Below are 144,179 nucleotides of genomic sequence, written 5' to 3'. Positions count from 1 at the left end.
TGTTAAAGTTAAAGAATTTTACTTGTCTATCGATACACGCAGAAGAAAAAATCATGAAAAATTTCGGAAAAATTTATCTTTTATGCTAGGTGGGGTGAATTAGTGACCTGGTACGATAGCTCTTTACCTAATTACCTACTTCTGATTTCTTTCACCTGAGTATTTATTCCTGACACAATTTCTACACAAACCACACACACATACATACATATTAAGATATACTGCCTGTTGGAGTTATGAAAATATATCGTCGTGTTCAGTTGCTAACTGGCGGTGTCCGAGGGTACAGATGAGACCCCAGATACCGCTATTCTCTAAAGGCAGTCTTCTCGAGCATGACCACGACAGGAATCCCTTGTACCAACACCATTGCCTGCTACTGCCACTTCTAACAGAATGCCATACACGTTGTTCTTGTCCAACCACCGGCGGAAGGGGTCTTCGGCGCCTTGTCTCGACCCCCGGTGTCAACAGCCGGCACACGCTCGTGGGCTCAGAAGCGGCCGCAGGGGCCGAGGATCTTTCTAATTCGATGGAAGGACAGGGAGCTTCCAGCGGCACATTCACAACATACAACGGGTGGACCCTAATTTTCTTGGAACAACACGCAAATCTCCCCCTTTGCGACATTAGGGGCCTGATACGGCGGTAAGCGTATTTGCACGGCGCTCCTGTTTGCGGCACCTCCATGGTCGTGTTTGACCAGCTCGTCATCCGTCCGGTATTAGAAACAACTGGAGGCGCGGAGGCTGGGGCTGGGGGTAGTGTGGGAGGACAGCGACAGTGTCCCTCGGTCCTTTTACTTTAAGTGAGCGAAACCACAAACTGTACACATCTGAACCAATAAACAATGAAAGCGCAAACCTCCCAACCTTACACCTGAAGCAAATTCAACGACTGAAGTGATTAAATAAAAAAAAAAAAAAAAAAAAATCAGCTCAAAGTTTCTCTCGTGGAGAATGTCAAGTATTCTCGAGAAATGAATGTTCCTATTGGTTGAAAAACAAAGAATCATCCTGGCAATCTGTTAGACACATTTACTGTTACACTGTAAGAGTGTGGGCGTGTGAACAAGGAGTATTCGTGTGAACAACTGTTCGCATAAGTGTGAACGCAACACTTTTTTTCCTTACCCCCGAGGGGGATAAGATGGAGAGTATTTAAACTCAAGGATAGACCTATTGGTACCAGGTTTCTTCCAGATCGAGGCTCGCTTTCGCAGTCGGGAAGAGGGATGGAGGCGAGAGAAGATACTGTTGAGGGATTATGTGGCTTTTTTATTCAGGCTTTAAACGATGACCAAGTGGCGCCGCCAACTTCGCAACGGGAGACAGCTCTGAATGAGAACTGTTAGCTCAGGCGACGGTTTTTGTAAACAATACACCTGGGAACAGCTCTGCCTCGTCGCTCGCTCCCGCTGAACTTGCAAATACATCACGTCCCGGAAAAGGGGGACGAACCGTGGAATCTCCGTTTTCTACTAAATTACTTCAGTGGATCAGCTGTGTGTGCTGGCTCTACTCACCACCACATGAGTGAAACTCTACGACTCACTTTTACCACACGCACGAATTGAGTCCAGGTCCAGACAGGTAGAGTATTCAGATGTTGACATGGAGTATTTCACTCTGAATTCCATCCTCTCCTCCTGTTACACAGTTCTTTACTTTAGTGTGGAGACTTACTGTTTATTACTGTAGGACCTGGTTTAATTGGTTATATTAGCTTCTAATTTCCTTGAATAATTCAATTTCTTCATCACAACGTATGTCCGTGCAATACTAACTTTAACAGTTTATTTGCAATATTTAATCATTTGGGAATCGCTTTGAGAAATCAGGTAGATGACTGACTATAGAGTAGAGATTAATTTGAAATAATTACTATCTTGTTTGATAGCAGAAGAGGATGTGCTTATCATCTGTATCTTGGTGCTGAGAACTATAATTGTTTATACCGAAAGCTTCCGTATAACAAAAGCTTTGATACAAGTCTTGTAACGGGAGTTTTGTAAATTACAGATGATCAGAGACAATAAATAAATAAATCGTTTGTGGTTGTTATTTCGTTGTTTATTTTGTTTTCGGTAAATTCTTTAATGAATCTGACCAGACACCGGCCATCAACAGTCATTTGAACTGTCTCCCTATTTTATACACACACACACACAAAGACAAATGTACGCATAGACACATTTTCAAAGTGGAGGGAGGGAAGCGTGTTGGGTTTAGAAGAAGGAACAGAAAATGTACATGATATCAGTCAAGCAGCCCGGAACCTCCACTCCATCCACCCTGACTGCCATGCCGGGGTTAGAGTTCACAGCGCGCAGCCCCTGAGTCGCGGAGGTAGGAGAGTCGACTCCCGTGCTGTTGAACAGAAAGATGACTGGTAGTGATACTTGTTGACATTTGTCGATCTTATCTCGACATCCTCACTTCCCCTCCAAGACTGTTGGTTGTTATAGTGTTCAACGCTACTCGAACTGAGTTCGATCCTCAGGCAGATTTTACAGGGTGGTCTGTACTGGTAGTAATCCGATCTCAAAACTTTTAAATTTTACTCGAAAACCTATGTATTAGTCGAGAATATTAGTCGAGCTGATCTCGACAGTCGAGTATTTGTGTACATCACGGTTTCAGTCGAGCTGATTTCGATTCCACCCCAACTTGATGAAACGTCAGGGTGTGCCTCGCAGACGAACACCAGCTTTTCTGTGATCTCGCCTACAGTGAATCACCTAGTGCACTCCATACACCTGACTTTTACTTCATACCTGGATGCATCTTGACTTCCAAGTTCTACAGGTGTCTGACCGTTGTTTTTTCCCCACCTACGCATGGTGACGTGCCCACCTGTGACACGCAAAATGAGAGTGGTCTCACTGTGTCACCCAAATTTCCCCACCCACTCTACTCTACCCTGTTTAGAGGACAGGAAGGCTGGGTGGGGGGCACTGTGAACACTGTGTCCGGGTGGAATCTAAAAGCAGCTGGTCCCTCTTGTTTTCGATCTGTACAAGCTCATTCTCTTTTAATTTTAATTAATTCGTCTATCGTTCAGCCGTTTCGTTGGTTTTAACTACAAAGCAGCTTAAAATGTCACGTGATTGATAACCATCACTAGGCTGATGCTGAAAGATAGGTGGATTCTGAAATTAGAAGATCTTGAAGATTGAAAGACAGAAGACTTACGTACCCAGAAAGACCCGAGGTTGACACCAAAATAAAACTTAAAAACCAAGGTTGTCTGGTTGGTTGGCTGACCGGTTGGCTGGCTGGTTGGTTGGCTGAGACGTGAGTCAAAGGGAGACAATAGAGACAGTAGGGTAGGGCTGAGTGACCAAGTGCACCTCTTTACATCTCGTTCCTTGGTAAGGAACTGGTTTGTCATGGAAATGTATATCCTGGACCCAATGAAGATTATCTTCAGCTGTTCATCCCCAGCGCCTTCTTTTGCATTCAAAACATCGAAATAATAATTTTAAAAACCATAGAAATAACCTCGCACCTCTTGGGGTTGGTCACCCACCCAATAAAACTCAAGGCTGACAAAGAATGTTCTCGGTGACAGGTTCTCCGCCGTTTTCTTCATCACCGAGCAAGTTTTTTTCGGTGCGATGGAATCAATGATAACATTCCCAACTGTGTTATGCGCGCTTTTGTAGTTTGCATGTCTATAGGTACAGTTATTCCTAGAGAATGAACAGAGAGAAAGCAGGAGTGGACTCCTTTCATCGGAGTCAAGTTCCAAGTGCTTGCGAATACACAACAATTATTATTGATAGTAGTAGTGTTGATGTTATCTCTTATTGGAGAACCAAGCCCGTGCCACATTCGACAATTATCATTATTATCGCTGTTTTCTTCTGATGAGAGATCAACAAGTGTTGTCAGTCATATGTGAGAAATAAGGATACTCTGTGTTTTTGTCTCTCCCCTCTCCCTCCACATTAAGCCCAGTCTCTCTTCTCGTTTTGTCTTCCCATTGCTTCCGTCACATCGTGGTGGTAGTTGTGGTGGTGGTGGTGGTGGTGGCTGCTACATGCTTCCCTTTGCGGGCAACCTGTGAAGAATTCTTTCTGAAGTTCAAAGTTCATCCTTCATGAGGTGTCGCAGGAAAACCGACGCCCACGCACGCCTGCTTGATGGTTTCCGTATGAGTTGTGGATACATTGCTGTTGTAGGCACCACCCCACCCACCTTACAGAGAGAGAGAAGGGGAGAGAAGCAAGAGACAACAATGCGAAGAAGAGGGAGGGGTGAGGGGAAAACATCTTTACTGCTTGAGAAAGCCCACAGTCGACAGACTTGTAAACACACTGGCTTTCGCAACGTCAAGGTTAGTCAGCCCCAACCCTTCCCTCCTCCACCCACACCTATACCCCCCTTCTTCCACTTTTCATCCGCACGAGATGGTGTTCGACGAGAAAAGCGACAATCGGGAGGTTGAGAGGTAATGGTGTGTGTGTGGGTGGGGAGGGGTAAAACTTTACTTCAGTCCTCCCTTCCCTCCTTCCCATCTCACCCCCTTCAGTGTTGGGTCCACAAAGTGGCCAGCAGCTCGTGGCAGCGACCAACAGCTGTGATAGGTGTGTGCGTGGTTGTCTCACCGCGTGGTTGCGGGGGTCAGGTGAAAGGTCCACTCCTGGGTGGCAGGGAGGTGGGCGACACTCCAGTCGTGGAGGTTGGGTGGAGGTAGAGAGAGAGCGGGGTGGTTTGAGGGACTCCCGGACCCCATCCCCTACTCCCCCCAACGTGCTTCCGACAGCAGCAGCCGAGCGAGAGAGTGAGTGAGAGAGGGAGGAGAGACCGGGCGGCGCTTGTTTTAACTGTGCTGCTGAACTCGCAGTGTCGCCAGTCGCGGTGTCGTCCTCTTGTCGAAGCGACGTCGACGATCGAGGTTGCGAGCGGGAACGTCAGATTTAGCCGAGCGCCCCCAACGAGCGCCCACTGCCCCCGAACGTCAGCTTTTCACTCCGCAGCGCCACCGCCGCCGCTCGGAGCGTCAGAAGCCCGCGATTGCCCCCGGAGAGACAAGACTCCGAGGGACGAGGAGAGAGAAACTTGCCTGGTGTTTACACTCTTACTGTCTCTCCTCAGGGGGGTGTAGCTGCTCACTGCACGACAAACACAAAGTGATACCAAGAAATGCCTGCTCCCTGGTCTCCATGCGTGAAAGTGAACAGTTTGTGACGACGAATCAGACGACGACTGACACTGCTTCGAGGAAAATCTTTCCATGGAGTCGTCGAAGAAGGTAAGTCACCCATGTCATATTGTCCATGTTCTGCCACAGAATTAATTTAAATTTTTTTTTTTAATATAACGTGAAGCACAGATAAAACCTACAGCTGGTTGTGGAGGGGGTAACTCATCTCTACACAAATATTTTTGGTGTATTTAATTCTTTCGATATTTTTATTTGTACTTGGTTGCCCGTTAGCTTTGTGATTCCAATTCCCTAATTCAATTATCAATAAATAATAAAAGTAGTCAACGCGCCATTAAAATCAGGTGTGCTGCTGCTGCTGCTGCTGCTGATGATGATGATGATTTTACTCGTGTCTCTGGCAGTTTTTCTATATTATATTCGTTTTCATATGTATTTATAGCAAGAAATCTTGTTTTATTATTACCAAGCCCCAAGCTATGTTTAAGAGATAAAAGAGAATCTGCCGATCACTCGTTAACTGATATGTTAATTTTTTTCACCAAGACAAACAATCCACAGTAATTTTGTATTAGAAATATTCTTACGCTGATATTAAACTATGATATTTATTCTCTTAAACAATAACTATAGATTTAGCAATATTAAGCTTTGAAGTTTCTATTATTTCATTTAAGTAGAGCAAACAACGTAAAAAGTAACAAAGAATGAAAGAAGAATAAAAGGAGTGAGAGAGAGAGAGAAAAAAAAAGTGCTAAAATTCACGGTGAAAATCTCTCGCCAGGAAAGAAACGTTAGAGTGATCTTTCTTAACCTCTTCCTATTTGTTAACTTTGCGCTTCAAAAGCATAGTGCACAGGTCAGCCCTTACAGACATACGAAATGTCATGTATAGACGCACAGAGAGGATGTCTCACGAGGGGGAGAGAGGGAGGGATGAGTGCTAAATCCCGGAAAAGCATAATAGGTCAAGACGATGAGCGTCGTCTTAGAGCACGGCGAACTTTCGGCAGCACACGACTAAAGTCTACATCCTTTACAACCGCCGACCTGTGGGCAGGACCTCCATGTGGGTGGGGACCTCAACGACTGTGTGGAGGGTGGGGAAGACAATAACAAGCTCAATACTGTATCATTCTTCTCCACTCTTCCTGTCGTCTTCAAAGTGTGGGGGATAGGTTTTATTCTCGTTGCTAGGTATTTCGTGAACTTCTGGACCTTTGGTCGAAAGAATAGCTCGTGTGAAAGACCTGAAGTCTGTTGTTCTCCTAAAAACTTATTTCGCTTGCTTTATTTATCATTGTTTTTATCTAGCAGTGACTTTTCCTAATCTAACAATGGAATGGGGATTGCTTTACAGGGAGGTGAATAAGTCCAAAAATTTTCTTTAAATTGCCGTATATATATATATGAGTACAAAGTGTTTTATTTATTTATTTATTTTTTGCTTGTTTGTTTTTGTTTTGTTTTGGTTGTGGTTTTTGGCGACACAAGCCAAAAAGATAGCAAGCCCCATTAAAACTGTTTATGGTTCGATATATCTATCTGTTCATCTGTCGTTCTATTTTGAACAACGATTTTGTTTTAGTCTGTTTGATTTATATATGCTAATTGCTAATTACAGACTTTAATTTGAAGAACGATGTTTGTATTCAACTATTCAAGTATCGGCTAAGTGCATTTAAACCTTGAGGAAACAGTTTGACAATGACAATATCAATTGAAACATGTATAATGAGTTCAGTAACTATATATATATATATAAAGTTATGGTTACAAAATAAGTTCCAGTTACAAGATAAAAAATATGAGGAAGCGACTCCATCTAAAATTAAAAAAACCAACCTACATCTAAAGAGTATATATAAACTTACTCCTGTTTTCTTTCTGCATAAAACCCATCAAACCACCGGACACAAGAACCTCAAATGATTTTTGCATTTATTTTATTTTAAAAATGTAAACTTGCAGTTATTTATTCACGTCTAAATCGCATTCTACAACATACTTATCTCGTGCCTGTCATGTGGTAGTCCTGTGAAGGGTAGGAAAGGGCCCTTTAACACCCTCAGCCTGTGTTTGTTATGAGGTTAGGTGATGGAGTCTCAACTCGAATTATGCCGATCATGCCCTTCTGTCGTCGTTCAGTCGTTGTGCAAACACTTGCCGCCGACACTTGCACCTCCAAGTCCCCGGGACTGGATCTGAAGGAATACCTCCTATTGACGGGCGCACTCACCAAAGGTGGTGGCGAGGGCTGCGAGTACACAGGGAGGACAGGGAGGGACACACAGAGTATGTTACATTGTCAGTGGTGTATCTGGTCATTAGCTAATCACGTGACATTGTTTCCATCCGCTGAAGGTTATGTTTGTTTGTCATAGCACCTTACTGGTTATATACTCTACACTTCTTGTTCAGTTTTGCCCAACTTTTCTCGCCCGAGGGTCGCACTGGAGGAGATATAAAATCTCCCTGGTTATCACATGGCGGGTTTTCCAGAATCATGCCATTAAAAATGAAATTATGTTGTGTCTGGTTAAAATGAGGGCGGTAGGCTGGACACCCTGTTAGATATTTCAAAAGTTAGACTTAACAACATGCAAGTTAGAATTTTAGAAACAACAAACAAAGAAATCAACAGTTTCCATCTACAGTTGAATGCAATAATGATAACATGACTACACATTGTTGTCACTCGACAGATTTGTTACAAACCAAACCTGTTGACAACTTCGACTAATAAACAATAGCCGATTTCTCTCATTCTTCTTCCTCTGTCTTATCCTTCCTTCTTTCTTTCACAATTCCTCTCTTCTCTAGTGTATTGGCTGTGAGGGAACACGCACGTTCAAGGGGAGCAGGTTCGCCGAGGCTGACTTTACAAGCCAAGGGTTTTGTATATCCGCCATCTCCTCTCCTTGTCACGTGTCCGCGACGAGCAATCAGCTGTCGTCGATCCATTAGAACTCGAGTTTACAACGACAGCATCTGCCCCCTCTGCCACTTCCACCCTCTCCCCTCTCCCTCTTGAAAGAAGTAGAAAACAAACTCCTAGCATATGTAATGTGTCAGTTGACGGCCATAGCCAACCACTTGTCAGTCGAGCTGTGGCCTCGTGCAATGTTGAAGTAGTATAATGAGAGAAGTAGTATAAGTTTGAGTAAATTCAATTAATTTCCTCATTTCTCCTAGGACTAAAGACGTGTAGAGGTGGATTGATGACTGTCTGCCGCGACCAACAGTTTTGCGCTGTTAGTCTCGGCGAGCTTAAACCATGAATGTGACTAAACCGGAAGCTTTGTTCACACCAGCCTCGTTCTAGTAGTTGACTGAAAAAAAATCGTCTGCTAACAGTCCATTAATACAAGTTCGTGTTCCTCCGGTTGAATGTCTAGGAAAGGATCTGCATGAAGGTTTTTTTTAAAAAAAAAAATACGTGGTCAAGCTTTCAGACATAGTTGTCAAGTGAAAAGCACCATAGACACGACAGTGAGTAAGATTCAGCCTCCTAACGCATATGTATACATTGCAAGTGGCATCACATCCACCTCCCATGACCATAACACGGACACCATCTACTATTGTCTATCGGACTGCTCACCTGTGAAAGGTCACAGTGGTTCTAACGAGGTGGGGAGCTGGAGGGGCATCCAGAAGACAGAGGGAGGGCTAACACCAATAAGGAGTTCAGCAGAATATTAGGACGAGGACCGTGAGAATGTAGAGGTGAGTGGGGGTGGAGTCACTGTTACCTGTAGTTGTCACTCTGTGTCTGGCTTATTCAATTAACCTGCTATGGATCTTATCAAGAGCTGGAGGAGGAATGCAGATAGCAAGGTACTAGACGATCGGAGGGTGAGACGAGGGGACCAGTCCCGGGGCTGGTTGCCCCGAGGATGAGTATGGTCACCACAACTGTTGCATGCCAGGGCTGTTTATCTCGTCTTTACCCCATTTACAAGGAAATTCTTGTAATTCAAGCAAACTACACTCCAAGATACATTGTATATCTCGCCCAAAGAACAATGGATCAACGGTCAAACGTGCACTGCGATCAGCCGTTAGTTTTGAAAGAAACCAACAGAATGTTAAGCTCGCTGAAAGAATATAAAACTACTGTTCCCAGTTTACATCATTATTATATGAACGTTAGCATGTATTCTTTAAAAGAATAAAGCTTTTACTTAATAATGATTTTTTTTAAAAGTAACTAGGAATCGTAAGTAATTAAAATTAAAATTATAATACATTTTATAATAGCAGTGGTACTTACTAAAATATACATAAAGTATTCCTTACATTTTATGAACATGCATAACATATATATACTCATACTTGAAGTAATGATTTGTCTTTAACAGGTAAGATGATGCAAATAATAATAATAATAACAACAACAACAACAACAAAAAAAGGGCTTCTCTAAATTTGATTTTGAAAGAATTCACTTAGATATTTTGCCGCAAGCAACAAATCAGTTCTGGTGGTGAGCAGGAAGCAGAAGGCCCGGCAGGTAGCAACATCCATCATGACACTCTACAGCAGGTAGTCACAGGTAGTCACAGGTAGTCACATGTCCTTTGAGAGTGCAGGAGGGAGCACAACCAATAAATCCTCTCCGTGGGTTAGGAACTTAGGAAGCCATAATCCTTTGGCACACATTCCACTGCAACAGGTCAACATGAAACGCAGACATAATTGGATTTGTTTGAAAGCTGTTTGTTTTTCCAAAGTCCATTTCAATAAGGTAGATATTTTTTGTATACGCTATCGATTCCTTGTACATGCTCGTGTGAAGCTTTTGGTAAAATCCGTTCTTAACCAGAAAAATATGGACGAACGTTTTTACTAAGTTTGGCAAAGTGTTTACATGACATTACCCAATTTTGTCAAACATTTATCCATATTTTTAAGAAAAGTCTTAACCCTCATTTCCTGAATCATTGTCTAAAAAAAAAAAAGCGGTTGTGTCGACAACACGTTGACCTAGCGTTGACTTACAGCTGTCGACAATTTTTTTTTTAACTACAATTTACACGAGATGGCAGAGAAGGACACTGAATTTGTCAAAACTGAAAACTAATACAAAGACAATCACACATAAATGCTAGTCATATTCCAGTCACATAAGGTCTGTTGGCAAAAATAATAATAATAAATAAATTAAAAAAAAGACTACAAATATTTTCAGTTTTCCTAAGACCGTCCAACCTCTCTTTTGCTTATTTGCATCTTACTTGTCTACCTTTGTTTCCAACAAGACAATAAGACCAGAAGCATAATGTATACTGTATGTAATGTCATGTAGAAGGTAAGCTGGTGTAAGCTCTGTGCAAACTACACTGACTTACTTGTGAAAGAACCTCTGCCTGGAGCCGATCTTGAACCGGGCGAGGGTGAGCTCGGTGCATCGTCCTGCGGTGTTTACTACTCTCCCTGCAGCTGTCAAAGGACAGACTCCCTGTGGGGGGCAAGATGGAGCCTGCACGTGAAAAGCTTCTTATTGACAATATCATGGAGGATGTTATTGTTTTGTACCTTACTCTTGTTTTATAGTGACCATAGTGCATACTTAATGTAGCCCTGCCGTGTCCTCCATTTCTGCTTTACCTGCCTGTGTAAAACACAAGAATGCCCCGATTTGTTTATCTTTAGAGCTTGAACATAGAAGAACTGAGTCAAATTTCAACAGTATTTTTGAAGGTTGTAACTTCTTTCAGGTTATTGCAGTTGATTAGGACTGCTGCTTACTTCCATTATTTTCCATGCATCCTTGTGATGTTAAGATATTTTGTTATACTTGGTATGAACCCAACATTTTAAGGATGTGAGATGTATGTATATATGTGTGAGAGTGTGCGTATAAATAATATACCATATATGTGTATGTAAATGCCGGTATATAGATGTGTGCCTCTACTGGGGAGCGGGGTGGAGAGAAGGGAGGGGACACACATCCGCGCATGTCACGTGATCAGACAGGGGGAGACAGGCAATAATCGGGTCCCAGGGAAAAGCGATAGTGTTTAGAACAGGAGAAGCTGTTTGTTGCCTAAACACCGACACGGCGGAGGCAGCTGGTCTGACCCCAATCCGCGTGTTTGCCATTTTTCCATGTCCCTGGTCAGTCTCTCTGATCTTTCGAGGAACTGCTAGCATTCACGGGTGGTCCAGTCCCCGATGTTCATTGCACGAGACACCCGTAAAAGAGGTGTTTGGCCAACACCTATACCCCACCCCGATCTTTGCTCCAAAACCGTGTCCGTCCCACACCCCAGTCCTACCAGGTGACATGAACGGGTAATTCAACAAGGTGATATGAAAGGGTCACATGACGCAAGGTGTCATACCTGAGGATCATATCTTGGTCGGACCGCAGATATTAGACCTTTGTTGGATTTTTATTTTTCACCTTTTTAGTTTCGACAGTCGGTGACAGGTAGGTGAGGCCATGCCGACCGTTAAGCTTGAGTGAACACCGGTAACACACTACCCGCAAGGCAAATAAAATGGGGGTTTGGGGGCAAACTGTTTGAGCATGACTGGTTGGCGGTTGTTAAACATACCCGTTTATCAATGAGATTGACTTACGATGTCAACAACTGTTTACTCGCCGACTTTCGCGAAGTCCTGCTTTCCCGCTGTTGATATCTTTGGCAAGAGCGAAGTACTATTGTCAAAGCGATTATAAACGGTACATACCTTATATACATTATTGCTGTAGATGCCATGCTTATCGTTAAAACATCCTTAACTTTACTACAAAATAAATAAAAAATTGTCTGGAAACGGTAAAACTTATCAGGTTTCTTGACTTTCAGTTAACAAGTATTAATGCTTCTGTAATTTCTCGCCACAAGTTATGCGAAAATTATCAGGGTTCTAGAAACGTGACTGAAAAAAGTGGTATCAACAAAAGTAGAAAACGACCGTGCATACCATTGTTTTCACTGAGTTTCTAAACCAAACAAGTTAAAAAGAACTCAGCTAATTTTTAATCATTGTCGGAAAGTGGAGAAACCTTTGCTATAAGTCATACTTGCATGTTGATCAGTCGAGTTTTCCACCAGTAAGCTGTGGTGCAAAAGCTCTAAATAACCAAGAAATAAGCAGCCAGTAAATGGTTAATATTGACAATAAAGCTTGTGAGACGTGTACAAAATACATGCATGTTAAAACAAAGTATTTATTTACATGCCCTCTTTCAATACTGTAGATAACCTTTGTGGGAATCCCTTCACTATTTTGAATTCACAGAATATGTCAGGCGACCAGAGTTTCCAATTTTTTTTCATTTGCCAACGTTGCCAACTTGACCACACCAGTTTGCTTCCATCTACAAGATTTGTATTTGAAAGCTATGTCATTTTAACAGTGGCGCAGGTGACATATCAAAGAAAAGGGACGATTTTATTTTAAAAAGGAATTTTTACCGAGTATATGACCTGCTTAGATCCCCCGTCACCAAAAAAAAAAAAAAAAAAAAAAAAAAGACTGACCACATGTCATTCAGTGTTAACGGAAACCACGTTCAAAAGTTGAACTAACGGAAGGCGAAAACTACTCGGCCGAGATTTTACTTAGAAAATAGTAGCTACAGGAGAACAGGTAAAAAAAATAATCTCCATCTTCATTTCAGTCACCTTCTTAATGTGATTTCTCATCTCGAAAACCCACGGGATCATCGCTTATATGCTCCTGATTATTTCCCCACTCCTACCCTCAAACCTATGAGCTTCACATAAAAAAAATTCTGAGTGCAGGGGAGTTCCCAAATTATAACTACCAAAAAAAAAAAAAAAAAAACAAAAAACAAACAACCATTTCTCCCACGCATTTTTGTGCAAGACAACCTCCGCTCCTAACCCTTCGTCGAGAGCAAAGGGCCAACCTGCCCCACAGACATGCACACTGTCATGACAGGAGATAAATCGAGGACAAAGGAAAGTTGTCCGCCGTCCTTCTGACCGAGCGCTAATCACCTTGTGTTGGAGACCACGCGCTGCGCAGTCATCTGTCAGGCTCCTCCCTAGAGTTAGCAGCGGTTACACTTGGTGTAAGTATGGAAAGCGAGTAAGATAGGGGGGATGGTCCGCCGTCTGCAGATACCTCCATCAGTTGCTAAACCATCCACATTTCTTCAACTTTCTTTTTGAACCATTGCGTCGGTATTAATATATTTTACAATTCTTTTATATATATATATATATATTTAATATATTTTTAATTTTTTTTATTGCATGGTGTCAAATCCAATTTTCTAAATAGTAGTGAAAATATGCCGACGAAGAAAAAGTTTGACTGTTGTCTTAAAATTAGGAAGTCTTGCTCTGATTTTAGGACTTTTTTGTGTCAAGAAATGTCCACACATCTGTTTTCTTTCTTGAATTTTTTCCTATTTATTCCATAAAACTGTTTGTTTCAAAGGAAGAACAGTACAGGTAGAATGTCAAGCTGCAAGTAATATTTCCCTGATGTGGCGGGATGTGATTAGTCAGGAACTCTAGTAGTGGGTCGAATCTTATTTGAGGTCTTCTCTGGCAAGTCCAAACCAAGACCCTGCTAACGAACCCACCAAAAGGAGATTCATCCCGTTCCTAGTCCATCGTTAATCAAATTAATTATATGTGCAAACACAGGCGGAGTTTTATCCCTTGACATGTTCCTAAAGAACGTGGCTGTCCGCCGGTTGGGGGCGTCTCTCGAGGGTTTAAATGCCTTAAAATGAACTCCAGTCTGGTTCAAGTCGAGCGCCAGTTGAGGAGGATGTATATACGGCGTAGACGGTACATCAAAGGACCTTTGTTTATTGACTCAGCCTCCCGGACATCTTTGGCAACCCCGTAGGATGACGTTTAGGTACGTTTGCACTAGGAAACCGAGTAGGGCATGTGTTTCCCACATACCCTGGATTTCTACCTGCTTTGGAAAACAAACTGGCAGCTTGTGTAAAAGCAGCCTCTTTCAAATACTTGTGTGGTTGTAGTCTGGTCGACCGTCAAGTGTAGTGGTTACTGTTGTGTTGCTGTGTTTGAGAAGGAAACAAGAACACAAAAGCTGATCCTTGCTTTTAACGGGAAAGAAAAACATAACGAGTAATCAGCAGTTTCATAGAATATAAAGATAATATCATTTGCAGAAATGATTTTAAAATTATTCAAGATAATGCAATGCTTAAATCGAGTATCGAAGCCTCTAGCTTGAAGTAGTCCTCTCCAAAGTATTTAATATTTAACTAAGTTCGGATTTTGTTTGTTTGTTGTTTGTTTTTTTTAATTTCTACCGACATGTAGCAATATGTCAGAGTCCATTGTCTGGCTACATGTTTCCAGACAAACAAACAAAGTAAGAGTTAGGACTGGTTGCTGCAAGCATCAGCTTTACAACAGGCAACAAAAGGGTTAAAAGCTGGTTACACTAACGGTCACCCTCACATCCATGGCATCGCCGCAGGCCTCAGTAACGGCTGTTATTAGATGAAGGAACCGAGCGCTGCCAGGAACATACTGTGAAAACACTTCTGGTACTAAAACTCATTTCCTCCCTCGTGGCAGTAAAAACAGTCTTTGATCTTCAGGCGCTGGAAACCGTATCTGTTTTCACTACCGTTGATGACCTTTGGCATGTCTATATTTAGACAGGGGCATGTTGACGTGGAGGCTGGTGGATGCGGACGTGGAGCCCAGAAGTCGACAGGTGACATACACGCATCTTTTCGCGCTTTTATTAAACAAGATGAAAGAGATCGAGGTGTTGGTGAGGAGTTGGAGGATTATGCAACCTTTAAAGAACAGTTACTCGGCTTGATGCTGCATTGTGACCTTTGACCTTCAATGTAAAACAAGACCCTAATGAGAGGCATGACTTGGTGATGCAAATTGCGACAATACCAACACTGTTAGTAACTTTTAAGCAAAAGGAATAAATTCCGTCCCATCCCATACCCGGTGATTTCAGTTTTGATGATATTAAAACTGGTTGGCTGGCTCGATGATGAAGTAGGGAGGGGAGCAGGGTAGTCGGGAAGTTTGTTTTTTTTTTTTTTTTTTTGGCTTGGCCGAGGATGAGGCAACATATGGTTCACGCCTGACTAGTCCAGCAGGTCGTCTGAGCCTTCTGGCGGGAGGAGTTTTGAACCTGGCGGGGAGAGCATTGTGAGCCTGGTGGCGGGAATTATTCGTTGGAAGGCGGTGGGTCACCTGTGGACGCTGACCGCCACGTCACTGAGGTGTTGGATGCTTTTCCAGGTGAAAGCGAGTGCTGCAGCAAATGTCTGGCCACAGGACCTGACAGCCAACCTGTAAAAAGTCGGTTTCTCTAACATTAGAACCTCGCCAACGGAAACAATACAATCCAACCTTTCACTTCTAATTTCGAAATGTGTTAGTGGAAGCATCAAATCCACAAGTACAGCAATTGTTTTTCTCTTTTTGTCTGTCTGTCTGTCTGTCTGTCTGTCTGTCTGTCTGTCTGTCTGTCTGTCTGTCACCAACTCACTCAGCCAGGTTTCGAAGTAGCTTCATTGTATTCCTTTTCGAACTTTTTAAAATGTCATACAAATATCTAACGACTTGAGCAAAAGTGTAGTGGTCTCCCTGGACAAGCTTTCTATGTGAGGAGGAGTCAAAAATGTCGCTTAACGTTTGTTTTCGCGGTATTATTACTGCTATTAGTGTTTTTTAAACGTTCAAACAATTTTAATAATTAAGTTAAATCTTTATTAACATGTTTTGTCGTTTTATTTACTTATTATTACAGACCAGCACGCCTACAGATTATTCCACTAGTGTTTTAGTTTTGTGTTACTTTGCTTGTTTATATGTATGCAATGGACAGTTAAGGCGTGAGTGTTGACTAATTATTGTATTGGAAATATGATTCTAAATAACGCTAACAATTATTATTTCAGAAAGCATGAGGAGATAGAAGTTCGAGTTCTCAAAAACACGATATCTGAAAGTTGTCGAATGAACGAGTCAAAAACCGGGATACAAACGGAAGCTGTTGTTTACTCGTTCTGGAAGTCCAGTTGCAAAATTTAATGTTGTGACTTTTGGATAACAAAGCAAAGGGGAAAAAAAGAAGGAAGGAAAGAAAGAAATGGACAAACAGTTCATCGGCAACCATAGCCGACTACTTTTTCAAGAGGACAGCTGAACCTTGTCTGCCGGAGTCCTACTTGCCAAAGCACGAATCCACAGGTCATTGCGAGACCAGACTAAGCTGATCGCCGGAACACAGGCCACTGACCATGAACGTCCACTACCTCCGCAACGGATGCACTGTGACGTCATGCAGGGTTTACCAGGAATGATACTGATGCTTGTGGTCAGCCTGCTGGCCGTTTTGCCGGAAGTGAGGTATGTGGACCGTCAGCCATTGACCATAACTCTCGTTACTCGATTTAATGTGCATGATGGTATGCCAGACAATTTACCTAGGCCAAAATAAATGTCCATCATCATCATCGTCGTCATCGTCATCATTTAACAATCAGGGTTCCTCCAACAACATTAAAGCATTAACTAACGACATTTCTCAGATTTCTTTTGAAACTAAAGCTTCAAACAGTTGGCCAGCTGTCCTGAAACGCTTTCTTTGTTCGCAGAAAAAGAGCTTTGAATGCTTTCCGACTAGAATGGTTGCAATTAGGTTTTTAATATTAACCCAGACATGCACGAATCTCAGCTTTTTATTCATTCACCAACTTTAACAAAAAGTCGAAACTGCCGACAATTTCCTGCTGACGCCATTACCTCTGCAACCCCTCATTAACATTTCCTGGATGCCCGGATGTAGATTATTGCATCCTCCAAAAAGATAAAAGCTCTGTGATCACAGATGCATCGGGAGGTTGAACTGTTTTAACACAGAGTCTTAATGTGTTTATACACGTGAGCCAAAAACATCTGCAACACTCTTGGGAATCAAAGCACCATTCCTGATGAACATCTCTGACAAGAAACAACATGTTCTTTGATACTTTAGTGTTATGGCTACTTGCTTTTTATTGACGGGTCTAGAAGCATTGCAGCATGACATTTAATTTCGTGTTATATGAGTGTGTGTGGTTTTTCTTTTTTAATTCAGAACCATGGAAAACGATATTCTTCGACTAAATATCCCGAAAGAACCACACCTCGACCCGAACACAGTGTGCAAAACCTACCCGGAGCTTACAGCTAACCAATACAACTTGTGCCGGAAGTACCCGGATGTGACAGCATCAGCAATTCAAGGTGTGCAGATTGCTATTCACGAATGCCAGTTTCAGTTGAGGACTCACCGATGGAACTGTTCCTCTCTAGAAACCAAGAACAAGAATCCACATTCCAGTCCACTTCTTGCTAAAGGTAAGTACTCAAAAATATTTATCAGAATTCTCACTGCATGGCCTCGAGTTCTTTTTTCGACAACGACATTCTTCAAAGAAAAGAGATCCACAACCAGCTGTGATGTGACAGAAACTGCTGCACTTTTTCGCATGTTTTGGCACTTACATTTGTAAATATGTGTGCGTGGGCGAGTGAGAGAAAAAAAACCGAGGCTGAGACATGAAAAAATCTTGCGCTCTTTTTTTGTGACCTTCGTGACCCTCAGCATGATCCGTGGATGTGAGCGTGTTGCTGTGGGAACTGGAGGCAGGAGGAGGAAAAGAAAAATAAAATAAGACCAGGCAGACTGACTGCATGTTGTAAAGAGGCAGAAGGAACCCGGTGTAAGCAACAAGGGGTACATGCCTTCGGGTGTCTTGTGAAGTCCCGACGGCGCGCTGGCCTTACCACTACCTTTGCTTGTTTACGTTCCCCTGCAAGGGTCGGGTACTGAGCCAGCCTCGGTGCGTTCTTGTTCTCAAGTCCACCCTCCCCAATGTGGATATCATTGCGAGGCCATCGCGGTGTTTGTACGCAAACAGGGAGTCAGTGCGACAACGTATGGCAAATCCCTCCAGGCCACAGAGATGTTGGTGTGGGACTGTGGTGATTGTGGCCATGTGTTCAGGCGCAGCATCCTCGTCTTCCTGTGCTCTGAAGGACTGGATCCTACCTTCACTGATGGCTTGCTTGTGGAAGGGGACGAATTTACAAAAATTAATTTGATTCTGTAAAGCTTAAAAATTGGTACTTTTATTTTTTTCTTTATTTTTCTTTATTTATTTATTTTTGTAAATTTACTTTGGGTGCGATGAGCTTTGGTGGCAAGGAGAGTGAGCTTCTGTCAGAACCATCAGCATATATATATTCTTGTCCGAGAGTAAAGAACAAGAAAGGTAAATAGAAAAAAAACCTTGTAAATTTTTTACCTTCCCCAGCTATATGTAAAGCTTATTTATAAAGAAAAGAACACGACTGATATAAAATCCGATCAGTTTTATCCGAGTGAATTCCCGTTGAATATTTTTACTAGGATTTCGTTAAAACTTGGACCAATCGGGTAGGTCTTTAAGCGTGAGCAAATACAAAATTTTCAAAACAATGCATAATAGACTTAGACGTATTTGCTTGAGACAATGTTTAAGGAAATCACCTGTGTTTTTGCTGATTAATGACACCTGGTGCACTCGCTTTCTGTCAGGTTACAAGGAGACAGCCTTCGCCTACGCCATATCCGCCGCCGGGGTCACCCACCAGGTGTCGACAGCGTGCAGCATGGGCAAGCTCAAGTCGTGTGGCTGTGACATGAGTGTGCTGCACGGCCACAATGTCGCAGGTCCCACCCCAGTGGGCAAGACCTTCGAGTGGGGCGGCTGCAGCCACAACGTGGACTTCGGCGAGCGCTACGCCAAGAAGTTCCTGGACTCCAAGGAGCAGGCCCGCGACCTCCACAGTCAGATCAACCTCCACAACAACCGAGCAGGGCGTCTGGTGAGTGGCGGGTGGTCAGAGTAAAGCGGGTATCTTTAACTGAGCTTGCCTTCTGGTCTGAACCTGACTCAGTCAAAGCTTTGTTTTTAATTACAAGGCAATTAGACACAAGCTGATTTCATTCTGTCTGGGGATGTAGCTTGCTACCAGTTTCTTGAAACTATGGCGGACGTTTCGAAGATAGGTGCTCTAAGAATACTGGAAGGATATTGGTAATGATTTCGCTCAAGCTTTTCTTACAACAAACAAAGAAACAAACAAAACAAAGGAAAAAAACTTAAAGTCGCCATATTGTTTTATACTAAACAAACATGTTAACACTTTTCTTAAGTAACAAGTTCTGGTCAACTACTCCTGCTTAACAAACTTTATCTCTTTGGATGCAACAACTCAACCATTTTAGCTGTTCACCAACTGAGTGGCAGATGAATGAACCCTGAACCCACTTCGCGTCCGAGCTCTAACCCTGGTTCTTGCTAGTTAAGGACAAAACTGGAACCGACAATGATTACTAATCTTTCTAAACCTCGTTGAGAGTTGGAAGGATTGTTCAGTGAGGACACGGATTAAAGAACATTCTGGTTGTTTCTCATTGAGACAAAAGCGCCTGTTAGTCTTATCTTAGCCTTTGAGAACATTTTACTTTTAACTTATTTAAAAGATCGTGCTTATAGTCGTTGACTGGAACGGGAAGAATACATCTTAACAATATTAAAGTATTTTTCGATGATAAAGAACTTCCATCCTGCAGTCCACTAGATTGAGTAGTCATGTGATTCTTTATCCCGTTCTCGAGCGTAATAATATTAAATAACAATCAGTATCATAGTCACGTGGGTGTTCAGTGCCAGAGAATGTAAGTCATCTGTGTTACTAGCGTGTAGGTTAGTCTGCATGCGTGAAAGAAAGGCGCGAGAGAGGTGTGTTGGTAACTGTGTGCATGCCTCGTGCAGGCCGTCATCCGCAACGTGCGCAAGCAGTGCAAGTGTCACGGCATGTCGGGGTCGTGCGAGCTGCAGACCTGCTGGAAGGCCACACCCGAGTTCCGCAAGGTGGGCAAACTGCTGAAGAAGAAGTTCGAGGACGCCACAAAGGTACAGGTATAACACGATTCCTGTTCTCTGCATGCTCTGGGCGGAGGGAGTAGATGTAGTCAGACGCCTGGGTCAAAAGTGTGCGTTTGTATGCGCATGCGCGTGTGAGCTCGTGATTTCTGTGTCATCAGGTACTACATATACTTTTTTGCTATTTTTGTTTTAATTATCAAATATATGTGATAAGAATGAAGTGGCTTTCATTGACGCGCACAAAGGCCAAAACAACAACAACAACAACAACCAAAAAAAAGCACAAACACACACACACACACACACACACACACACACACACACACACACACACACACACACACACACACACACACACACACACATCCACCCCACTCACCCACCCACACACACATCCAAGAGACTGAACTCGTTGTTGCATCCTCAGTCCATCTCCATGCTTTGTGCTCATTGATGCGCAGGTCGACTTGACCAACGAGGCTGATGGCCGAATATTCAAGAAGAACGGCAAGCGGCCGAGGAAAACGGACCTTTTGTTTTTCGAGAAGTCACCGAATTTCTGTGACCCCAACCCTCTGGTGGACTCTCCTGGCACCACGGGGCGTCTGTGCAACAAGACGAGTACAGGTGTGGACAATTGCGAGACTCTTTGCTGCGGACGGGGCTACAACACCCTGAAGGTGATGCGGTCAGAGAGGTGCCACTGTAAATTCTACTGGTGCTGCTACGTGGAGTGCAAGGTGTGCACCTACAACGAGTGGGTCACGGTGTGCAAGTAATCGCCATTGGCTCCTTCCCATATACATTTAAAAAAAATCTTTCTTACCTGAAAAACATACGGACAAACATTTGACCGTTACTGTCCTTTAAAGATTTTATTTAACCGTCTAATCTTCGCCACAGTTGGTTGGGTCCGTTCCCGAAGGAGTGGAATATTTAAAAGATTGGTGTGACAATCGTGCGGAACCTGGGACAAAGCTGGAAGCGAACCTCAGTGCCTGTAGAGGATTACAAAATAGACAAAATTACCTTGAGGCATTTGTTTTCTTGTTCGTTTACTAAAAACAAACAGTTTAGAATAATTTGTTTTGTACTTGATCAAATATAGTCTATGAAAGTACGCCAGTAATTATTTTGATTGAAATTCCCTGCCAGACATTTTCACCACTTTTCCCAGGCATCCATAAGAGAGAAAAGGTTTGACTCTCCGCAGTACAGACCAGAGCGAAAATGAAGGACAAAACCACTTGACATGGCCCTGTGGTGTCATTATGAAACATATCATGTTTAGTTTTTAGCACACATGTCCTTTTGGAATGAAAAAAAAATTTTTTACTTGTACTTTCTTTTTATCATTAGAGCAGTATTTATTTAATTGTTAATTTTATAAAAATATTTTCATTCTCCAGCATTTTTTGTGACGAAAACGAGTTTGTAGCGGATGGGTAAAGTAACAAATAGTTCATTCTTGAATGCCAGTGTATACTTTGCTTCTCTTGACAATTCTTCCGCGATGTACGGATGTAAATTTTGAGAGCTGTCACGTACTGACAGGAAAGCTTTAAGTCTGTGAATTTTCATCTCGACGACGACGATGACGACGACGACGACGACGACGACGACGACGATGATGATGATGATGATTAGCATTTGAAGGCAGCCGGAGCTGTCGGGTTTTTTTTTCCCCAGGAATTGCTCTTCCCCAGAAGTGCTTGCAACATACTTTCAGCTTATTACAGTTTTTTAAAATTTTAAGTGCAGCTTAATTTTTACAAATATAACTGAAAAGTAAAAAAGTAATTTTTTTAAAAAAAGGTATTCAGGGTGTCATTCTAGAATGTAGAAGTCTCAGCATGTGATTTAATGATATGGATTTCTGTCACTAAGTTTGGACTGTCAGGAAACTATTAAAACCATTAAAATGTTCTAAATGCAAAATTAAATAGTTGTATAACATACATTAAGTGCCTTTGTGAAAACAAGAAAATTATATTGATGGACAACATATACTGGTAACTGTGAGAAAGTGTAGTTCTTTAGTATGCATGTTTAAGAACGGGTGTAGCTGCGAGGTGTGTGTGAGTGAAAACAAGATGAGAGAGAGAGAGAGGGAGTTGTGGAGAGACTGGCTTTGAACACTAAGGTCTCAAAAACGTTTAGTTATTTCCTTTTATATTAGTTTGATTCATATTTTTTATCACTTGTGGAAACAATCAGGAAGCGTTTGAAGAAATTGTTTGTTTACTGTGTTTTCTTATCAGTCCTATGAGGAAAGGTATACTCTAAGAAAGTCCGAATTCTGAAAACACTACAATATTGTAGTATACATTACATCTATGCACCACCGAGTGCCTTAGCACAAGCTTTTTACACGGGGTTATTTTTAAGAAGCTCTTGGGTAAATATTACTTTATTCAGTTGTATGCATGGGAAGAAAAAAAGGAGGGGGCAAATTTATTTTGGATTCGTCATGAAGTTATTTTTTTTTAATGCACAAACATGCTTTATTTTAATTGGGAAATAAATACAAATGTTTTACGTTTTTTATGTGTTAAAATATGTCAATGAAAGGTTAATTCTGCATGGTTTCTAATGTCCTTAAAATTGTTTTTTAAAGTTGCTTATCAATGTCTCCCGCATGTCAAAGGTTTTGGCTTAGGACTTTCTGTGATGATGCATTGGACAGACTCTTGAATGGTGATGTGATGGCTATTTGCAGAAAGCAACTGAACGTCAAAGATTGCATTCAGTACTACAAAAAAAAAATTAAAATAAATAAAACCCACCCACCCCCACACACTCGGGGAATAAATTAAATTATGCTGTTGGTATTAACAATAATATACTAAGAACAAATGGGACTGTCACAGTTTTTGAGAAGATCCTTTACACATTCAGTGAAAGAGAGACAGCAAGAGTGACAAGTTACTCCGGGTACCTAATTCATTCCTCCATTCTAGAACATCATTTAAAATATTCTAATCTAGACCATCTCAGAGAGTTGTGGGTACAGCACAGTAAGTCTGATGTAAATAACATTTACAAGAAAATCATGCTTTGATCACACCGATTTCTTTATTGTATCAAAATGAATAGTGGGAAAAAAAAAACACGCAAGCATTAAAGCTCAGTACTGATATTTATAAAGTTTCACCCGCGGTGTTTCAACTGTGTACAGACTCAACACTGGCTCCATGATTACTGCATAACGTCGGCCACATCAGCCCCCAAATCACAAAATGTTTAGGATTCAAGTGAACTTTATTTATCCATGCCAATAAAAGTGTGAAATTCAATCAAGGGCGATAAAGTTTCACGAAGCATACTCTCGTACTCGCACGAACTCATACACACACGCAAACGCACGCACACACACTGCAATCAGTTATCAACAGTCTTTAACGGTGAAAAACAATGACTTTGTAACATCTTCATGTCCTGCCCGGCCATCACATCCACGTGTACTTAGTAATAAACACGTGAAGGACGGCATAGTTGACTTCCTGACCAGCCTTTTCTTCCGACCCTTCTTTTGTTCCCTCGTTCTTTATTTTATTTATTTTTTTTTTTTTTGGTCTACAACATCACTTTTTTCTTTCTCTCTCTCTCCTTTCGCTCTCTTACTAGGCATGTCTTTAGCCCATTCTTTGTTTTCTTTTAAATCCAAGCGAAGCATGAGAAACCAAAGGTTTTGAGTGTTTCTGAAACAAATCAACAAATTCGAAGGGGGATAAAGAGAAGATGGACTTCGCCTTGTCCCTGGTCATCGTGGCGATGACTATGGTGAGATCGCCATAGGTTCAAAGGTCGCAGGACACTGTTCCGCGTTCTTTTCCTGCAACTCTTCAGACTGCGACTGACTCTCTGATGAAGGGAGACCTTTGACCCTTGTGATGGGCGGATGTTGGGGTCTTCTGACTTTCCTGCCTGTGGAATTTGGATTAATTTTGATTTCACAGTTTGATGTGCTGACTTTCAATCTGTCGTAGGGAGGCAGGAGCTGATTCTTCAGAGACCTGACTATTTCGACCACCGAATGTTAACATTTTTGTAGGTGGTGTATGACAGTCTTCAGACAGTCGGGTATATTTGACTTTTGACTCTCAGACTCCTGAATATGGAGACATACGCATGATTTCAAGCCATTAAAAATCAGCACAATCAATGCAGTAAGTGAATTACAGATTCCTTTGGTTTGTCTAAACATTTGTATTTTAATTAAATCAAAAAGTAGGTTTTCTAAGGTGAATATTTCTATAGACGTTTAAACAGTGCTTAAAACAATTTTTGCAGCTTGATTGTGTGAAAAAATATTAAAAGATTTAATGAAAGCAGCAGTTAAGGTTAAATGCATTTCTACAGCACATTTACAAAGAATCGCTGTTTTTAAATAATAAGAGCCCGGCTGTTGTTGAACACTTCAGCCGGATGCCAAACATAAAAACAAATAGCAACAAAACATTCTTGAAGGTTGTGATAATTGCAGCGAATCTGTGCATCATCAAGTTCTAGTCGATAAGCTTAGTGAAGAACCGGTCGACGAAGACGATGTGAAGAAAGAATAAAAGACTTTCATTTCCACCTCAACTCGATTCCATTTCCATAAGACATGGTCACTTAAAAATTGGAAAATGAACACATTGAAGAGATATGCAGAGTGAGTATAGTTTAGTCACACGTGCGATTTTTAAATGTCTGTAAAAGTAAACGAACTTGCCAGACACGCACGCGCGCGCACACACACACCATATATATAAACCTTGCATACACACATGCACGCACAAGCACGCACTCTGGGTGGAGAAGTGTTGAGTAGAATACTAAGATAAATCAGGCAAAGGACATTAGACTGCCGTGAAATATATATTTACATGTAATTTGCAAGTGGGCAAGTAGAATCTCCAGTACCGCTCAATCAACATTTTTCTCTTATCGAACTATTTACATTAAATATCAAATAATATCAACAGATGTATAGTAATATCCAGCTACGTAGATATGTCAATGACAACATTTTTTTCGTTAAGTTGAAAACAAAAGCAGTATTTGTTGTGTCCATGTTATCCAATAAATAATACTTAAGTCTGCATTGCATGATATATGCTTTCACCAAGTCACCTGCCGTCCAACAGGCGCGGCGCTTGCGTGAACGAACGTCTGGGAATTGAATAATGTCTGGTCCTCTGTGATCTTTGCCCATCAATATATATACATGTATATACTTTCAGATTGCTGAGACACTTTTCTTCTTGTTCGACTTTAAAAAATCTTGTATTCTTCGCCCACTTCTGTGATCTTTAGGAGCACGAAGCTTTAACATCGGTCCCAAGCATATCCACAAACAGGATGGGTGATGACCACATGGTATTTAGGGGATGTGGAATTAAGAGTTGTGATTTATCTCAGCGGGATCAACCTTCAGATTATTCTATCCACATTCAAATTCTGATCAGTCACACCAACTACATCTTTCTATTCTCTGGGCTGATAATAGTGTTGCGAGAATGGAAACATCACGCGGCTGAGCGGACATCAGGACATGTCACGGGAGGTAACCCGGAGGACTAGAAAGTGCCCGGATCAAAGTCTTTAAAAAAAAGGTGACTCAAACTGTACAAGCAGGTGTTTGTAATCTGTATCTTTCTTAACCTATCATTGTACCCGTGTCGATCTGCTGTGGGTCCCTGACATCGATGGCGAGCATGATGATGAGAACCATCTGCCAATGTTCACAGCAGATAAGATAATCTCCCCTGCCTAGTGCACATGATAAATAATGAATCTTTTATGAATACTGACCTTTCCAGGTTAGTGAGAAGAACATTGACTACATTTCCTCATACAGTAAAGCTGAATTCAATTATGTAACAGGAGACAACTCGTTGCCTGGTGTTGAAGTAATAACTCTTGACAATATAAAGTTGCTTTCTTCCAAAATCTTAATTAAAACGAATAGCACCGAAACAAACCAAAAAGAAAATTATCAGAGCCACGATTAATAGTTTAACTTCCCTTGTTTTGTTGTTCAAAATTAAGTATGGCAACTGAAACCGATTTATCGATGTATGCGAACTGAAGTATGATTTCAACGATGTGCACTTTCATGCAGTTAATGAATCGAGTCCTGTTATGAGGGTTTCGCTGAGAACAATACAACCTCTATGCTATGTATTTTAATGTCAGAGAAAAACCACATTAAAATAAGACAGCGATTGCTAAAGGTAACATTTTCTATTAAAATCATGTTTAAGAAACAGTTCTGTGCTTATTTTATTTTAAATATTTTTTGTTCTTTTAAATGACTGGTCTGAACCCTAGAAGATATATCCCCAGGTCTGAATAAATTACTCCCTCCTTCTCGAGATGCAGGCTACACGCACCATTTATGCACGGAATGAGGTTAATGCCGTGAGGTCACTATTGTCGAGGTATATACCTAATTAACACGTGGTCCCTGTTCTCTCACTGATTGTGGATTTAACACTTTCAGCATATCCATGATAGTTATTGACTTCTTTTCGTGTTTCGCGAAGTGAGGGCTGTTTGATGGCTCTGACTTTGGGAAATGCCTCATCTTGTACAGACTTCAGCCTGGTCATTTTAAAATATAGAAAAATTTTACACTCTTGTAGACCTTTAAAACTAAACTTTTTTATATTTACATTGAAGTGAAACTGCATGTCAAAAAGGCAAAAACCATGATGACAAGTTGGTGGCTAATTTAAATGAGGCGTTAAGTAAGCAAGAAATTAAACAGAGGCTAATCCAGATTCTCACGTGCAAAACATACCACCGGCTTCGAAAAGGTTCATGCAAGGTAAAAGCAAAGTTGAAGACAGGGCAGGACTTTAGTTTGTGTGAATATAAAGAGGAGATAAGCTTTCTTCGCGATTTGGGTACGAAAATCATCGTTCTTTCGTGGCCCATGTCATCAAAGTACAACAGCCTAGTGGAACCATGCTTATGTAGAAACCAGATTCAAATCCACCGTGCCGCCTTTTTGCTTGTTGTCTTTACACTATATACAATTATTTAAAACCGCAGGTCTAGTGATCAGATTGGTTTTCAAATTTATTGTCTTTAATTGTTGTGCCTCTTAAAAATCACAGAAGGGATGTCTGATCACAATTTGCTTTTGAAGCCACATCACCACACTTGTTGTTTCCGCTACCAAGCAATAGCAAGTCTAGGTCAGCACTGCCATTTCTCTATGGTTTTAACGTGACGGATTTTAATTTGCTTTCTTTGAATTTATTTTTTCATTCGAATTATCATACACAAATCCCGCACAACATTCTAAAAGGACTCGGCCAGAAGATGTGACAGCCCTCTGCCGTACACGTTTCAAAGCAGTGACTGAATTTAGCAACGTGCTCATTGTTCACTACTCATCTATCTTTGATAACTGACTGATGTGAAAAGACATATCTGAAACAATCAGCATCCATTCTGTTTCAACCAACAGCGATGAAAGTCATAACAGACTCGTAAGCGGTGAAAAGGTTGTCAGCACAACCATCACAGATCGCTCAATCACAGCCGGATGTGAGGCACATCGTTTGTCACTGTGGACAGAAAAAAATTATTTTTTGCCATTTTTTTTTACCCCCTGTTCACAACTCTGTCGTGTCCTGAGGGCTAGCCAGGTCACCGAAAGACTCTGCGTGACTGAGTGGGGCTTTCGTGTCGGAACCGTGGTCGCCCTTCGACTCCAGCGGCAGATTCTCCAACCTCGACAAACTCTCCTCACTACTTGACAAGTCTAGAGCTATGAGAGCGTCCGGCATGGCGGACTGGCGAACAAGCCCCGGATGTGGCAAGCCCAGCGCCCTTCGCCGACCCGCGGAAACCTGTCGGAAACGGGAGTCGGGGGACGTGCGAGGGTCCAATCGGTTTGGGGGAGAGAGCGGGGTCAGAGGTGAGCTGGATGAGTACCCGTTTGTGCCCATGCCATCCTGTTCGCTGGGTTTGTAATACTGATGTTTGGAGGGATGGAAGTCCCTGCCCGGGGGACGCGGTGATCCTTTCTCATCGTCCGAAGCCAGCAGTCTCGTTGAGCTGTTCACCGAGCTCAGAGACAGCGGAGACATCGTCGGCGACAGAGCGCGACTGCACGCCGTGGTGGTCGCGGTTGTGGAAGTGGTCTCCCCTTTGCCCAGCAAGGGACCGTCGTAGCGAAACGCTTTGCTGCAGCCTCCTTGGTCGCACGGGGATGTGAAAAGGTCACTGAAGCGTTCGTTTCCGGTGGAAGTCCCGAAGAAGAACTGGGGCCGCACAGAGGTCGCTTCAGACTGCAGTGACGGCTGCGCAGGACTTGTCGAAGCCCCCGGCTGCTGAAGGGGTGTTCCTAAGGGTGAGGGGTCTGATTTCGTATGGATCTGCTGCCCCGATGAGTGTTGGGTGCGAACCTGAGGCTGCTGTCGCTTGTGCGTCTGGTCCTGCTGCTGCTGCTCCTGATGGAGGGTGGAGTGGCTGGCGCTGCCTCTCGAAGGGTCACGCCTCTCTGGCGGTGGAGAGTATTTCGACTGGTTGCTGGACCCACCCATCATCCGCAGAATCTGGTTGAGGGTGGAGGTAATGTTTTTGACATCGTGGGAAAGAGCATCAATGCGGCGGTCCAGCCTGTCCACCGTGGCACGAGTTCCCTCCACTTCTGCCTGAAGATTGTGAACGAGGGACGTGTCCTCGGGCTTCAATGGTGTCGCTGCAACACAAACTGGGCATTTGTACACCTGTCTAACTGCTTGCCTCGAAGATGTCCTCGCCCGTTGTAATCTCGGGATTATACTAGTTATAATGTCTAAGTATAAGTTTATCAATAAATAATGTAGTCTTCTCATGACATCATATCAATATAGATTAGAGTCCTAAATACCCTAGAAGCTTGTACAAAACAAATGTATGCATGTACCTATCTATATTTCCATTTTACATCATTAGAAAAGCACACACTGTGGAAATTAAACAAATTAGTGGTAGAAATAACGTAGCATTTCACCTGAATTCTCGGCCATGCTCCATATTTAAACTTTTCCCCGGCCAAACACTTGAATACTTCTACACCATTGTGATAACCCTTATAGTGACCTCCTGCAGGGTTGTATGATATTTGGAAAATATTGGGACCAGCAGCTTACAGTGACTGTCCGTTGTAGATTGAGATAACATCGGGACACAACGACTTACGGTGGACACCTGTTGGAACACTGCGACAGGTGCGCATCTTATTGTCTCTGACACGTCGGGGAACACGGTGGCCAGACGATAAAGTAGAAGACACAGACGACGAGAGGTTTCTAAGGTGAGCGGCGCTCGGGAGATGACTTGTCCCGCCCCGTCTCGCTAAATGGGCTTCTTCCTTCTGACTCTCCGATCTGCAGACATTGTGGTATGCGTCAGTTGTTCAGTTTATAGCTTTGATGAATACAAGCTTTTCTTTATTTATGGTTCATTTGTTTGAAAATATCAAAAGCACTAAAAATATCGATATGTCGAAAAGGCTGAAAAATATTGATGAATTTATGCGCTTTAGGGACTTAAACTGTCGGTAAAATGGTGTAAAGACAAACTCAAGAAAAGCATTGTTTACTTTGTACAATGGAAGTGGAAGGAGGCAGACGCTGACTTTCTGCTCAATGGTTGTTTGAAAGGGCCAGATGTTTAGCTTCTTAGGGAGAAAAGAATAGTTTGATCCAAGGGAGGGATGTAGGCACACAGGGTGCTGGTTATCTTTAATGGTCAATCACTTAATGGTTCCATCTGACCCGACAAGTACCCTTGCCTTAATGTTGTGTGTGTGTGTGTGTGTGTTTTGTTTCTAATTGCTAATTTTCAGAATGTCCACCATAATTATAATGCAAATTTTAATACGAGTCTGTAGTTCTCGGAAAGCAATTTTCAAGCTGATTTTTTTTATTGATACAAACAATTCCCATCACAGCTTGCAAGTCTTCTAAAAATCGAGGTTTGGTTGAATAAACGAGTCCGTATAAAAAGATAAATAAACACTAATATGCGATTTGACAATGCGATTTGACAATGCGATTTGACAATGAACACTGTATTCGCTATCAGTCCTAACTGTTCTTCAATTAAAATAAATTAAAGTAATTTTGCAGCACTTCCAGATAGCTATCACCATTAACAACACGTCCTTAAAAAAATGACCAGATTGCTCGAATTTTCCCAAATAATGACACACATTAGCTTGGGGAGTGGAGTATAACCATAAAAGTAAAAGAATAATAGTAAGAGAACTTTATACAGCTCTGTACTCCAACCACAGATTTACTTCCCTTCATTAATTAAAATGTATCTTAAGTAGGGGTTTAGCTCAAATCTTAAAACTGTATCTTCATCTTTGCATACATATTTATTGCTTTCTAAACAAGAAGTTTATACGATTTTATTATTGTAGCACTAATAATTTTTTTGGCAAATTAGAGTCCACGCATCTCAATCAATACGTTTAACAAGAACAAAATTAAGCAAAAAAAAACAAACAAACCAAACCCAGTTGATTAAGTTCGGGTGATACAAGTTTCGTCAATTTAAGCACATGAAGCATATATAAAATTTTGTGTAGGTTGGTGTGTATTAGTTAATAAAATTAACATCGAAGGTACATGGGTGGGAATGTGTCGGAAAACTGCTTGGAACGCACACAGGTAAAGGGAGATAACCGAAAAGAAAAAAATCAAGTTTCTCTCACAAGAACTGAACTGTCAGTGAACATATATACTTTCAACTGTAATGATTTACCGTTGTACACAATGGGGAAGTTTAAAGTAATGACTCTCGCAGCTGGAGGATTTATGCATGCAACCATTTGTTTAAATAAAAAGGTGAAAACAATGTAAATAGTGCATCCTGAGCAGGTGGCAGTGTCAGGTCATGCCTCAATACTTGTTGTTAGCTCAAGCCCAACTGATACTGGCTACTCAGAACACACTGTCATGTCACTACAGTGCACAACGTTAGGTTCTATGAAAATGTGATGACAATCTTTGTGGTAGAACTCACTAAAGCTAGCTCATACTGCTAGTGCTAAACAAACAGGATGGAAATACAAGGAGTGTTAACAGAAATGTTCTAACCATGACAACACTGACAACACTAGATGTGGCGTGAAGAAATACCTTAGCAAGCTACTGCTTTTGAACAACCTTCCTAGCTTAGTGCCTCGTAGGTTCCTTGCAAGACTGCACAGTTAACAGCGGCAACAATATTACAAGCCACCCAAGGTCTGATTCACGAGGAAGAAAGATAACTCCATACACAGCCCGCGTGCACTAGACAAGAGTTAGTTCCCTTTAACTACACTGGCCGGTTAGAGAGCATGAGTAATGGTTATCAGCAAACTTCAAGCAGTTATTTCAACTATTGTTTCAATGATTAGATTCCACGGTGACAGAAGGTTATGTAAGGGTATTGATGTGTCTGTTATGTTTAGTTATGTCAGGAATAATAAAGGATTCCAGAATTCTTTTTTTTGTTAGGGGAACAAAACTGCTGGCAAAAATTATGGCACAATTTGCTCAGTCTAACATTGTTAATTTTCAAAACACTATTAAATCATTAAATAAAATCCAACGCTATTAAAAACATCCATCCTCACAATGTGTTCACAATGATTTTCAGGTCTGCCTGTGACAGTGTTTATAGTTAGTAATGAGTGGTTAGTTGTATGACAATCTCATGGTGTCGACCTATAGACATACATGTAAATGTTTGGCATCCCTTTGATTCTACGCAGATGCTTAACTACAGATCAGGGTATCAATCAAATCATAATGCAATAACTGTGGCATGAGCCAAACTGCTGCATTTGTTCTTTATATGAACGACTGTGGACATACTTGAAGCCCATGATGTCGCCATTAGGGAAGGGCGCTCTCTTGGAGAACGCGGATAGAAGGGGAGAGGTGGAGGAGTGCTCCGGGTGATCTCCCTCATCCTCGTCACCGGAAGTTCGAGTTTTGTCATCGTCCTCCCCCTTTTCAGCTACCTCCTCCTCCTCTTCATCCTCAGATATCACAGGAAGCGTGTTGATGGCTGGCAGAATGGTGTCATCATCCTAACCAAATAAACCCAGACGGTAAAGAAGATGATGATCGACTGATGATTTATTGATAATTAACTGATGATATATGAATAATGTTGTTGTTGTTGTTGTTGTTGTTGTTGTTGTTGTTGTTGCTGTTGATGATGATAATGATTGATGATGATTGATGATTATTGATTATTTGATGATGATGATGATGGTGATGATGATGATGATCTAGGAATCCTTACGTGTATGTCCTCGTGGCCCTCCCTTAGGTTGTATGTCAAGTCATTTGGAAACTCTTTCTGGAACTTCTCAGAGAATACTGGATAAGGTTGCAGGCACTCTACCAGCCCTTGAGTGTTGATGCAAAGCAGTTCGCAGAATGCCAATGAGCGAACATCGCAACCGGAAATACTGATTGGATTATCAAACATGATGTCTGTTCCAAACAAGTCACCTTTCCCTTAAAAACAAAAAAACAAAAAAACTTCGATAATTATGGTTCGAACGAAAGTTACAGCATAAAATATCAACTGAACAATATTCTCAGAACCAAAAATACATTTTTTTAAAGATATAGCTTGCATAATTTTAACCATCTTAGACGTGTCAACTAAAGTTGCAAAGGGATAAAATATAACATTAAAGTTTATGAAACAACCATGGAACAAATGGGATGAACTAACGTTAACGTTTAGGAAAAACACAAATAGGTTGACCCAAGATGAAAGTTTACGAATGGAGAAAAGGGTGAGCTGAATTAACATTTATGAAAGGAACAAATATAAAGTTGTGTTGGAGAGAAATAGGGGAACAAAAAGGTTGGTTTTTTGTTTTGTTTTGTTTTTGGTCTCGGTCAGTGTAAGATATATCTTTAATGAACGGAGTAACGATTCTAAGGGACACAGTTAATACCAGAGAGACTGTCTTCTAGAATGTTCCAGGAATCAACTTGGTATAAGGTCAATTTTTTCCTACCCAAGATGGCCACAACTTGTTCATCCTTCAGCACTTCCATAGAACCGCTGCAGACGTAGTAAATGTTGCGAATGGCGTCCCCCTTGTGAATAAGATATTCTCCAGGGCCGAAGTACATTCTGGAAGTCTGAAGAGCCAGAGACCTCAGACAGGCCTGTGTAGCGTGCTGGAAGATTGGAAGCAGCAGGATCTCTCTGTTGAGGTGAAGGCCAATCTCGCCACGCAGGTCTTCTGGGAAATCATTCATTATCTGAGGTAACGGAAAGAAGGCCGTGTTGGTGGCTAGTAAACTTAATAACGAACTTGGTCTCGCCGTTCCTTAAAGGTTTTATTGTCAGGCACTGTATGATTCTAACCACAACATTTAATGTCAAAGGCAAGCGAGTAATTTTTGATTCACAAAGGGAAAGAAAATTCGCAATCTACATGAAGATAACAGTAATTGTTTGGTGACATCTGCGACACTTCTCTTTTCCCAGGGCATGAAAGACTGACCTTTAGGTTTAAGATAAGACTTTATTTATCTCTTAGGGCAATTAATCTACAAAGAAAGCAAGGGATAGTACCCCAAATCATAACAACAACAAACAATACCATAACACGTTCATATCCTCTCCACCATTTAAATGCTTATGTTAAGGACGAGATGCTAATTCCAATATTGTAGTTTTGTACTGAAACCAAATAATATGATTTGTTAGTAAGGGGGTGAGGGCAGGACTTTGTATTTTATGCTGAACTTTCACCTGTCCCCTTACAGTCCCTGGCACTAGACTATCAGGTCTCTTGACCTTTGCTCTGTAATGGTCATCCACAAGCGTCTTCACCTACCTCCCGCACGTCGATGCCATTGTTGACCGACCACGTGGTCTGGAAGTACTCCTGCATGCGAGTCTTCAGTGGCTTGGGGAAATGATGGAAGCGGAAGAACTCCTTCATGTCTTTGGTCTTGGCGTGGAAGTTGGCGCGCCGCGCGTACATGCGCTGAATGAAGGCCGTGACGTTACCGAACACCAGCGCGTGCATCATGGCTGCAGGAGCAGAGAGAGGGGAGACAGAGACAGATAGAGGATGCAGTTCAGTGCAGTAGGTTGCCAAGATAATTATACCTCTTTCTACTGTCATGAACATGGTTACACACTGCACTGGCGTTTTTCAGACCTTTGTTTTCTTTTGTACACTGCTTCCATCTTTTGTTCCTGCCTATCACTCTTGGATTCTTTTTGGTAAAGTAAAACAGGAAAACAGAATACTAAGACTTCCTCTGTGTGTGAGAGAGTGCATTTTACAGGATGCATATATATATTTTTATTTTTAAAGGCCGTTCTTCAAATAAAAGAGAGTTCGACAAATTTTGTCAAAGTACATGTATGTCTATAACCTTCATGTAAGAACCTTGCCAAACTTTCTCCAATGCCCATTCACATGTCCGGTTAAGAATCACCTTTATTTTTTTAATAGGACTAGTTTAAATCATTTTTGAACAGAAGGATAAAAATTGCTGCTCTCTTGGGGAATTTCTGACTTGTATGTCCTATATGAGTTAATTCAACCTTCCCACGGACGTACATCTCTGGACTGATTGCAGACGCATGCTTTTGCAGGCGAACGAGGCAAAAGCACAAATTTGTCTCCGATTTTGATGTTGATAGTTAATAGAAGCGCAGACGATGCAATTCTCATGTTGACAGAGGTACAAAAAGCTCCAGCTCTATGAATGTTGTGTTATCATTTTATTGGCATAAGTAATGGGAAGTGGAGGTCGAGGAATTTTGGCGAATAAGAAAGAAAAAGTGACTAAGTAACAAATTATTATAAGTCTATTGTTGAATTTTTTTCTTGTTGTTCCGGATATTAAACTGCTAAATGGTTTGCCGATGCCTGCAACACAACTTCGCAAGGGCTACAAGTTGGTGTCGGCAAAGAGCCAGCAGTCCAAAGATATACGTCCATAGATTTCCGCTTGGCTGGGTGCCATTGCGACAGACCCAGGTCAGCGACCCATGTAAACATGTTCTCTCACAAGAAGTTGCCATCTAAGGCAAGCACACCTGAGGGGGGCAATGCACCTGAAACCAACCTCCCACAAGCATGGAGCAGACGGAGAAGATCTTCTCGGCGTTGGTGTTGGCCGACACGTTGCCGAAGCCCACGCTGGTGAGACTGCTGCACGTGAAGTACAGGGCGGTGACGTAGCAGGTCATGGTGTCGGGGTGCGACCGGTTGTAAATGGGTTCGTTGATTCGCTCGGACAGTTCGTACAGCCAGCCTGTCGGGACACCCACAAACAGGTTGTACCTCCACTTCTGGTCACGACCCAAAGACGCTTGACGATGATACATTGCTTGAAGTTCATGTGTATGTGTGAGATGGTATAGGTGTGCGTGTGTGTTAAATGTCGTTACATGGGTATATACTGATAAAAAAGAAAGATAAAAACAGATAGAAAGATTAAGTGGATGAAGATTAGGATGGATAAGAGTAGGTGTAGAAAAAAAGAGAAGTAGGAGAAATGTAGGATTATGAGGAGCAGTATGAGTAGGTGTTGAGGTAGGAGGAATAGAAGTAGGTGTCGGAGGAAAGGAAGTGAAAAAAAGTAGGAGTAATAGTAGTAGGTGGCTATGTAGGAGTAGGAAGAGTAGATGCGGGAGGAGGAGGAGGAGGAATAGGAATTGAAGGGATAAGAATAGCAAGAGTAGGAGAAACAGCTGTAGGAGTTGAAAAAGTAGGACAGTATCAGAGGACAAAAGTCTCCCAGTCTCCTAGTCTTATCTGTCCACCTGCCCCCAAAGGAAGCCTTCTAGAGATTATGACATATTTACAAAATATTTCCTATGTTTCTGATAATGCTAATAAAAAAACAAATGTTTTCAAAGACTAACTTCTCACCAATGGTCCAGTTATCTGGATTGTCTTCTAACTCCTGTTTGCCAATGGCGTACCAGATGCAGGCCAGCCAGTGAGCCAGCAATGCAAAGACACACATCAAGATGGCGACAACGAAGATGCTGTACTGTGAGTAGCGTTCAATCTTCTGCAGCAAGCGAGCCAAGCGCAGCAGTCGAGCCACTTTCAACAAGTGTATTAAGGTTCCCTGCAATCAATGCCATAGTCATCAACATTATGCCTTCTGCAGCGCTTACCTGTACAATAACAGCATAATAATAAATAATATTTATTTACGGTATCAGGAAGAAACAGATGTTTGAATGCCTTTCATTTAAGAAAGAAAGTTTAAATTTATTGGAAAATAAAACTAAAGACGAAAAACTCTTACAGACCTTTAAAAACAGAAATTTTAGTTCTACTTAATTTTAAAAGACAGAAGGGCCATAATTTAAAAAACCCAAAGCGAATACAAACGATTTCTACAACAGTTCTTGAATGCTTAAGTCTTAATACAAACATTCACAGAAGCAAAATTTAATATTTTGTCTCTCAGTGACCTAAAAAATGCAATATAGAATAAAAATGAAAGAGCAGAAAAATCTGAAAATCCCCAGCGAGAGATTGTAGTCATAGTTCAGTGTAATCGCGCATTCGTAGGAGAAAAAAAAACAACCATGCACGTGCACCCATACAGCGGCCACCTTTGTGAAAGCAGTCTTTGAGTGCGTGGCAGGGGAGAGAAATAGTCTGGCATGCACACCGCCACCACATAGAGGTAGAGGCGTTCAGAAGCACAGAGTTACCTCCCCTATAACACAAGAGTTCTAGTATAGGATGATTTTGTTCTACAATAATTCTTCACAATTTTAAACTCTCGGACAGAGAACTTGGACCAGTTGACTACCGTGACTTTTATTTTTTTTTCTACAAATAAAAGTTTAGAGAAGGAGTTGCGTGGATTGGGGACTTCACCTATCCACAGCACCTTGATTAAATGTAATGTGAACTGGACATAATCCAAAATAAAATGTTCTGAATTGTACTTTATTTGCAGCATGCACAGTTACCTTCAGAAAGTATATGTTTAGAACAGAAAAAAAGGTGAAGAAGGAAAGCATTACAAGTGCAGCTGATAAAATGTTCAGTAGCAAAAAGTAGCTTTCACCCGAGTGGTTCATCCTTTAAACAGGAGAAGGGCTACTGTGCAGCCTTCAAAATTTAATTACCATGTGCACCGCTGGGTTTTCTTTGTCCTAGGGGAAAGAAGATATCAAACAATAAAAAAATCAAGTGGTTTGGGATGATGGAAAAGCCAGGCATCGCAAATAAGCATAAACACAAACATTCACAACGTACAGCACTAGGTTCACAGTCTTGAAAACGATTTTAAATGGTTTTGAGAAAGAACTGTTAAATTTGTTTCGTAAAAAAACTTGTCGATAATAACACAGAAGGAAATATTCACATTTAAATAACGCTGAAAAAATCTCGGCTCCAAACACCTGATCTCAATTACATTAGAAAAAAAGGAAGAGGAGACTCTATAGCTAAAAAAAAAAACCCAGAGAAATTCAGGAAGGGATTGAAAATGAAGAAAAACCATCATCTCCAGCCAGGTGCAGACCGTTTGTTTCATAAAGATCTCGCTGTTTAGAATCGAACTGGACCCAGTGGCAGCTGACCGCTGTATGTCATCATCATCATCAATCATCAATCATCAATCAATCAATCATCATCATCACTTCTAATAATGGATTCCAGTTACATGGGTAAAGGACCCATAATTCAGGAAGGGTAAGAGTGTACTGGTTTTGGGAGGTGAGGAGTATTTCCACCTATTACCTGTCGGTTATTACAAAGGGAAACACCATGTGCAAACAAGCAGATAAACGCAGAGACAGAAAAGATAAATACACGGGTATATATAAAGAATACAGAATAATGGAGACAGAAAGAGAGAAAAAAAGAAGGAGATGGAAAGATTTACTGAAAATTTCGGTCTTCAAAAAGTGATCTTAGTTTCATGCTACTCTATCTGGTTATTTAAAAATAACAGTTATTCTGGAGAAATTTATTCGTTTACATGCAAATTTGATTTATGTCTTCTTTAATTTCCATAAGCAATACTCATGTTTCCTGTAAAAAAAAATTTTCGCTATATATTTTTACGCATCGCTTAAATGCATTATATGCCAATAGCACAGAAACTTATTTCTTATCTCAATCTCTATTCTTTTGACATGGTATTATGTACATTCTCTTTTGATGAAGCTTCGAGTTGACAAAGATTAGAGCGGCAGTCCAACAATTGTTCTACCAGAACTGTCAGGTGTTTCAGACAAAGACTAAGAACAAAGCTTCTTATTTCTCCTTTCCTCTTTAAATGTGATGGCTCTCAACGGAAAATTAGTTTCAGAGAACATGCGGGCGTATCGCAAATTAAGCTCAATGGATAAAAAAGGAAAAAGCAAACTTGCTTCTCTAGGCTAGAAAGGAAAAACAATAGAAAGGGCAAGCTAGAGCAGTTTGTGAAGCACTACTGTGTGTTACAACGTAACAGGCTCGACGTAGCACCACTACGGGATCGCAACGTAAAGTAAGTCACAGACTCACATGAAGTCTCCGACCAGTGCACAGGCACGAAAAGACAAAGAAACTTTTACACATGCTTGGAGGCCGGAGTTGGTGGAGATCGTGACTTAGGAAGGAAAACAATAGAAAAACAATAGAAAAATGTGTGGACCTAGGTGAGATTGTCCTAAACTATCTCTCTGTACCCTCGAGCTTTATAAACACCTGTCCCTGACACCCGTAAAAACTAATTTCTCAGCTAGGTTGTGTGTGTCGCTCAGGGGAAGAAAGGTAAAATGTGATAATAAGGCCACATAAGCGCAAATCAGAATGTACCTGCCAATGCATCTGCAATGAAAGGAAAATATTACAGAACTGTTAAAGCCTCATCTAAGTTTTTTTTAATAAAAAGCAGGTGTAAGGGATCTTCTCAAGGCATTAACGAGTATTCACTCAACTGTTACGTAATAATAGGCGTGGTCTCTCGCACGCGCAGTTCGCACGCCAAACACACACACACCACCCAAGCATGCACGCACGCACGCACCTTGTTATTTTTGGAGTAAATCAGCAACAGAATTTAAAGGTGATCGATTCTACTGCATGGGTTTCTAAAAATACAAACTCCGAGTGACAAGTAACACAACAGCTTGCGTTAACAACAGTGTCGCACAGAAATCAACAGCCGACGACAACAACAACGGTAGAAAACACACAACAAAGCGAAGGAGGACACACCATGGTAGGTCAGAACGACAGAGCAACAAGACACCTGCTGCAGCCTAACTCACTGTGTCCACGTCGAAGACATACAGAAGGTCAAAGGGTATCGCAGCCAGAAGGTCCAGCAGGAACCAGCCACGCATGTAGTTGAGGACAATCAGGCGTGAATCATAGCAAACTTGGCCGTTCTTGTTGACAAATGAGGTGCGAAAGTTGAGGACAATGTCTGCAAAGTAATCATCATCAATCATCATCATCATCAACCAAAAAGACACAACATGACATTACACATATTGCATTATATATATAAAATCTTCCCACATACAATAAAACAAAGAGACAGACAGTTAAATGTTGAAACGCCAAAAAGAATAAAAGACTTAGCATATTTTCACAACCACACAGACAATTGAAAGTCTGTTGAAATGAAGTAACATATTTCTTAATTTATATAGACAGCCGACAATGGGACTTTTGAAAATAATTCGCTTGCTCTAAGGATACGCCCACGCCACATCTTTATAAAAATTATCCTTCGAATGTCTTATGGAATGAGTGTATTTTGGTATTTCCTTTGTTGTTGTTACCGATTGTCTTATTTGTTTTGGTTAGAAATTAAAAAAATATGTGCGTGTGTGGGGGGAGGGGGTCAAGTCAAGAGGCCATCATCAGGATCGATAACTCCACCCTAGCGTGGGCGAAATTATCTCGCATGGATGTTGTTCTTCCGCCATATGCCCCCAAATCACCAAAAAATAGAGAGAAAAAAAGACAATCTGCCCCTTTTCATGCAGTCGTCTCAAAAGTGTTGAGAGACTGAAAAGAAGGCTAGAAATGTTGACAAGTTGCAGGCGGAGGAAAAACTGAAAATGGGAGCAATCAACCTCGTAAAACAACTTAAAAAAAAAAACAGATTCACGAGAACATTACTGAAAAGAGAGAAACATAAAATATGTAAAGAACAGAGACAGGCAAGATGTGCAAGATAACAAACTTAAATTAAGCTAAGAACTGCATACATAGCTACACTACTAAACTAAACTAAACTAGAAACTACACTACATAAGTGTTACAAAAACACCGTTTTATTAAATGAAAAACAAAGGAACTAAAATATATAAGTGAAGTTTTATATTTTCTCCTGACTTATCTTACCATATAAGATTTCAATTTCTGGGCTTCGAATTTTGCAAACAGTTTTTGTTTCAAATGTATTGTTATCAATGAGCACCAAAATAATTGGATGCTGCATTGTTTTGTTCGATTTTCTCTCCCCTCCCAAACCTAAATAATAATATTAAAAAGGGACTGTCATTACATGTTAACGTTTGTTGTTTGTTTTTACCATATTATTCTGTTTTATATTCTTTTGTTATCTGTCTCTATCTTTCCCTCCTCCCTCTTTTAATGTTGATCAATTCCAGGTAAAAATTACCTTCAGTTATAACCGGAAGAAAATGGAGATAATGCGAGATTAAAGACTTTTCTGAACACAATGAACTGTTATGACATAATGATGTTACAGGACATTAACACGAACACACGCCAAGAAAAGAAAATAAGGGATCGATCCCTTCTCATCCCGTCTCTTTATCTGTGAGAGAAATAATTTGTTTTCCCCGGGTGCCTGTGTCCACAGCGACCGTGGGGCCGCCCACCTATAGCAAACAGTAGCTCCACAGCAACGTCGATGTAGATGAAGTCTTTATAACGGCCCTGCTTCCGGAAGGCGGCGTTGAAAGGCACCATGATGGCGATGTAGAAAGTGCAGAGGAGAATGAGCCAGTCCCACCCGATCTTGAAGATTCCGTAGTGCACGATCACCAGCTTGGATTTCTTCACTTCCTGCACTTTGTATTCGGGCATTTGTGACCCCAGCTGCAAACGATAAGCAATGTCCACCAATCAACTTACTTTTTTTATAAGCAATCATGGGATTCTCCATGTTTGGGATTCTGGTGGCTTCGACTGTGTGATAATGAACCGTGCCCCTCCCGTGTTCCACCTACCTGATTGCATTTAAATATAGTTTATTTTTCGAAGAATAAAGTTGTAAACCGTATATCTAGAGTTTTGGACTCCACGAAATGCATAAAAATAACAAAATTCACGTAGGTGCGCACGCACACTCACATGCACATAAATATATATGCACACATTTATAATACAAACGCAAGGCATAAAACAGAATGATAGGTCAAAAAGATAATAAGTGAGATAGGAACAGAAGAAAAGATCGCGAAAGGAAGAACAAATTAATTATTTTGAAGAAAATTTTGGGTTTCAAGGTTACTAGCCGAGTTAGTTATCCATCTCTATGCAACCAGATGAAATTCAGATTATTTTGTGTAATTTTATGATAATATAACTTCTGGTGTTTAATTCTCTCGGCTTAAGAGCGGAGAATGGCCAGGTCTGTGACTGGTCAAGTTTCTCTATCCATATGCGGAATATGTCTAGTTGAGTTACCTCGGTGTGTGTCTGTGCGCGCGTTGTGTGTGCGCGCGTGTGCATGCATTCATGGTTTATGTATGTGCTGTTTATGTGAAATGTTATTGATAAAAGATTCATAAACAAAATACAACTTTCAAGAACCACCAATGGACTATTAAACTTGCAGAACAAGTTCTGAACACACAGGGCATATTTTTATGTCAATCTAAACTTCTGTTAAGAAAGTATAAACGGACACAAAGCCAACTGGTTCCCATGTTGTTTCTACTTAATCGTGCTATAAAATGTTTATCTCCTCGCCACTCCCCCATTACCGCTCCCACCCCAACAACTTCGGATACCTTCTATTTTCCTGCTGTAACCGAATGTATAGTACAGAAAAAAAGTACAGCGATAAGCAGTTAAAATGAACGGCAATCCCATGTGAACAGTCTGTGAGGTCAAATGTTTTCCCCTTAACTTGTTTTGACATCAATAACCAGCCACTTCCCACAGGACCGTTTGGATCGCTTGAACGAACTTAGCAAACAAGTGAAGGAAAAAATAAAAGTTGGACGTAGAGGTCAGCCGAGGGCAACCAAGTTTTTAAGTGGTCACTTCAACTTCTCAGAATTATAACTGTGATGGCGGCACAATATGTTGTTAGTTAATGTGTACTCAGTAAACAATAAGGAATCTCTGCAACAGCGGTCTGGAAAATATATTTTCGCTTTTCTATTTTTTTTATTAGTGTGGGGAAAACCCTTTTTTTAATGCTGTTTACACCAAAAATTGTTAACAATTATTAAACCTATGAGCAGCTATGTCAGAATGGAAGAATAGAAGCTAAGGTAGTATAGGCTCTATGATAGGGCCTTTAGAAGTGTCTTGTGTTTTGTTGACAGAACATGTTTCTGTCTGACGCCAGTGTGGTGTACACATGCCAGTGGCGCCACACCATCGCGTTTCTTTGGGGAAGATAACCTTTGTTGTGTTCAGGTTGGTGATTTCACGTGTGCATCGGTTGCCGCACTTGAGCTGCGATGCTTCTCATCAGCAATTAGGGCCGACGAAGGAAACACAATCTTTGTTGAATTTTTCTACAACTTCCCATCCACTACCACCACCCACCAGATCATTATCATACTTTCGTTTTACGAGCGACAGAATTACATAACATTGTTGTGAAAAGCTTGGTAAAGATCCTCCTTTGTTTTAACAGAGCCGAGGAAAGAATTTGTCCAGTAATTTTACCACTAGTCTCTGTTTACCTCTAGAATTTTCTTGAAATATCTGTAAGTTTTAGAAATCGAATACTCTAGAAATCACTAGCATCTTGAGTTTAAAACGACTACGTTTTCAAATTACATCTTCTTTCCCCCTCCCAGGCTCCAGCCCCTCCCAGGTTCACGGTGTGTTGTTAAGCAGGAAGCGGAGGGTCGCTGTGTGGACCTCAATGTTACGATGGTGTGTGATGACTGCTCACCCTGTTCAGCTGCTGCAGCTTGCTCTTGGCTTTGTTCTGTTTGTTGAGCTGGCCCGAGATGTGGTACAGCACGGCGCGGCTGCGGCGCCTGGAGTAGTTGTAGTTCTCCGGCATCTCATTGGCCTCCTCCTCATCCGACTTGGAGTTGTCCGAGTCGTCCTTCTCCATGGCGTTGCCGGTGTTGTCTGGAGAACAGAGGATGGAAAGGTGAAAGAGTCAATCAAACTACAGTGAAACAAAAAAATTCTTATGGTAATAAAAAAATAATAACATATATGAGAAGAGAGAGAAAGACAAAATGTGGCAGTTAGAATCCATATCTACGACCAGACAGATGTCTTTGTCTGGTTTTCTGTCTATAATCATGCAATCTAGGTGCCACACTTTCTGTTTTTAAAGTTAATTAGTTTTTGCACACTACATACTACATACACACGTGCATTTTTCTCTTCCTGAATAGCTGTACAGAGGCAGACAAAATATCTAAGACATAGTCCATGATCTGATTTTTTTTTTACAAGTATTAACCACAGGTCGGTTGCTATTAGCGTGCATTTCGTGATGTACACAATAATTATTGCAGATTACAAGCGGATTAAAAAAAAATAAAATTAGAGCCAATTTTTCATTTTGATTGTCACATTCGTGTTGAACACATAAAAATTGATAAGAAATGAATATTCGTGTTGGACACATAAAAATTGATAAGAAATGACTCATTTTATTTCAGTAACATGACTGTTGTAAAAATTTGTTGACCAGTGGAAAAATACACACATTTACATATTTTAAGCAGAATATCCTTGGCTTAAACTGAATTAAAGGTCTTGACGTACCCAGTAGTTAGGAAAAAAAGTTCAGCCCATTTTTACAAATCCAAGCTATTGAAATGACCCTTGGCCTAACAACAACGGGTAATCCATCTTGAAATGGAACTGAACGTGACTGGTGTTCAATCTACCCTCTTCAGTCCTCCAAACTTATTTTTTTTAAAATCCTGTCTTCGAAGAGGAGCAGGAAAGGTGAAGGTGACCCAGCCTTCCTGCTTGTAGAAAATCCACAGAACCGGCAAACGTGGAGAAAATGTCGGAGCTCCTGAAGATCAAATTTAAACGCCTTCTTTAAATTCTCATTTCAAACACATCACTGGCTACAAAAGCGTGATAAATCTGTTTATTCGCACCGCAATTTGTGGTTCAGCTTACTTCAATTTCATTATTCGTAAAAAAAAACAAGTTAGAGGCTTGATTTTGCTCCGGTTTGGAGTAGCCGCTATGCATGATGCCATAAGGTGCATGTTCTGATCGCAAAAAAAAAAATCACGAAAATAAGATCCTGAAGATCAATACTGTCGTCAAGTGACGACTGAAAGAAAAAAAGGAAACAAACTAGCGAAGGAAGTGCGATGTGCCTTTGACCTCCAGAACACGCGCCTCCAGCAGTTTCTTCAGACCGTATATCGGTGATGAATCATTTTCCAAAAGGTTTGCATCAAATCCAGTGTTTTGTTTTTTTGCTTTGTCCTTTGAGGCGAGTGGGTTTCGCAAGGTACAGGGTTCTGTGACAGCAACTGTTAGGAACATTGAGAATTCTCTGCAAAGAGACCAAGAGACAGACACGACAGGAAGAAACGAAGAGAGGAATCAATAGACGAGGCGAGGCGAGTCTGTGGAGGTCGAGGACTGTAATGAGGGATATCGTTGTGTGCTGTAAAGAGCATGGACATTTGTTCTGGATGCTGCTTGAAGCGTTCCACAGGCCTGTTGTCTCGCGATGATATCATGGATGTGTATAGATGGATTGCTGTCTGTCTTCCAAGACAGCCTCTTGCGAAGTTCTCCGCTGTTAGTCTCGGCGAGCCTAAACAAATAATGTGACTAAACCGGAAGCTTTGTAGTCTCATGCCTCGTTTTGGAAAAAATCGTTTGCCAGCAGTCCAGTAATACAAGCTCGTGATCATATTTTAGCCGTTGGCCACTTTGTGAGCGTGCGTGCGTAAGTTCTAACATAGTCGCTATCATTTATTTTAAGTTCCTGGACCTATGATGACCGTTATTGACCCAATCGTAAAGACTTCACATAATACTGGATAGACGACATCGAGCTTCGGCAATACTGCTCTCTCCATTTTTTTCCAGATTAATTCGGGGAAGTACTTTCAGACGCCACTAAACCACAGTCTGTAATGGGGGAAAAAGCAGCTTAATGGAATTTGCTGGGTTATTCTTCAGAATGATTGCGTGAAATAAATACAAAAAATAATTAAAGAAGTCTTGTCCTGCACTAACTTATCGTTGAGATAATCTCATGACCCCTGCCTATGAACCATTCGTTTTAGTGCCAGAGGATTAAGTATCTTGAACAATTGTAAGATTTGCAGAAGGTTGGGATTTCTGTGGTCACCATTTGAGTCGGGGATTACATTATTTCCACTTTTTCTATGTGGCTTTCTATTCAATCTAACTATAGAAAAGAAGACAAATGACATTGTGTGGTCTATTCTGTTTAATTATCATATTGTTAGTTAAATACTGTTTTAAAAATCTATGTTTTTAATGAACAAATGTAGCCAAACATGAAGCTACAAACAATCTCTAACAGTGAGACAAAATCGAAGTGACTGTTCTCCGTGTCCTTTTCCAAGTTTCCGGTAAGTAATGAGATTATTTGAAGTTCAACAGTTAATTAGTTAATTTCTCATGAGGCGCGTACCTAGCGCCACCATGGGAACTCAAATACCACAAACGAAATTATCATTCTTAAAAAACAAAAGTTTCTAGAATTTTCTGAAGCTACAATTCAGGATTTTCTGTTCCCTTTCATATGCAAAATCCTTGTGTAGTTTATTAAATTTGATAACATCGATCGGTGATAACCTAAGTTCAACGACAAGAGCAATTTTATTCTGTATTTCAGTTTTTTTAATGTAAAAGTATGATTATATTTGCTTGCGTTTTTTCTTTGAAATTTTCGGCTGGAATTTCAAGTATTCTTGCCATGTCGTCTAGTTTTTAATTTGTTTTTGCTCTGCTGGGGTGTTTGGCTTATTTGTTTGTATTTCTTATGATGGGTGGCTGGGAGTTTATCTTTCGATACATACTAGTATGATTAGGAAATGCTTATTTTAAGACTTTTCAAACCTCTAAACTGTTGGAAAAAGCAAATGTTGTGTTTACGCCAGCCTTAAATGTTGTGGCATAATAACAAGTTTTATATTTAGCAATCAACATTTTCAAACAGGAAATTAATGGAGTAAATGCCAGTCTACTGTTTTAGGTGCACCGTGTTGTGTGGCACACGTTTTGCTTGGAAGCTGCCAGAACTGATTTAAAGATGATGACAAGTTTTTGCAACCTCAATCGCATCTGTTTCAGACATGCAAACACTCGCATGTTCCACGGACAGCAATGTCAACAGTCAGAGGGAGATGACCGCAGATGGTAAAGGGTATGCTTCTGTTGGCATGGTTTCCAAACCTGTGAACGCTTTTTTTTCATAGATTTATACTAATAATTTCCATTAGGGAACAGAGATGACATTTTAATGCCAGCTCACATTTCCTTCACTTGTCATTCACGGCCTCCCCACTTCCTTCTCAAGTTACAGCAGCTAATGATGCCCTGTGTCCCTTGTGGTGTTTTGTTGGCCGGTAGTCAGTGTGATTGTTGCATTTTGTTGCATGATATATCTCTTTATCTTCAAACACACTGAAACGACAAATGTTCGGAGAACTCCGATTTTCTTCTTCCTTTCTACGCATATGATGTAAATTTTCATCTGTCATTCTATTATTAGCGAGTTCTTTAATTCTCTGGTGTTAAAGATGTTATCGATGGCTGACTGTCGTATTTTAAAAATTTTATTTTATATTATTTTAAACAAACTTTCTTATTCTTAATTTTTTTTCTTTTTTCCTTCTTTTTTGTTGTTAAATGTAAGTATTTACAGACAGCTTATTTTTCATTCCGAAGACGAACTTTTGTCTGGTAACCTATAGGTGTAGCCAACAAAGGTGCCGCTGATTCGTTTTCTTTTGTGATGAAAGGTCCGCGAGACAGACCGCTAGTGCCATCGTGAATGCTCTCGAAAATAAACGGATTTAGCACACCTGGGATTTCCAGAAAAGGAAATATTTGCAAGTCTCTATGAAAGATACTCTGTCTTCTTCCTCTTCTCCGATCCTGACGTTAAAAAATACTCTAACGGCATTATCTTAGAGACTAGTTATCATAAAGAGAACCATGAATGTCATCTTCATTTCCTGTCAATAAGGCGATGTGTCGTCTTGATGTCAAAGCCTGGACTTTAATACACAAAAATCCTTTCGCGATTTTCTCTCTCAGTCTTCCCTACGTGTAGCTTCTTGAACAGAGACAATTGTCATCTCAGCCGACACGACAGCAAATGTCTGAGATGTGATAAGGTTGACTGAGGAGAAGTAAGGAGAGTGTGTTGGAATAGTTAACCAGGGAAAAATGAAACTACAGTTTGAATGTTTTTTTTTTTTTTTTTTTTTTTGCTGTGTGCACATTTTTTAACTAATCACTAAATTAAAAACATAAAAAAATAGAGTGCCAACGGTTAGTACATCCTTACCGTTGATGTCGGTGTGGGAGCCCTCCTGTGTGTTCGTGGATGCCTTTTCTTTGGAGATGTCCTTGTGAGAAACAAGAAAGAGAACCACTTGTCGCTTTTCGTTCTTTATAGGCACAATGTCCATCAAGCACCAGAAGGGGTTCCCTGCAAGATGAGCATATTATGTTTGTTTACAGTCCACTGGGCACCGACTGTGTTTGGCGAATGCACTGTAAGCACTCGGTTCATCAATGCAGGGATGCATTTGCCAGCACATTAAACACCTTCGACTTGAAAACAGGCCCTCCGGGGGATTTCAAGCCTCAAAGACACTTATATTTCACATCAGGTATTCTTTTTAAAAAAATGTTTATGAAAAAAAGTTTTACAGACGACAGAAAATCTCAAATGCACGAACGCAGGCGATCCCGAGAGAGAGAGAGAGTGCGCTCGAGTTCAAAGCACGTCTATCCAAGAAAAAATATTCATCTATTCTACAAACATTAAATCGAATTTTCTGACAGATATGGATTTCTTCGTGTGTGTGTGTGTGTGTATTTTTTTTTTAACATTTTGATTTCAAGTCTCATTTCAATTTCCAGTTGAAGGGTTCGCTGGCCATTATACAAGCTTTCACACTCCACACTGACTCTTCCACCGAGGACAACCTCAGCTTCCCCCTTTGCCCCTCCTTCTTACGACAGCAAAAATGTCTTTTCATGATGAGTGGAGAATCAGCGTGTTTGGCATTTTTACTGAGTCGATGTGGTAGTGCACGTGTGCGTGTGCCTGGCATAATTGTGATCTTAAAATGAAGACGACCATCATTTGGACACAACGGTCGCAATGTAGTTTTCACCTGTAGATGCAGCGACTGCTTCAGCAACTATTTCTCCCTCTACTATTTCCTACCATCTATCCAGGTATTAACAACAATCACCCTTGTCAACACTGTTAGGAACATCAGAAATCTTGACCATCGCTGATGTTGTTGATGCTACCATAAACATTTGGACTGAACACAGCTGGAATCTCCCAGCAGCAGCAATAGGATTTAAAAAAAAATTGGTGAGAAGAATTCCATCTAACGATAACTAATGACAAGAAAACAACCACACAAAACAACCTGATGCAAATTGATGCTTTTTCGTTCAAACGGAATGTGTTTGTAATGACATATAATGAAAAGCGATGACACAAACTGAGGAATTCGGTCCACACGCTTCCGAAACGTGACTGGGTAGTGTGTGTGAGAGAGAGAGAGAGACTGAGAAAGAGAGAACAATACGCAAGTGTGGCTAAGACAGTTTTTTCTTTTTTTGGAGACAATTACCAGTCAGGTCATCTTGTTTAGCCTCATCCTGATCTCTCTTAATTGCATCGGTATCCCTTCTACTCTTGCCCATAGGCTCTTCTGACCTTTGACCTTTGTTCTTTACGCCTCATTGCTTGTGGGGTGGGAGAGGGAGATCACACTTCTCATTCCCATACATCCCACTCTTGACAGTGAGGCGTAAAAGTCATCCAGAAAAAAAAAGGATGGGAGGGTCTTACCGTTTTTCTTGTACAGCAGCAACTCTGTTTTGTGTTCCCTCTGACTTTCCAATGCCTCGTCGATGGTCTTGGTCTCTGTCTCCGAGGTCTCCTCCCCGTACAGGAACTTGCACGCGCATCCTTTGGCCATGACCTGCGCTCGGCCATATCCGGTCAGCTCGCAGAAGCCGTCCGAGCAGTAGACGATGGGCCACCCCGCTGCCTGCGCGTTGCCCAGCACGAAATTGCTGTCTGCAGACAGGGAAAGGGAGGGATACAGGAGTGGTGTAGTTTGTCAGTTTGTTACACTAGGGATGTGAGCAGACAGGGAGGGGAGAGGATGCGATGGGACGTGATGCGGCGCGTGTTGTGAAGGCAGGATGGAGAAGCTTTATTTGAGGAGGGCGCTAGACCGCACTGGACGCTAGGAATGTCAACACAGGCAAACTCGTGCACTTACGAGCGTGTGCATGCACATGGAGTGAGACACACTCACATGAAACGTGCAAACACACACACACACGTGTGCACGCAATGCATATACAGACAAGCACGCGCACTCACGCATGCACACTCTGAAACACGCGCATGTATATGTAAATAAACGAAAAATATAATCACGCACACACGCGTCTATGCACACATGAACACATTAATACACAATTTCAAACACACGCACGTACACTTGGCACACATATGCTCACACAGAGAGAAAAATAAAACAAACAAAAAATACTTGAGGGGAAAAAAAAGAACAGCAAAGAACAGATCATGGATGGATAGAGTTGTGGACGGCTGCATCAGATAATGTGACGAGAGAGAGAGAGTGAGAAGCGATTTCTGAAACAGTGTTTCTTCAATAGTCAAAACTACAATACATTCAATATATTCACGAGTCGGAATAATTGATCAAGAAATACTAGAAACGCTTCCGCTTATGCTACATTTTCTCCTTCTCACGCTCTGTATACAAAAAAAAAAAAAAAAAAAAAAAAAAATCAGCTTCACTAATCAACAAGTCTGGACATACCTGACTTATCAGACTGTCATTGCCCCCCTTTGAGGCGATAACAACGCCGTCCTATTCCTCCTCCGAGGCGATAACAACGCCGTTCTATTCCTCCTCCGAGGTGACCCCCGGAGGGCAGCTCAAATGAAAGATTTCAAACAGTCGGCGCCAGGGATAAAATGACAAACCTGATTATGGACGAATGGCATGGCAGCAGCGACTCTTGTTACGTCTGTCAAACCTCGCCACAGCTCTAAAGATGTCTGGAACTGATTCTGGCCAGCATGACAAAGCCAGAGAGCCTTTTTATCATCTGGTTGTGTACCTTGTGCTCCCCTTTCACACATTGTCTCGACACCTCCCACCACCCCATCCGAACTCCACGGCTAGAAAACTACTAACTACCTTCCCATCCGACAAAATCTGTTCTTTGTACTCGCTGGCATGCTGCGAAATTGGTAGCATTAACCACTCACACTGCATTGACATCCCAGTGCAATGGCCGATCACGGTCTAATGGCTTTGCACTCAGTCGGCACTTACCGTGCTGCTACCGGTGTAAACATTCCCATGAAGCGTGAATGTTCTTAAAGACCAAGTTTTCACCAGTCTGAGGATATACAGAAGCTGCGGTACGAAGATTCTAACAATCAGACAGTAAATGACCCCGAGTTCATTGTCCAGAAATTTAGAAAAAAGGATTATTGCTCGTCAGTGGAATAAAATCTGATGATATATGCAGTTAGTAAAATAATTGATAAATTTTTAATTGAATCGGGTTCATCTATCACGGTAAGGCAGCCCTGTATAAGATACCACACCCAGAGAAAGAACAGCGTGCCCGAGACGAGATCTGAACCCACGGCACCCAATCCTCGCTATATTGATGACAAGCGCTAACCGCTGCCCCACAGGACCACCGACTTCAATTACTGGAAAGAACACTTCATGCGACAAACATTCTGACGTGCACTCAAGTGTGAAGAAGAAAACTAACAGTCGGTGGATATCAGAGATAAAGGAATCGTCGTCTCGCAGACCTGCGCATGTCACCAGCAGAAGACCAGGCTGGCAGGCGTTGGTTACGACAGACTGCGCATTCATCTTCACCACACAGTTTACGACCTGCCGGAAGGCGACAGACAGCCTGGTGTAAGCTGATAGCAGCTCACATTTGTGACTTACTTCCAGACCTCTTTTTTAGTTTACGACTGTAGACAATGTTTTCATTGATCAGAGCTTCCGCGTGTTTGGCAAATGCAAAGTGTGGAAACGTCCCTCGAAAAGCTCAACCACAGCGATGTGGTCACGAGAACCAATCACTGCAAGACGAAGGTATTTTATCTCTTGAGTAAAGTTTCCAGCAACGAGAAGGAAAACGTGAAAATTGGGAAAGTTTGTGATGTGATACAAAAGCGATATTTATAGGATTTGTTTAGTATGCGAAGATTTGAAAAATTGCATAAAATTAGTTTCATCCACACCTCAACTTTACTAATAAAAGCTGTTTTAGAGTACAAGAAGTGAGACAGAAAATTCTAAAAAGAACTTTCGGCAGCTCTTTAAAAGCTTTGACCTTTGTTTGGCTCGCAAGCAGAAGCGTGACCCTCGTGTACCAAACCCAGAATCAAAGTGAACCTTGTGCAAGCAAGGACAGTATGTACAGTGAACTAATAAGCTTCCAGTTTCTTTATTAAGACGAAAACCTCAAGGATGCGAGCTCCCATATTGACTGAGGTACAGAAGTTTAAGTTTTACAGGCTGGCTATGATTTTGATTTATTGGCTCAAAATTGGAAAGGACGGAATGGTGGGCACTTTTAAGAAAAAGAAAAAAAAATAAATAAAAAGAAGAAGTAGGAAAAAAAATAGCAAGTTCATGTGAACATTAAGAATTTCATCGCGGTCATCATTGACTTGCTGTTGTTCCGAATGATGGCTTTCAAAGGGTTCACCGAGAAAATCCTTGTTCTCGGCAGACAGCCAGAAGTCCACTTCAGTACAGTCCGAGGTGATGGTACAAGGAGGTCTCTGTCCACTTGTGAACAGTCCCCACCATACTGTATGCTCTGCAAAATTCATCTTCATTCCTTGCCTTACCCTTTGAGAACGCCTTTCCCCGCTACAATGATTTCCCTGGAGTTCCAGAGGTAATAATCGCGAAAGGATGACACAGAAAAAGAGTCATTAACCTTTCAGTGAGGTGATAAAAGGCAGCTTTATCAGGAAAACAAAACAGATGACAGCAGGGATAGTTCTTCAGGGTAGGTTGTCTCACACGAGATGGAGTCCCGGGTGGCACGCAAGCGTATGTTTGGTTGTTCTCATCAATTTTTTAACCTGGTTGCCCGTGCTGGTCAAGCATAGCTGGCGAGGGTGCTGGAAAGAAAGGCCTCCATTGTCACGAAGAGAGTGTTGTAATTACACTGCTGCTTTCTTCAGATCGTGGCGTGCATGCTTGTAGCTTGATTTCCAACATTTATAATTCACAACAAAGACGCAGTGATCTTATCGGAGGACAACTGTAGTCTTCCGATCAGACCACAGATAATTCTGCTGAATTCTTCCAATCTCCATCTTGAGTAATTTTAAACAGAAGGAGAGAAAGGAATGAATGTTTATTTTTTGTACCTCCTAATATATCCTTTACATAAACATGGATGATCCAAAGTATGTCTATAACAGTTTGTTTTGGTTTGTTTTTTATGTGAACGGTGTTCAAAAAGCACTTCAGTAATACTTAACCCTTGGGGGGGGGGGGAACTTTATCTTTTCAGCTTTTAAAGAAACAAAAATATTATTATCGACATTGCCGTCTCTATCGTCCATCTTATTCGCTGCTGTTAGAAAACAGCAGAATCTTTTAAAAAAGGGATGCAATTCATTATTCCTATCACAAAGGAGCTTTACGAAGACCAACTGGACAGAAAAAAAAGTAATGACCAAAATAGAAACCTTGATGAAGCAGTCCTTACACTAATCCCCCGAAAGTGGTTCGTTACAGTCACGGTTCTTTGATGCGGTTAGCAGCCTCCGACACAAAAGCCACGGTGGACTGGTTTGTATCGGAAAGGCCTTTTAATCTTCGCTTCTCCAGAAGCGTGCCTGCTCCAAGAGCAGGGTATCAGACAAGTAAGATCTCACCCCAATGAAAGCAGGCATGCGCATGCTGTCAAGATCAGCACGTGTAACCTTTTACACGGCCCCAGAAGCATTTGCACTGTCCCGTTAGGCAGTTCAGTCGTGGTGAGATCGTTAAGAGCGGGATGGCAATCATGTATGAATTCGCCTCTTGAGAAACTTCCAGGAACCTCCCTTTTCCAACCTCCCCTCTCCCACCCTTCCACTCCACCCACCAGTCGTAGTTTTATGTTTATTTAATGATAGTTGGGAACTGTTGCCAAGTATAGATTCACCTGGAATACTGTACCAGCATCTGTTTCCCTGTCCTGACGATAGCAGGCGGCCTCCAAGGATGAAAACTCAAAAGGCGCGTATTCCCTGAAAATCCATTAGCATTGTTCTCAAGGTTCACTTATTATGCTACTGGATTTCGCAGACAGCATAAATACCCCTAATTATTTCTCCATTCAGTGTTTGGTCCGGTAAGATCCTGTTCTGTGGCAAGGTAAACGACAGAAATATTGGCTATTACAATGCCATCATCCTTTCTCTTTGATTCTCACCAGTCTCTTTGAACGTTCCAATACGAGGCTTCATTTTCTAATTTAGACAACCAATCTCAAGGGACTAAAAAGCCATATCATATTTTATCAACAAGGTGTGCAAGTGAAGCAATAAATATTTATTTTGAAATTGAAATCCCTTCTTCAGGGTGGTCATTACATCAGACCACACACTGCAAATATTCCTGTCAACGTTGTAGTAATGTCAACACAGTACATTGCTATTTCGCCAGCCAACCATCTTAGAATAGTCTTCACGAGCTCGCCAAGGGCATTCTTCGCCGTAATTCTGCGATCAAATCGAATAACTTTCTTCATCAACATTATTCCGTGCAGGCATTTCTCGCGGTGTCGTAAAAGACCGTGCTGGCATTTCCAACCCCTACGCGAACTCGGGTACTCGGAATAATCGAAACGTACTTCAGCTTCTCTTGTCCCTCATGCACTGTGAAGGTAAGGTCAGCAACTTTGACTGAAGCTTCCTCCTGCCTTCCTTTCGCAACTGCGTTGCTTTTGCGAAACTTGTTGCACTTCCCAAGTGTGTGAGCTCTTTAGTCGCGCGCGCCCAACGAAAGGTCAGGATGCTAGGTAAATCGTGAAAGTTTTGTATGGCGTTTGCTAGAAGCTAAATCCCAAATCCAGTTAATGGCAAAAATGTTTCAGATGAAAAAAAGTAAACATTTCATCATCTCCTTTTTGTCTTGACTGGTGAAAGCAAAAGGCAAAGTGGTGCTCTGTCACTGAGAGCAAAAATGAGAAGACACCGAAAACGCATTCACTCAAGAACACACACACTAGGATGTAAGATTTTATGACGATGATGACAACAGAGAATAATCAATGACCCACCTAAGTGCACTTTTTTCCATTTTACTGGATTCATTTTATTACAAGACATTGAATCTTCAAGTTAGTGACCTCTAACTGTTGTCTAGACCGAAGTAACCTTTTAATATCGATCATTGTTCCAATATGACATCCAAGATGTCCTTTCTTCTGTGTACTTGAAGTGTCTAGTAAGAAATATGGAAGTTTATTTTCTCATATTTTGAGCAACTAAATTTGAAGACAATTCTGAAGCTTCTTTGTCAAATGTTAGCGGAATAAAGAGAGAGGTAGAGAAAGAAACAGAGAGAGAGGGAGAAATGATGCATCTAAGTGGATGTTAACTGTCCACCAGGTGCCAACTGACCGTGTAGTGAGACATCCGAGTCTTAATGTATTTTGTAACCCAAAGCTCTCACACGACTCTATGTCCATAGAACCAGGGCAACTCTAACAAAATAAAATAAACAGCGTTGTTTTTACTTGTTTCTGTTGAGGTTTGCATGCCTGCATCGTGCCTGCCTAATTCTACCTTAAGCATGGCTCGCAGTCACGCTAAGAGAAAATAATTTCTCCTCCGACTACCGACACAAGCCTAGCGTCACCGGAAGTCGTCACATGGAAGCAAGAGTTACTGGCCCTGTGATTGACTGTCGTCAGTACACCTTTTCTGTACTGGTGACCATGTTTTCACAAAGTTTGCAACTAAACTTGCTTCTTTTACAGGCCGTTAAAGGAATTTATGTCTGAATAAAACTATTTTTATCTTCACCTTCTGGCGGGAAGACAAAGGAGTAAATGATGAGACTGGGTGTGAACATTTACAAATGTGTGGATGTCACAATTTGAAAATAGTTGTTGAAAAGCGTCAAAAATATGCTTGACCTGTTGTAGTAATAAGTTAATGACTATTTTTGTGTTACGTTTGGTGAATCGAGAGATCTACATTAAGGTTTCATGGGAAACGAGAAAATAATGCTCTTGCTACTTGTCATTGTATCTACAGGCCTTTCCTGACCTTTGAACCTTCTTGACATACGATGTACATGACCTAGCTAGAACGGGTTGTGCAGTAAGAGGGACATGGCAGCAAGAATCATTTGCATCACACTGTGCTTGCACCGGCTCGTAAAATGAAAAGCTAAAATAAAAAAAGCCAGGAAGAGGACAAAACAAAAGCTCGTAGCAAAAGGTCAAGGTAAGGGTAACAGTGCGAGTAATCTCTGACAGCCCCTGTGGGATTTTCCCTGGATCTGGAGGTGACGTGCTGTTACAGACCTCTGAATGCCGTGTCTTCTGTCTTCCAGGGGCTGATGCAAAAACATTTGAACGAAACGCAAGAGGCAACTGGAATTTTCCGCGTCAAAGGTTTTGATGTCTCCATTTCTTGGTAATGCTTTGACTCTCGTGCGCTGTCCTTGCATGCGGACATGAAGCGCTTCGTAAAAATTGGGAAAAATCCGTGTTTCCGGATGCTCTCTGTAGTAGCTTTTTTACTAGACTGGTTATGACAGCCAGAGAATTCTATTCTCCTGTATTTGTGAGTTCGTACAAGCTTGCAATCGTCAAGACGCAAAGGATCATGGGAGCAAAGATTTTGTTCATCTCTCTCCGATCACAGACATGTCTAACCACCTTGACATAAAATATATACAGAGCTATTAATAGTATAAAACACTTTTAAACAAAAAACTTATTTTAGATAAATGTGAGAGTTTGATTTTCCACATCTCGCTCAATCGTGCTTTGCGAACGATAATCAAACATAATCTCCCTTGAAGACTGGCAAAATCTGTATCAAGGATCTGCACGAAATAACCTACAGATGGTTTCTAGATTAAGTTGCCAGAGATTTAATGTTGGATCCCAAATTCAGTGAGATTTTTTATATAATTTTTTTAATAAATTGAAACTGCAGTATTTAAAAAACTGTTAGAAATCCGGGTTCAACGAAATGTTTAGAAGGAAACAGCAGACGAAAAATGAGAAACAACAAAAGTTATGCTGAAAGGGGATGGATGGGTGTATTTGATTTGACGTCAACAAATGACGTCAGTGTTGCTCTAAATGACGTGTATTTTTTTTCCTTTCAGTTATGAGATCACTTAATTTAGAAGCTAAGCGCGTGTTCTGTGTGACCTTGTGTCATTCTGCACTAAGGCAGGGTGGTTAGAATGTCGTATGACAACGAACAACTGTGGAACAGCTGCAATATCGAAGATGAATGCCTGAACGAACACGTCTTGAGAAGGTCGTCATCCGACGTGAGCGATTCGACAGCTGACGATAATTCGCGTCTGAGAACGGAGAACGCGATTCTGAAAGCAGAGAGCAAGGTGCTGAACGACAACATGGCGAAAGATGCGGCGAGGACATCGTACCTGCAGGCAGAACTGGCAGCCAAGGGAAAGGAAGTGGAGAAGCTTCGATTCAAGGTGGCGACCATCACGACCCATACACGGCAGGAGTGCGCAGGGGAGCTGGAGGAGATCGTCCGGGACCTTCACGTCGCCGTGGAGAAGCTGGTCACCGAGAACAAGAGTCTGAAGACCCGCCGGCGGGAGGTGGAGCGGAGGATGCAGAGTCTGCAACTGGAGAACCAGGCTCTGCAAAGGGAGTGTTTGTTTCTCAGAAGCAAGGTACCAGACTCAATGACTGATGATCGCATATACCATCGAAAGAGCCAGTCCAGGGTGGGCATGATGGGCCAGGTGTCGCCGGACTGCACCGACAGAAGCAGCAGCAACAGCAGGAATACGACGTCCTCTGCGTCCACCATGATGCAGCAGCTGCAGGGTGCAAAGGACAAGTCGAACGCGCCGTGGACTACGTTTTTCGCCAAAGTGCTCAGTGCCCAAGGTTCCAAGTCGTCCATCGACCAACGTGTGATGCAGTCTTCACGTGAGACCCACGCAGGCGCCGAGGCTAAGCCTGTGGTGCGGGTTCACAATGCTTTTGACCAGGAGAATCCAGAGCTGGACTAACAGGATTCAGACCTCCGCTATTGGATTGTACTATTCTGTGCACGTGCTTCGTGCTTCTGCATCGTCGTGACTAAAGGATGCATGTGGAAGAAAAATGTTACAGAAAAATAATGACAACCAGTCGGCCTTGCTGGCAGAGAAAGACATTCTGCATCCCGTGAGTGAAGTCAACGGCGCATGCGTGAATATTATAGATAGTGTATGTAGGTAACTGACAACAGTGTTACCGAGAGTTCAAATCATAATTACTAAGGACAATGTCAGGGCATTGCTGACTACGAGAAACTTATTGACAGAAAATTGCTCTCACTTTTTCCACAAGCACACACACACATATATCAGTCGGCCATTTTGCATGCGAACTTGTATACACCCTTGTGGTTTGTAGCATTTTATCTTTTAAGTCGTTTTATGTTTGACATTTTCGTTATTAACGTCAGCAACTTTATAAAAAAAAACATTTAACAAGATGATTGTCGAAAGTTTGAGACGAAATCGATTCGAAAAAATATCATTGTCATAACATAACACACCCAGAACGTTTTGCCAATTCCAAGCGACACAAGTCATGAAAGCACTCTCTCTCTCTCTTTGTACAAGTCTGCCTCATCCAGTGCCGCCGATGCTGGAACCCTGGAGCATTTACCGAAACGCCCTCTGTCCTTTCTTCTGTTGATAGTAGGGCTTCGGTGTTTGCTGATCCTCGCAGCATTATTCTGGAAATACTCCCCGTGTACGCGCTAGGGTGGGGACCCCTCTCCGCTGTTTCTGGCAAAAATCGTGTGCATCCGCTCATTGTGCACGGCATTTCTGGAAGCGAGTCAACAGATCCTGTTCCCTCGTCTGGCGATGTTTGCGCGGCAAGCAGAGGCGTACGCCGCGTCCTCTACTCACCCTACCCTACTCCACCCTCTACACCACCCCAAAACTCTCCCATTTTGCTGAACGAAACACAAGGTTAAATCATAGCAAGTGCTTGCACAATGTCCATGCAGGTCTACATTTTTTAAAATTATTATCTCATGATAAGTTTAGCAACTGCGACATTTTGGTGTGATGAGTAAGTTCTCAACAACACCTTTGTTCAGTTCGTTTCGGTTTGGTATGGTTCGGTTCGTTTGCTCGCTCCAACTTGCCCGTTCATTGATTCCTTCTTTGATACTGTCTTCTTCCCTCTCTCCAACATATTACGTAATTTTCTTCATTTTTTTTTTTTACTTTAACCCTTGCACAGGATGTTAACGCGTTCTTAATGACATACAGGATTGGTTTTAGCGAAAAGACGTTCAGATGATGTTTGGTCAAACAGGCTTGGTTCGATTTCTGGAGCCAGGGGAGGTCACTTATCAAGTGCATCCAGCGTAACAAGCGGTTATGGTGAGTTGCGCTTTAGACCCGCGGACACCAGCCATCAGAAGCCCAGCGGCCTATTAGCTGCTGTAATATTTCGGCCCACCCGCTTTCATTTCCTCCAGGAGGAGGCGGGTATCGACGGCCTTTCTTCATCGCTTCATGATTCGAGAAATGAAAGTCGCGGCACTGACGGAAGCAGGAAGCCTTTATGCTTGAGACGATGTGGAATTTAGGAATATGTCCGAAAAGCTTATATGTTGCTATCCAATGAAAACAGAAGTTTGATGCAGGAATTACTAAAATCGAAAAACGGGAATATTCAGGTTGGCTAAGAGTAGAAAGACTGATGGTTTCAGACCTAGGAAAAATCATAGGCTGTAAGATGTGAGAAAAGTAGTTTTGCTAAAAATGTCTGTAAATTTTTTACACAAACTTGAGACACTAATCGACTTTTCTTTGTAAAACTTTGGCTTCCTTAGAATTTGAGTTTGTTTGGGGTACAAACAAAGCCCGGTAAACTACATTAAAAACGTTCTCTTTCTCTTCGCCTTCTAGTAGATTACTTTCTCTCTCTCTCTCTCTCTCTGTCTTGCTATCACACACTTTCACTCTTTTTTGCTGCAATGTTTGTGAAAGAAATTTATCATATGCATGTGCCGAACTTTTTTGCTTAAAATATTGTCTTATTTGATACTAACCATCACAAATAAAAATGCAAATGGATGCTAGAAATAATAGGTGTTTCTCTGCAGTTTTTCTTAAATTGTGATATTGGAAAGGAAACCACAATTTTTTTTTCCTTTTGATACCTCTCCTATCTTCCTCAAAGAAGCATGCGATAAAGTAATCGACGAAGATGATCAATAGTGATTCAGTCCAAATTCTTCTTCTTCTTCTTCTCTTTCTTGTCGTTCTTCTGGCCGATGTGTTATTCGTGTTAATTCTACACGTGAACTACTACTCCAGGATAAAATCATGACGTCATAGCCAAAACATCCAAAGAATTCTACCCACGACTCGCTAGCGGACTGGCAGTTTCACAACAACAGTTTTCCAGTTGAATAAACACACGTGCCACACACAGAAGCGTAAAAGACCCTGAACAGTTCCCGTCTAAAAAAAAAACATGAATAAAAATCACTGTTATTACAAACCCGAGCACAGAACCGCTTGGGCGTAACCGAAACAAAAATCACTTTTGTTAAACTGCGGTCCCGTCACCATGCGTGCATCTCTGTCATCGATTGCCCTTTGAGAGACGACAGCAGGTCCAACCATGCAAATGCCTGCAGTGATAGACAGAAGGACGTTGCGCCATGGCGGCTAGTGGGCTGGGGACGTGGGACAAAAACACTTTTGTTCCTACTCGCACCTCTCCTATGCATCTGCAAACAGCCGTTTAGCGAGTTGTCATGGTTGCGCGGATGTATCACAAGAGCTGCATTTTGTATGTTTATGAGTATTTGTCTAGTACTTGGGAAAGTCAGTATTAAGTGGATGTTGAGACCCTGACATCAGTGGATGATCTCGAGAACCTGGTGGATTATCAACCCCTCGATCTCAGGAGTGCAAGGGTGGACTACTTGTAGCCATGCCCTTTTTAGGCCCAAATTGGCCACAAGTAACTGATATGAAGGCTTACTACAGCTTACTATTACATCAGCTCGGTGGACCACTTGCAACCATCCAAGTTGTGGCTCGCCGTCCAGACTAACATAATCGAATGCGCCTTTATTATGTTCAAGCACCCGTGGGTAGCTGGCTACCCGCATTCTTAGTTTTCAAAACTGGTTAGTGGGGTGAATGTAGTGGTGTGAGGGTTGGCAGTAACGGTAGCCTAGCAAGAAAATGACTACATTTATGAAATGATTGATGCGAAACCTCAAGCTTTGCTATCGAATCACCTTTACGTTCCAAAGAACAAAAGGTTACGTAGACCCATTCAACTGTATCCGATATCCTTTTATCGAGGTAAGGTTTTTATGTTTGTTGCTATTTTTAAGGAATAATATCTATAGTACGGAAAAACCATAAATTCAAGGGTTGGCCTGAACAGATCAATGACTATGAGTCAATTATTTTTTTTCTGCCGTCCTTACGTGCATGCTTCATTTCTTATCTACTGATCCCTGAATAAACGCATATATTGTATCACATGGTCACATAAATACAGTCATACACACAACATACATCAATGTGACAGTATATTCCACTTTAGCAGAACCTCTGATCAAAGGACACAGTAACAGAATATTGCTGAAGGAGCGGAAATTGTTCTGCCTGCTGCATGTTGTCTCACAAAGACCGAAAGATGTCAGAAACGTCGAAGGGGTAATGTCTGGGCTTGAGTTCCCTCCAGGCATGAATCATAAGGCGATTTCACACACACACACACATCTCTCTAGCTGTTCGATGTCCATTTGTCTTGCAAAGCGAAAGCCAAAAGGACCCTTGGTGCGTGGTAAGGGTTTACACTAGACAGACTTCACGGCGTCGGTCAGAGCTCGTGCAATATCTCAGGAGGAGTGTTGGGCTGGCAACCAGATTGTCCCATGGAAGTAAAGTCTTCCCAGCTGGAAAATAGGCCTTTCACTGCACGCATGTCTGAACCCAAACCGGCAGCAGTTACAAGATCTCAGCAAGGTGTGGTTATTTTCAACGTGAAAATAATCAGGATTTCAAAAATATATTTAAAAGCTTACAGCTCTAGTTAGGTTTTAAGGGGTAGAAACATCACGATTTTCTTTTAATTGACATGCACCTGCAAGCACCAGCACGACAGACAGGGGAAAAACACACAAAACACAAAATATATGCCTTTGTTTAACTGAAATATGATAACCGCGCGGAGATATCGGGGCGGTAATGAGCATCGTACATCGCAGCCATCATCTTGCACAAAGAAGACAATTACTCTTTTAGTATGCGCAACATTGCTGGCAGCCTGTAATGAAACCTTGCAGATGACAGCCGAAGGAAAATAACTGTAGTCACCTTTACACACTGAAGACAAACCCACTGATCTCAGGAGGGCATGGCACAGGAGAGGTTTCCTGGCGTCTGACCGCGAAGACAAAGAAAATTGTCACGTGATTTCACGATGCCGCCATGGCACTTAAAAAAATGGCATCAACTGTGAAGGAGGTTGAAAGCACTTTTCTCGTGACATGCTGTTACCTTTTTTTTTATTATTGCCAACGAGCATCAAGGAACTGTATTAAGATAGTCGACAGGACTCTGAACTTGGAAAATACTCAATACATGCCAGTTATGAAAAAATGAGGACGCACTACAATACTATGTCAGCTCCAGCAAGATGCCTCAAAAAATAGTTTGCTGAATCTGTGAATAGTTTACTGACATACAAAGTACATTCAAGACCATTACAGTGTAGGGGTGAGTATCTTTACACTACTTTATACTTAACTCAGTAGGGTTAAAAAAAATAGTTATTCAAAGTAAGCAATGATTGATTAGAGTGGGGGACCTTCAATGGCAAAGAATATAAAAAAAAATCGAGACAAGCGTAGATAACACAACTTTTCTTTTCCTGAAGTAGTTCAACTCTGGTTGTTGATTATCTAGGGCGTACCTGGCATTTAGCGCGAGGTGTTGCACCAGGAAGCTCGATGGCTTCCACCGAGCATTCAGTGTTTATAATCGCGCCGATTCTTCATCGTCAATCCACATGCTTCTTTGGAGCATATTGTACCCTAGGCTATGGTGAAAAAAGACAAAACACTATGTTTCCCTCCACGATTGTACCCTAGGCTAAGTTAAAACAGTCACGATGTGCTTATATAGCATATACACCCTTTCTTCTATTGGCTAAAGCTTTCACAATGTACACTCTGTGTTGTTGTACAATGTTGACGTCTGTGTTGTTGACCTCTCTGTGCATGGCAATGTTTGTAAGAGTGTATCTGAAGAATGGAAGAGGTATTTACTCAGATTAGAGAAAGTATTTGCATACCACAGGTCTTAGGAACAAATTTGCAAAAATTCCACATTCAATAAGATATGTCTATTTGTCTTGCTAAGAAGGTTGTCAACAATGACTTAATTTTCAAACATGGCCAGACATTTGAAAGCAAATGCAAGACTACAAACGGTGCTTGGGTAGTCAAAGATATATTTTAAGAGGGTTTCATCACGTATGCAGCTTTTGCAAAAGGGTCTTTCCGTCTGTCCGTCATACCATTGACATAGGAAGGAAACGCGTAAATGAACGACAGTAAGAAGACACGAAGAAAGGAGAGGAAATATAAAGCATTGTGAAATTAAATGTCTTGCAGATAAAAGTCACCAAAATCATCCATAAATTCAATACTTTCAAATGAATGAAACTATTACTTCTAACAGACCGAGGAAGCCAGACCATAACTATACAACAATTATTCATTGTGTCCGTCTTTTAATCAACTTTTTAAAACAACCACCATTCTTCCGAACGGCCATCCACACAGAATTTTTCCATCATCCAAACTGCGGGCATCCATCACGGGTTTAAATTTCAGCAACGGCTCTTGAGACCATAAATGGGCGTTTGGTCACTGTAATCTAGTAACAAAGCTGACAGGTTTGTCGATGAAATCCGCGTAGAGAACAGCTGAGCATACCAATCGATGTAAACTCTCCTCTACGGAGACATTCACCTCAGCTTGGTGCTGATGATGTAAAGTTCGGCACGTGTCCTCACTGTGGAAGCATTCAACTCTTGTTATGAAAGCCTGGTCTGATATTTTAGGAAACCTTTTATTTTCCTTTGTGCTGTGCGCGAATGGGTGTGTCCCCGTTTGTTTGAATAAGGTTTTTGGTCGCTTCGGCGGAAGAATATAGAGCTGTATGCACGTGCGTTCGCAGGCATATATAGATATAGACTTACTTAAAAATGATTAAATGTCATCTTACTCATAAATGATCAAAGGTTATCTTACTCATAAACGATTAAAGGAAAGGGATAGATAAAAGTTAACGAGAGGGAAAAAAGGGGGTGACTGGAAATCTTGATCATGAATAATAATATTGCTATATTGATAAGAATTGTAAGTGTTGTATACTTAATATAAATCAGGGTTAGAACTCAGAATTTTCAGTAAAGGTTAGTTTGAGCAACTTTTTACTTATCTAATGTCTTTGATGGAAAAACTGGAGATATGGAAATATGAACCCTTACCAGCAAGGTGCGTGAAGCTTCCAAGTCCAAGAGTGGCTCGAACCAAAGACTTTAGCATCGACGCCATGGATACCAGCCAGCTAACACCCGGAGGGTCAATACGAGCGAGTACAGTGGCTTCACTACAGACAGAGCATAGGACTCAGGTAAGTCACAGACTAGATGCCCCCTATTGCTGGTCCTCCGTGTCCTCCTCCTCCTCATGCCACGAAGCCCATGCTTGAGTGAATGTCGTCGTTCTTTTGTTAGCGCGCTTCCATGGCAATCCTATACCGAGCAACCTCCGAGCGGTAGACGCGTCCTATTGGCTGAGGGGAACAATTAGCTGGGGACAAAAGCTACCTGTGCGTAGTGCTGCAGGTGCGTGGCGAGCTCTTCCACACCTGTCTCTCTGCCCTCCCTCTCTCTTTCTCTCGGTGTCTGGCAGCCGCAGTGCTGGCGCGTACCGTGTCCTGTTTGCTGACAGTCACACACGCACGAGTGGAGACAAACAGCCATATAAGGCGCCGCTTTTCCAGGTGATGTAACCACGTTCGGGTATTCATTCCTATCTACGGCCTTTCAGTGGAACCAGGGTTTCCTAAACCTGCCGAAAATTTACGAGCATGGAGATTCTATACAGTGGGGTAGGAAGATGCTCGGCACTGAGGGAGTTAGGGGGGACTATTTTCTGACAGTGAACGACGCTCACACTCGCATAAAAATGGATGGCATACACCGTCGTACAACATCACAACAAACAGTGTTGCGCGATACTTAACAAGAACCAAAACATCGGAAAAAACATTATCCGGTTACCGCAATCACAAAAATTATGGAATAATATATAGGATAAACCTTATAATCATATAATGACACTCAAAGTTTGCATTCAGTGTGCTAAAAAAATTCCCCTGCGTCTTCTTTGATTAATGACTTTGTTTTGTTGTAAAGTACTGTGTGGGAGGGGGGATTCCTATGAAAGACTAGATTTAAAAATATATCTTTTTCTTATTCTGTTTCCCTCCTAAATATAGATTTGTCATTTGTCTCTCTCTCTAGGCTCTTTTTGAAGAATCACATCTCGAGCACTGGGCCGTGAAGTAGGGGGGGGGACCCCCTGATTATCTTTTATGTGGGGGGAAGTAGCTGCCCCCTTGACCCCCCCCCCCCCCCCGGTTCTACGCCCTCTACAGTACCGTAATCCTGAAGATAACCATCCATACACGGCGCCCCTTCTCAAACGATGATGCAAAACATTAAGGTGCTACTGGGTAGAGACAACCATAGGGAACAATTTTTTTTTTTTTTTTTAACAACTGTCTGAATCTTCTGAGCGAGAATTCTAAATTCTTTTTCTTTTGAAAATGGTAACGAGATGTGCACAGCGCTGAAACATTCCTGTTCGATCATTACGCCATCTTGTTTCTTGCAGTCAGCGAAAAAAAAGGTGAAAATTGCAGGCACTCCTTTCCATGCACGTGTTAAATACTAAAAGATGCAGCGGTTTTTTTTTTTTTGTTCTTTTTTTTTTTTTTTACACCAAGCTTAGATTTCAACAACTTCGCAACCGAGAGACATGTGAAGGCGGGCAGAAAGCGAAGGAGTGGGTCAAAGTTCAGCCAGATGCTCAAAGCCAGACGCATGTGCAGACAGAACTGGGCACGTCGTCATGGTGTTGTCTCTGGTCTATTTTTCACACTTTATGAGCTTCGATCACCGGTGGCTTGAGTTTCCTTATTTATTTTCATTTAATCCTTATTTACTTTCTACAAGGCTGTGTTGTTTTTTTTTAGTTTGTCTAATCACGCTTTGTTCTTAGTCTGTTTTAGCAATTAAAATTATATTCCAAATATAGACACAGAATAGAAAGATATAATATATTAAGTAACAAGTAAGACCTGTGTGAATTACTGTGGAAACCGTCCATTCAACTATTATTATAAACACAAATAGTAGAAGCTGGAATGTCCTCACTACTTCTATCCTCCCATCACTTTTTTTTCTCCAAGTCATTAGCTTCCTACCTCCACGTCTGTTTCTCCTTCCATGCTGAATGAATGTGTTTTTAAGAATGATAAGTTTCTTTGAATGACAAGTCTGTGGTATGTAGTAAACGTAATGTTGAATATTGTACTTATTAAACATAAAAAATATATTCAATTTATTGGGTTTAAATGGTTTCTGTACTAACCCTATTATTTGATGTGGAGACATATGTTTAAAAGCAGAAAATACTCAAAAGACAAGTTATTCTTTCCTCATTTCACTGTGTCTATCAGTGTGTATGTGTGCACGTGTGTATACCTCCAATCCTTCACAAGAATCCTGGTGGCCAAAAGAGCAAGAGGGATTTGTTTAAAGCAAGTCAGATAAACTGAGGAGAGAAGACACACGAAGAAATAGAATTTGTCTCAGAAGGAATCGAAAGAATCTTGATCTTTATCAGGACGTGGACCAGACTCCGACGCCAGCGCCGACTATCAGATTCCTCTGAATACGCCAAAGAGGATCGAATGGTCGACGATTTCCCCATGACACTTTTTCATGTCAAAGAAAAGGATTCAAGAGGCTGAAGCTACGGAGATGCTGGGCAACATAAAGTACTTTTGTGGCAAGAGGAAACCACGCTGGGGAAAGGAAAGTGCCACGTGACGCGCCCACGTGACATGAACGTCGCACGGTGAAATCCAAAGGGGAAAACCGTGCACGCGCGTGCGTGTGTGTGTGTGTCTCTCTCTCTCACACACATGCGAGTACTTAATTTTGTTCAGTACCGGCGTGAATACCACAAGCGCTCGAAATGTTACTAGGTCACCTAAATATGTTTTAATCCAACAAAATCAGCTTTCCGGTTGTGTCTCTATTTGGATGTGCAGGACTGGGGTAGGCATGTAAAAGGAGAAATAAGTGAACTCAATTTCGCGATGTGGAGGTCAGCCAGCAATCAACGATGCCAGCGACATCAGCGAGTACGCCGACATTTGAAGACGGGACATGTTTCGAAATCCTGGACTTTAAATGACTAATTCAGTGCCGCTTCTTTCCTTTAAAGAGTAGGTAAAGTTCAATACCAGATATGATTTCCCATTGATCTGTATGTCTATTATTTCCCCTTAATCTGGATGTCTTCCACTTCCACTCTCACTTTCTCGAAATACAGGTCAGCAAACATCACCACGCGCAACAACAGATCAACACTTCAGACGTCAGGAACACCTACAACCGAAGTTACAAAGCAATCGGAAGAGCTCGGGTCATTAAGTTAAGTAGACATATCTATAGACAAAGTAGACGTCACACTGACATCCTCCTGTGCTTGGTGACGTTTGTCTGGGATGTTTGTCAGCTTGTACCTTAATAACCCAGATTTCAGAGAGGGAAATGTTCCCCCAGCGAGTCCTCCCAACACTGCACATTACTGAAGGATAATTATGATATTCCCTCCATCGCGTCTGACGATCTTTAACATAGAAAGGCTCGGCCCACACACTATGTCCCCATCCTGGTGTCTTTCCACACAGCACACGTGTCTTTCCACACAGCAAACAGTCCTCAGCCTGATGACGTCACCAAGTCGATCGTCTGCGATAACAGGCAAACAACGACAGGCAATGAAGACACTTTGCGGTGGTTTTCAATGCCGTTTTCCGGACAAATTCCTCTTAAACAGAAAAGCAAACAAAACCTGCTAGTGGGCTATAATCTTGACTTGAAGAAAAGGAAGAAGCAAGAAGAAATAAATGAAAGCGGGACCTTGATTGAAGCCGTTATGTTTTCGATTCTTCTAATCAATCTAATGATGGTGGAAATGTCAACACCTGTCACCATAGGTATTCCCAAAAAGTTTCTATACACAAAAACGTATGTGTAAGATTTCCAGTTGCAGTGTCTAGTGAAGAAACTGTTATGAATAGGTTTTTTTTTTTTTTTTTTTGAGGGAGCGTGGGTGGTGGTGAAAAGATAAATACTTTCCAATTTGGCGGAAAACATTGGACGATTGCTATAGTAACAGCTGATTGTTTCAGATGTAAAGGTGACATATACTCACGACATGTGTGCCTCGGTAACACTCATAGACATACTGAAGTAAAAATACAGACTGTCTACACAATACTTACATACATTTACTGCGTTTTATTCTTTAAAAAAAAAAAAACAGCTACAAACGTTTTTGGTATATCAATCAAAATAATATTCTCAAAGTACTCTAACCAGTCAGCTGCTTCCCCTTTGATGACCACATTACAATATTTCTATCATTTTATATCCCTATATCTCTTACTGGCTGAAAGCTTTTCAAATTCTATATAAAATTACAATAATATAATGCACCCTTAAAATATCCCCAAACGTGTCATTTCCCCGAAATTCCTCACCTGACTTAAACTTGTCATTGATTCTGGTAATGGTGCTAAGTGATGAAAACTTCAACACCAGATCATACTTCGAGTACCACCAATGTTTTAATCGTAAAAGTAAAGGCTTCTATTCCATAAATTTATTCATAAGACATATTCAAAAGAATGGTCAAGAGTTTAGTGGCTTTCTTAGACGCTCTTTATAGTGGCTTGCAAACTTCTTCGCCTTCCTTGGCGACCTTCTTGAACACCTCCAACCATCCCGCCCAAACTCATCGGGTTCTCTTACCAGCCATTTGGTTCCAGCCGTCAGCTTCCCAAACTCTTGTCTCTATCTAAGTGGCGCCGCTTCTGGGTACTCTACGGAACCACGACAATACTGATAAGTCTCCGCCCTACCTGATGCAGACATCAGTTATCGCCCCAGCTTAGCCTCTTTGGCACGGAGGACGAATGCCTCCTTCAGACGGCTAATTGCGGGGTTCCTGTCCCCTAATTTCCAATACGTCTGTCGTATCTCATTGATTTCTGTGCAGCTGCTGCTGTCTTTCGGAAATCCGTACACTGCGCTTTGTGAAAGTGGTAATCTGGAAACTCGATTGAGAAGACTGCTAGTACAGTCAGTAAGAACGAATTGGCTGTTCTTGTTTGCAGATTCGACACATTCACCCTTAATTCTCTGAGGTGCTTGTCGAGAAAACACGACAGTGGATTTATTTCTGAGATAAAAGATTTCCAATCAAGGCGATACACCAAGTAGATGCAAGGCATTCTACCCAAGCGAAACATACCCATGCCATTGTCGGGGCAATTAAACCACGGTCCAATAATCCGCGAATTCGCTTAAGCCGCGCAAAATGTTTGGATCATAATTTTTTGTACGGTCCTGGACATGACCTCTCAAACACTGAAGATGTGCTACACCTGTCATTTTCGGCATTTCGAATGTCCATGATTGACATGTTATGGGTTATCGCTGATTAATATCAAAATGGCGACTCACCGGTCAACACGTGAGTAAGGACTGTGACCAAAAAACATTAATTTTTTTTTCATTATTTATTGTAATTTATGCATTATCAAAAAATATTTAAGCCGCGGTTAAGCAGTGAAGCAATGCTCTTTAAATTAGAAGATCTTGATAATTGTTCGGCAAAAAAAACCCAAACCCAGAAGACTATAAAATAAAGAATATTAATGCATTATCACTGCTCCTAGGTTATGAAAAAACAACAAAACTACAAGTAAGAATATTTTCTTTATCCGACATTGATTCTATTTTGGCAATGATGGGGTAAACAAGCAAAAGGAGTGAGCGTTCTGGATCCAGGAATGTCCAAGGAAGGCACAGCAAACCCCGGAATTTGTGATCAGGTCAATGGCACTGTCAGAAAAGTAAACCGAAAAACTGACGAGTATGACTGGATAATTAAACAATCAAGGAGAAGGAAATATCCAGAGGGATGTTTTGCGTTAAACTTTCTGGCAGGCAACAAGAGAATCAACAGAAGGAAAGGTTAATACAGCCAAGAGAAAATGTCTTGCATGTTAATATAATAAACAAACAAGTAAAACAACAGTGGAAGAACGAGTGCTCCAAGAAAAATAGTGAAGCGTTTCCGAATAACTTGAAACGCATCTCTTTCGTAAATATTATTCCATCGCAAAATTTGCTTTTCCTAATTAACTTTTGAATGTTATTATATATTGATCTGTTTACATGACTTCGCAAAATTATTTTTGTTAGTTTTCACGACGTTAATTATCAACTTAATAGGATGGAGAGAGAGTGAGAGAGGGAGACAGAAAAAGAGAGAGAAGACATACAGTAAGACATCAAAGACAAGGCAGCATCACTGGGAAAACTGAAAGTCGTTGAGACAAAAAAAAAAACGATAGAATAATTCATTTTTATTTGAAAAGAAGTTAAAAAGTTTTCTTCGGAAAACCAGCGCAATGAGTAGTTAATAGCTAACTTCCTGTGCAGAAGTGACTTTCTCTCAATCACTGCTTCTCTCTGAAGACGCTTCCTGTTGCTTCAAAGTCCTTCAAAGTGGATCGTAGGTGTCCAGTGACGACTGTCTGAGGGTGCCTTACATTAGCATAGGAAAAATTGGTCTGACCCTCATCTCCTGCCAAGGTACACTGCAGTACAACCACGCCAACTATTGATTTCTTCTTCTTCTTCTTCTTCTTCTTCTTTCTTTCTTTCTTTCTTTCTTCTTCTTTTTTGTCCCTTGATTGTTTCATTGGACACATTTCTGGATCATTTTATCTCTCACTTGAAGACCCCAATTTCTGATCTCATTTAAAAGTCGTTTATCTTCATTTAGCTTGGCTTTTTGCGCAGTTACAAATTCTCAGCCTCTAGCCAGAGTCACCATCTCCATCAGCATGTCTGCCTTTATATTTATTCCTCTCTTCTTTATAACACTGAGTTACTTGAGAAGCTGTCTCTCGGCTTTAAAACTGAGGATGGTAATTTTCACCCAGATCGCGATGACCCGGATGTACCATAAAGAAAGAGAAATCAAAACAAGTGACTGCAGCCTATAACCATTTTCCACAGACGACAAGGATGTGGAACCCTATTTACTGCTACCTTCAAAGTCGATGTCTAATACTAAATATAGCATCAGCGTGTCTCTTCTACTTCCTGTCCTATGGCTGTTACAATCAAAGTCATTACTTCCCTTCTATGGAAGCTGGCACTGGCTGCAAGTTGCCCGGATGTCAACAAAAAAAAAAAGGCGTATTGCATTCACTCGTTCTCTCTTTCTTTCTCTCTGAACATAAAAAATCTTGGCCTACAAGTTTTCATGGATGAACGACGGGTCCATGGTTTTGTTAAAATGCCAGCCTGGAACTGTCGAGGACCTTGGACAGCGCCTTTCAGTGTATTTTAATCTCAAAGCGACCGGCGATAAACTAAATGGATTGAGCAACAGACAGATGGCGCTGGCTGTATGCGCGGCACTGCTGCGCAGATTGTAGGATATCGACAATCAAAAGGCGAGTGGACGGCGATAATGCATCTGACATTCAGAAAATGGCAATGAATTAAAGAAAATGTTGTGTACAGCCTTTCAGCTCCAGTTCTGCTGAGGAGTTTTAGTCAGTCGTGGATATTCATTCATTCCACAAGAAGCAATCTGTCACTTCATCATACTTTTTCATGGGGGCAGCACGCTTGATTAGCGGGCACTGTCCTCTCTCAGATCGTCAACCGAGGACGTCAAAAAAAAAAAAAATTAAAAAAACAAATGTGATCGATGTGCGTAGGCAGCGGTGAGGTCTTGTGTCTGCTGCCTTTTAGTGTTATTTCAGACCTGGCACTGCCTGCAGAAAGGAGTTATTCCTAAAAAGTTCCATTCTTCATCCTATAAAACTTAATTGCAGGGTTCTTTAAAAAGTCAGTGATCGTTGCCTGACAGCTTAATCAACAGGCCATGTGTCTCTGTATGAACTCGACACCGAAAACTCCAAATTATCAATGCGGGGTGTCTCTACAAAAAAAAAAGAAGAAAAATGCCAGGTGAATAGTTCAATTAATGGACAAAAGAAGTTGAACTGGCTTCCACAAATCAGACTAATTCATTCTCTGATAAGGTAATAGCAGAACCACAACAGGACGAAAGGAATTATGTATAGTCACTGGAAACTGAAGGCAGAGGTTAAATTAACTCGTATTTTATTTTTAAAGAAACTAAAAATAGGAAGACTAAACATTTCTATATTATAGATGATGTTTTCATTTCAATTCTGTTGATCAGATGTAATACATTTTTGTTTTTTTTTTTACCATTTGTATCGCTTAAAGTCAGGTGGTTTGTCTTAGTATCACATCCAGTTTAAAATTCTGGTTCTGTAGTTGGTTGAACTGTCGAGACATAAAGACATAATAAAGGGATTTTTTTTCTCAGAGTTAAAAGCTAGTATAATTTTTGGTGATGAATGTGATTTTTTTTTAGAAAGATACACAAATGTGTGCAAAAAATTAATAAATTAAAATAAATAAGTCGAAACATAAGAGCAAAAGGTAGATGTCATAATCAAGCGGACAAGTGAGATACCGAATGAGTTGCCTCCCTCAAATGCCCTCAACGTCCAGATATGTCAAGGGACAGAACTGCATTAACTCAACGATACCTGACCCAGCAAGCACACGCAATATTGGGCTAATAATGGCTTTTTCATGGCCACATTATTGGGCATTCACAGACTACAATATTGGCCCAATGATGAGAGAGGCCTACTAGTCATGAGTTCTAAATGCACCCTGCGCACGACTCATGTCCCTGGGCAAACATCTAATACTTGAAATATTTCTTAAAACATGTGTAATCTCCCCTGTCTTTATGGAAAATTCTGGTCGTTAGGTAGAAAATCCAAAGCATTTAGAGCAAGAATTGGGCAAAATATATGAAGTGAGATCGATTCGAACTAGAATAAATAAAGTTCAAGCATTTCAAAAGATGGAGTAGAAGTTAACAATTCGTACATTTTAACCTTTTTTTTCGCTTCACCTACTCAAAAACAGTTCAGTTCTCATTTCCCTTTTAAAAAGAATAAAGGGACAAGGTGAAAAAATAAAGTTTCTTTAAAATGGAGAAGACTAAGTACTTTCGAATTTAGATATAAAGATGTAATATCACAAGCCATGCATTTGTTTTTACATGCTCTTCAAGAAGCCAAAAAGTTTTCAGACTCAACTTTACAAGACAGTTTGAAGTAAAAAGAATCAGCTGCCACACAGTTTGTTAACTCAAAGTTTGTTCTTAAAGAAAGAAAATCTTTGGCGACACGAATAGAAATGTCTTGCAGAAAAAAAATTAAGATGACATACAGTAGAAATATATGGACAATAAATTTTTTAAAAATAGAAAAAATGCACGAAAAGCTTTTCTAAGAATAAAACATTCTCCCTGAATCCGTGTGTGTGGGTGAGAGAGAGAGAGAGAATAGCATGACAGTCCATGGTGCTGGAAGAACGAAATTGTAAAGTGTGTATACCTGCAGATTGGGAGAACCTATGGTCCTCTATGTTGCCCCACATCCCCCAGAATAGGGTTCATTTGGTCCACAAGAACGCACCTTCTTTAAAAATCAACACTCCTCTTCTGCTAGCTGGTTTCGCAGACATCGTGTAATTAATATTCATTGACGGGGCTGAGCAATTTAGGTTCCTTACAACTGTGTGGGACTGCTCAATAACCCTGCATTCAGATTTGTATTCATTCTGCTGCAGTCCCCTGCATCAGGACCTTGCAGGATTCTGTGCATCCCTTAAGAAAGCATCAGGATTTCATTACATAGAAAACATTTCACTGAATCGAATGTTTTTGAAAGAAAATCACCAGCCAAAAAAAAGTTCTTGCAACAGTGAGAAAATGGACAGAAACATGATGAGGAGAGGTGGATCGGAGAATGGAAAGAGTATGATATGGGAGATATATGTCTGTATGTGACTAAACGTATGAGTGCGTTTGTTCGTTACTTTCCTCGTCTGTTTGTTTTTCTAACGGACTTGCGCCGGCTTTTGTTACCGCTTTAATGTTGATTTTAAAATGTTGATCCTCGGTTCAGAATTTCATCCACCATAACTGGAGCGTGATTATGTGATTGTCGTAAACACAAAGCAAACACTGCAGGAGATGGTTGGTCGATGATGCCAAATAAAGCAAAATGTTTAAACGCATTTGGAGACAGTGAAACCCATCAAACTCAATCATCCAAAGAGCCTGCTAAGATCGCTGTTGTATCGCTAAATTCCATTAGCAAAGCATGATTAACCTTGTTTTCGTTACATGCTCTCTTTCTTCGCGATTTGACTTAGAAAACAGCGACTGTAATTCCAAACAGAATGTGAGGTCGATGATAGGAAGTGTGTTAAGCGCTGTGCTAAGAATAGCTCCCGGAAATGGAGTCACGAAACTCGCGCATGGCAGGAACAGCAAGGGGTCAGTAATTTTTGTGTCAAAACAGGACCGGTAAACAAAAAACGATCTCGATCTCTCTCTTTTCTCTCTCTCTATCTGTCTCTCTTCCTCTCTCTCACTCTCTCTCTCTCTCACACAGGTATGCGGAGAGCCGAGTGGTTAATGTACTGGTGTCTGAATCCAGAGGCGAAACGGTTCGATACCCGTGTGGCGCAGCCAACATGTCCTAAGTCTGTTCAGCGGTGGAGTGTGTACCTTACTCCTTTTAGTTTGTGAGGAAGATGAAACAGCGAGGGACAGGAGTTCATCACCGTCCTCACACAAAAAAAAGCTGCCTTGACACTTTAATGGCGAAGACTGTAATAGCGAGCTTAATAATACATTCTTGGAGGTCCAGATCAATAATAATAATAATAATAATAATAATAATAATAATAATAATAATAATAATAATAATAATAATAATAATAATAATAATAATAATAGCAGCAGCAGCAGCAACAACTTTAATGTAGTCCGTTGCCCCAAGATAAATATTGTAGGCAATATTTCCTACCCTGACACTAAACACAGTTATTTAGCAAAACATGGAAGTTTGCGACTGGTAATGGTGTGTTTCTGCTGCTATGCACTACTCACTCCTTCTCTGGCGCTGTGGAGTCAGCCTGCGTGCACTGATACACAGTTCGGTCAGCGGACAAGCGACAATAGCAACAACCGCAGGCCAAAAGATCTCGGTAACCTCCCCTCGACAGTTTGAACAGCACTGCACCATGAAGGCCGTGTAGTCTGTCTGGCTAAGATTATCTCCCCTGGGAAATTATTCACGCCTCACAGACAACAGCTCAAGCGCAGGCCATAATTGTCCTGTGATGTGATTTTGTGCTGCGTTTTATTGCGTTTACTTTTTTTCAAAAAAGGTTTCTAAAGCGCATTCTCATAAGGGCTTCCATGACTGCTTGCAATTACCAGGGTTAGGGGCTGAAATGTTGGGTTTTTCGGGGACTGAAATTCTGATTTTAGTTTCCACACACATCTCCAGCTTCCAATCTTTCTTCGGTCATCTGGATTTTACAAAATTGCATATGTAAATAAATCAGCAGTATATTCCAAGAACATGACTGAGGTGCAATTCTACTGAATGTTTAAATTCGATGCGAAATATTATTTCCCAAAATCTGGGTGAATGTCCTGATTTTTACCTCTTACTGTAAATGATGATGTTTGAAGGTTTATATCTCGAGAACAAAACAGGGTTTATTTGCTCAAATTGATAGTATATTGCCTGAACTTTATCCAACCATTAAAAAAATATTTACTTCCCACTAGTCCTGTACGAAAATGACGAATCAAAACACGCTTCCAAAATGTCTTTGGGGCAAATATCTCGATTCTCTTTCAGCGACACGAAACGCAGGAACACAAGAAACAGCATCACTTTCGCTCGTGCCTAGAAGACAAATAACCAGAGAATGCTCTTGACAGAAAGCGCGATGTTTTATTCGCGAAACACACAGAAAAGAAAGAAATAGATGCAGGGGCATGGTCTTGTTCATTTCCAGATACCTGGAAACACGATGTACATGCAGCGATGTCTCTACTGGCATTTGAACAAGTGCAAAATCAAACAGCGCTTCCCTGCTGGATCGATGGAGCGGGTGGAATGGCCACGACTATGTTTACAACCGATCTGGCCATGGAGAGAAGGCCTAACATGCTAGCAAGCCCGCGTGTTTGCAGAAAAGATGGCAAAATGAACAGTAATAGGAAAGACAAATTTTTGAATTCTGTGAAATGCGCTGCCTCTGATATGAATACTTTAATTTTGTTTGTTTGTTTTTTCTTTTCTTTCTCTCTCTCTTTCTTTTGTTATTTACGCAGGGTATAGTCTGTTTTAAACTCGTTTGCCTTTTCGATATTTTCCACGAGGCTTGTGTTTGTTAATGCCGCAAGCGTTGTGCATGTAGTGATTGAAACTATGTTAATGCTGCTGCTGGTGTGGTGGTGTTGAGGCAGCAGTTGATGACAATGGTGAACATTTTCTAGACCTTGCATCTCGGGTAGCAAACTTCACGTGTTTTAATTTCTCTAGTTCTTAGATTGGACAGAGTGTTCTGATAAGGACAGTCCTTATGGCGCTTGAGCGTGAAAATGTCGCTTCTGTCGTCAGGTGACATGTTGGACAAGAAGTGTCGTTGGTCTTGCAAGGTGCAGACGCGTATTTTGAACCTTACAGCTCCAGTTTTCACTGCCACCGATGTTTGGAAAGTACCAAACAAACGATAGGAAGGACAATACATTATACTCACAGTAAAACATTTTCTCTTCCTCTGTCTGGTGCCTCTCTTACTCTCTCTCACACACAGAGGGAGAGACAGGGGAGAAACAGTGAAAATTATTCATTTACCTGTAGACTCCATATCGATTACATAATTCTGCTCCAGGTCGATTGCTCAATCAATAATACCTCTACAGCTGTGTAGGAAATCATACAGAAGTAAACAGCATGTAATTATTTTTTTTAAGAATGCACATGTTGACGCTTGCGCACTCGTGCAGAAGGCGCTGTGGAGAAAGGGTAGGGATAATTGAGAGACTGAAGCGAGAAACGAATCATGAGAATGGAGAAGTCATTCCTCCCCGATCCATCTACCAAAAAATAACAAATAAAAACTCTTTTGTGGTGCCTGGTGATTAGCTCAAATGCCGACTCTTTAAAAACTACATCACAGTGTTGGGTGTGTGCTAGTACAAGTATTTGTTATCGGATTCAGTTTGGTATACATTGAGATAAAAAGAGTTAAGAGACGTAAAAGGATTTCAACGTTTAACTGTATTTTTTTCCCTTTAACCCCTTAGCGTCTGTCTGCTTGTTTATCTGCCTATTTCTATACGTACGAATGTCTGTATGATTCAGCGCGTAGTAGCACTGGTGAAATAGTTTCCATCTCTCTCTCACCTTTCTACCCTATTACCTATGTTTGTGTGTGCGTGCTTGTGAATCCCTGTGCGTGTGTGTGTGTTTACGTCTTTGTATTCGAACAACATCAGATTGCTACCATTGCGCATGCCCACATTAATCAACGGAACCCTGACTCCCATACATAAAAAGAAAGTTCATTCGACACCGGAGATTGATCGTGGCATGTAAGGTGTGACACGACACACGAACATCAATGGCCTGCGGTCAGGACAGCCTCAAACTTTAAAGCTCCCGTAAATAGAGGCTTGTACTATTGTACACCGCCGGCTTCCGGTTGTACACGACTCAGGGCGCTAGAAAAAATGTTGTAGTTCTTCTTGAAAGTTATCTGTCGCGTGCAGTAAACAATAACAAACAGTAATTGGTTTTGTTTAAACATTTTTTCTATTGATAGCTATTTCGTGACTAGGAACATCCTGTAAATACAAGTATATAATTATCAACTTTTTACATATTTAAACCTTCTCTTTTTATCTCATGACTTTGTCATTGCACGAGTCGAGCAGTTTTTATTTTCATGGCGAGCGCTAATGTAAACAAATATGGTTAACTTTTCTTACCACCTTCGTAAAAGAAGAATTGTTTTTTTCTGTCTATCGATCTTACCACCTTCGTAAAGGAAGAATTTTTCACTATTTTTTTCTTATATATATATATGTATATCGTAGCTAGATAATACCCTTGACCACTTCTCACTATCTCAAAACTGTTTGACCTTAAATGGTCAACTACATATTATGAAAAAAAATCCTATACAGGTATATGAAGTTATATAGTGTGTAACCTCGACAGTAAATTTATACAATCATTTCTCCCCTTACACGAAATAAATGATGATTGCATTATCACCTGATACACAAGTCTGTATTCTCCATCATTTCATTATTTCCTGATGTATACTGTTCATCATCGCGCATGACCACATTGATCTTCCCGCTTTCCTAAAACCATTTCCTGGTCATTGGTATAACGTGCTGGTATAACCGACAATTATTTCCAGTACTTTCTCTAGCATCCTACTCTTTCTGCAGCTTCAGGTGTTCAGGGAAGTTTCAGAGAAGTTAACCTCTGCAAATCTGTGTAAATTTTCCATCTTGAAAAGAGCGCATGCGAGAATGCTCCAGACCTATTGAAATCGTAAATGTCTCCTAGTCACATTTTCACTGACAGTAGTTGTACCACTCGCGTTCAAACTTCCTGTAGGTTGCCTGGCACCCAGCTGTCACTGAGGACATAGAGACAGGTTCAAGTGGTCAGGGGCCATGGGTCAAATGGATGGGCCAGACGGTAAGTCGATTTCTCCAGCGCCTTACGGAAATGAACTTTCCCGCCAGCAGCTCTGATAAAAAGGATTCTAGGACGATGGAGAATATGAGAAATTCTCGAAGAATGAATGGGGTGAGGTAGACTTTCTCTTAGTTTGACGCTGTTAATGACAATCTGTCTGATGAGGATAAACGCGGGAAGGACTCGAGGAATGATAAGATAAAATTTGACGAAACTGTCCTAAAAAAAGGGTCGATTTGCCGACTTTTGATCATAAAAATATCTGTCTTTCGTGGGTTTTCATATTTTCTGATTGTTTGCCTTTTGTGCCTGTGCCTGTGTGTGTTCATAATATGCGGAAAAGAAGAGATAATGAGAGTACTTTCCACTACTGAGGGAACAAGAACATTTTTCTCGCCTTTGCACGTCACAAAAGAAAGTTACAGATTAAAATATAAGTTCACCTTAAAAATTTTTTTCAAAGCATCGCAAGAAAAAAGAGCATTGCAAGTTACAGAGAATGCCTATCATGGAATCCTACTGGCTATTTCTTCACTCACGTGACCGGAAGAAGCTTTCAAACAAATGGCGCGGGGAAGTGACAAGTCAGCGTTTTTGAATAGTCGTTGAGGGCGACTGACATCCGGCGGATGAAGATGACACAGGGGGATGGTTTAGGAAGAGACAAAAAAGGCCTCAAAGCAAGTACGGAAACTGCTCTTCAGGATTCTCTGCAGGTTTCTAGTTCCACCCGTCAACCCTGGCTGTAGGTTTGATCAAATATAGATAGTCATGAAAAGCATCTGTGCAGTGAGCAGACCGGCCTTTTAAAAGATTTGTTTACCGGAAGTTGAAAAAAGAAATGCTTGGTGTTGGTGGCAGTTGAGCGGGTGGATGCTTGTGTGCCTAGCTCGAAGTACCCCGGTGATCTGAGTCAATTAAAGATGCTATCAAACTTAACCTTGTCATGCTCCTTTCTTATTAAAAAGTATTTAAGTAATCAAGAGAAGGACTTCAGAAATGGAAGAAAAAAAAACCCCAGAAAGATAAACAAGAGACAAACCTCGATTTGTCTTGAGGTTGCTGCAGGTACACAATATAACTTGCAGAAATACAACACTTCAATACAGACAAATACAGATAACAGGTACGCAGATAGGTGAGCTCAAAAATGAAAAAAAGAATATCGACAAAATGTATTGTATTATCACTAGTATCGCAAAACGTTTCGACAATCCTTCGATGTCTCGTCTAGTCAAAAGGTCAGCGACAGAGGAAAATTACCAAAAAATCTCGTATCAGTTCGTCTAATGAAGCGAGGAAGAGTGACCATCCTGTAAAGGTCTGGCAGGGTACTTTATTGTCTCTAACGATTGAATAAAACTTAGTGCAAGATACTATTGTGCTATTTCTCCAAATCTGGAAAGAATAATTATATCCTCCACCATTTGTTATCCAGGTACACGCTTAAACACACACAACAACTATGCACAGGTCATGGCAAAAATCACAGACATCAGGATAGTACTGTAAACACCTCAGCCATCGGAAAAGAGAGATCACATGTTATTAGGTGTATTTGTATACAAGCATGGTGTCACTAGTGTGATTTCCTTAACAACGGAAGTGGATGCATCCAGATATCATGAAATGGTATCGTGTGCTTTACCAAGTCATTAGAAAAAAAAATCACCCTACTAGACCTTTGAGTGGTTTCATTGAAAGCTGAAGGTAAAAGGTAGCATCTCTCGGATGTAGAGACGAAATGAAAAATGTTGCAACACACAGTAGCGATCCTACAAAGGAAGGGAGAAAAGAACCGTAAGCGCGCACACGCCTTGCCCCACGCAGTTCATCGGAGTAACCTTTCCTGGTGCGATGTGGGAGATGAGGGATGCAAGCACCAGACTGAGTGCCACAGCTCGCACTAGGAGGGATCGTTCCTCTTGCGTGAAGTGGAGCGGAAAGAAACAAAGCTTGGTTCATGTTCACCACGTTTCTTGTCTTCCTCTTTTTCTTCTTCGTCTTTTTTTTTCTCTCATCCCTCTCCACTTTTTATTTTTTTCCCTCTATGTCTCATTTATTTTGCTTGTGTTATAGTAGTTTAAAGGACTAGTAAGGTAGAAAATTGTATGTGAAGTGTTTTACCCGATCTCTAGAAAAACATTTGCACCGAACTAGTCCCTTGACACATTTCTCACTCTTTTTTCCCCTGGGAAGTTGATGAAAAAAAAAAGCAAAAATATTTGCTTATCCGACCCTCTCACTCCTTCTCTCTCTCACACACTTTTATCAGGAAGAGCAGCAGGACCATGCTATCGATTGAAAGACTGACTCTGAAACCTAATTTCTGAAGATCAGTATCAGAGTCGGAGCGAGTGAGCCCTCAGTCACAGCTACTCAGAGATGCTAGAGATGCTGAAGTTGCGTGGCCTGGCATGCAGAGAGCGAGCGGCGAGCCGAAACGTTTGACGTTAACGAGTCTGCACGTGACACGCGCAATGACACCCACGCGCGTGCTGTCCTTGCATAGCGCGTGAGACTCGCTTTTCGATTCGAAGTTGTCGCCTTCCCTCCCGTCTTCCTATTGTCAACCGTAGCACGGACACTCGGAGTCTGCAAGGGGCAAAACTAGGGGTTAACTGATGTCCATGATAAGGGTTCGGGAGTGAATAGTTTACCTCCGAGCCAGAAACTATAAGGCTAAGACTCAACGCAGGAGACAACCCTGGAACAGGTACCGCATGTAAAGAGAAAATAATATTCCCGAGACGAGATTTGAACCCAGCCCTCCCAGACAGCCGATCCTCACTATATAGGTTACTAGCACTAAACAATTATGCTTTCCGTTCGCGTTGTACAAAGAAAGACAGAAGGAAAAGGGAAAATATAAGAAAGGAACAAAGAAAAAACAAAAAAATAAAAAGAAAAAAATAAAGAAAAAAGACACAAAATAAAGAAAAAGAAAGGACTGACCGAATAAATTAAAACCTCAGGCAATGAGGCTCAAACATGCGTACTTACACTAACTCACACTAACACACACACAAAGTAGATGACAAACGTTGTACAGCCGGAAACAGCGCAAAAAAAAAAAGACTGATGATGATGATGAGGAGGAGGAAGAGAAGTAAGAGGAGGAGGAGGGTCTAGGGGAGCAGCAAAGCTGCCGTCGATATGTCCTGCAGCCATTTCACACCATGACAGCCAGGTCTCACCCTTAACTAGAAAGAGAAGAGTCTTCCTAAGCTGTACGGATCCCTGTACTTTACATCGGTTTCTAAACATCTCTGTTCTAGATTACTCTGTGCAGATCATCTGTCTCTTTCCCTCCGCCTGTTCGCTCTCTTCATCTCTTTTGCTCTCCTCATTTCCGTTATCGACCTCCATAGCGCAGACGCACGGATCAAAGGAAGGGAGCTAATGCTCTACTAAGCTCGACTGTCAACACTGATGTGCGAACGTTTAGCAGCTGTCCACCCGTGATATGAATGGCCATTCCGGGTCACCTCCTCCCATACTGGAAGAAACGTGTCCATTAAATGTTTGTATTATTTTACCCAAATGGCATTTGGAATGAGAGTTACTAAACTTTAATTCTCAGAATTTATTTGCAGTGTGCATTCTCCATTGCATGCTATATTGCTGACAAGGAAATGTAGAGCGTAGCGAGTGTTAAATATGAAATTAATCTCAAAGAGGCTTAAAAGTTAATAGAGGGCAACGAATCTGTTTTTGTATTGTTTATTGATCTGGCGCTAACGACAGCTCCAAAAATAAACTACAACAACAAACTGGTAAACAGATTTTGCTTGACCCCTGTCTGACTCGCAGGAGATATTTACGATTTTAAAATAAACTCATCTCGCGAACGGAGCAAAATTAGATGCCTTAGGGATATTAAATGTGCCTTATTGAGTTTATAGAAAAACCCAACCCTCCCCTTTTACTGTACTTATCTCCCCTGAAAAATCATATCCCGTTCATAAAAACAACTGTGAAGTAGACAGAGAGAAAGATTCAGCAGCAGCTACTCAAAACCATACCCGGCTTCGAACCATAGCTTCAACTTTGTAGAGGAGAGTTTGCATCATTGTGCCACGGGGCTTACCCTGATCAAAGTTACGTAACTCTCCCAAATTTATGGAACTGTGTTTTTATAATAAACTTAACCCGGTCGTCTGAAAGTAAAACGGAAACTATTCCTTAACTCTCAAGTTATTTACTGGGTTATTATTCATTTGACTACATCACCATTCAAGACCATCAGACAAACGCTGATGCCCAGTGGGCATTCGACTCTCGCCAAGGACGATTTCAGGCGCCATGTCTTGGAGAAGTGGGTCATGACCCTGGCAATATTAATGACATCGGAGGAATGCGGCTAGACTGAGGAGGTGTGTGGGTTTGGTGGTGGTTGGAGGAATAGAGTCGGGTGCCTGTCCTGCAGGCATTGGCGCATCCGTGACAGATGCTAGCAAAAAGTGGTTTTACACTCGGGGGTCAGGTATAGGGAGCCTCCGGGAGGCTGTTGTCAGACAACAAATCGTTTTTTTTTTTCAGGCCCGCCTCCAGCGGTTTTGGTGATGCTTCGCTCCGTAGTGAAGCAAGCATTTATGAATGGCTGGCTACAACCTGGCGTGTCAGGCATGTTGCCAACATTTCTGTGGTTCTACAGTTCCCGACTCTTTCTTCCAGCTTGCACAATTTTGTGTTTCGTTTGTTTACTAGCCTACTTTTTCTGTTTCTTTCTTTGATTGTCTATATAATTGTTTAATGGATTGTATTATTGATTTTGTTACTCTTTGAATTATTGACTGCTCAATTTCTGATTTTGTTCGGTTTGTTACATAGTGTATCATTGTTTGTCTGTAATATCATTTGCATTTTATTTTGTTTGTATAATTGTTTGTACACTCAAAAAACTAAATGTAGTATTAAGGGTGTATTTTATAAGAACTATGAAACAAGGGTCGGCAAGTTAAAAATACCTTTAAACTACAACACACCCTCGTAAAGAGACAGTGAGTGGCTCACTGATTACCCTGTGAGCGAGGTTCAATATCCACTTATTGCTTTCCACGGGACTGGCACACAAACTACTTCTGAAATCGAGTTTTCTCACAGTCGCTCTTTGAAAGGGTTGAAAGGTCTGATGGGGTTCGAAGTCCTCGTGTTACTGAATGGTTCAGAAGTTAGCACGATGTAAATCCGGAGCTTCTCGCTTCAGTGAGGTAATCGGACATTCATCTTGTAATTAATTTTAGTCAAGGTGAGTGAAAGTAGAGGGTAATGGACGTTATAAGGATTTTTTTTAGTAGACGTAGATGCTTATCGTTCCACAAACGGCAAAATATACCAGGATCGTTTCTGCATGAAAAACACACACAACACCCATTAGATTAATGGTGTGTAAGTGGAGAGGTGTATGTGTATAAACAAATTCTCTCTCTGAGCGAAAGCACCCGCACACGCATACGCACACGCGCACGCGTACGCACACTCTCAATCAGAACTCAAACACACTTTAACCATCTTCTAACAAAAATGTTTTCCCTTTAACCCTTCTTTTCGTAAGAGCAACAAATCACCCTCGTTTAGTGCTCAATAGGAACTTATGTTTAGACAGAAAACACGTGTTGATTAGCGTGTCCGTGGGTGAAGAGTTTCAAAGCATCAGCCCTGGCCTCATCCCGGGTGGCAGCATCGCCTGTCAGCGCTGTGGCGGACGCCTTTCTTCAAATGACATCATCTTCCTAATGCTTGACGAGGTCTACAAAAATATTTTTCTCCTAAAACTTTTCCCGCTCATGTGCTTGGAATCGAATTCTAACGAAGAAGTTTCGACTGTCGTTTAATTTTTTAAAAAGCTCATGCACCCAGTTTCGACAATGTACTCGTATGGCCCAGCGATGACAAATCGGCTCGGCTCATTAATTTGCTACGGAAAGCGGAGCTTTGTTACCTTTTCATGTGAGACGAGGTCATTTCCGTCCACCAAGGCTAATATCGGAAGTGCAACGTCAGCTCTTTTTTTTCAAACGTTTTTCTGTCGTGATTATCGCGTGCACGGCGCGTGTTACCATTATCGCATCTCGTTGTGGTCTGCGGGCTAGAAGCTTGCTTGAGAGGTGATTTGATCTTGTTAGACCTTCAAACAAAATATGCTAATGAACACAAATCGTTTGCATGCGGGAGGCTGGTTTCGCTCCATTAACTGTTATGTCAGTGGAGAGCGCATCAACGCTTGGGGTCCTGCAAGACGTTCAGTGCTTCTGCCTCGACGATATTTGCTCCCAGTCCAGGGATCCGAATCAGGTATGTGGTCAAATAAGGAAAGACATCTTCCGAAAAGATGTTATTTTTGGGTTAGAATGTAACGGTTAAGAAAAATATCGTCCTTGCAAATGAAGGTTCTTAGTTTAGATTGAACGCGCGCACACACACAATCTTATATTTTTCCTTTGTACTACAGTGTTCAATTCTTAAAACTTTTTTTTTAACCATCTCCGGTCGTGTTCTCGAACAAGTGTCTCGCCTGTAATGAGATTTTTTGTGCTCCCTTCCCTTCTCTCTCTTCTCATATCCGCCTTCTTTTCTTTCCTTTTTTTTTTCCTCGAATCCTCATTGGTTGATGCACCTTTTTTTATTTACAACCTGCGCAGTTAAAAAAAATTCTCAAATGAATTTTCAAATTTTTTTTTATACTGCTCTGGGGTTTTGTAATCCGTAAGCGTTTATTTTCTGCATTACTTGTACCCTAATAGCTGCATTTCATCTTTCATTATCTGGAATTTAATTTACGCTCAAGAATTCAATTTTCCACCAGAATGCATAATAAAATTGCTGGGTGTTCTCTGCTGGTGAGCTGAATATCAAGAATCAAAAAATAAGTGAGTTAAAAAAAATTTTTAAATCAAACAGTCGGCCAGGCTGCTGTTTCAATCTCTTTACCTTGCTTCACACTCAAATCAGGACGAAAATATCGCAAGTGTCTCTTCAGAGTTATTAGGTAGTGACAAATTAGCTAATTTAGCCTATGCCCTTAAAGTGCTGAAGTTTTTAACATTTAGATGGAATTTTAAACTATTTTCTCTTTGAGATAAACGTGTTAAAATCATGTTTTTTTAAAAATCTTACTTTGAAATGACAAGTGGGAATATGTTAACTTGTTTACAGGGTTCAAGATATGCAAAGGACAAGGCTGGAAGTTAGAAAGTAAAAAAAAAAAAAAGGAATATTGAAGACGACGACGGTGACGACAACAACAAACAGAAAAATCTCCACTTGGTGGAAATTTCTTCTCAAAAGAGATGAGAGATGAGAGACTCGTGAAAATGACTTTTCATACAGTGAAAGCACGCAGAATGAAACCAAAACTTGGACATGACCACAACTGAGGAGAATAGGTATTTGAGAAAGGCCAGCAAATGGACCAATAAGTGGAAAAATAATCCATTATAAATGCATTCTGACAACAAAAACAATAACAACATTCTTTGTCTCGTGTATCTCGTTCTGTACGTAAAGGTATGAACAATGCACTGAAAATAAAACTACTGCGATCGGTGTGAGGCTAATGATCTTCGAACTCATTTTTGTCCTCAAGGTTGTGTTCACAAAGCGAAGGTGAATCGTTATCCAGAGGCAAAGAGAGGAAAATGAAGAATAAACTTTATCGGTCCGAGGGGTCAGGCAACATCCGCCAAGTTTGGACACCGGTTGATAACGACTGAGACCAGACTCTTGTCCTTGATATACCCGAGACAATAGACCTCGTTCAATAAATAAAAGTACATTTACGGAGTATGACTTTTCATTTTTTTCCTTCCTCTTTTCTTTCTCTCTCTCTCTCAGCATTCAGGTATTGGTCAAAGTCTTATTGTATTGTTCGCCATCAAAAACACTGATGACCTTTGACCTTCACACACACACACTTAAAGAACTCTGTTTCGCTAGTCTGTGTATAAGTGCACCCGCTAGTTTGCGTGGGCATTAGTCTGAGTGCGCAGAGGCGTATGGGATGCATCATCTTGATGCATATGTCTTCGTTTCCAGAAGATGCGGACCCATGCTGAGAAGCAACTTCTCATTTCAACTCACCTGAATAACTCTCACGTCAACCACCAACCAGTCGATATGCTAACAATGTCATGAGATGTTATCTGCCTGCCGAGCATTATTGTCAAGTCATTAATTTTCCTGGATAGGAATATGGATTTCATCTCATGTTAAAGGTCACAAGGGAAGCTTGACTTACAGGCAGAGTCAGTGCAATGTCTTAATTATGCCACCACTCCTCGCTCTTTACCTTAGTTTTCCTTTTGGCCCCGCTGAACACAAAACAAAAACAAGTTTGGGAAAGGTTTCGGAAAATCGTCATGGGAAAACTTTGCCAAACTTGGTCAAATTTTTATCGATATATTTAGGTTAAGAATGGTTGGTGCGTGAGAACCTCTTTAGTCTCGGCAGTCATGGGTTCGGATTTCCGCTCAGAAATCTCTTTCTCTGCGTGTAACACCTGTTACCGTTCAAGCCAGAACGTCGATACTCAGTCTCCTGTGCCCTCGACATGTGTTCGTGCTGAAGGTGTGTGCTCGTGAGTCTTCGTGTATAATAAAAGCGCTTGAAGCCAGGCCTTCGTTTGGAAGTATTTATTTATTCAGCATCCTAACTGTTGGAAGACATATGGCCGGCTCACGTCTGCCACATACAGCCGTTTGATCGCACACCACGTGATGATAATCCCGCCAGAGCACAGTCACGTTATCTAGTCTCGTCACGAGACCACCTGTCACGCTCAAGAACAGTTCTGCGGCTTACTTTGATTACAGGAAATAGAATAAAAATGTGATATTTGCAAACCGATTATTTGATAAAGGCCGAAATTTTCGCAACAGATTTATATTTCAATATATTTTAATATCTGTAACAAGAAATGCAATTAAAAAAAACCCAAACCAGAAAATAAACTAAAAGGACTTAAGTTGGTCTTTAAGTTGTTTACGTGTGTCACTCTTGTTGACAGTTTTCACTTAATCGTCGAAAGTGCATGCCAGGGTTCGCTGGACACGTATGGGGAGGAGAGAAAACTGTGAAAGCTTTGGTCAGGTCCGTGACGCCTAAGCAACGACGACATTTTTGTTTTCTTTGCATTGTCATCTGATCGCACGGAAAGATGTACAACCGTCCTTTTTTGTTTCCACCACCACCACCCCACACGACAACTGCGACGATAGCACGGTAGGACGATGGCGTGAGGCCGTTAATGCGCGTGCGCCGTCTTTGTAGACTCGAGATCACGTGCACATCACTGCATCATCAGTCCTGTGTTTAGTCTCTCCATTCTTATCCCCCTTTCCACCCTCCAAGGAAGCATTTCTTCACGCAGCAGTCACGAACGGGAAGTGACTGTCAAAAGAACTGCGTGGCTATCAGGAGATCGCAGCGCCACCGTCATGTAAACACATTGGCTTGCAAACCTCTCCTGTCACTTCCGCCGACTGGTTCAGTCGGAGTGGACCGGAGGGTCTGGTGCTGTTGGGTCGTTAGGTGGACCTTTTCTAGTGTTTTCCAACAAAGTGTTTGCGCAGTGGATTCACAATGGCCCCCACAGATTACATCAGATAAACAAATCACGTGAATGACTAGTAAAAATAAATAAATATGGAGATTAAAAGCCACGGTTGGACATTTTAGTCGTAGTTCGGTTTGAAATGCAGGGAGTGACATAAGCACGAATGAATAATAATATTATGGGAAGTAAGTGTGTAAGCTCCTTCCTCACTTTCCCAGTTTGAAAAGCAGGAGTAGGTCCCGATGGCGCAGCGGGAAAGAGCTTATCGCTGTAATGGTGAGGATGCTGGAGTGTAGGATCTTGCCTTAAGGGGACAGAATTTGTCTCTAGACGTGGACCCTGCTAACAGGGCTAGTTTACCATGACATAGCTATATTTCCACATTAAGTGAAAGATGGCACATAGAAAATAAATCAGCTTCCGAAGAGGCAACTACTGAGAAACATTGACAGTAGAATCTTAAAGGATTATTGGTTTCCAGCACTACAAAAACATAAATCTCAGACAATAACAAACCGAAAAAAAAACCCAAGAATATTTACAAAGCCATGATTAGGAAAAGAAACTCGACGCTTGTAACTAGGATACATTAGGTATGTGTGTATTATATAGCTAGGATACACAGAAGGTAGGTATTGGGTGTATATGTAACTAGGATACATACGCCCCAGCGCGCAACTATACACCCACGCACACATCCGTATACAGGCACAGATGCGCACGCAAACACACGAGCGCACGTGCACCAAATGGAGACTAGTTTTCTCATCCGTGTTCAATGTAATCACGTGATTGACCTGCACTTTAGAGCTCACATGATGAGTGTGGGTATGTCACGGTCACGTGACTACATCCACGCTCGTCAACGCCGCTTGAAATGAGTTTGTTTGAGAGTTGGCCATACAGCTGGTGACAGCAAGACAGATCGTTGTGATTCCTGTCCCACAGAACATAGGCTGAGATGAATTGTCTATCGCCCAGAGGCATGTGTTTTTAATATCCAGCGATTTTTTTCTCTTTCTGAAAACATCCGCAGCAGAGTTGTCTGCTCTCCGTCTGATCTGTGTAGTGTTGAAGGGAGGCGACTACAGCCCTTTTGATGAGTTTTTTGCTGCGAGTGTGTATGTTGGTGGGTAGGAAAGGTGCCCAAGGACCGTCCAATTCACAGAAACCATTCAAGAAACATTTTAACATTGTCATTTTAACACAATTTTAAGTCGACCTTAACACAACTCATCACCATGTTGGTGATTTGTTTTCGGACCTCTCGGTCTGTCTCCTTTGTTTTGGAATTAAATTTTGTTGAAACTGGTAATACTTTATCTACGCTTGAGCATTTCTCTCTCTCTCACACACACACACACACACGTACGCACGCACACTTTCCTTTCCTTTATGGTTCTTTTTATATCAAGATGGTAAAATATTTTTTTTTTATTTACTAAACCGTTATATGATCAATGGCATATAACTGCCTCAAATATAAACGTAGTAATATATTTTGATTCAAGCGTGCAGGGCAAGAATATATCTAGAAGGATCTAGAAGGGTAGAGGAATACACGAATACCCCAACGCCGTGCAACTCTTTCACAATTCAACGAGACACGGCAGCCGCCCTGCGCATGATGAAGGACTGGAGCTGTGTTCACCAGGCAAACCTTTTATATTCTTGTAATTATTAGTATTTAGATAAAGACACATTTTTGAAAAAGTTTTTAAAGACGGCTATTAATCTATCGCAAAACTGTTAGTAGGCACAGCATGTAGTCATGGAGACAGGAGCAGATACTACGTAGAAGCACCACTGGCCCTAGAGTCGGCTCTTCAGGACATGACGAGGTCGCCCACCCTACAAGTGGGAACAACTTTGTGCAGAACAGTATCAACTCCGAGAAGAGCAGCTTCTGTCTGTGGAACATATAAGTGTAATTCAAAGGAAGGCGATTCCAGAAAAACTTGTCTGAAGGCCGTCGAGAAGACACAACTCCAAGTGTGAGCAACTGTCCTCCGTGTGGGAGTAAAACTTTGTGCTGGAATGCTCATCAGCTGCGGTCACTTCGTGAGTACACGTTCACGTTTTCTCTTTTCATAAATAACATTTTCTGAACCTTTTTAGTAATGTGAATATCAAACTGGATTTACAGAGTTTTTCTTTTAATTTATCTTGGGGGGAGCCAATGACACTTAGAATGTTTGAAAATGTAGGTTTATTTTTGGTGTAGAAATGGGTCAAAGGGTGTTCAGGGTTTCATTTTTCCTTTCCAGAATCTGTTAAATATAAGGCCTGGAAAAGAAAGGTGTAGTTTGTGTTGGAGCAACTCACAAACATCCTTTACAGTGTGTGTGTGTGTGTGCATGTGTGGCTGAGCGTGCTGACATTTGATTTTGCTGTCCTGATTTTTTTCTCATGTTTCTTTCGCTCGGAATGAAGCTGATCGTTATCATGATCGTGAAAAGCGAGAATAGTAGACTTATTCCTTGTTTTGACAAAGAATTATGTAGATAAGTGGGTTTAGGGGTGTGTGAGAGAGGTTGAAGGGAAAACACGTTAATCCCGTGATGACGGTGTATGTTCCTACCCGCACGAGGGCGCTTTTTGTTATTAAGTGCTTTTGTGCGAGCGGCTCGGGGAATTTTCGTTGCTCACATCTGATTTTATGCATGATGTTGAAATTGTGGACATCAAATTACGTTTGTTCCGACAATTATCTCTGTTTGAACTAGCAGAGTGTTCTTGGGTTCGTTCCTTGCGAATTTTCCCCATGTGCCACCATTTTGTTTTGGTTGGCTGCTTGCTTTGAGTTTAGAGATGATTTCACACTAGGGAAGAAGGAGTGGGTTAGAAACAGGAGTACCCCGAGAAAAAAACTCAGGGTTAGGGACCATCAAGTCTGTGAGGATTAGGATATCAATTTATTTACACCAGCGGATCTACCCATAAAACAGTGGTGTACCATCTCATGTAGTCTGCTCAGTATTCATGAAAAGATAACCGAGGCCAAGCAATGAGAAGCAAGATGGCCTACTTCATAGTTCTCTTTGCGAGTCATTGACCTGGAGTACTCAATGACAGATTGCTTACGAGTTATTTTCCATTTGTTGGCTGTTTTGTCAATATGGTGATGCATTGTGCTCTATTCATTTTTGTGAATCGTGGTTTGTCTACTGGAATTTTTCTTGTTTACGCGGGAAGAAAAAGGTGGGTTATACATCGAGAGAACGATGTTTATGTCAACTATACCTCTCCAAATTTCTGTACTTTATTTTAGTGGTCCTAGCAGCACTGTTTGCAGATGTAGAAAGCAACTGGTGAAGAAGAGATGTGATCAAACCCAAGGACACATGGTTGCAGCCGTCAAAAAATCCCTGCTAGTAAAGTTTTGATGTACAAAACCCTGACAAATACTTGATGGTATCGTGGCAGAGGAGGGTGGGACCGACAAGGGTAACGTTAATCTCATACACTTGACAAAGACGGATAGAGTCCACAAGAAAAACACAGAAAACAGGAGCCTGCTTTTGTTTAGGTTCTGTTTTCTGTTCAATTTTCTTTTTTCTATTTCAAAGTCACTTGATTCACGCGTTATTTCTTTCTATTCCACATTCGCATATATCCCCTTTCCCCCTGATCCCCGTCGCATACCCTTCACACTTGTAATCATTTCTCCATTGAGTCAGTCATACATCCAAGCAAAGCGGCATCTCCAACCAATTTATCTTTATTCTTTGAAGTTGATTGGATTCTAATTACGTCGGATGTCCTGGGTTCAGGCAAGTGGGTGTCTTCGCATGAGTGCCGCCATATTGGTTCCCGCCGAGCACGTGTTATTGAGGATCGGTCGACGCCAGCCAATGGGAGACGACGCGAGAACACCACAGTCTTGCCCCACAACCGTGGTGTGTGCTGTCAAGCTTCTATGACCTCCAGGCCTACTTTATTGTAAGTCTACAATACTAGAGACCTCTTCAATATATTATCAGAAATTTAGTTGTGCCTATGGCAATGCGTAGTCTCAAAAACAATTTGTTGGCTGTTCGGTCTTTTTTTTTCTTCATTTTAATTACATTAACTGTTCTTCGTGAGAACGGCAAGTAGGTACAACTGAATCGAAACTTAAAAACCTACTGCACCTCTGGAAATAAATAGTATCGACAATAAAGTGTATATACAAATGGACATTGTGCTATTTGTGGACAATGAACTCTTGGACGTTGAGTTAAAAATAAACAAGTCACTGAAAGCCTATTATTGAAATACTTGTGAAACGAAGCAAGATGCGATTACCTCAAAGTACTCAACAATAAATGCGAAACCAACACTAAAAGCAAACTCTGCTATTAAAGGAATACAGATCTTATTTTAATTGTCCATCCTTTTACACAACCACAAAATACTGTTTACAGGAAACAACTTTACTCAAATGGAATGCACGTGTAGGAAAGGGATATATATATATAGCAATAAATAATATAAGGTGGAGAAGTAGAGCTTTTTAATTAATTAATGGCAGAAGTATTGCCTCACGCCGCCCCTTTCCCCTGTGTAACATGTGGGCAATCATTTATCACTAAGCTGAATTCTTTGCATTGTCCGCGTGTTTATGATGTTGGTGGAGCCGTAGTCACGTCCACGGTTTTTGTTCTTGTTTTGTGAGGCTTCTGGGTTTGTTGATGTTTTGGCTTGTTTTTTCAACGTGTTGGGATTGAGTTAACTGTTTACGACTCCACCCGTGTCCAAATTGCTAGGGTGTACACCAGGCAACGCTTGTGAACCGGATATTCTGTGCGACGGATGACATGCGGAATATGCAAGATTAAATACAGAATGCTAGTGCTTGCTATGAAAATATTTGTTGAAAAAGAAATACTTTGGGCTTTTTTATTGACATCTAGTTTACAATGAGTACTTGACAGACTAATGCCCGTGAGCCAATCACAAGAAGCTCGCGCCAAGTACTTGTATTCCTTGGGACTACTGACTTGGGCTAAAGGGCAGACAGCTGTCCATCTATGTGTATCCATGAGGATAAGTCAATGACATTACAACTCCTGCCTAAGAAGCTTTTCCTTTCTCAATCATCCCCATCCCTCAAATCCAAGAAGTCTTAATTCACTCACGTTCTTCAATTCTCATTGATCTTTTTCCTATTGATTTTCTAAGCTGTGCATGTATGAAGGTGTTTGTGAGAAAGTAGTTCGACCCCCAGACAAGCTGTTACTGCTTGTGAGGTAGTCTTTCCCCCAGTATTCGTGGACGAAGTCAACATATTCTCCCCCCCCCTGCAATGTCCATCGCCAGGCGGCGCTCAGCCGATCATTCACGAGGATAGCGTGGTACCCCACCCACCCCTTGCCACCCCGCCTCGTGATACGGGCACCAGATGTGACCTCGTTAGCACCTTGCTCCTACGCAGAAAATCCCCGCTTGTAGGCGAAAATCGGTTAGAAAACATACGGGTGGTGAGCTGGTCGTAGCCAAGCAAAGACCCGAAGCACTGATACCCGATGTTTTACGAAAAACGATGCCATTTATTTAAACATTTATTGTGGACCTCGTTGTGAAAATTGCAGAGCTTGATGGCTAAATTACAAGGCGAGCATCTGGACGCTAATAATAATATCGAGATGAAGAAAAGTGTATCGACAGCTCGTCTTCCTCATCAGAAGTTCCGATGGTGCTAACATATATGTATTTATTGGCCATCCAAGTGTCTTATATTACTCGCGTTCCCAAGCACCAGAAAAACTTATAGGGGAGACAACAAAAACTGCAGTAATGTCCCCTTTTGAATTCAATAAACCGTGTCAAGTTCTGGATGGCTGTTTAACAGGTATTCGTTAATACATGCTTTAATGGCTCCTCTTGACCTGAAGGAGACTAATTGATGTACACGTGACCTGCTTCGTTTATATGACAAAACAAATTGATAGATGTAGCAGACATAAAGGCAGTAAATATACTTCTGTTGAATATACATGTATGTGAGTTATTTGATTGAAAGTGTGCATTGTCTCTGTATGCACATGTAACTCTGTGTCAATGCCCGCTCGTGAAAGCCAACGTGGTTAATTTTCCTTTCACGCACGTGTACGCATGAAGAAAAAAATAATAAACTCATTTCTTCTTGTAGATGAAGTGCTGTGTGACCGGCAGCGATACATTGAACCTATGTCGTGACCTTTTGAGCATGCTACTCTCGCGAGGTCAACCACCGAGCCGCCACTCTAGTCCTAATCACCGGGGCGTCTAGAAAGGCCACTTCCGGCGGACACGATGAAGCCCGGGGCACGGCCGCCATCAAGCCTGCGTTGTACACGAGCGGATCAAACGTGTGTTTGGATTCAGCAGCGCGGGACAAATCTCTAGGCAGCTGTGCAACCTCTGAGAGGGCTCTCTACCCTGACATCGCTCGATTGATTGATATTGATGAAACCGCAATTGAGGCGTAGCTCGCGGCGTTGGCCCTCTGATGTGTATCGGAAGGGTCTTCGGTCACAGGACGGCTTTCAAGAACCCGGGCGTGGGTTCGCTGGACAAGGCGAGAGATGGGACCGATAGATCCTTGTCAGTGACCACAAGGAAGTGTTTGATGCTCCCCCGAACGTCCCAGACTGAGATCACGTGGACTAACCGTTTTTCGTAAAGTCTTTTTTTAACGTGCAAGTTACCGCTACATGATTGAGCAGCGAGAGCAATTAAAACGTGGGAAGTAGTCTGGCTTTGAACGAGAAAAATTAACAAGAAGGACATGACGAGCAAAGAACAAAGAAAAATATAATAGCAACAGAATTTTGTAAAGATTTGTGGTGAAGAGATGGTGATGCCAAGGGTGTTTTCATCTTTCATGATGTACCGGGGATTAAACTGACTAGTATGTCTTGGTAAGGGTCTTCAGTAGATGATAGGACCTTTTGCTATTATATTTGCGTATAGCCTTGATTTGGTATTGAAGATGGAATCGATTCCTTGAAGGGATGGAGGGTATTGACTGAAGTCTATGGCTCTGTGCAAACTCTAGCAGCCGTAGGCACCTCCGCCAGACCGAATTTACCTACCGTTCCTGCCCACTGATGATACACGTCAAGCCGATCTTGAGCTTCGAGGATGTCTCTTCCTCGGTACAACCTTTAGGACCCTTTTCAGATGGTTGTAGGACTTCTTCGTGCGTAGAAGACAAATAAACTTGGACAATGGCTGGTACTGTCATCGTGGAAAGCCTTCGTTCAGCAATGAGTGTTAGCATCCCGTTCACCTGCATGGGTTAACTCTCTTAGCCTGCATCTCTCTCAAGATTGCCCACGAGACAGCAGGACTATTTATCCTTGGTCAGGGCGTTGTTACCGAGGAGACCTTCGTCTGCTGGGAGCGGAGCTGTCTCCTCCATAATCAATGTGACCGACTTTGACCATTTCTCCAGCGTGCCACACCCAGTGGTCTCTGCTGGTTTGCCAAAGGGAATCGTAGCTGTGGCCATATTCAAGCCAGCCCGCCACTTCGCCTCGCTTTGGTATCCTCGCACCGGCTCGCTCACATCCCCACAGCACGCTGGACGACCGTACGATCGTTTAACCAGGGGGAGTTGCTGTGAAAAGCTTGAGGCTCTTTCTTCATTCGCCTCATAGGAAGAATAAAAAAAAGCTTTGGGAGTTTCTGTCCACTGGACTAGAGTTCGTGGGATTGACTTTGGTTCCAGTTACCGTGGACTTGCAAGACAGAAATGAGGATTACAAAAGCTTTGTTTCGCCGGTCGAACAGCGAACACCCGATTTGCCTCGTCTGTGGGGATTAGAGTTTTTGTCCCGTCTCTACGACCGACGTGGACCATTCCACCCGCCTGTACCCGTCACAACACATGACGATGGCTGGAGCTGTGCGCAGATGTATGTGACCCACGCGCAATACCCGTCTACGCTCTCCAGAACTTTCTCTCTCGGTCTCTCTTGCCCTCTGAATATTTCTCAAGCGCTTTTTTGCTTCATTTTGCTCAGAATGGTGTATACAATGGGAAACGCAAGAAATGAGACTACAGACCTCTTGTCCTGCACTATCTTCCTGTAAAGAGAATCCGGACCGCGAAAGAAAGCTCCCGCACCAGACTAGAAATAAGTGCTTCCATCCATACAGTACAGACAACAAGACAAAAAGGACCAGACAAGTCAAAACACAAGTTGGGCTTTCCAGAGGGTTGCTGAAGATCTGGAAAAAAAAATTCTTTTTCTTACGATCGTATGTAAAGCAAAGGTTGGGTAGGTGTATTGAGAATGCCATGATCGTCGAAGTACGCCATAGTTCTGGAAAGGCGAGAGCAAACGTTCACTTTAGTTTTTTGGTAATCAAAATGATGGCAACATGGATTGGGAGGATAACCTTTCAACATTACAGGGCTGCTAGGGGAATGATATTTTCCTTAAATAAAATGCATTTACTAAAAGTGCCAGTGTGACAGTTTGTTTTCCTTTACAAAAGAGAAAGGAAACATTCTGGCTTTCCAGTGTTTTCAAACGTGGGTCCAAGCATTCTGTTTTACCCATTCATCCCTGGAACACTTCGGCGGCTAATATTTAGGTCATCCTCATAACGGTAGACTTTTAATTCTTCACCTTGAATTTTCAAGCTGGTTTTGATGTTCTCTCCCTCCCCTAACCCCCAACATGGCATCTTGGATTCCTGTGTTGTGATGAGTGTGACAGCTGAGCCGAACAGCTGAAAATTAATCACCCTGAGAGGGAATCTACTCAATAAGTAATGTTGCAGTTTTGACACCTCCTCCTGTGCGGCTCGGTTCGCCCTCCAAGGACCAGGTGAAGACTTGAGCAGGCGCCGCCACCAAAAACGATTCACGAGAAGAAGAGCAGGTAGGAACGCCGAGAGACAGACACAAGCAGGTGTAACAGATAGCTCTAATGGGTTAACACTCTCTGCTCTCATATTTACCCATCGCTTTACAGTCTGTGTCGCGCCATTAATTAACCTTTGAGGTTCCACACATCTGTGTCTCATGCAAACAATTGCTGAAATGTCTCCGTCTGGTTTTTTTTTATAAGCTACCCGATCCTACCTTAAATTTTTGTTCCAGTCTCTCGCTATTGTTTTTTTAGTGAAGTTTTTTATGAATTTTTTTCTTTTCTCATATTTTAAGACTACGGCTTGTCCCACATCTTTTACTCGTTAGGTCATGTTGTCAACAAAAACACTGGGTATGCATGAGTGCATCGAAAAACAAGATAAGAAATCCAGCAAAAAAGTAGGTACACAGTACAAATAAAACAGGACCCTAATGTCCTCTTAAGAAAGAGGTGAAAAATAAAATATGTTCACATAAAATATACAGTCTGCATGTTTATGTGTCTGCGCCGGGCATATGTAACACTAAGATTATAACATCGTTCATCTCATGAGATTCACTCTTTAAAGAAATAATTCTCTGTATAACTGTCAAAGATGATATAAACATAATTAAATACGTAAGCTGTCCTCCTCTGTCACTGACACATGACAGCATATTTGTGACCAGGAAATCCTGTGCCACACATCGCAGTGTCACGTGCACAATATTCACTTTTAAGCATCATTGCCAAAGGCGGAGTGAAAGTGTTCAGACGAAAGTACTTGGCTAATGGCTGGAAACATCGTCAGGAGATGTGGATGAAGCTGAACATTTCGTTGCGCAACATCAATAAGTTATACGAATTATCCATCCCATAAGCAGAAAGGACAATAACAGAGCTCATTCCCAGGGTCACTCTGTCAACTAGTTACAACTGTCATTTGTTTGTAACTGACGATCAGCCAGTACCTGGCAGGCCGTCACAATGATGATGTAACTGGAGGATCATTAGCCGAGTCCATGGAGTATAAACGTACTAAAGTGACGTCACAGACAACGAATAGCCAGCGCGTGCAAAAGAATATGTATGCTTAGGTTGTAACCCACAGAGAAGAAAACTGGATAGAGAGAAAATGTCGTTATCCGCATTGAGTGGGTCTTTTTTTCAATATCTACATGATGTCACTTAGTGCACTTCTCCAGCGGAATCGACGAGCGCCATCTAAGGGGCAGGTCACTCCGTTCAACTGTCTACGTACCTCAAGTATAGCCCGCCTTTCGTCTCCTTTCTTCCAGTGGCCTGTCGGAGTGCATTCTCGTCATGAGACTCGAGGCTGAACTATATGTTGTCTATTATTTTATTATATTCGTGTAGAGGTTTCGGATGGGAGTGGGGAAGCCAGGGGAGGAATGGAGGATGGGGGGAAAGACTTGTAGGGTCGAGACAGATTGACAAGAGCCGCGCACTGAGACCAGGCAAGCAGTTAGTTAATTGTCCACCGACGTCCACCCATCTATCCGCATTATCATTAAACTTGAGAGCCCGCAAGTCTTTGTGGGATATTACAGCAGTCTTCCTGACATTATTGTCCGTTCGCCCATCAGTCTATCCATTACTGTATCATTGTCTCTGGATCTCTTTATCTGCTCTTGGCTGCGACTTTGTCCAACGTAGCTTTTATTCTTTCTTGCCTATAATAAGTTCGTCATCATCCTCATTATCCTCCTCCTCCTCCTCTTCCTCCTCCTCCTCCTCCTCCTCATCATCATCATCATCATCAAATCCATCTAATCAAGCCATCAAGATCATCACCAACCACCAATTACAATGACGCAACCACATAGATGTATAGAGAGAAGAAAAAGAAAAAAAAACTCTTTCCTTTCACATTTTCACATATTTAGCTAGATATACAACGACTTTTTTTCCTCTGTAGTACGTCATCACGTAGTACAATACTGGAGAAGCGGATATCTGGTTAGAACAATGACGTCCAAACCTGGAGGCGTGACGGTTCGTACCCGAGTGGCGCAGTGAACTTAATTAACCCCAGTCGACCCAACTGATTGAAGTAGATACCTGACTCCATAGAAACGTAAAGCAGGGATTGGGCGAGGAGATAGGCACCGCCCTCACACAAAAAGCTGGTCTCGAAGTCTTTCACACACCACTCTCCTCAAAACCGAAAAAAGGTCAGGGACATCCTCTGCCTTTTTTTAAAAAAAAATAAAAAAATAAAACATGGGCACCAGCATCATTAAGACCTTCGTGCAAGCGGAATAACAATGTTCGCAGCAGTCCGTTGTGAGCGTTACACGCGGCCATCAACCGCTAAAGCGAAGCAGACAAGCGTTGGCGACGCAGGGCATTGAACCGAAGAGAAGCGAAGTCAGGTCCGCTGTTTACCACGGCCTTGTATGCGATGCCAGGATGTGGCCGGGAAGCAGTGCTCTCTGACATTTAGTGCACACACTCACACCTTCCAAATCGAATCTCAATCGATTCTCTAGTGCATAGCATTCTGCTGATACCGAGATGAAAGGAGACCGCTCCTTCATAAAAACATCGAAGTACAACCTCTCGCCATCACTGGAACACGCTGTTGGAGTCGTCTTTAGGTTCCTCGCTTCTAAAACCATTGAGAAAAATCGTGCAGTAAAGTCGGGCATGCCTTCCGAGTAATTTCACACAGTAATTACAACTCATTGCTCATTACCGTAGTGGCTCGAAACTGGGTTTTAAAGACGTAGTTATAACTGTAAAGGTCAAAGGTTAGGAAGACAGGAAGTCAAGCAAGAGAAAGCGATGAAAGAGCAGAAACAAGAGAAACTGTAATGCCTAGAAAGAAAGAAAGATAGGTAAAAATAAACGGAAAGATTGATAGAAACGGGTTCGCAATCAAATGACCGTAATATTCAGTTTAATAAGATTATGAAGGCAGACGAACATTTTTAATGAAAGGGGTTTTCCGAAAAAAATAATCCTTTACCTTTATTGGAGTTAATAGGAAAAGGTTTGTGGTGGGTGTCAATAAAGTAGCGGGTAGCCGTGTTTTCAGGGTGGACGAATTGCCACACAAAAGCAGCTTCCCGTTTAAAGAGTTGTTTGGCTCGACTGGTGTTTCCACCTAATCCGTCTTCAATCAGTGCGGAAGGCATGGACGGTCGCCATTGCCAGCGCTCGTGGGTTTTATTTTTTTCTTTCGATCCCAGCTTTAGCGAACCATCTGTTGCAGTTTTCATTACGACCACAGAAAATCGTCAATGATGTGAAATGGTGATCTGCGTGAGTACGTGAGTGGAGGTTAGAGATTGCATGCGCGCTGAGTGTCTGTCTGTCTGTCTGTCTGTCTGTCTGTCTGTCTGTCAGGGAGAGAAGTGGAAAGATATGCAAGCAGTATGAGGAGAGTGAGCGAGAGAAAGTTGTGTGTGTGTTGTTGTTGATCCTCTTGGTTCCACAAATCAATTTAAGAAGTATTTTTCACGGCTCAGCTAGGCAGACTCAAAATAATATCACTTCTTTCCGAGGGTTTTGTAGGTCTAAGCATACAGTTGCTTTGTATATATGAGCTAGGTAAAAACCCTGAACAACTTTACCTTGCTATGAACCTGTTTTATCAGTCTACAAAAATGCTTTCTCTTCATAAACTGTGAGACATACTCGTACCGTGAATAGCAACCACCTAAGGCTCTCTGAGACTGGTGATCACATGTTGTCCTAGAATATGGCACCACTCGGATCACCTTTTGGGAGATGGAGGAGTTTGTATCATTAGTTATGGTCCAGGGTATAGACAGGAGGTATGTTTGGGGCCAAGTGAGGACATCTTGAGGCACCTAGACACCAATCGGCGCAGTCAGGCCCAGGCAGGCGAAGATGTCAGAGGTCAGTAGACCCAGTCGCTACATTAACAGGGGCAAGATGCAACCTGCAAAGAACTTAGCTCCTTGCGAATCAATCAAACCCAAACAAGTTGTGTGTGGACATTCTCTAAGCTCCTGGCTACACATCAGGTGCAGGCTCCACACAATCAAGTTGTAATTTCTTCCGCTGCATTTCTACACAGAAATAGAAACAGGCTTTTGTTCTGTCATTTTCCCCCCAAAACTATATGTGAATCCTAGCGAAAAAACAAAAACCAAAAACAAACAGGAATAACGGGTCGATGAGCATGTCTGATGCAAATTTATCCCAGATGTCTCATCTAAGCCACAGAATCACGTGTGTTCATTCCACTTCATGGAGGGCTGGCGAGACGCTGTGTAAAGATACTATTGCTCATTAAGCAGGCCGGCCATCGACCTGCACAACTGATGTTGTTATAAAAGCTTTGTCTCTCCCATTTCCATTGTTCTCTCATTTCTGGCGCCCAATATGTCCAGCTTGAATCATCAGTTCATTTCTGCTTACAGATATCCAGCGCGCGCGCGTGTGTGTGCGAGCGCGTGCTCGTGTGTTCTTCAGTAAGTCTTAATGCCTAAGCTTCTTTACAAAAGACAAGGAAGAAAATGAGACTGAGAGAGAGACAAATGTACATAATACTAATGATACTAATCATTCATATGTTTCATTTTGTGAAAAAACAATCCTTATTTCTTTTCCATGACATTTGATAAGAACAAACAGTCGTGTAAGGTCAGAGTTCAGGATGCTGGCATCACTAGGAAACTTGTGTAGACATCTTGCAAAGCATGCATTATTTATATTTTTTATATTTTATTTATAATGTAAATGTGGATGGTTTATTTCCTTATGAAAATACAATTTATGTGTGCTCGTCTCTACTAGGTATGAAAATAGAATTCACTGGAATAAAGTGAATCTTTACATCTGAATCTTACAACTGTGTTTTTTATCCATTTTCTGGTCCATACTCCTTCATTTGTCTCTTGCCCTCACCCGTCCACCCTTTATGCTCGGTCGTATGTATGAGTAGGATGCTTTAAAAACTGGAAACACAGTTCTGCTAACAAAACACGTAACCCTGGGTAAATAAATAACAAACACCAACAACAATAAAGTGGAATAAAAGGTGCAGACAGCAGACCCCAAGGAAGTCTGTGGTAGGTACTGTACTCGGTGACCCCGAACTGGAGCGTGTTGTCGATACATTCGTCCATATTGTTCCTCATCTCGAACCTTTTGCACATGCGTTGTATTGTCGTGCACGCACGAATGTACGCGAATGCCTCTGTCAGCAAAATCCGCACCTTCTGTTCTTATTATTCTAGTTTATTATTGTGCAAAGAGCCTTGAACGGGGCCATACAACCGTCAATTTTCTATTTTTGGCTCGTTGCGGCTACAAAATCGTGGTTAACTGCCTCCTCCGGTTATAACTGCTCAAAACGTGCGAGTTGCAGGGTGTACCTGTCGGCCCCGCATGAAATGATGTCAAGAAATGATTTCCTGCTCGACTGTTGCCCCGTTATTATTCTTTGTGTATTAATCTAGCAGGTATGACGCAGGTAAAAAGCATTCCTGTCAAAGGACATAAATGTGGCCAAGTGAAAACTTCCCGGCATCCTGTTTCGAAGAATGATTTTTTTTTTCACACGAAAATTTCTACTCGTGCACCGTCACATGATGCGATCCACGTGACATGCAGGGATCAAAGAATGTAAATTGTTGATTTAATGAATTTACGACCCTAGGTACCTCAGGTATGTGATCAAAGTGTGTTAATCAAATGTATGTAATATATGGTGACCAAGATACAAGCAAATGGCGGTGCAAGGTGTTCAAAGGTGCCTCATATGTAAAAGGTGCTCAAGTTACACAACGTGCTGTCATCAAAGGTGCTCAGCTTGGGATCGATTCCATAGACATATAATATTCTTCATAAACGTTTCCCTTGAAGCATTCACGTGTGGACATCATCAGCAGACAAGCAGGAAGTAGAGCTAAAAGCGCCCACACTTCCGTCACGTGACCAGCCTCTTAATTCTCCCCTACTCCCGGTTCATTGTCTCTGACCAGCACTTATCAGGTCTACACTAGGCAAACTAACACTCAGAACATAAACGATTCATACGTCAAACACAAAGGTTACGAACCCCGGTCCCCGACATCCACACCCACACTACAACCCTCTACAGCTTCGATCACTCGAAAAAGGTTTCTTAGCTCGAAGTTTACACCATGGAAACGCTAATCCATCTGTTAACCCTCTGGTGTATCTGCCTTCGACCAATATAGTGTTGAAATCTTAAATTTTTAGGGATGAGATTGGACATAAGGAGTCGATGGTATCACCGCCAACAGATATAACCCAGGAGCCATCTTAACTATAATCCGTAGCAATCTCCATCAAAGTAGCACTGGAATTTCATCATCCTCATCATCACCACCATCACCACCACCATAATCACAATCACAATTGCTATGGCTGTTGTTAACAACAGATATTATTTGCATTAATGTTATCTTGGAAGCATAGGACCATTAGCTGGTGTTCACGGTCTGGTCTGGTTGTTGCCCTCCTTTCTCTAAGGGTTGAGCCACACACTATCTCGGGCACTAACTGTCTCTCCGAATCACCGCCAGCTCTTTTCATTGCTGTCATGGCAGTGGGGAACCCACTATTCCCTTCATGGCAGGCTTTTCTGGAGAGTTTGGGGACATGTGCGAGTTTTTATATCGACGCTGCATTATGGGGAATGAAGGATACCGTGAAAAATTATCTGAGAAAATAGAAGCTCGAAGTTTATGATGCACTTTGATGTCAGGATCGTTTTTTCCGAGGATTTGAAGGTTGTAGGCTTTTAATGTGCGGCAAGACCTTAATCGAACATCGGTGTCAAAAGTGTTTTCTGAAAGTATGTTCGTGATCATTCAATGGCGGATAATTGAGAGAAAACGCGGACTTGTGTGATCACACAGAATACAATAGTTATGAACAGAATGCCGAGAAATATGAAGCATATAAAAACAGCTAGAGGGATTTGTGATTTAAAATTTTCTTCGAAAATTGAAAATTTTAAAAAATGAGGGTAAAAGTTTATATAATAATTTAATAAGCGTGTAATAGCCAGGATGCTCATAACATTCGAAAAAAAATTCTGCATGATTCTTTACCACTTTCCCACCAAACTAGAAGAAATAAGAGTTGAAATTAATCAGAAAATATCCATTTTAGAAATGTTAATTTGAACAGCTATTTGGACAATCAGGATAATTAATTCTCAACAAAATATGTTCAAAGTGACGACTACTGATTAAAACATAATGTGCAAACCTCAAAATCTGAATTAAAATATTTCTACAGCCCTTAAACAGAAACTCTCTTTTTAAAAGTCCCTTTGAGGTTTTGAATGGTTTGGGATATGAAGGGATGATCCAGGAGAAGTATTCATGAATGAAACCCAACAGATGTTTTACAACTCAAATGCGATTGATTGAGAGACAAAAACCTTATCTGAGAAAAATACCAGGAAGATGGGGAGTTGCAGAACAGATTGAGGAGGAAATGAGATGCTTACAATACAATGAAAAGCCCATCTGTAAAGGTTCTGGAAACTGCACATCAATCCTTGTTATTCAGTAAAGAAGCAATGCCGAAAAAAGCACTAATCTGGTGTATATATATATTTAATTATTTAAAAGAATCGTTTACCTAGTACTGCATCTCTTGATCTATTACTATATCTGTTTATATCATATTCTTTCCTTTTTAAACAGCTTTTCATCTATTTAATGTGTACTGCCACCCACCAAACCTTTTAAAAAAAAAAAAACGATTTGCAATCGTCTGGTTATTTTGTCCCAAGCAATCAAACAGAATACCCCATTGTGTATTTATTTACGCACGTGTGGGTCTGTTTGGAGATTTCAAACTCCAGGCTTCCACGCAAGACTGTTTCCTTTTCAATTAATTCCACCCGCTTTTCTCTAGCGTATACAATTGTGACATTTCCATCAGAAACTGAAGGAAGTTGCGCACAGGAAGGACAGCCACTCTCGCGGCGAGAACGAGGCTGAACGAGAAGTATAGCTTGACTTCAATCAGGGAGGTAAAACGCCATCTCCCGCTGGAAGCCACTGGTGTCTGCTTGATAAACGAGACAGTGGTTCGATTTACAAATATTCACCCATGATTTACTCGTCCATCGAGAGGTACTCCTCGCCGTTTCCAAGCAACGCTCTTGGCAGGTCCCGTTACTTAACATCTTCATCCCAACACCAGGTTCCATAACCTCATCGCGGCAGGCGCGTGCGTTCGGGTCACTGCAACCAATGCATCATGGGAGAAGCAGAAAAAAAAAAAAAAAAAAAGCAACCGTTGACTTATGAAAGCGAAGACGAGGCTCCTGGAACTGTGGTTCTGAAGCCCTCAAAGTAGATGTAAAGTAGATGTGTTTTAAATGCAACAATTTTCGCGATAAAAACTGAGACATTATCCATCAAAAATGCGTAAATGACTTTAAATAAAGCTTTAAATAATGTGCACCTAACCCTGTTCGCCATTCAAAGAACATAAACAAGCAGAAGCAGGCAAGAAAATGAACATAAAAGAGGATGTTTATATAAAAATACAGGCTGTAAATAACATGAACTGCGAAATAAAAAAAAATATATATCGTGAACCTGTGGCTAGAGTTTTTGCCTCAATCAGAAAAATACATTCTTGTTTATGGTATTTTTTCTGTGGAGAAGTGTGTGGTCCCTGCTTACCCCACAACATACAGCTTCCTTTACTTTCCTACAATGTTTGCTGGATGTCGCTGGCTTGTTGAATGTCTATAGTCTGTCTATTCCCGCCATGATCGAACAGTCTACTAAAAGATATTTTTGAAATCGAAACCCACGATTTCACATTTGTTCACGAAATACGAACGACTTGACAGTCGCAAGCGATCAGAGGCTGTAAAATAGGCTTGGGTTGCATGTAACAGAATAGGAAGAGGGAAGCAGTGCGCATGACAGGAATCAGGAAAAGGTCAAAGGTTAAATCGATCGGAAAGTGAGGGGCAGAGACCTTTAGAGCTGTGTACTTTGGGGCAGCCTAATCCTGACTGGCCGTGATCGCTCAGAGGAGGATTAAACGGTGGCAGCGATGTGCGAGACTACCGAGAAGGCGGTGAAGAGGCTGGACGCTGAAATCGCTACGCAGAGGCGAGATATAAGCCAGATGTCCCTCCTAGTCAAAAAAAAAAAAAAAAAAAAAAAGCCACCACCACACACGGTGGATCTTCTAGACCAGGGGTGGGCAATTAATTTTCCCAAGGGGCCGGATGAGAAACTGGGATGGTTCTAGAGGGCCGGACTAATACTTTTACCCAATACTGTATATATAGTATATTTACTGGTGGGCGGCCAGCGGGCGGGCCGGTCAGAGACAGGAGGCGGGCCGGATCCGGCCCGCGGGCCGGCGTTTGCCCAGGTCTGTTCTAGACTGACGCTTGAGTAGCATCCTCCGCACTGTCTGGAGCAGTCTGGTGGCGCAAAAGTTATCGCCTGTCACTACAACAGTGAAGACTGGCTGTCCTGGGTTCAGATCTCGTCTTGGGCTAGTTGTTCTTTCTTTGCATGTTGCCTCGATTTAAAAAGCTGGCTGTCTAGCCTTAGTTGCTGGCTTCAATATCTCTTCCTCAGTACTACCTAGTGAAACCCAGCAGGTTACTGAGGTTTACTACAAGAATGTTTATCGGAGTAGTCTTTTGCCGAAAGTTTTCTTCATAAGCTACGCTGCTGGAAGGTGCAAGAAAACGAAGTCTGAAAGGATCTGAGGATTGAGTTGCTGGAAGAAAATGCAGCATGCAGAAGCATTCAGTTGATGACTGGTTACATCACGTGAGGAAGGGAAAGGAAGGTGGGTTGTGTGTAATATTCTACCGCCATTTTGTGACGTCACAACGCGGGCGCTCATGGGAAGTGCATGCAGCACGCGACACTTTACACCAGGCCGATGTTTTACAGCATGTCGTAAGGCGAGTGCCTACATAATACAGCCATTTGCCACGTGACATTAAATGCAGACTCTGCATGCAAGGCCCCCAAGTCGTGCGGATGTAAAAGAACATGGAAGGAGTCGCTCAGGAGAGACAACTATTCAAGACCTGAGGTAGTCAGTGGACAGAATATTATGTGTGTCTGTCTTCTGATCAAAGTCTTCAGTTCGGCAATATCCTGATGTACTTGGTCATTGCTGTCACAACATTTTTAAAATCATTTAGAAAATGAGACTTTATAAATAGAGACTGTCTGGATAAAAGACTGGCCGGCTTCGAGGACGGGAAAAAAATCTGAGAGAGACAATCTTGTCCTTCCTTCATTAATGGTTACCTCTTTTTTTTCTGATGCCATAAATTGTTGCACATTTGTCTCCACAAAAGCATTTGCCAAATTTTCTAACTTTTTTATATTCTTGTTTGTTGAGACTATAATATATTTAACTCATAGGTTTAACAAAAAAGAAATTAACCCTAATCCCGACTGAATTTTCCCCGAGTGAAGCTAAGTTTATTGCACTTGTGCACGAAGGACTACCAGGGATTTGTGAAGACTTGACAGTCCACGTGAAAAGCCATCGAAGCAAAATAAAATTACTATTAACTACACATTATCTTTGGTCCTTGATCCGTAAAGGTCAAGGGGCAAAAGGGCGTCTTAATTGACGTTTTGTGTTAATTTTGGCTGACCTGTACCACAAGACCTCCCATAATTACACTCCCCTTCTAGCCATGTTCTAAGAATAGATATACTTACTAGATAATGGCGAGATATTAGAAATGTATGTGGGTATGTCTTTTGCGATTTCTTTATAATAATTTGTCCTTTTCTAAGTATTAATTCCCTCTATTTGTCCGATTCGAGCAAATTTGTCAAATTTCTTTTATTTATTTTTGAACAAAAGCGAAGGATAGAATGAGAAACATGTCGATCTCAACATGAAATGACGCGTTGATAACGATTTTAACGACGATGGTTCTCGTTTATTGTTGCTGTTATTCCCTTGTCCAATAACTGCAATATATATTTTATATATATATACATGTATATGTATATTTGTATATTCCAATAGTTGGACTACATATATACATATTCAAGTGATGAAACTTCCAGAAAAACAAGGTACAAAAACGTCCAATGACAACAGCAATCAGTCACAAACATCTGCACCAAAAAAAAAAAATACTTGACATAAATTTCGGTGCACGCGCATAAACACAAACATAAACACAGACACGCACAGAAGCGCGAGGGACTGATTTGTGACCGCAGCTTTGACAGCAAGGAGCTGAGAGGATGGCGAGGTTTCCCGCACCCGGCCATTGCCCATTGCTGGAGAAAGGTATCCCAGACAAATGCTGCCTGGGGTTAGCTGCAGAGGCTGTGACACATCAATTCGGGGCTGACAGATGGAATGTAAGAGAGCGGAATCGCAAAACTTGCGGCGACTGCCAAGTCGATGTCTTGATGACCATGGACTCGGCCAGGCAGAAGGAATCAAGTGCGGTGACCCCTTTCGACAACTAACCCAGTTCCACCCAGCGATGCCCGCGATTTCGAAATGGAGTCTGCCGATTAACGAGGGTTTAATGGTCACGAACAAAGACTTTTATCTGACTCCCTTAAGCTAATTTCTACTTACGAGGTTTTAGTTCAGTCTTTAAGCGGGAAATCAACAGATAAAATGTTGGTCGTTTTTCATGGTGTGTGCGTTTCAGAGTGCAAAGGACAATAACGTTTCGTGTTCCTACCCATCCCAATCCCATCCCCACACACTCCTGCCCCTCCTTCACTCAGTCGTCACGGATGAGCGCGGGTTTATCGATCTTTGCGCAGGACCCACCTGGGAGGCGGCTTGACCGCCTCTGAAGACTGATGCTGGCTTCTCAAGCATCAGTGAACCGAGACGTCGTGAGCTGTGTTCAGGAGTGGACAAACAAACAGCCCCGCAATGAAAAGCCCAAAGTCACCAGACCATCCAAAGGGAAGTGAAGTGTAACTAAGTAAAGAAATAAATGTAACAATGCATGTCTGAGTAAAGAACATAAGGAAATTACTCAACTATAAATGCTGAGAAAATAAATGATAAAAAAACCTTCGGGAGCTCAACAAAGAAGTCAGGCAAGTTGGCCAAGCAAAGTATTCCATATTTGGTAAATATTTTATAAACCCCTTTGTTAAAAACTTGCGAAATATAATCACATACTCGATGAGTAATGTGAAATTAAAATGTTTCATTCTTAACCGAACAAAGTGCGGAAGCGTTCAGTCCCCGAAGAACCTTCAAGTTTCATTGTATTAGGGAAAAAAGATTTGCATATTAACCGAAGTTCCAATGTTTCAAACGATCGCACATTAGTTTGGCAGCTACACTCTCATTTTCTGTAGTCAGTAGACGGGGAGGCTGCAGTTTATTGTGAAGATAACAACAGACGGCTTCAAGCCATGTCGGCGGATTAAATATACAAACCAAAAAACCATCAAAAATACATTAAACGATACTATCGGCGCAAATGTTCTAAATGCTTGTGTGCAGCCTAAATATCCTGACGATCATTAGCCATTTTCTGTTATCCTTTTATCGAAACAATTCCAGCCAGACAGCTGATGTTCATGTTTCCATGAATACTTGCGCATGCGTGGTAGGCAAGGAAGAGAACTGGGACCTGGACTGAATTGCATGGGAGACCTTGAACATCAACTTTTCTCCAGTGCAAGTCGACTTTGTTAAGTTTGAACAATCGGCCAATGACTTAAGACTCATCTTCTTGACCTCCTATCCACACCAGCCAGAGGCCATTTTCGTAGGTTATGCCGAAACACTTTGACTTACTAAGTCCGACAAACATGTCATAAAGCCCCAGGTGCTCAGTACGCCTCTACCCACTGATTGAATTCCACAACAATGGAATAAAATAAAATATTAATTCTATGCTGAATATTATTTGTTAGCTATCAGTTCCCCTAGGTCCTGGAGTATAAAAAAGGGAGTGTAAAAATAAGTTACCATAAAACCTAGGGATCGGTGGGGCAAAGGACGGCTAGCTTTTACAGGTTATAAAGGAAGAATGTTGTGTTGCAATGTGTGAGAGAGAGAAAGGGTGAACACATAAATAGAGGGATATTTTCCTATCTTAAAAATACGCATAAAAATGAGCAAAACGCAGAGGAAGCGGCTTTTGAATATGAAGAAGTTCCGAACACAGCACATTCCATTGCCGACGATGTTTGATAACATTCTATAAACAGACTTAAAACACTTTCGCTGCTTTGTAGGCCAACATGTTGAAGAGGAAAGTTGAGAATGTTCAAGCTGGACATGCCATTGTTGCCGTCCACGTAAAGTGTAGGCCTTGCCATCATGCTCACTGGGTTTACTTCCCCTCAGCCAAAGTTTGCTGGACAATTCCGTCAGACAGGGGGGAGACAGGAAGGGAGGCAATGGGAGAATGATGTCGACCTACTCTTGTGAAAGATAAGCGTAGAGTGGTCAGACGCCCGTCAATGGAAAGAAAATCAGGCATCTCGAATTCTGTTGCTGCTATGTAAGCAGCGCCACCCATCGGTAACTCCTTCAATTAGGACGATACTTGCCCTACCCCCAACTTGTATTGGGAAGAAAAGGAAGCGAGGAAAGGAAAAGAAACCCCCACTAAGATACAATATATTTTATTCTTCCAACCCTATCAGGGTACTGAGGTCTGCAAAAGCATGCGTGCTCTCTCCCTCTCTTGTATATATATATGTGTGTGTGTTTCTCTCATATATATATATAATTCACACCACCTAATGCACTGACACTCTCTCCCTCTCTTGTATATATATATATGTGTTTCTCTCATATATATATAATTCACACCACCTAATGCACTGACACTTTATTCTCTGACTCCCCGAGCTGCATCCTTTCCTCTCATATCTTCCTTTCCAGTCAAATTAAAACCGATGGAGTGGTGAGATTCTTCTGGCGCAGAAAGCCAAAGAATCTTAGCTTAGAATATGTATCTGCTTATCACCCATTTCTCTGCTCCTCGGTCTGTCTCGAGCATTGACCTTTAACCTCCGTTGCGCCACTCTTAGCTGAGGTGAAGTATCTGCTAAGCCACCGGGCTACTGCGGCCATGAAAATTCATAGCTTTCTTGCGGGACTTTCTTTGATGCAAGAAAGGATGCCAACCCCATCCCTGTTCCCGATTTTTCTGTTTTCCCAAATGTCTGTTGAGCGTTAGAGACAACACAACCACAACGACAGGCTGCTTGTTATTTTACCTTTTTTCCTCCAAACTCCTGCACAGAAAAAGTGCAAGAGCAAGCAAGCAAGCGCACACACAAACACATTCACAAACACGCTCACAACCTTTGATGAAAGCGTGAGCTCATGCAAGTTGAAATCCCATTCATCTCCCTCGACGAAAAGGCAGCACAGTTTTATAAAGAAAAATCACCCAAAATGGTTTTCAGAGAAAAATTCAGACGACTACCGTTCGCTGACTCAGAACATGTTAAACCGACAATCGAGAACAATATTCAGTCCTCATCAACATATCCCTTAGTCAACACTTACATCCACACAATGTTTGCAACAGTGGGCCACTCCCTACTCATCTTTACAGACCCTAACCCACTAAATATCTCGGAAAAGAGAAAGTCGACAGACCTCCGAGTCTCCATTTTATATGTTTATGTGTCTATAAACTCGGGAGGTTGGCTGGGCAATACGGGCATCGTTAAACAAAGGAAGAGGACATTGCTGGGCTCAAGCAAAACAGCGCCGGACATTAAAAGTGGCGAGAGACAGGAAGTCACACACGACAGAAAATAGGAAAGACAACTCATGCACATCATGGCTGGCACAAGATGGCGCTTTTTACTGTTGCCGTTTATTACGACCAGCTTTATGACAGAACACTGTGACAGGACGCCCACAGCCAAATGTTTGGGCAGCAGCTGGCTGGGAGGCTGAGTGTCACGCTGCTACCTGGCAAGACGGATGGCCGAGCTCTGGCGAGCAGACCACACATCCAACGTCAGGTGCGAATTCCACTTTTAATGATTCAATGTGTGGCCAGACAACGAATCATTGATCATAAGACAGCAGAAGGTCCCGTTGGCTTTGTCGATCTCTCTCATTCTTTCTTCACCTCTCTCTCTCTCAATTCCTATCTCCCAATTATCTCCTTGTTCTTCATTTCTGTCTTCATGCTCCAATTCCTGTCTTTACCGTCATCTTTTCTTTTCAAAGCCCTCGTGCACCTCACAGCCACATTGATTGGTACTATACAGAGAGTCTGTTTGACAAGGCATGCAGAAAGCAAGCATCTCAGAGTTGCAGACTTGCACCGTAGACTGGAATCAGTGTCATGTACCTTTCGATTTCTTCTCAGTTCTGACAGACTCCAGCGACTGAAAGCTCCTGCAGTCAGATCACTGTAATAGTCTTTTCTGCCGCAGGCTAGCTGATTGCCAGCTCTCCATGTCCCCTTCTCTTTATTTTTATCTTCTCTCTCTCACATCTGCTTTTTTTTCTTTCTTCGTGGGCGTTCGTTAGCGTTTGACGATAATTATATCGGGTTTGTATTGTATTTGAGTTGAAATTCTTTTGATAAGGACACAGGCAATGAGGAACATGAAATAAATAAACTCAGATTTAACGAACATTGAAAGGCATAACTCTATGCACGGTTATATAAGCACGTGTTCATGTCTTTATGCTTGTACATATTGAAGTATACATACTGTATCCAGGTAAAAAGAAGATTCCCATAACAGTTCACTTATTATTAATGACAGCTTTGCTTGGAAAGCAAAGAAGAAAATACTGAAAAAGTAATAATTTGCACATTTGCTGTTAAGTGGATTTGATGAATCTGATTCGTCTTTAGCAAGTGGATTTCGTGAGCAGGTATTTTTCGTTGCCAAAAGCAGTGACCAGCGCTCACTCACGAACTCGCCATCACACGCAAGGGACACAAGTTGTGGAGGATACAGGCCACGGCGCGCCATCTATACCAGTAGCGCAGAAAACTGTCCTCTGGGAGGGTGGGAGAAACAAAAAAGATTAAAAATTTATTGCAGACATCTAAGCCAGTTTCAAAGCCACTGGCTGGCATGAAAATTGAAGCGCTCGATTATAAGCACGCGCAAATGGCGCAGCTCACGTGTAACGGTATCCCAAGTTCAGAGAACGATGCGATTGTCGAGTGATAACCGGAAGTAGGGGTACACATGGGACAGTAGGGGTAGTGGTAGTGGTTCTGACCGTAATGGTGGTGTCAGGGCTTTTTTAACAGTTTTTTTATGAAGACTGACAGCATATGCTCATCCAAGCTGTTTAAAGAAACTTCTCCTATAGTGTAATCAAGGATGTTCTGGATGATACATGCTGATGAGCTGAATAATTCACCGACTTTACCCAAGTTTACCAGTTCACTGGCTGTGCGCTTTGAATAAAGCACAGGATTATTTGCTTAGATTAATTTTCGAGGAAGAAATTAAATTAAAAAATCCATGTGAACGATCGGACATGTCTGTGCGTGCGTGTGTGTGTCTGTATGTTTACATGCTTGCTGGATCTGGTGAATGAACTCGTTTGTCGTCTCCATCGATTCCAGACTGTCACGTCTCGGTACTTAGCCCCATTGGTTCCAACAGAGGAACACTGAGAATAACTGATATGGAGTGTGAGTACACATTAAAGAGATCGGTTTCCTCTTTTAGTTTTCGTGAAGTGTTTATCTAGTTTTTTTGATACATTGTTTTTAAACCAAATGCATGTACTTCAGAAAATTGTGTCTAAGTAGCGGGAATTTCCACACAGACTGATCAGAAAGAGGACAAACTACAGATATAAAGGAAATATTCCCCTGATGCGGCTGGTAACGTGCATCCTCATCCCCACCCATCCTCATCCCCACTTTACTGGGGATGAAAAGCCTGAATCCCTTGTTACGCCTCGTAAAAGTAACCGTTATCATGGCGGGTACACGAGCCAGTCACCATGAAAAATTTCTTTGACAAAGAATCAGATGCTGTGGGAACAGAAGCAATGTCCTTGTTTTTCCACTAGATGTCCTTCCAAACAAAGCAGGATCGTGTCCTTTCATAACTATCATCATGATTAGGGAGGACTCATCGGGGGTCTGGGAGGGGCTGACACCGCGCCTTGATCTTAGTAAAACATTCAGAACCACTGGCTGTCAATACCGATGTCCGGATGTCGCTCAAGATAACATAGGTCCTCCTTCAAGATCTCCTCTTTAGAACTCCAAAGCCCTCCACCCTCTTCTTCCTGCCAGATGAAAGCACTTTACACGAAGAATGAATGAAACTTGTCTCTATCATCTTGCTCTCCGCCATATCCACCCCTACATTATTTGAGCATAACCATGCATGCCTTTCAACAATTGGTCCATTTCTGACAATATATATATATATATATTTATATTTAAAAAATTTCAGAATTCAGAGTTTTCAAACTATACAAACTAGACAATGTACAAAACTGTGTACAGACCCGAATGTGGGTTTCCGCAGGACTTCACCTGCCAGCAACGGAATTTGCGGTCATTTTTTTAATTTTAAAAGCTAACGAACATTTACCACACGTGCACTATTCACACACACACTCTCTCTCTCTGGATGTGTGTCCATCTGCTCAAACTATTTTTACTGTACCTTCTAATTACCTTCGTCATCTTACACCGCTTCCTCTTGATGAAAACATGCCTGTTATTTCAGTCCATCGTCATTTACCTGAATTCCTGCATTATTCGTCTCAAAGTTTAAGAAAAGAAAACACATAAAAAATCGTTGAACCACGTGTCAGCAAAGTTGTTTTAACAGATCTTTCCGTACTCAACCCTGCACTGATTTCATAACAGCATAGCACACATTCTTTCCTCACATGCCTCAATATGTCTGCACATCTACATCTTTTTCAGAGCAGACTTCTATTCATTTCCTGTTTGTTCCATTAATACGAGCCGGACACGTTTTAAAGTTAAAAAAAGTTGGAGGGATGGCAGGGGATTCGAACGCTAGGGGGTAGGAAGGGAAGGTCATGTGACATGAGCTCCTAGCACCTGTTACCCGAGTCCTGCCCATTAGTCACAAAACCACAACCGATCGAAGGTAGAGAGGGATAGGGGTAGGGTAGGGTGGGGAACACAGACCCAACAGTCTACACGCGCACTGAACAGCTGTCTCGAATGTTCACCTCCTCTGTTCACAGCCGCCTCGCTTCCGCAAAGTACACGGGAGGAAAACTACAGCTCGATTTTTATTTGGGTAACAGATTTTGCAATTGCCGTCCGCGTCTGATGTACGGATAAATGTTGTTTCCTGCTGCCTGGCTGCAGAATGTGCACCGGAGGAGTCAGGTGTGGGTGGAGGGGAACGCTGATGTCTTGAAAGATGTGTTTTGGCGAAAAAAGTAATCGTGACGAGTTGAGCAGACGAGAGAAAAACGCTGATGTTTTCTCAGTTTCCTATTGTCTGACAGAAGTTTTCTCCTCAGTACCAACATTTTCTGACTTCTTCCGACCCACAAATTCGAGCGCGCGCGAGGAGATGGATGCCTGCACGCATTGACACGTAAACATTTCTTGCCTGATACGTTTCTGGAACTAGGTCACGTGGTCACCCCTAGACGCTCAATATCGTTCTTGGTTTTTTGTTGCTGTTTTTTTTGTTTGTTTGTTTGTTTTTTTTTAAGAACATGACAACGATGAAAGGCTAGATGGTGTTTGACACTGAATTTACAGATGAATATCGTAATTAGTCGACACTCGGTGTTCGGATGGACGTGACAATTAAGTTAGACTACGCTTGGTGAGCTTGAATGACATGATCACAATAACAACAACAACACAAGAAACTGTGTTTAGGTTTGCAGATGAACACACAACGATGGACTACGCTCGATACTGTTGTTGGGTTTTCCCAGTGAACACGGAATACTACTTAGATGTTTGTAAAATGTTAACGGAACGAGGATGAGGACAGACATGTTTGGCGAGCGCGAACATCAACAAACCACGAAGAGATCATTACTCGCTGGAATAATGTTGTATACAAGGTGATTGTGTTCAAGCACAGGGACATCTTCATAACAAGTTTTCTAAAGTCGTGAAATATATCTAAACTATCATCTCTATGACAACGGTGCTACTTCAGTGAAGGATGCCTGGTCATGTGGTGGAATGTCAATGTATGAGAGACTACGACACAAGAAGGAAGAAGAGATAAAACTCTGAATGAATACTCACGGATGCCATCAAAGCGGGTGGCGATGGTGTCCAGAAAGGTATTTTCTCCAGTAGAAACTCCTCTTTTGCTGGGCATTATGTTGTGTTTAGCAAGACTCCGGAAACACACATACACTTCAGCACCCTGGGTGTTTAACCAGGAGGATATACATCGACGATGAAATGCAGGAAAAGGACGTGGAAGTTATACTTCAGCCAGGTGGATAACCGAACAAACAAATATAAATTAGTAAATAAAACAAAGAGAGTCTCAGAACGAAGACGGAAGGCCTTCACAGTCGAAAGGTAGAGCTACATTGATCTTCACACCTGTAATTGTCAGCGACCGAGGCTGCAACAGGCGGGCAAGGCTAGCAGACGACATTTTCACATCAACCAGACGGACTGTTTGGTGTCTATCATCGGTACACAGAAAGAATACGACAACGACAGAAGCCTGTGGGTGCTGATGACACGGTTATTGATCCCTTTCGTTCATCTCACAAGGCGCACACCTCCCGGTCAGGAGGAAGTCAGTCTCGCACACCTGGTTGTTGTTGGTTTTTTTTTTTTTTTGTCCCCTCCCCACAACCACACACCCACCCGCCCGCCTGCGAGTTCCTAAGCGAGTCAAAAGATGCCGACGTCAACTACCACTACCAGCATCATCATCACCACCACCACCACCGACACTGAATCGTAACCCTCCAGCGCCAGGGGACCTCTGTAGTCAGGTCCGTATGCTGCGACAGGCGACAGGGCAGAGAGCTGCATCGTGGAGGTTAGTCGGGGAGGCGGAGGAGAGATGGGGGCGAGAGGGAGACGAGGGTTAGGTTTGGTCTTCGCGCCAGTCGCTTAACAAAAAGCGGAGAACATCGCATGGCCCTCGTGCTGATCAATACAGTTATCGCTGGACGAGTATTGCGTGAGGTTTATTCGTTCCTCCGACGGCTCTTTCGCTTAATCTCATGTGGTGGTAGTGGTGGTTTTTATTCCCTCTCCATCTCTCTCTCCTTACGAGTGGTAGGTGAGAAACGATAGTCCTTTCAGTGACAGGTGCGATGAGGAGCAGATAATTTCTCTCGACAGTTTCTGGCTGAAGGTGTTGAGTCAGACGGAGTTTATTTATCTGTTTCTTTATTCAAACTCTCACAAACGCAGTTCTGGATCTTACACGAGTGATGTAAGTGAGAATTACTCGTCCGTTGTCTGGTCAGCGATGCTGAGACAAAGACATTGCCTACCTGGCGGCTCGCGTGATCACATACGTTGACCCCGGAGGTCACGACAGAGGTGACGGTGCTGACAGATCTCAGAAGGTCACGAACAGCGCTCTCTGCCTTTCTCTCCGTCTCGCTGTTCGTTGTCAGCATCATCATCTTTTTTTTTTCTTTCCTCCTCGCTGCTGCTGCTGCTGTTGCTGCGACAGTCAACTCCTGCGCTTCTAAGGCCTCTGTCGGCGTTTGTGTCCTCGCCTTTGCGTCAGCTGCATCACCGCAGCGTCTGTGCTGCACGGCACACCGTACCGCATGTACAGCATCGCGCACGCTGAAGGTCCACGCAACTCCTCATCGTACAACCGTTTCGCACGCTGTCAGCGCCCCCTGTCGGCGTGGCCTCGTGTGCACCGGCGGCGGGGGATGAAAGGGGTTTGAAAACAGCGTGGAGGGGAGGAGTAGAACAGAAAGCGATGTAGAGACAGCTAACACACATTCACACACACACACAGACACACAGCATCCGTTCCACGTGGACAAGCGCCCGCTAGGGGGCGCACTGTGAGCGAGTCCCTGCCTGCGCGCGCTGTCACGTGACCAAAACCCCGCGAAGGTAAAAACCGATGGCGGAGGGACACGCGGCTCGCTGCTTTCAACTTGAAAGGCAAAGGACACTGGAGCAGAAGGTGCTGTGAATGCCAGCCAAACAAGCAAAACTTTTATTCTTCCGTGTAAACGAAGCTTAAAAACAAAAACAAAAAAAAAAAGGCCTTCAGGATGATGGAGATGGCAGGAAGAAGAGTATTAAGTGCAAAAATATTGCACGCGGAACGATTCAAGAATTCTTTTGCGTGGTTGGCGGCGTCAAGCACAACTCTTTATCTCCTTGTTTTTGTCTGGGAATACACCGATCTCCTACCGTGGACAGAAAGTAATAGAACAATGGATGTTTATGGGGAAAAAAACTTCTCTTGTAAAGTTGGAGCCCAGTGCTCAGAGCACATTCACGATCAAGATTGTATAGATGCTTCGAACCCTTATTGACTCATCGACTGAGCCGAAGAAAAGGTTGTACAAAACACATAGTACTCTTTTGTTTCATTCATTTTTAGACAAGCTAGTCTGTTAGTTTACAGTGATAAGATAAAAAGAAAACCATATTATAAACTTCGGGTACACGGCCTGAAAGGACGACAACCGTAAATCACACCTGAAGATTTTAGTTTGTCGATTTTTTAAAAATCTTCATTTCATTATTTTTTTAGCATTCATGACATCTGAGTCAGGTGTTGACGATGAAGAATGTGACCCTCGTTCCTTGTGGAGGATTCCGAACACAGAATGTCTTTAATCATCAGACAGTGCCTCAGAGTGTTTAGTCTTTCTTCTTCGCTTTCTCCTCTCCCCATTCATGATGATGGCTTTTTTCCCCCGAAGATGAGTCTCTGATGCACCTTCAAAAACAACAAGATGGACAAGCTTCAACTTGCAAACACTCAGTGTCTCAACCCCATACTCATTATTAAACTATTGCTGATGATTTTCTGAAAAATTCCATTTTAAAAATATCAGTCTTTTCTTGAGGATTTTCCCTCGAGTTTTGCTCGACTTTCTTATCAAGCCAACTCCTAAGAGTCCTTGATCTTTCCTCCTGTTGCCGCAGCCCTGGTCTTAAAACCTTTGACCCTTACCCTTTGACTCGTAGGCGTGTGTGTAAATCGCCTCCCACGTTGGCTCCCAGACTTAAGGGCTCTTTTTTGAGGGGCCAGCAGTGAGAATGTCAAGTTTTTCAAGCTGGTGCCGGGCACACTTCACGGAAGTCGGACCTGACGGCCTTCTGTGGTTGTCCGCGGATATCCTTCACTTTGGCGCTTAGGCATGAAGCTTCAACTGCTCTTCTTTTCCTTCAAGTTCGGCTTTTTTAAATATTTTTTTTTTCACCCCTTCTCTTTAGTTTGTTGCTCATTTGTCCCTGTCTTCGGCGTAACTTGGCTGATTTGTCTAAACTGTGTGTGTGAGAGAGAGAGAAGGAAGGTTGTGTTCATCTTTTTTCCTTACTGCCTTTCCTTCCTCAGTTTAGAATCTGGCACATGTCCCGGGTATATAGACAAGAGACAAGCCGTATCTGCTTCTTTTAGGCTCAATTTCATAAGCCATACTTAAGGGAAAAAGCACACAGCGATTTTTTTCTTTCAAGTCTTCGACTTGAAAATATATCCTGACATTTTTTAAAGTTGTAGTCCATGTTTTGTAAACCTAAGGGTATTTAAAATGACAATTAAGGGTACGGTGGGCCATAGGTTGGACACCTCTGAATATATATATATTCAACAGAAGAGTCGACTAAGGGGAAATAGTCTGCTCCACACGGGTATCGAACCTTCACATGTGCGCCTCTAACCTCGAAAGCCGGAGCACTCAGTTATTTGTTTCACACTCTGAATATCTTTTCATTGAAATAAGCAAATTCACAATCACTGTTTATTCGTTATTAATGTTGCTGCTATTTTAAGTTATCTCGAACAAGGTTCCATTAGTAGAGTACTCAATATTCGTAAGTTTACAGTTGAATCTACAGAAGAAAAATAGGAAAATGACAAATGTGTTCTTCTTGAAGTGCACTTTAGATGATGCTCAAAGAGCAGTTGCAGATAAGATATGTCGGCGATGTAAAAGAAACAAGAACTTCCTGTTTATATGGCGAGGATGATATTGCAGGATATAATGTAAAACGGTTAATTCTTTCTTCCACTGTGTGTCTGTCTTACTTTCTCATTGAAGTCAGAGGCACCGACTAGTGATGGACGTTGTACAAGAGGGTCGTAACCCTCCAAAACCTACCTTCCTTTATCTTTATATTTATTCTTCTATATTTATTCATCTATCCGTGTGTAAATCTTCCCATTTTACGATCACTCACTCTCTTTATCTGTTGATTGGCTGGCTTATCGTTTCTGTTCTTTACACAAATGTTTACGCAGCAAGACAGATGAGCTTAGCAGTGAGGAGAGCCGGGCACGAGGTGCAGAAGGCAATATGGCGCCTTTGAAGGAAAAATCATCAAAGAAAAACAAAACACGATTAGCGAGTTTTTTTTCTTTTCAAACCCTTCGTCCGAAATTTCACGACCCGCTAAAACAGTTTCCTAAACTCAAAAAATAAGCCTCACATTAGGGGAAATGGATTCAACGAAACACAGCACCAGACTTTGAGAAAAAATAAAAAGAAATGCTGACTGGACAAAGGAACTATTTTTGAAATACTTGTTCTTTAGTCTTAAATTAGAAGCTCAGCTAGGGAGCTATTAATTAATGAAGCTTTGCAGAGTACCACGACAATTTTTACCGAAGTAGGGAATAAGATAGGGACAATAATGTAACAAAAATCGCAGTTATTTACACGCAAATAGAAACTACCGGGGGAGACAACAACGGAACATACTTATCTGCCAGAAAAAAAGGCTTTTTAAAGAGATCTCGAAACGAGCATTGCTAAGGTAGTAGAATGAACAGCCATTAGCGAAGTTTGGAGCTCCATTGTGGTTGACGGCCGTGCAGACAATGATGGAGCTGTCATTAAGGCGGTGTTAGTCACGCCCCGTGGAAACAACCAAGAATCAAATGCAATGTTATTTCAGGGCACCTCGTTAAGGGCCACTTTTCACACCTAACTTGTTTCACTTTTTTGGGAGGCTTTGAATGCAAATTTTCTCCCTGCAGATTGTCGATGGCAATGTTCTCGCGAAGGGTGTGACTTGGACGCTGGTTGTGTGTGTGATTCGTTGGCGGCATGGCGTGGGGGATGACAGGAGGGGAAGATAGAATGAATGCTCGTTGTCGGATGGACGGAGGCGCGAGTGCATGCCGTGGAGATGTAATCTGAAAAAGGTGCTCACAAAGGTGCAGGCTGAGACACACACACACACAAATCATATATTGTATCTCATACACGAGCATGCGCACAAAAAATCAGTCTACCTTTCTTCTTTCCTTTTTTTAGCTCTTCTCTCTCTTTCTCTCTCTCTCTTCCTCCCTCTCTCCCGTTCACCATCCCTGCATCTGAATAACAAGCTGCTGTTACGACCCGCAAACAAGAGTAGGATCCACACTTCATCAAACTTGCTCATTTATGGAGTCAACATGTCTTTAAACTCAAAGTTACTGACTGTCGCCACTCCACTCGCCTGATCCTGTGACTGCCAACGCGACCTTTCTGTCCCAAAACAAAAGGTGACAAATCACAGGGCACTTGATGTCTTGGCGCTCGATATAAATCATTGATAACATCCTGTTTTCCGGTATGGCCCAAATTACTGATAACCTTGACGCTCGGTTAATTTTGTGATGTCAGTCGAGGCCAAAACAAGGTGTGACAGGACGAAAGATAGTTTAGCGGTCTGTTTGTGCTTGGGCAGGTATCTTTGTTGCTGTTGACAATTTTGGCAATAAGCAGTATTTCAAAATATATTAAGGAATTAATTTAATTTTTGAACGGTGATGATAATGATGATGATGAGGAAGAGGACAATGATGATGATGATGAGGAGGAGGAGGAGGACAATAAGGTGAAGGAGTAGGAGTATGATGATGATGATGATGATGATGTAATAACTAATTACATATACATCCTATAAACATATTCGTGGGCGTTATCTGAAGAATGCTGCACGAACTGATGATGGAAAGATGTGTGTCTGGACCCACAATGAGCCGCGTTGCCTGTACGTGCTTAGGGGCGCGAATGGGTGTAATGCACGTGTTGGAAATGCAAATGAAGGAGGGATCCTTTCCGCTTTTTTTTTTTTTTTATCTTTTGGCTTTGTGGTCGTATTCACAGAGGATTCAGTTCGTGGAGGCAACATGAATCAAGCTGTCGTGAGTTCTTAAATCCTCATTTTCGCGTCGGCTGCGTGAGGTACAAACACTCAAGCGAATTTACGGACCATCGAGACGTCTGGAGCACGAGACCCTCGCTGGATGGCTGTCCCAGGAGGCGCCCTCCGACTCTCGGCAGTCGTGGCACACGCTAAGTAGCGACCTTTGACCCGTGGCAGAACCTGGAACAATGAGTTTCAAGATGGTACTTTCGTCGTTAGGGAATGTGCTCTTGTGCCGTCTTTTGTCTCGTTATCTAGTCGTCTACTGTGCCATCCCATTCGTCGGTGTTGTCGTTCCCTCATTCGCATGTGTCGTTTTCTATTCGTCCTCTGCATCGTCATCTGTTTCTCGTCCATTCGTGTATAGTCATCATCTAATCGTCGACTCAGTCGGTAACCATTAGTCGCATATAGCGTCAACAAATCGTCGCCACTTTTGTTATGTATGAAAAAAATTATCTTCGTCGTCGCTTTTTCATCTATGTCACCCGTTTGTCGTCAGCGTCATCATTCAACTTTCATCTACATTGTAATAAATTCATCCTAATTTTATTATACATTCATTACCTGTAGCGTCATCCATTTGGCTGCATATCCTGTCGTCGATAGGATCATCATCCACGCGTCATCAGCATCGTCATCCATTCGTCTGCATCATACATTAGGTTTATCATAAATTCGTTGCCAATACCATCATCCATTTCGTCTGTGCTCTTATCCATATGCATCATCTTCCTCTGACTCCGTTTCCCAGGTGTCGGAAACTATTACACAGATTAGCATTTACTTACAGTCATTTTTTTCTCTCCCCCCCTTTACGTGTGTGTGTGTGTACGTGTGTACGTGTGTACGTGTGTATGTGTGTGTGTGTGCGTGTGTGTATATATGTGTGTGCGTGTATGTGTGTGTGTGCCTGTTTGTCTCCCACTGCCTTGTCTCACGATCAAACATTCAGCACATCACACACACACATACTCAGTGAAGTTTAGTCTCGTTCACTGTTCCGCTCTGTACTTCTACTATCACACTATCACACTATCACAGCAGCAAGAGCACCCCAAGGACACTACCCTCAGCTAAATACCCGCAGCTACAACATCTTGCAAATGGAAGTGGATTTACCCGTGTTTCCCTCCCTGCATACAAATGCTTTCCAGTGTTTACGAACCCGTCTCTTATGTTTATTAATGTTCCTCTCTGTTTAAAACTGTTTCTTATTCAGTTATTCGCAACATCAATACTTATGAATTTTTTTTTCTGAAAATAAGATCCCCCGAGTGGTTTTGTTTCTCGCTTCTAGGAGATACTCATCAGAATGTCAGATCTTTTATTGGGGATAAACGAGCCGATTGTAAAAGGCTATTTTATATTCCTAGCACTTACATCAGGTCTTTGTCTTGACCGTAACGATCACCGGGAGAGGTAGGTATAAAAAGACGGTAAAGCTAGTTCTTTGATCTTAGGGCCACAAGGGAGGTAGGAGTTAGCGCCCTCGCTGATCACGTGGTGGGGGAGTGGGCAGTTGTGCCCTCCATCTCATCTTCCCCTAACCTTCCCCTACCCTGGGTCAACTATAGGAGTTACGTTGCCCTCTATTAGGATGGTACGGTTCTCGTCTAGAAGGTTCTTCGCTTCCACATGTCAGGGGATGAAGGAATGGATAGACACAGCGGCTGACAAGCTTCGTCACCAATGGCCCATGCTGAGCACAAGCAGGACCGAAACATTATAATCCTTCAACATTTTTTACCTTCATACAGTCCTTCTTCTTCTTTCTTTGGCCTTCGCCTTCCTCGGAGATGCCCCGAAGAATATTGTTGGACAGAATTTCTTGCGAATCCAGACAAGATCGCGCCGTTTTACGGTTGCTAAAAAGAATCTTGAGGGTCCATCGGGAAGGTGAACATGCTCCATACACTATTTTATTGATGGACAGCACATTTTTATTTCTGACGGAAAAAAAACCTTTTGTCTTGATCAAGGCCTCCAGCCAGGAAATCTTCCAGAAGGACAGTCTCTTGTCCTTATGGGAGTGAAAAAAGCAAAGACAGGACCTCTAGTCAAGAAATGTTTCCTCACTTTTTCTTCAACGCCTGATGAAACAGCAGTTCTCTCGTGTCTTCCCATGATTTACCCTCTACCCCCAACTCCCTCCCTCCAATGTGTGCAGCAAGGGCAGAGACAGCCGAAAAATAAAGGGATGGCCCCCACCCGATACCCACCCACCATCCACAATGACTTACGCAGTAAGACGAAAAAAAAAAATCCCCAGCAATGCTCCTGAAGCATAACAATCCCATGAAAACAGGCTGAGCGTGCAAGGACCGGGGATTTGCTCCATCGTCTGCTCTTTAGGAGGACCAGGGGGGAGGTGGGGTTGACGTGGAGTTGTTTTTGTCTAGGCAGCCATGCTGAGCTTGTTTATCGTCGCAGCAAACGACGAACGGACGGACGACCACGCAGCATGGCCCTGCAGACGGAGTTGGATCGCAGCATGGTGCTGCAGACAAAGAGCTGGACCCGAGAAATGACTTAATAGTTTCTCCATTCAACATCTTTGATTGTAACCAGTCAGTCAGTACACAGGGCAATGCGAGTGCGTCCTGGGCGTCCTAAAGCTTAAATAAAGAATTAGTTATCCACTCTTGTTTCCCAAGAAGGAAGGAATGGAAATTGCGACTGTCGTTAATGTTTTAATTTTTTTTAAAGATTTTTGTTTGCGTGAAGAAAAAAAAAATCCACCAAGTAGCACTTGCTTTTCCGACTTAAACAACCCTCCCTTCCCGAGAGCAAAGATAATGAAACTTGAGGATCCCGCAGGGACGTTGGGGAAAAAATGATCCAGTGCATCTTTGAGACATTATGAGAATCGATCCGTAATTTTCTTTTATCGTTTGCGTTATTGAGTAAGGATATGAAGAGCGTTTTCCTGACATGCGTTTGATTCTGTCGTCAAAGTGCTTTACGAAAAAAGGAGGAAAAATGAAAAAGAAGGACAGGTTGTGTTGCTATTACAATCATCGATGAAGGCTGTTTTCTGCTCGCCAACCAGAATACTAGCCTTCTTCCAACAGAGAGAGAGAGAGAAATGTTTATACATGTAGACACAAACTGGATAAACACAATACACATGTATACAAAAAGTCATACCTTCATTCAGATAAACATAAGAAAACATACAAAGATAAATATATATGAAGATTTGTTTCACTGTGTTTTATGCCAATGCAAACTCGTAGTCAGTCTTAAAGTTTTGAATATCTACAGCAGTCCATACAGTTGACATCACCGGCGCCAGAATCGACATACTGTATACATCTGACACACGGACAAGCAAACAGGTAAACAGCGATACTCATCACAGCTCAGGTGTGTTTAGCTCGTCTCATTCTGCTTTTTCTCTTAGTAGTTCGCTACTTTTATTCTTTTGATAGGTTGGTTTATTATTACTATGTTCTTCGCACCTTATCACAGCAATCGTTAACCAAAGTGTTAAACACGAGGTGCTTCGGCTATCAGTGTTGCTAGCGGAGATTGATTTATTTATTTGTTTACATTTGATAAGGATACTTTTTAATGAAAACGTGTTTTAGCGCCATGTCACGGACATCAGTATCACGATAATCAACAAAAATCTGATTGACGAGGTCCTTGCTGACAGGAGTTCATATTTCCTGCATCTACGATACCATCGCAGACAGGAGCGACTGGCGAGTTGTCGTGGTTTATGGATAAATACTTTCGCCGATATTCTCGAAGCCCAGTGTTTTGCAATATGCTCCATTCGCTCTCAAGATTACAATCGTGCCAGCTGACGGCCGCATTTCATCTACGTTTTCACAGATTTTTTTGTTCCGGGTTCTTGCCGTGCACTTCGCAGCACCTAGCAGCAAACAGATGCAGCTGCAGCTCCAGCTGCACCGTCCACGTCACCCGTGCAAGGGGACTTAACTGCGAAAGTCGATCTCACCAGATGTCAGAGGTCTTTGTCAGGGATAGACGGTTGGTTAGTACTGGTCTTGCGTTCACGTCCTCATACTGAGCTGTCGTAGATATAGCGAAAACATTTTTTTTAAAGGTCTAGAGATTTGAATTTTAGTAAAGTTTTTTTTTTTTAGAAAGACAATGAATGAAAAATTTAAAGGTTAACCCGAGACAAATATGAAGTGAAGCTCAAAGCAAAGTTCAAAGAATGTAATATTGGGATATTTGAGCTGAATTTCACTGAGTTCTAGTATGTGAAAACCCAGGTGGTCAGGTATGGCCCAGAGGGGCCCGTAAAGAGCCCTCTTCCATCCCAAGCCAGATTTTAAGGGGCTCAAGAACTCTTGCGGGCTTGGTAGCCACTATGCAAAGCTCACATAATTTTATCAGCAGGAGAGTTGTTTTCCAAAACATCGTCTCTTTAATCCTTAGCTGGAGATCTTGTGGAGCTCAACATTGAACCTCTAATTGCAGATGGCAGTGTAATGCTGAATAATCCCTATTTGTTGCTAACAACCTCGCTGTTTACTGTCCTCGAAATTAGCGAGTAAATATATTCCGATGTAAATGGAAAAGTCATGGTTCAGTATTTCCGTTATTGATAATAATTCAAGAAGCTGATGATGTTGGGGTGTACGATTTATCGACTGCCCGAGGGTCTCGGGAGAACACAGGATGTACATTAGCGTCTTGAGAACTTAGCTTTCCAAATAAGGACATAGAGATGCAAGTGTCTTCTAGAAGCTCACTGTGTGTGTGTGTGTGTGTAGGCACGCGCCTTTATATGTGATTTTTCCTAATAATTTTAGCATGATTGTAAAAAACTAGATTGCATTGTTGAAGTAACAGCAAGGCCAAAAGATCTTCTGGGCAATAAGCCACAAAACTGTAATTGTTGTAGATTTTGCTTTCCATCAGCCAAGGATGCCTTTCCTTCCTCCAATCAATGATGTCAAACCTAGGTGTCAAAATCTTCAAGTTCGTTGGGAAAATAGTTTTGTAGTTCAAAATTTTTGCCTCGACGGCAAATTTAGATATCGTACTTCACATAATGCTCCCCTGGAAGCAAGGCCAGATGGCAACCCAAAGATTCGAACAAGGTTTAGTCCTAATGTAGGAATCCTGCAAGTCCTCCGTCAGCGTCATGCCTCACACCTCACACTTCACACCTCCTGGTCCCAACACTCTGACCACAAACGTTTAGCCCTGAGAGAGAAACCCAAGGTGTTGTGCAGGAAACCCTGTCAACATATTTTCCCGAGTCTGCTAAGTCGATCGACTAGAACTTTTCATACTTTTCTCTCATTTTTTCTAAATATGCTTACGTATTTATACCCGTACAGCCCCCCGTTCGATTATAAAAAAGCCGTAAGGGTGCTAATGAAGTTAGGACCGTTAACAGACGACATGATTCCCCAGAAGACATGATAACGCTCAAAATTTTCAAATTTTGTTCCCAACCTGGAATTAAAGCAAAGAAATCTCCCACGATGACATGCTTGAAAATGATTTTTCTCAGGGGCAGAAACGTTAGTTCAGCAGTCCTGTGCCAGCAAAAATGCAAAAAGACAAGTTTTAAAATAAAGTTCTGTCGTGCTTAATAGCATTATTTGTCCTGGTATATATATATTGTCCATACGTCTGTGTGTAAGATGCTGATATTTGTCACACAAAGACAAAGTCGTACAAACGTGGGAATGAAATTTTCTTTTATGTATTTATATGTCTATGCAAGTGTGTGCGTGCGTGCGCGTTCGCGAAATCCTCGCCAGCACATTCATAGACACTAAACTTTTCCCAGCAACCAGCGCGCGGATGACGATTTAGATAAGACCATGGAGGTGCTATTCGCGTGGCAACGCATCCCCGTGGTCTAATATAATTGTGCAATGCTGCAATAGCATCTTGACTGCGAGTGTTCTACTAGTCGGCTCTTGACGCCTAGTCAATAATATGATATTTGATTTTGCCAGGACTTGACTGCAGGTCACGTGAGCTCCTTCCGTTCTAAATGATTGATCCCATGATGCATCGGTGGCGGCGCCTGTCTGTCGGGCGTTCTGTTGTGTGCCAGCACGCACGCGCGCGACGGACCGTCTGAGTGCGTGGTGTACAGTCAACTGACGTGCTGACCGGTTGTCGTCGGCCATGATAATCCGGCGACCTCAACGTTTCTTGCGGAACGCATATTAAATCACAGTCCACGAAAGTCGTGAAGACATGACACCCACACTCTTCTCATCATCGAGCAGGTCTTTCACCGACCACGTGGGACACGACAATGACGTCATGTAGAAATGACGACATATAATGACGTCATGTGGAAATGACGACACATAATGACATCATGCGTTGTTTGACGTCACAAGCCGCTGAGGGCATTAATCGAGCGCCAGTTATTCCCCGTGGCCTGTGCATTTTTAATCTGTGTGTGTGTGTGCTCGCACGTGCGTGTGTGTGTGTGTGCTTGTGTGTGATTATTCAATCATGTGTGTAATAAGATGAGCTCCTAGCTGTACAAAACACACACTGTGCATAATTAGTGTCCCACTGTTTTTGCTATCCTTGAGTGCACACAGTTTCACGTGACTTCACAAGAAACGAAAAGACGCAGACGCACTCGTACTCAATCAAGCATGCACGCCACTTGTTCATTTCTTATTCACGCCAATTAATCTGACGCTTCTGCTGATTCGCATGTGCGCGTTTCTGCTTGTGAACGGGTGAATGGGGGAAGAAACGAAAAGAAAAAGAAAAGAAAAAAGAAAAGAAAAGAAAAGAAAAAAAAAAGAAAAGAAAAAGGAAGAAACGAACGAACACACGAACTAGTTCGTGAATTGTTGCAGGTTTCTGTCCACGGAGGTCAGAAGAATGTTAGGAGTGGGCAAAGCCAATTTACAGACGGAAATGATCGTGTAAGAAAAGCTTGGCATGCATGACGAGGTGTGTGGAGGACAGCCAAAGGCCATGCCAGACGTGTCGGATGGGATGAAAAGCAGTTTTGAAGGGCGTAAGAGAAATAAGAGGGAGTAATTTATAAACGTATGACTCGTTTAGCAGGTTGCTGTAAAGGAAGTAGAGTTCGATTACAAACAGAACAAGGACAGTGCCCACGACTTCAGACATGGATGTGTGAGCATGCCTGGCATGACTTTGCACGCACACACACACGTACAGACACACGTACACACACACACACACACACTGTAACGAACGAGAAATCTTCATCAGTGTCATTGAAACAGTTCAGAATGCTCAAGGATGAAGTCGAAACAAAGGAAATCATCTGCAATCGCTGTAACCTTTTATCTCAATTTCTTCTAAAAAAAAAAATGTTTGTTAAACATGGTGACCCTGTTGGAGCAAGTGAAGAATGCACGTGAAAAAACAGAGCATTCTTTCTTGTCTGGAGAGTTATCTAGAGTACTCATTAACTCAGTGATCCATCTCGGCGGTCAGTACGACTGATGTACCACTCACACTGAGTTAGTGAGTGACGGAGTTCAGCTTCTCTCAAATGCAGACAAAATAAATAGCAGGTATTCGATGAAACACAGCCAGGCATTCCAGTTCTGTCAAATTGTATTTTCTTCGTCTCTCATAACTGAAGTAAGCAATGACGAAGACGAAAACACATTCAACTCTGATTTTTTTTTTTAAAAAAAAGGCTTTTAGTAACAAAACAAAAAAAAAGGTCGCGCGCACAAAAAGTTCGCATCAGCAACAACGGTCATTCTTCAAGGTCCATTCTCTCATTCTCCACTGGAAGAACCACAGACAAAGACTGGCCAAGCAATCCTGAATGGCAATCTGCCACGTGACTTAATGACGTGGACTGATGGGCAACATGAAACCTTTCTGTGGCTCCCGCACGGCGCGGCCAAGATGAAACCACAGTTTTCACTGTTTTCTTATTTCTTTGCACGAGAAAAGAGCTGTAAAACGCGCTGAGTACAGCTCTGTATTAGTCGCAAATTGCATGTTAAACGAGACGGTTTATGTTAATATTTCTTCTTATTTCTTTGCACGAGAGGGAAACGCTCGTGGAGAAAGTCATTTCGTTCTGCTAGACATCTATCGCAAATTGCTTGTTAAGCGAGATGGGGTGTATTAAGTTGTGTAGTAAGCTAAGCCTGCTTTGTACTTTCATTTTATTTATTTTATTTATTTAGTTATTTTTATTTTTTTTTCTTTTGCAATGTAAGTGTAATTTGGCAAAAAGGTAACAGGGTTCCGTTTCACGTCCTTTCACTTGGAACGCAGGGCAACAACTGCCACCTTTAGTTTTTAGCTTAATAACGGAATTCCAGCTTCATTCTAGTCACCGCAAACAGCTGCAGCTGTTTAGTTTTTTTTAATGTTTTAAACAGTTTCTTTCTTTTTCTCTCTCACCCACCTAGTAAAAAACCCGATCTTAAAGAACCCTCCTCGTCCATCTATCCCTCTTTTAAGATTGAGCTGCCTCTTTTGATGCTGGACGCTACAGAAAAATAGCGAAAACATAAAAAAAAGATGAGCAAAATGTTAAAGAACTGATGACAAATAAATGTTGGCGTGTATTGTGTGCACTTCCTTCACATGTCATGTTGTGCATATTCTACAGATGTTTTGTAGGTTAGTTACAATATCATGAATTTATCTGACTACATACTAGTTAATGTGTCATGTTCTGCATTGTTCTGAATTCTTTACTACTCATTGGACTGTTTGTTGTCTTATTTTATCTACATATCCCCCAGAGGGTTACGACTCAGTAAAAATCTTTCCTTTTCTCAAAGCTCTGTGCTAAACTGATGTTAACAGTAACGCGATAATATTGAGAATGTGAATGATGATATACATAGATATGGTACGTGGGTGTGTTGGTAAGTGTGCTTTGTACTTTTAATGGGGTGGAGGATAATGTGTGAGGCGTGGAAGGGGGTATGTGTGTTTTTTATGGGAGAGATTGAGAGATTGATTATGGAGGGATGGGGATGGGTATAGAGGGGCGTGGGTGAACCTGTTTGTGAGTGACTGCGTATGTATCGGTGGGAGCGAGCCTCTTGTCACTTTTATAGGAGAGGTTTTGGAAACATGAAAAAAGTCTGAATGCTGAAGTTATGGCATCATTTCTTGGTAATTTCAAACTGCGTGTGGGCTTCGTGCAGACTCTATAGGGGAACGGTAACCTGTTTACTAAACTGATCAGACTTCGTCAGGAGCTGGAGGGCCGAAGACCTCATGGCTGGACAAGCTCCAAGTGCTCCGAAATGTCAGAATGTTGACTTTTGCGGCCTCGTGTCAAGCCACTGAGGAGGGTGAGAGTAGTGTACAGACAGCATAGCTGGTGTGAACAGCTTTTTCTGTTTGAAAACCAGGTTTTATCCTAAGGTAAACAACAAAAATTACTTTTGACGCGCTGTGTACAGCAGCGCAGCGACAAAGCATGCCAAAAAATATTTACTGTACTAAACATCAATAGAATAGTTAAGTAAACAGCTGACATCATAAAACAGTGCATTTTGTCCTGATGATTGACTTACTATTTCCATAAATATGGGTGTACAGCTACTTTCGGTTCTCGAGATAGACCATGCACAGAAAGTAGTCAACAGCACTGACGTCATGATTGTACATGGAAACTTTTAAATTGTCAAGGTTGGGGCTTTATTTAATTAGTCGTCTCAGTGGGTATCGGGATGTCATTAGCTTAATTTCTTTGTGGATGGGGTTATTTGTAGACGAGTATCTGGGAAGAGAGGGAAGTCATTCCCCCACATTTACAGAAACAGCACCGTTCGCTTGTACAAGCTTTTGATTTAAAAAAAAGGTTTTGCATCATTCTTGACCTTCAATAAAGCCGCAAAGTATTATATGTTATTCTTTCTTCTCTTTATTTCCTTTTTACTACCTTTTTATGCCATTCTTTCTTTCGATTTTTTATTTTTTCATTTCTTTTTCATGTATAGTTGTGTTCTTAGTTTCTTCCTTAATTTGTTTTCTATTCTTTGAATTTCAACTTTTTCTTGGATATCAGCTGCTGTCCTACATTTTTATGATTGAGGATGCGGCCTAGGGAAGCAGGAGACTTGTGTTTCGTAGTCTGGAAGAAAAAAAAAAATCCACAGTTTGTGGGCTAACGCTTATGCCTCAGAATAGTTCCCAACCCCGGTGATCCATGGAGTGGGTGCGTGAGTCACATTCTGGGGGTGAAACATTCAGGTTAATAAATGTCAGCTGGAATGTTCCGACATGACATTTCTTGTAAAGAGCTTTTTAGTTCATTTAACTGTGCGCTCTGCTGTCGAAGTAAAGAGTCTACAGAATGTAATATTACATTATTTATACCTTTACTCCGTGAGAAGTGCTTCTGGTCTAAACTTACTCCGACAGTGAACGATATAATGTGGGTTTTGTCCCTTTTTCGGGGTATTTGTTTTGTTTTTACTTTCGGAGTTGGTTTGTTGTTGTTTTTTGTTTGTTTGTTTTTACTTTCTGTCTGTGTTTATTTTTTGTTGCACGCCAGGAAGTTTTTTTTTACTTTTGTGGTGCCCGTAGCTAGTCGTTTTTGTCAGCCATATTGCTTTGGTTTTGGATGTATGCTCTGGCACTCCATTTTTTTTTTTTTTTGCATTGCTCTCTGAATTTTCCTCGACTGTTGAAGCAACTGCCATGCCACTCTTCCCAGTCTGCAGTCACTCTTCTCTGTCGTCATTGGAATATGCGTTCATCATCATCATCCTCGTCATCGTCGTCATCATCGTCATCATCAAAACAGGTGGCAATTATTAGACGATGTGTGTCACGAGAAGACAAGGCAATCCCTCGAGAACATAGAATGTGTCACAGGAACAGACAACAGGAAATGACCAATCAGTTCGTCCACTCCTTCAATTTTTTTAATCATCCATATAATTCTAATTAGCATCAGAAGTTTTATATTTTTCATGCGTGAATTTCTTCCGGATAAAGAAAAAAAAAGAGTCTGGAAAAAGTGTTCAATGGCCGTTAGAGTCAACTCAGTACGTGCTTTCAAAAGCTTTGTAACTGTGGACGACGATCGATTCTGGAAAGATGAAGACGTCCTCAAGATTGCTTGATGGCGGAGTCTGAAGACAGCCCCGACTGAAGATTATGTATCCGCAAAAACTCACGCACGCTGTGACTTTATACTTTCCTGGCTTCTTGATATTTTTTCCTGCACTTTTGTGTTCAAAAGGATATTTTCACATTTTATTTCAGAAAGGATTAAGGATGATACGCAAGAGCTCAAGGCTTCCAGCTCAGTGCATTATCTATCTTTCTTCCTGGAATCAAGGGGTTATTATTCATAAACTGCACGTGATCGAATCTCGGCGATGTTTTCACAGATAATGTCATACTTTTATAAGATGTTTTATACTGACTAAAAAGTACAATATTAGGAGATCTTAGTATTTCTGTTTTAAAAATTTTATCGTTGTAAGCCATTACCTTTAAATTACACTTTTAAAGAAAATCCGAGCGCAAGTTTCCAATCTGACATTTTTAAGACTAATGGTTGAGCCAAAAACCGTGATAAGATGTTTTGTTAACAAACATTTCTAGTTTTCCTACGACAGAGAGAAAAATAAAATTTGTTTCATCTGATTTCGCTACAATGCACTAAGTTCCACTGAATAGATTTTCCAAAATGTCCGCATCATCACGGAACCTCTGCTGCAAGAAACAGTTTTTGTCCATTATTCCAGAGGGCGTAAATCTGACCAAAAATAATGAAAGAACAAATACGTGAATTTAAAGACAGGGTACAAAGAGAAAAAAAAAAGACAGACTGTTTCTGCTGTACCAAGAGAGGTCATCTTTCGTTTAAGTTTCAGCAGCACTTGCGCCTTACATTTCTTCGAACTCTCAAGAATTTTTTCCTGACACGTGAAAAGCTATTAACTTTTTCCGAAGCTTTTCCTTTGCATCTTTTAAGCGCAGGCTTTAAAAAAAATGACAGAAAATCGAAGACATGTAAGAAGGGCAGCCTGTGATTTGGACTGACAAATGGGGATATGCAAAGTACCCTAATACATCGCAGGTTCTTGCCACCAGAGAAGCTTTGGCCCTCTTTCTCTGTTTTTCCGGTTCAGTGGTGGTCACGAGATAGAGAGAGGGCGGGTCTCCGTGACAACACGTGACATGTCGAGGAAAGGCGAGCTCCAAAAACTATTTGCATCACAGAAGTGTTATGAGTAAGCTTGGTGTGTTTACGGGGATATGGTTCAGTTAATTAGCTTTTTCCCCCGTGTGATTGATCATCAGCCATCATTCATCATCAATCATCCATTTATTGTGATCTTAGAATCCACAATGAACAATGTGATCGTAGAATTCATAAACTTTCTAAAAAAGTAGTAATAATATTTTGAGATACGTCACAACAGTACTTGTGTGATAGTGTATGTGATAGTGGATAAGTCGCTCTAGTGATAATTTCCTGTCCAACATTACTTCTCATTGGTGCATTGATGTCACGTGAGATATAGGTGACAGGTGATAATGAGTATGGTCATTCGGTGATTTCTCCAGACATTCATCCAAACCGTGAACAACAATAAACAAGTAGAACTGTGGGTATTTTACGAGAGGGTGGGATTGTTAGTCGTGGACATATTCGCATCCCAGTCCCATCAAACGCCTCTGGCAATGAGACATGAACTTTAATGACCCGTTTAAACAATTTTCTCCATGGTGACGACTAAACGATTTGCAGCCGACGATACTTCAGCTGATCAAATGGACTGGTCTGCATCACCTAACTTAAAAGCTGTCTTCTCTAAAAGCCAGACATTCCTTTCGCTCTCTAAATCCTTTTTTTATACTTTTTTCAGCTCTGTACATCCATTTCAAGATTGCTTCAGGCTCGTGCATGATGCGAAAATCGTTGCGTGCTGGGATGAAGTCGTCTGTAGACCTTTTCTCTACAAATTCTCCAATAAATGTAAGATATTAAGAGGAGAACTAGTCCTACAGGTCAGTGTCTTCCCCACGACACCTGAAGACGGTGCGTGTCTTTGTCCAGGGGAGATCACGTGATCAAACTAAAGCCTGAAGCAGATATTAAATAAATAAATATATCGTGTCTAAACATCTGCTGTCAACGGATATTAAAGAAGCTAATTTTAACTTCATTGCTTGTTCATTCATTTATTAACATCTGCGTTTGTTTTCTGTGTGGACACCCTGCTCCGACTGACACAGTGATGTGAAGACTGAGATGAAGATGAGCATTTTGAGTCTCTTTTTATGTAAACTTTTCCTTCACTCCTATCCCTCCTCCTACTTTCACTCACTCATTCTTCTTTCTCATTAGCCTCCTTAATCTAGAGCGAGAAAGGAATCATTGGAAGTAACTAAAAAAATATTGTCTTGCAATGCGATATCATTTGAAGCGAAGCTGGTTGGGGTTTACGATTTCCTTGGTAAATAATTAAAGAAAGCGAAATTGTTGTCGAAGTACACTCAGTTTGTTTTGATAGCTGTTTTAATACCCGCTGTTGAAGTAGTTTTACTCGGAGTATCGTGAGATAAGACGGAAGCATGGCTGTTGAAATGGATATTTTCTAGAACAATCGATGAAGGTGATGAAATACAAGGAAAAGGAGAAGATAATCCCAGTGATCGAGTTGTCGATGGTTTATTTTTCTGTAGAGTGAAACAGAAATGATGATTCAGGTGAAACAAAAATAATTTAGAAAGAGAACTTTAAATTGTCTAATATACTCTTTTTTTTAAGTTTTGAAAGTTAGATTTTCAGAAACCCTGTCTTTTTGGTTGTTTCATGTGACTAAAACAGAAATCTCTCCCCTCTCTCTCTCTCTCTTCCTCTCTCTTTCTTTCTCTCTTTTTCTCCTGCATACGTGACTAAATTCACGAACATCAGCGATCTGGTTCTGTGTCTCATCTCCTAAGATCATTTCTGCTTTCTTGTGTAGTGTTTTAATAGTTTCCCTCCATCGTCTTTTTTTTGTATACATTTCTGGAGATTCGACATCGGAGGCTTAATTATCTTGTATTTGTTTGCATGTTAATTTTTTTTCCTTGAAAGAGTCTTCTCCTGTAACTGTTGTCGGTTCTGTCGCAATGTCCTTTTTTCTTCTGTCGTTCCAGCCAATACCAGGCGGTCAGTTTTATCTCAGACTTGCACCACCAAGCCGCCCACGTCTTCTTCCCACACGCCGGTTGTCCCACTCGACAGTTTTGCTATCTGTTCTTGGACATCTGTCATTCAAACGGAAACAAAGAACAAAAAGTCAATTCAACTAAGCAGATGAAGCTAGAAGGTAGAAATCCCCCGGACACTCATACTTTCACCGGATCATGAAAACTAAGATTTTTTAATTTGTCCTTTTCGTCAGCAATTCGTGCTTGGACACAATCGCACTTATTTATGATATCTTCAATTTTGTGTTTCATTATTCAATTGTTCTACTTTTCTTATTTCTCTATCTTTTGGAAAAGATCATTAGGAAATGGATCCTTGTTTTTCATCTTCTTCTCTTTCCTTTCTTTCATTCTTTCTTAGACTGAGTTGAAGTATCAAATTTTTCAATGACGATGTGTTCGGCGCTAGTCAGGACAGACCAACGGCCTTTATTCCTCCAATCATGCAAAGTAAATTGCGTCACTCCTGGGCTCTGACAGGACAAATTAACCACGCCAAACAACGGCTCTGCATGGCATTGGTTCCACCACAGGTTTCTGCCGAGGTGGTCCGTGAAGTTAATGACCTCGTCAAGTCCATTGAAGCCTGCCTCCAATCCTGCAGCAGGGCGTAAGTTAGGGTAAGTCCTCCATCCTGGACATCCTCATGCACACAGGACACGACAATAACCAGCAATACTTTGTAATACAGTGGTTTATATGTTTACTAGTTTTTAATTTAGTGTTTCATCATATTTCATTCATTTTATACACATCATACTTTGTGGTATACCGTGTTTCGAGTCTGGTTTGTCTCAAGAATCTGATAATTAGTTACATTCCTCCATCTTGGACTGGCAATGTTGTTTTCGCATGTCTTACAGACATTAACATATCAACAACAGTGTTTCTCGATTTTTTAAATCGTATTCTTTATAATTGAGAAGGCGGTATTCCGGATGCCGAAGAAGTTGGAGCATTAAGAAGAGAAAGAGAGCGATTGACCTGTGCAGACTATTTCTCTCGCCAACCGAAATTACTGGCTCGACAATTCAAACTATTGAATGCCGACCTTCTTAGTTTCATTCTTCAGGTCCAGCCAAAGCAATTTCGCATATAGTAGAAAGTATTATCAAGGAACACGAATTTGATGCACACGAAAAAATTGTGGTGCCTCTGTAAAAGAAATGTAAAACAAGAAAATGGAAATTGATTGTGTTACTTTACTTTATTTGGAAGTGTTTAACGGTTTTTTTTTAAATCAGACGTGAGGGTTGAGCCTATTTTCCTTGGGTGTCGACAATGACTCGGGTGCTGAATTTAATTACACTACTGTCAGTTTTTTTTTTTTTTTTTTCAAGAAATGATTGAAACTTTAAACGTCAATCGTTTTCCAGTACTGAAAGGGGATTGGTTGTCTTCAGGTCAAACAGCTGAAAGTGGTTCATCCTGCTACACTTGTTGACCGTTTTAATCTCGTCTTCAGTTGCAGTATCCATTAAAGACATTTATATCAACACACATACAATCTCGACATCCTATTCGGTGTTGTAGACAGGCCACAAATCACTGAAACTAATAAACTAGTCGTTTATTATGTTGCAGAGGCGGTGCTCGACTTTTATTAAAGTTACCGAACATGTTAGCGGTTTTCTTACAGAAAGATGAATTTTTCATGTGTCAGGAGGTGACTCGTTCAAGGACCTTTTCAGGTCATCTAAGTGCATTTGCGTCTATCAACATACATACACGTATGTGTGTGTGTGTATATATATACAGAAAGAGATTTACATACAGACTGACAAACCAACAAACACGCACATTTAAATGCATACATACAAACACATACATACCTATGAATAGATAAATTTGTACGTGTAAAGAAATTGATATCTGAGAAATAATCAACCATAGAATGACTGGAGTGGGTGACGGATGAAGAGTGAAGGAAGGAAGTGTAACCTTACTACGTACACAGCAATGAGCGAAGGGACGACAACCTCCATACCTACCCAGTTATCGCCCCGGGTTCGAGCAAAAAGCTGGAGGACCTTGAGACCACATGGAGACCTGTTTGCTTTGGCTTATTAATACAGTCTGGTAGCTCCTCGTGCATCAGTAGTCAGGTGTCAGCCTACTGTGTGCTAAGTACTATACAACCAAAGCAGTTTAACGAGAGAAAAGCGAGAGGTCGTGAGACCCGTGACCTCACCTCTGTCTATCATTGCCTTCTCTCATTCACTTTACTCTCTGTCTGCTTTTCTCTTTCTTGCTGTATTATTTTTGTGTTGGTGTTTTTCAGAAGCAGACACTTATTTTTATGAAAGCATATATTACACACACACACACAGGGATAATCAAAATGACATCAACACCAATACAGACTGTTGTATCATCTATTTCTCGCAATTGTGTGTCCGGGCTTTAATTCTACCATTTCTCGCTGGTTCAGACCATCCTATAAATCATCTTGAAATTTTTTTATAAATAAATGCATGGTTTCTACGCTTTAGATATAAAAGTATGTGTGTGAGTGTGTGTGTGTGTCATGTACGTACTGAACCTGAGCATCCACGGACATGAGTATTAAAACTTTATTATGAACTTTTCTTGCACGACAAGTGCACCACAGTTGTTGCTTTTTTAAAAGTAAAAGGTTTTTCCCATTCAAAAATCATATAAAAAATCCCAAACATTCTGATGACACGGCGTTGGCTAAAACAATAGCCAGTCAAACAATAAAGTACACTTTCAGAGTGCATCTCTTCTGCGTGTTCCAGAGTGAGAGGCGGAATAAAATGTTATCTCTAGTCCTGTCAAAAATGTATTTTTACACAAAACATGTAATTCCTGGGAGACATAAGATTTCTTGACGAAGTATTGGTTGACGATATAAGCTGGTCTTCTGCTGAAAGAGAATGTTGACGATGTTATCCAGTGCAAGACAGACATCGTCCTCCTGCCATCTGAGTGCTGTTCACCAGACCATCACAACTGATAATGCTCGGCCTTAATCAATACTCAGACACCTGATCGACCTTTTCCACGCTTCGTCCTCTTGGAGTTAATAAATAAGCGATACAAATGGACTGTACATTATGAATCCAAGACAGTTTCGACTTTTCTGAACTTTACCTTTTGCACTTAACGCATTGCTTTTAAACTTGTCGTCAACTATGAAAATTTTTTATTCGCACGTCCACTTTCTGATAAAAAATTCTGGGACTATTTATTCTTTACATACACGTAGGTATATTTAAAGCTTTAGTCCAAAACTTAAGTGTTAAATTTATGTAGTAACATTCTGAAACAACTTTACATGTAATGGGGACATGAGAACACGTCTTAAAGGTCTGTCAAAGGCAATAACAGTTTCAAGCATCCAGGATGAGCTTAGGACGAGTTAGTATTTCCTAAAATCTGTGAATGGTATTCCTCAGTTTGTTTATATACAAACATGCAAACATCGTCATAAACAGAAGAAAGTCAAAATCCATGAGGTTAGAAATGTTAGTCATGCCTACGTTGCCAAGGAGACAGTCAATGGGAGAGGATGTCCAACAAGCGTGTTTATGGACATTACTGGTCTCACATTTCTTGACCTCCTTTTGTGAACACGAAACAGGTATCCCTGTATCTCGAGAAGCGACTGGGAGACTATTGGCCTATATCTGGTAATGGCATACTGTACTGAGCTCACCCCAGTGACTGAGCAAGGCTTGGCCATCTTGTCGGCCATTGACATGTCCTCAAGCAGCTGTGGCTTGGGTAAAATAATTGGTTCCCGGCAAGAGAGGTTGTGGAGAACTCCAGAGGGCGCTTTGGGCTATGCTAGACTTTTGTTGATTAAAATGTACTTGAAGGCCTTTGTGTCTGCATAGACTCACCTGGCCCTTACTTCACACCATTAAATCGACTGAAGGCGTGTAGCTTACGACGAACGAACGGAGGGCGGTGAATGGAACTCTTTTATCGATGATGTGGGAGGGGAACAGAATTCATGACAGATGGACCTGGCTTCCGGTTACATGGCTCGGCTCTCTGTGCACTAGCTTAGCTCTCGTGCATTGGACCCAGCCCTCGTCGGGTGGTTCTACCCTACGGTAGAAGGGGTCTTTACCCTGAGAGTGTCGGAGTCCAGGGATGTATGAAGGTCCGAACGTTTCGGCCTCAAGTCTGTATGGAAGGGTTCAACAATCAAAGATGGAGATGGAGATGGATCGAGATGACTGGAGAGGTTTCACCATTCTCTCTGCTGCTTAGTTTTTGACTAAATAAGTCGAGATAAATCTTTGAGTGGTTCAGAAACTCTGGGCTTTTTGTTGATTGTTGTGTAAAAGAAGTGAAAATCGCAAAAAACCAGTCGCCCAAAATACGCATGGAGGATAAAATAGCTTCTGGATCTGGTTTCATGTCCGTGGAAAACCCAATTTACTGCTCCGCCTGAGCGAGAAATATTGGTCGTCTGTCTAATGACGCGGGTTTCTGGAAACTACCTGGAAGGAAATTGTTTTGGACTTGCCAAAACGATTGTAAACATGACCTTGGCGACCAGCTTTAATTGCAAATTTAAATAATTTATTTACACTGTGTTGGTTAACTGCTTTTGATACGCCTTAACTTTCTCTATTCCCTCGTCATGTGAGAACAACACGGGTACATAAAAGTACTTTCTATTTATAGCCGTGGCGATCGGGTGGCGCAGTAAAAGCTCGATTGTCATCACTGCAGTCAACATCGATCTTACGATCGAAAGAGTCGAGGTTCGTATTTCTTTGTGGCAACAGTTAGTTCTCTCTGAATGTGAGGCCATTGACATGGCTGGTTGTCCAGATTCCTCTCACTTTGTCACCCATTCCCAGGTGTAGTTGGAATCGCCAGAAAGGTGAAAACACTTACCTTCCAAATAAACTAACCAGCACATCTTACTATCACTGCTTCAAATACAATTCTTCTTCTTGGCTTTGTATCCTGGGTATCTATATTTCCAGAAAAAATATTTAGACAAAATACTGACCTATGGGTGTACTACTAGTCAGGTTATCCAGTGGTGAAATGAAGGAATGGAATGAAAGGACATTACACAATTTGGTATTACCTTGGGGACAGCGTTTACAGATGATGTGTGGAAGGAAAAATAAATAAAAAATATCTTTAAGGGATCAGATCATATGTTTTTCACAGTCAACAGGTACACATAATACCAAATGTATTCTACAGCCGTCAGGTGCACGTGATAATACCAGATGTATTCTACATCCAAGACATACATATGATAATACCAGATGCTCGGCGTACTTTTGGCTGTTGAACAGGAACACCTGCACCAAGCTTCTGGAGATTTTTCTCTATTTATAAACGAATGTTGTGAAACAATATTTGTTTACTGTTTGTCCTCTGGCGGTACGAGTTGCTTGATGCGACATGAAGTTCCTTTGGTGCAGCTCAGAAAGTGCTTGTCAGGACCTATTCTTAGGTCGCTGACCTATTCTTAGTTGACATTGTTATTGTCTTGATATTATTCATCTTTTTTAATCTTTAGTTTTAATGAAGAACTTGTTGACGAGAGGTCACGCGCTCGTTCTGATGTGTGTGTCTGTGTGCCATCGCGTCCTCGTGTGTGTGCGCTCGTGTCGATCTATTCATCAACACCCCTTTGACCATCTTTCCTTTTTTTGTTCATCTCGGGTGAGGACTCCCTCTGCTTTGCGACCAACCCCTCGACTTTCTCATCCTTCACCTTGCCACCCGCCCTCGCAAACGTCTGCTCGGTGAATTGTCTTCCTTCAAAACAACTCGTCCCGCCATGCAGCGCGATGACCTGAAGTCAAATCAGGCCGCACACAGTCGAATCCTCGCAAACGTCAACCCCAATAACATTTGCATCTTCTCGTCGACACCAGGTTGGCCTGCCATCAGTTGATGTGACTGCGCGTGTGACCGCAAAGTCGTGAAACCTTCGCTCGGGTAGCGAGGCTCTGGCTGCACGCTGGCGGGATGCGAGCGCAAGGGTCAAGAGGTCAGCTCTGGAACGCTGTTGCTTAGCGAATCCATCAGTGCCAACCCTAAACACCACTGCGTAAACATGTGCCCAGACTTTGAAATGTTGGGCCTTTTCCTTAAATCTCCAGTTTTCTCTGCGTCTTTCTCCATTATTCTCGACAGGTCGATTAGAACCCCGAAGGTTTGATGCATCTTCGCAATTTGGAAGGGAAGAAACAATTCTTCGAAACTGCAAGTGGAACCAAACTTGTTCAAAACATTAAGGCAATAACAAATACGTCCCCCACACATTCCCTCTTCCGATGTCTTTATTATCTGTCTGTGTGTGGATATATGCTTTCTTGATGGGAATATGGGAACATGAAGTGTTATGGGATGCAAATTGGCGGGGTGAAAAATTGTGTCATTTATTTTAATTACTAATCATTACTTTCAAATTAAAAGATGTAAAAAGTAAGAATTGAAATAATAGGAAGATCAGATGCTCAGAAGGATGCTGGGAAATCGTGTCTGTCTTGAGACTTTCACTTCTGTTCTTCATGATGTTAAATAAAGTAAACCTATTCCCAGATATCAGTTGCATCCATTTTTTTTTTTTAAAATCAGAAAATCGGCAAGTTCTAAACTTATTTATCGACGTATGATCTGGAAAAGGTTCAAATGCGAACAGTCCGATATCTTTATTAAAATTTTCTCAGCTAGCAGAAAGAAAAGATAATTTATCAAGTGGTGCACGCACTTGAGGAGTGTTAAAAACGTTTAGTCTTATATTTATATAGTAGCCATGGCTGATTGACAGCTCGACTGGTTGCTGAAGATGGTTGCTGTTGTGCACTAGTGTCAGCAGCAGGAAGAATTAATGGCTTGGTAATTTCATGGTATTTTTTTATTTCATAGAATGATTGCCTTCTAATCACTGAATTGCAGTTGGTTACCTTCGAGAGGACTAGAATACATGCACACACACACACACGCTCGCATACTCAAGATGTCCTGAATAGTTTATCATATTTAAATAAAATCTTTCAACAGCTGATATATCTCTAAACTCATTCCAGACTGACTATAGTGACTATATTGTGCAAGCCCCGCTCGTGCCTTGATGGCAATGACATGGCAAGACCTCTTGACGTCCAGCTGGTGCCAGACATTACAAGCCTGACCTCCATAGTTCCTCCCTGGCATCTGAACTCCACTCACGCTGCGTTGTAAGAACAGTCTGACTCCTTATAATACTCGGCTAAAATGGAGGACATTGCGGGTGGTTATCGAGAGATCACAGCCTTCTGGTTATGATCGATGTCTGCAGCTATGCGGAGCGAAACTCATCAACTGCCGGCAGTAGAAACCGAGGTACGACGACCTATTTTTTGGTGTCACGTGGTGTCTGATGATGTCGGACCGAAATCCAGGCTCCATAGGCCAGCATCGACCGATTGC

General features: G+C 41.7%; 2 protein-coding genes across 10 annotated transcripts; one reads left to right on the top strand and one right to left on the bottom strand.

Moving 5' to 3' along the window:
- The first annotated feature begins 4,460 nt into the window (after positions 1–4,460).
- LOC112574074 (protein Wnt-10a-like) lies at positions 4,461–20,914 on the top strand. Of its 2 annotated transcripts, none has more exons than XM_025254922.1 (6): positions 4,461–5,259; positions 16,085–16,535; positions 17,266–17,528; positions 18,751–19,040; positions 19,994–20,134; positions 20,569–20,914. In XM_025254922.1, the coding sequence occupies exons 2-6, from the start codon at positions 16,453–16,455 to the stop codon at positions 20,884–20,886; spliced, it is 1,095 nt and encodes a 364-aa protein (XP_025110707.1). In that variant the 5' UTR covers positions 4,461–5,259; positions 16,085–16,452; the 3' UTR covers positions 20,887–20,914. The 2 variants fall into 2 exon arrangements, with proteins under 2 accessions (XP_025110707.1, XP_025110698.1); XM_025254913.1 differs by having other exon boundaries at positions 4,462–5,259; positions 19,994–20,140.
- A 5,957-nt stretch (positions 20,915–26,871) lies between these two features.
- Positions 26,872–118,674, bottom strand: LOC112569142 (potassium voltage-gated channel subfamily H member 8-like). Of its 8 annotated transcripts, none has more exons than XM_025246845.1 (17): positions 116,529–118,674; positions 49,366–49,596; positions 47,833–47,976; positions 43,237–43,421; positions 40,976–41,195; positions 39,386–39,543; positions 38,931–38,942; positions 37,250–37,276; positions 36,024–36,228; positions 35,215–35,403; positions 33,966–34,165; positions 33,135–33,384; positions 32,402–32,619; positions 31,966–32,183; positions 31,246–31,308; positions 29,294–29,481; positions 26,872–28,811 (listed from the first exon to the last, which is right to left on the bottom strand). In XM_025246845.1, exons 1-17 carry the CDS (start codon positions 116,602–116,604, stop codon positions 27,721–27,723), a joined length of 3,675 nt encoding a protein of 1,224 aa, XP_025102630.1. In that variant the 5' UTR covers positions 116,605–118,674; the 3' UTR covers positions 26,872–27,720. The 8 variants fall into 8 exon arrangements, with proteins under 8 accessions (XP_025102630.1, XP_025102687.1, XP_025102640.1 ...); XM_025246902.1 differs by lacking the exon at positions 116,529–118,674 and adding an exon at positions 79,465–79,486; XM_025246855.1 differs by lacking the exon at positions 116,529–118,674 and adding an exon at positions 64,377–64,977.
- Between the last annotated feature and the right edge of the window lie 25,505 nt (positions 118,675–144,179).

The sequence above is a fragment of the Pomacea canaliculata genome, linkage group LG1 (assembly GCF_003073045.1).
Source record: "Pomacea canaliculata isolate SZHN2017 linkage group LG1, ASM307304v1, whole genome shotgun sequence".
Taxonomy (NCBI): domain Eukaryota; kingdom Metazoa; phylum Mollusca; class Gastropoda; order Architaenioglossa; family Ampullariidae; genus Pomacea; species Pomacea canaliculata.
The sequence above is the reverse complement of the archived record's forward strand: the minus strand, read 5'-3'. Positions and strand labels throughout refer to the sequence as shown.

Bases quoted from the DNA above. Each gene is read 5' to 3' on its own strand.
- LOC112574074 (XM_025254913.1), top strand. From the start codon at position 16,453: ATGCACTGTGACGTCATGCAGGGTTTACCAGGAATGATACTGATGCTT. The intron at 17,529-18,750 runs GTAAGTACTCAA...GCTTTCTGTCAG, and splicing joins CAGTCCACTTCTTGCTAAAG to GTTACAAGGAGACAGCCTTC. The intron at 20,141-20,568 runs GTATAACACGAT...ATTGATGCGCAG, and splicing joins AGGACGCCACAAAGGTACAG to GTCGACTTGACCAACGAGGC.
- LOC112569142 (XM_025246845.1), bottom strand. From the start codon at position 116,604: ATGCCCAGCAAAAGAGGAGTTTCTACTGGAGAAAATACCTTTCTGGAC. The intron at 36,229-37,249 runs GTAATTAAATTT...CATTGATTGCAG, and splicing joins AAAACCCAGCGGTGCACATG to GGAACCTTAATACACTTGTT. The intron at 28,812-29,293 runs GTAAGTCGTTGT...TTTGTGTTGCAG, and splicing joins TGTTCCAACAGGTGTCCACC to CGACACCATTGAAGCCCGAG.